We start from the raw sequence: 106,189 nt of genomic DNA, 5'->3' as shown, positions 1-106,189 counted from the left end.
CCTACAAGCATGATGCTCACCCATGCATGTATACCAAAGATCAGCCATGTATATACGTAGGAGGTGAGGACCGAGGAGTGAGGACGACTCATTACAGAAGCTCCTTTGAAGATATGAAGAGCTGTGCAACAATCATTGTAAAGCGGGTAAGTAATAATGACGACATTATTACAATAAATAATTCAGGGCTTCTTTTGTGTTTTTATTTTCTAATACAGAGTTTGATTTATTACAATTTTTTTAATACAATGACCACGGACTTTAGACCCCAAAACCACTCAAAAAAAAAAAAAAAAAAAAAAAAAAGCCCACACCCTCAATTCCCATTTCCCAATAAAAAATTCGATACAACATTATTGGTCGGGACTTCTCAACATTTTTATTTTTTAATCAATTGCCGTGAATTGTAAGAGTTCAAATAGTAGTTTAATGGGCCGGATACCCGCTTCATAACTTAAAACCTTCCTTTAAGGTGGTTATGGAAAAGTAATCACGTGACTTGCTAAACAAAAAAAAATTGGGTTGCCATTACTCCTACTTGAATGATTGTCAAATTTACCACATGATCATCAATATTATGAAAACTTGCCGGCAGAGAGAAAAGTTGGTGAGAGAGAGAGAGAGAGAGAGAGAGAGATGGAAGAATGTGGGATTGTTTTCATGATCTTGGGGTTGGGAAGAAATGCGTACCAGCCATGAAGGTGTTAAGCGGACCTGGGTATAGAGGAGGATCAAAAAGTGCCATGGCAGACGAAGCCACTTCAGCGGTGCCACCACCGCCAGCTGTGGCGGCACTGGTAGTGGCGGCACCGGCAATAAGGTTCAGAGGTTGAATTCTGCCACCCACGGAGGAGCTCTCCCTACACACGGAGTAGTTAGTTTCGGCGCCTGCAATAGCTCCCCCCACCCATGAAGATTTTTTATTTTTTTTTATTTTTTTTGGGTCAGGTCTGAGGAAAGATCAGGAGAAAACCACTCACTTGAGAGGGGATGGCTGCCGTTGTTGTTGTTTAAAGCAGCCGAGGCCTGTGACCTTGTGACTCTTCCGGCTGATAATGGGTCTCCATTGGTGAGATTGTGAATCAAGAAGGGTGGGTCACTGGAAAACTAACTTGTTTGGCCATACCAGGTTGAGAATGGATAGGTGGGCATATTGGGAAAGAAAAGTGCATAAGTCACTTTTTCGTCCGTCAAATCCGTTTTGACCGACGGATATATCGAATTGAAAAAAATTGAAAAAATTTGAAAGTTTTGGAACTACATTGTAAAAATTGAAATATAAAAAGAAGAATTGAAAATTGAAGTCAAACTTTTAAGAGGTAAAGTATAATTTTTCAAAAAAAAAAAAAAAAAAAAAAAGTTAAAAAGATTGCTCAATTGAGGCAACCAAAACTTCTTTCTCTTGTTCATTTGCGGGAAAACAACCTATTTATTTTTGTTAGAATATTTTGCAGATCACAGTATTATGGACTGAAGAAATTAACAATGAAATGAGAAAATAAATAAACAAAATAATAAAAAAGACACAATAATTTTACGTGATTCGGCCTATGACCTAAATACACAAATAAAACTATAAAGGCTGCATTATGCTTTTATTCCATCATTTTACAATACAAATAGTCCCTATTTATAAGGATGTGGATATAATATAAAATGGTATGATTAATAAAATCAAATCATGTATATTTAATTCTAATTTGATTTTATCAATTACAATCAATGCTAATATATTATGATATATATTTTCATAATATCACAATATATTCTAACATTCTCCCTCAAACTCAAGGTGAAAGGTTATGAAACCTTGAGTTTTATTTTTTTATTTTTTATTTTTTATCTTCTTCTTCTAGAGATGGCAAAACAATACAAAAGATGATCATCTATGGGCTAAAAAAGGGAGCAAACTTTGAGTTAAAATGAGAGTCAATTGTGGGTGAAGTGTGCCTGAGTTTTAAACAATACCACAAAAATGGGTTTTCAACAATACCACAAAGGCCAAACAAAAAGATAGCCAACTTTAGGCTGAAATGATACAGGTTTTAAACAAATACTACAAAGGGTGAGTAGAAATTGGACAACTATGGGCCAAAGGATGGGCAACTTGGCCTCTTTTGATTTTTTTTCGTTTTTCTTTTCTTTTCAACCAATATTCCCTTCTTTATTTTCTTTATTTATTATTTTTTTTTTCTCTCAAATAAAGCAACCTAACAAGCATATCCAGCACAGCCCTTCACGTTGTTTTGTTTTTTGTTTTTTTTTTTTTTTAAAACATTATAAACTTAAATTTTTGAAATAAGTGATAGTTTAATATGGATGACCATGATTTTGTACAATACCGTAGAGCATAGCCACTCGAGCAAAATCCTCTCTCATAGTCTCATGTCCCATAAATGGAGGAATGTCTCTCACTCTATTTCCTTCTTCTTCTTTTTTTCTTTTTTTCTTCTTTATTATTATAATTTTTTTTTTTTGTAAAGTTCTCACTCTATGTTTCCTAGTAATCCAAATAAATATCACAAAAGGCCAAATAAATTGGATTAACAAAAGGCTAAAAATAGATCTAGGTCAATAAAGATACAACAATAGACCTGTTGAAGCAGTTTTCCAAATGATGACGTGAAAAAGGGGCCAGCACAATACTTGATAACTGAACGTTTAGTTGAGAATGAAAGATAAGAAAAAGGGATCAAAGTTGTCGGCGTTGTCCGGCCGGTGGAAGCTCCGATGCCTAAATTAGTCACAGTGTTTAAGAAAAAATGAACTTGCAAATTGTGGATTAGAGAGAAGGTATGCAAAGAATTCTGTTTTAGAGGGTGAAAAGAAGTTACAAAAATAATGAGAGGGACCCCCCTTTTTATAGGCATTGGATGGTACCTGTTCATCTAACACTGTGAATTTTTACCGAAGGTCCACGTGTTGTCAATATACTAAAACAAGATATTTATTTCTGACATTCTAATATTTTCGGAATAATACTCGGTACCTGCCTCAAGCTCGGTTAGCCGAGTTTGATGGCCGAGTGTCAATAATACAACCAAATATAAAGCTGCCCTACCGAACATGAGTTTGTTTTGAACAGTGAATAAATGACCGAGTATGGGGAATGGGTCGGTAAATTAGAACTGAGCCCAAATAAGCCGAAATTTGACCCAACAATTACCCCCCAATTTTCTTTTTCTTTTTAACAGAATAAGGAAATTACATGTGGGAAACCGAACGTCAGGTTTAGTTTCTATATGCTCGGTTTTGTCGTTCGGCAAAATGATGCGAATTGGCTCTTGATTTTCAAAATTTTCAAATTTTGAATTTTCAAAAAGATAAAACTGAAGCGTTTGGGATACTTACCTCCGCCTTTTTATGAGCCACGCGTCAGATTCTTGGTGGTTTTACGCCTAGTGGAAAACTGTAGTTGCCACGCGTCAGCTTCTGCACCGAGCAAGAAATGTAGAGACGTCGCTTCGCCGAACCCTACGCCTTAGGGTATTCAATGCGTCGTTCGGTCTTCTTTCGCAGGTCTTTATAAACCTTCCTTCCCCTTCATTCATGCTTTACTCTTTACTTCACAGACGCCATTGTTACTCTTTGAGCTTCGTCAATCCTCTCCTTTCTTTTCAACTTGGTCTTTTGTTTTATATACCCTTGGCCCCGTCCCCCCTCTCCATTTTCTTTCACAATCCTTTGATATCGATACCTGATGGGTTCCAAGGTTCAAAATGTTCCTAAGGGACTGGGTGAATTACACCCAATTACATGGAGATCTAATCTGTTATCAAAAGATGAACAACAGATACGCAAAGCTTGCCACATCCTTGATTCAGTTCAGTTAAGGTTTGATGATGACAGGGTTGGGGCCATAGTGGATGTCGACAGCCAAGAAGCTTGCGTTTGCACGGACATGTTTCATATTAGCTTGAGGCTGCCTTTTCCGAGAGTAGTTCGGGAGTTGCTGAGCTACGTTCGGATAGCTCCACATCAATTGGCTCCCAATGCCTAGAGGGTGTTCTTCGCCTCAATGATCGCCTGGCCTCTAATACTCGGGGACGACCATCCACTCACAGTTTACAGACTGACAAAGTGTTCTAGAACTGAGTTCTTGTACACTTTTCAGCTTAGGAAGAAAAAGAAACTGTTCACCTTCAGGCGTACTTATTCAAGCAATCACGGGTGGAAAGAAGAGTTCTTCTTCGTCCAAAGTGAATGGGAATTCTCACCGTCAGAGGTAATCAGGGATCCAAGCATTCCTCGGGAAACTACCTCCCCGTCAAACCGAGGTAAACCGAACTTCGTTTGCTCTTTTTTTTTTTTTTTACTTCTCCTTTGCAATAAAACTAATCTTGCTATCTGTTTTTTAAGTCAACAAGAACCTCGCTTAAACCCCGAGGAGTACAAGCGTGTGAAAGATGTTCTGGATCATGCCGAGCGTCGTCCTTTGGAGATGGACTATGACCTCATCATGACCGAAGCGAATAAAGCTCGGTACATATGGACCCCGGCACCTGCAAGGCTGGTAGTAGCTACTGCACTGAGAGCTCCAACCGTCGAGTTACCAAGGAAACCGACCGTGAGGGTCTTCGAGCCCTCCAAGAGAAAAAAACAAGAGGAAAGCTGAAGATGTTCCTTTGAAGGAACACTCAGCAAGGCCGCAAACTGCTGCAAGTGTCTCCGTGACAACTGCTGATGATCCTGAGGACCCTCATGTTCCTTCTTCAAAGAAAAGTAAAAAGCGGGTAAAGACCACTACGGGGAAGATAAAGAAGAAAACCCAAATTGCCGAGGATAGCTCGAAGACAGCCGAACCTGCTCCCGAACCTATGGCGGAAGAGAGGATGGGACACTCGGCTGCTATGGCTGACGCAGTGAGGAGTGGATGCGCCATGAATCCAAGCGCACCTGAGTCTGAAGTGATTGCTCCCCACATCAGAGCATATTCTAGTGTCCTCGGAGGGGTCAGAGAGTTCCTGAGTACACAAGAAAAGTCGGCTCAAGATGCTCTTCTTACCCAACCGACTCCTCCAACTTCTTCTTCCGCACCTACTAGAGCTGAAGTTTCAATTTTTGAAGCTCCGAAAACAACTCCTCCCTCGGTCATTCCTCATTCCTCAACTCCAGCTGAGGCCGTACAAATAAGTTCTTCTGAATCCAAAGAACATGAACCCATAGAGGTTGCCGAAGTCTACGCCTTCCTAGCCTCCAAAACAACGCCTGCAGAACCCCTGGAAGTCGTCAAGCCAGGACAGACCGAGGGAGAGTCATCACGCTCACATCCTGAGGTTGACCGAACCGAGCCTCCATCTGAAAAGGTGCATATAGCCAACCTAAGGTCGAAGAATTGGTAACTTCTGGTCCCTCGGTTTCTAGAGTTGCTGACTGAGTGCCGATTTCTACTGAATCAACAGTTGCTGAGCAAACTTTCGCCGAAGGGCTGGTTGACGCATCCAAAGAAGATGAGCAGATGGACGTAGCATTCGCTGCGGCTAATGGCAGAACTGCTGAAGGAGAGGTCGGCTTCAAGTTTCCCCTTGGCAACGAACTCCCACACCTCGGGGAGTCGTCCCATCTTTTGGAAAGTGCGCTGCCGAACATGACAATGAACGGTCCTTCCAAGCTTCCAAAGTTTGTTTTCAAGGAGAATCCTGCCGGGTCATGGAGGGCATCGGGCTCCTCTGCAGAACGCACACCTAACCCAATATACTGGTCCTTCGGGGAGCCCCTTTCTCGGTTAGGCGAAAAGTGGGTTAAGAATCCCTTCGCTCTATTGGTCGGTGCCATCCCGGCCGATAATCCCATGGCTGTCAACACCCAGATTCCAAAGGAAGTGATGGAACACATACTATACCATCAACTTGAGGTAAATATACTCCCACACATTCGGTTCTTAATGATAACACTTGTTCTAAAATTTTTCATTTGCAGGGGTCGATGCAAAGCATGAACTACTACCTTCATTTCAGAAGGTCTGCCGAACTCTCGGCTCGGGAAACCGAGGAAGCTAAGAAAAAGCTTGAGGAAGCCGAAGCTGAAATACTACGGCTAAAAACTCAAGGCGCAGAAGCCGTTTCTCGGTCGAATCAATTGGAGTCTGAGCTCGTTACCGAACGAACAATGCATGCCAGCTTAAAAGCTGACTTCTCGACCCTTGAGGAGGGAGCAACTCTGCTGAAGAAAAACCTCGACGAACTCTCGGTTTTGGAGCCCGAAGGCACCCAAAGGAAACTTGAGGAGGCCGAGCAAAGAGTGGCCGACCTGGAGGCTCAGTGCTCCTAGAACCTCTCCAGGATTCGAAAGTAGGAAGTCCAGGGGATTGCTGAGAGATCCCGAATCAGGCAGCTGCTTTTTGACATCCTGGCCTTGGGGAACAAGGTCAATTCTTATAAAAAGAAACATGCTGAGGCCCCGCTTGAACGTCGTGCTGCCGTGGGTCGAGCTAAACGACTTTCTGAAGAGCTGGAAGCAGCTCAAAAAGAATCAGCCTTTCAAAACTCCAAAGTCAAGGTGGCTGAAGAGAGAGTGGTGGCCATCGAAGGACAGCTTCTGGCCTTGGAGAAAAAACGAAAGTCAGACAAGAAGAAGGCCAAAGCTGCTGCTAAGAGGGCTGAGGGCCTTAAAGGGAAATTCCTGCGAGCGAAGGAACAAGTGTTCAAATATAAGAACAAAGCTCAGGATTTCTATAAGCAGCTCTCCTTCGCTTCCTGGGCCCGAGATTACGTTTGGGGTACGGGCTTCATCTCAGGTTTTGAAACTTTTCGAAGATGGTCGAGGAATCCTCCCGAAGGTGTCGACCTCAACACAATCAAACCTGAAGATGTTCCTCCTACCGAAGAAGACATTTCAAAAATCTTCACAGTTGGCAAAGAGCAGATGCCTGACTGCAAAGGTATCATAATTTTCGGTTTTGACCCGTTTGCTTGGCGTCAAGTTGGAGAGTCTTCTACTGCGGCCGAGCGTGCGGATGCTCATGATGACTCAGAGAAGTCAGTGGCTACATCTGACGAAGACTGGGATCACGCTTCTCCTTGAGTTTTCCTAAGTGTAAATACCGAGAGAACATCTCTCTTTTGTATCTAATTTGTACAAAACTTTGTAAATGAAAAAAAAAAATTTCACAACGAGAAAATCTCGTGTTCGGTTTATATTAAACTTGCACATCAATATTCGCGAACATACTCTGTATACCCCCCCGATTCCCATAGTTTATAAATGTAATTTATACTGATAGGAATCTTAAGGAGGCGTAAAAGACTTTGAACCGAGTGTAAAACTTGAATTAATATCACAACATGTTGTATGTTTGACCGAGAATGCGTTGTTTGTGAGCAAGTTATGTTAAATCATGATGAGTGTATGCTTGCTTAAGGAAACTGCTCGGTAAGTGTGCATGCTTGTTTTGAGGAATATGCTTGGTATGAGGGCTGTAGGGATTTATGCACTTCATCATCGGGAAAGTGCCTTAGTGAAGTTTACTGAAATACGTTCGGAAACTTCTTTGGTTATATTTCTCCGTTGAAGAACCTTTGAAAAAATGGTAAGTTTGGAAAGCGCTTTGTTCAGCTATATTTTCGAACTCTTCCTTGGGAAAGCGCCTTAGCGACGTATCGCCGAGTTACGCTCGGGAAAGTCTCAAGCTATATCTCGCCAAAGGGTTGGAAAGTGTTATAAATACTTTCCAAAAGATGATCCTCGGAAAAGCCTTTAGTTCAGCTATATCTCCCGAAGTGTGGAATCGAAAGTTTGTTAGTTATTTGAGATCAGTATACTTAAGACATTCTTCTTACTCGGGAAAGCGCCTTAGTGAATTTCGACCGAGCGACACTCGGTGATTTCTCCAGCTATGTTTCACCGAGCTAAAATCTTTTTAAAACAAAAGATTGTGTTTGGTTTAAAGAAAATGCCTTGGTAAGAACATATCGAGTGATGCTTGATAATTCTAGGGCAGTATTTCATCAAATGCATGGTCTGCCACATACTTAAGATTTCTGCATGATTATAACCTCAGAGGACCCTTCATTAATATATGTCGATCATTTACGGAAAGAATATAACAAAAGCGATGCTTTGAGAATTATAATTTTATACAAAATACTTCTTAAGATGTTCGGCATTCTATGGTTGTTGGAGTTGTTTTCCTTCGGAGTTTGCAAGGTGGTAAGCTCCTGCTTTGCCACATTTGATCATCTGGTATGGTCCTTCCCAATTTGGTGCGAGCTTTTCCTCGGTTGCATCTTTGGTTGCCAAGGTGACTTTTTTCAAAACCAGATCTCCAATTTTGAAACTGCGATGCTTCACTCGTCGGTTGAAATACCGAGCTACCCTTTGTTGATATGCTGTCATTGTAACCTGGGCCTAATCTTGTTTTTCTTGCAGTAAGTCCAAATGTAACTTTAGACCTTCGTTGTTGAAACTAGGGTTGAATGTGTCCACTCGAAAACTTCCTGATCCGACCTCGGCAGGGATGACAGCCTCGGTTCTGTAGGCTAAGGCGAAATAAGTCTCCTCGGTTGGAGTCCTTCTGGTTGTGCGGTATGCCCATAGAACTTCGGGAAGATTTTTCAACCATTCCCCCTTATGCTAACCGAGCTTCTTCTTCAGAATCTTGAATATGGTTTTGTTCGTTGTTTATACTTGTCCATTTGCTTGAGGATGTCCCGGAGATGAAAAGTATTGCCGAACATGGAGTCCGACGCACCAATTCCGAAATGACTCACAGTCAAATTGCTTACCATTGTCAGTGACAAAGGCGTGAGGAATCCCATATCGACAAATAACATTTCTCCAAAGAAATTTCTCAATGTTCTTTGTAGTAATATTCACTAGAGCTATAACTTCTGCCCAATTTGGTGAAATAGTCTACAGCGACCACAACGAACCGAACTCCTCCTTTCCCTGTAGGTAATGGCCCCACTATATCCACCCCCCATTGTGAAAATGGCCATGGTGACGAAACCGAGCTTATGGAGTTCTGGCTTATGCTCAGTCAAAAGAATCCTGCTCTTACTGCTTTGTGAGCCAAGATGCGGGGTCCCGAATGACTGCCACAGATTCCTTCATGAATCTCTCGAAGAACATAATCACCTTCTTCCTTTGAGACACATTTAAGGAGCGGCAACATAAAACCTCACTTGAAAAGAGCTCCATTGACCAGTGTGAACCGAGCAGCCTTTCGTTTTAGCTGTACAGCCTTTTTCTTTTCCCCCGGCAAAATTCCTCTTTCAAGAAAACCAATAATTTCTTTAGCCCAAGCAAGCATAACCTCGATGGTTAAAATAAAAACCTTTTCAGCAATGGAAGGCTGTTGCTGAACTTGTATTACCTGATCGGATTCTCCCACCTCATACTCGGTTGAAGAGCCTAAACGGGCCAGATGGTCGGCCTTCTCGTTCTCTTCCAATGGGATTTTAACAATGCAAAACTTCTTAAAAGATTTTTGCATACCTTGAATTTTGGACAAGTAGAGTTTCATTTTGGTGCCTTTAGCTTCAAACTTGCCTCGAATATGGCCGACTATAACTTGTGAGTCACTCCGAACTTCCACCAACTTTGCCTCTAGCTCTTGAGCTAAACCGAGCCCAACTATTACAGCTTCATACTCGGCTTCGTTGTTGGTAGTTTTGAATTCTAACCTTAATGAGCTTTTCAATTCTCTTCCATCCGGGGTGATCATTACGACCCCAGCTCCGCCGTTTCTTTTGGTAGATCAACGATCCACATAAATTACCCATGTTTTCTCTTTCGGCCAATCTTCCTAGTCTTGAATGTTGGTGAATTCTACCACAAAGTCTGCTAGAGCCTGACCTTTGACAGTATTACGCGAGATAAAATGAATGTCGAATTCGCTAATTTCAATTGCCCAATTGACCAACCGACTAGACAAATCCAGCTTCCGAAGTACTTTCTTTAATGGATACTCGGTCAGGACATTGATTGTATGAGCTTGGAAGTATGGTCAGAGCTTTCTGGAGGTAATTACTAAGGTGAAAGCGAGTTTCTCCATCTGTACATATCTTTCCTCGGCGCCATGCAACACTCGGCTGACGAAGTAGACTGGCTTCTGAACCCCTTCTTCCTCTCGGATCAAAGCCGCGCTGACAGCTGTTGGTGACACTGCCAAGTATAGATACAATGCTTCACCAGAAACAGCTCAGCTGAGACGAGGTGGACTAACCAGATACCTTTTAAGTTGTTCGAACGCCTGTTCGCACTCTTCAGACCATTCGAAAGCCTTGCGTAAAATCTTAAAAAATGGAAGACACTTATCTGTAGACCGAGAGATGAACCTATTCAAGGCTGCAATTCTCCCTGTCAACTGTTGAACTTGCTTCACATTCTTTGGGGACTGCATGTCCAGTATCACCTGGATCTTTTCTGGATTAGCCTCAATCCCTCGGCAAGACACTATATAACCGAGGAACTTCCTTGATGAGACTCTAAATGCCCACTTGGTAGGGTTCAATTTCATCTTAAAGCGCTTCAATGTCTTGAATGCCTCCTGCAGGTCGGTAACATGGTCCATCTGCAGCTTGCTCTTGACCAGCATGTCATCAACATAAACCTCCATATTCTTACCAATCTGTTCTTGAAACATCCGGTTTACCAGCCTTTGATAAGTCGCACCGGCATTCTTCAGACCGAATGACATGACCTTGTAGCAATACAAGCCTCAGTCGATGATGAAGGCTGTCTTTTCTTGATCAAATGGATGCATGAAGATCTGATTGTAGCCCGAGAAGGCATCCATGAAGCTCAGCAACTCATACCCTGCTGTTGCATCAACCAGGGAACTAATATGGGGCAATGAAAAACTGTCCTTCGGGCAAGCTTTGTTAAAGTCGGTAAAATCTACACAAATCCTCCACTTCCCAAAAGACTTCTTAACCATTACTACATTGGATAGCCAATCAGGGTAATGCGCATCTTCGATGAACTGAGCCTTCAGTAGCTTGTCTACTTCCTCGGCTATCGCCATGTTTCTATCAGGAGCAAACTTCCTTTGCTTTTGCTTTACTGGTTTTACGTCTGGATCAATGTTCAAATGATAAACAATATCTTTGGGGTCAATCCCTGGCATGTCTCCAGGAGACCATACAAAAACTTCAAGGTTCTGCTGGAGAAATCGAACAAGGGTTTCTTTAACTCTAGGAGTTAGTTGCGAACCGATCTTGACAACCTTTCCTTCAGCTATGGGTATATCAATCAATGGCTCGACTGGCTCCTTCCTCAACTGCATCTTTCGCTCATCAGTTAAACTGCTGATCATCAATAGTGTCGACTTTGGGCATTTCTTCAAAGATGTATTGTAGCACCTTCTAGCAATAATTTGGTCCTCTTTAACCTCTCAGACCCCTTCAATGGTCGGAAATTTCATTTTCAAGTGATAGGTGGAAGTGACTACCCTCAATTGATTCAAAGCCGGGCGACCGATGATCATATTGTAAGCTGATGGTCGGTCAATGACCAAAAAATCCACCATGATAGTAGATTGTCTAGGAGCAGTCCCTGTTGTAACCGGAAGAGAAATCAGCTCAATGGGTTGGACATGCTCACCTGCAAATCCTATCAATGGTGACAGGAAAGGTTTCAACTTCTCTCGGCCAATGCCCAATTGTTGAACAACTGTCCAATAAATAATATCAGCCGAGCTTCCATTGTTAATCAGGACTCGGTGAATGGCATGGGTTAACTACCGTCAGAATTATCACCAAAGCATCATCATGTGGCATTGAGACCTCTTTCGCATCTTCCTCTGAGAATGTTAGAATACTCGGTTCCCTCTTCCGAATCTTGGAGGGTTTTTTCAGCGCAAAGATTTCTTCCATTCTAGCCTGCTTGGCGTAAGCCTTCCTTGTCAAGCTTGATTCTCCTCCGCTAGCTAGACCTCCTGAGATGGTGTGAATTTCGCCAATAATAACTTGGTTCTGAGGATTTTGCTGCTGATTTTGTGAAATTCTCGGCCCATCTCGCCTTTGCCTCTGGTTACGTGACCGATCATTATTCTGACCCGAATGCTGTCCCTGTGTATCCTGAATATTTTTTCCCTTGCTATTTTCCTCAGCCAAGAAATTCAGTAACTTCCCATTTTTCAGAAATTTTTCAATCTCAAACCGAAGACTGATACAATCCTCGGTTTGATGCCCATGATCGTTATGATACTTGCAAAACTTCTGAGTACTGCGGTGCTGGGGAGGAGGTTTCATCTTTCCCGGCCATCAAAAATTTGGGTCCTTTTTAACTTCCATGAACACTCTATAAACAGTTGTATTTAAGGGTGTCCATCCCACATATTGTTGATGCTGGTTTGGATGAGGCAACAGACCGACCTTCTTATCCTGAAGCTTTGGATTTTGGCTGTCCTTTTTCTTCTTTTCGATTATCATCCTCGGTTTCATCATAACCAGAGCAGTAAACTTACTCTCAGTAGCTTTAGATTTCAGCTACGCCGAGATAATCTCTTCTTGGTTGATAAATTCCTCGGCCTTGCTGTTGAACTGTCGCAAAGTTCCTGTCTTTGGCCTTTTGGACAACTTGGCCATCAGAGGCCCTTCGGTTTGTATACCATGCATCAATGCTGAGAGGATGGTTTGCTCGTCAGTACTTTCCACTGTCAACTTCTCTCGATTGAATCGCGATAGATAATCTTTCAATGATTCATCTTTTCCCTGCATGAGAGACAATAGATACGCCGAATTCTTCTTCCTTCTCCTAGTGGCAAGAAACTGACCCAGGAATTGTAGTCCGAGATAATCAAAACTGTCAACTGATTTTGGGCTCAGACTTCCGAACCATTCCTTTGCGACTCCCTTTAGAGTTAAAGGGAAAGCTCGACAAGCAATTTCATCAGGAGTTTCATGACGGATGATGTGAGCTCGGAAACTCTCCATATGGTCGGAAGGATCTCCACTTCCATCATATTCGCCAACTCGAGGAACCTTAAAATTACCGGGCATGGGGAACCTCATCACTTGGTCGGTAAAAGGCAAGTTGGTGTATTGCATTAGATCTTCAATAGCAGACCAATTTTCTCCATTTTCAATTAAGAAAGCCATCTTTTCGAATTTCCGCTGGAGATCTTTGACGTCTTTATGCACGGCAGTTTCTGCAGGTTTATCAAGATACGACCGAACATGACGAGAATGGCTATATTGAGAATTACTCTGATGGGTTTTGGCATGACTGGACTCGCCATGGCATGACCTGCCACTGAGCTATGAATGCTTGGCAAGCTCTTGTCGGCTAGTGTTTGCTTTAGCCCGAACAGTATGAGGATTGCCTTGTATTGAGCTTCCAGTGTCTGGTTGGGTTGACTGACGTCGGGCTGATGGTGGTGGATTCCTATGAGACTCCTCTCGTCTTCTCTTCTGCGCCGAGTCTTCTCTAGGAGGCAACCTAGAGACGATATCTTCATTCTGCTTCCTCATAGCCTCAACAGATTCGGCTATTTGCTTCATAAAATAAACATGAGAGCTGTTTGGGGATTTGGATCATGTGAGGTTCCGGGTATTGGGATAAGATGTGGGGATGTGCCAGGGTGCGGAGGCGTGTTCACCATATCGAAATATATGAAATTAGTAAGAGCCGATAAAAATCGATTCCCACAGACGGCGCCAAACTGTTGAAGCAATTTTCCAAATGATGACGTGGAAAAGGGGCCAGCACAATACTTGATAACTGAACGTTGAGCTGAGAATGAAAGATAAGAAAAAGGGATCAAAGCTGCCGGCGTTGTCCGGCCGGTGGAAGCTCCGATGCCTAAATTAGTCACAGTATTTAAGAAAAAATGAACTTGGAAATTGTGGATCAGAGAGAAGGTATGCAAAGTATTCAGTTTCAGAGGGTGAAAAGAAGTTACAAAAATAATGAGAGGGGACCCCCCTTTTATAGGCATTGGATGGTACCTGTTCATCTAACATTGTGGATTTTTACCGAGGGTCCACGTGTTGTCAGTATACTAAAACAAGATATTTATTTCTGACATTCTAATATTTTCGGAATAATACTCGGTACCTGCCTCAAGCTCGGTTAGCTAAGCTTGATGGCCGAGTGTCAATAATACAATCAAATATAAAGCTGCCCTGCCAAACATGAGTTTGTTTTGAACAGTAAATAAATGACCGAGTATGGGGAATAGGTCGGTAAATTAGAACTGAGCCCAAATAAGCCGAAATTTGACCCAACAAGACCGAATAATGATTGGGCTAATAACGGGTTAAAAATAGGTATGGGTCAACAAAGAACCAATAAACCAGATGATAATTAGATCAACAAAAAACTATTAGATCAAATAATGATTAAGCCAAACAAATGGCCAAAAGAAGGACAATTTTGCTTTTTCTTTTCTTTTCTTTTTTTTTCCACCGATTTTTCTTCTATCGTTATTCACTATCCATTCACCACATCACCACACAAACCAAGCCTTTTTCTCTCTCTTTGCTGCTGCTAATACCTCAACAATCCCAACATTAATTTCTTACACAAAGAAATACGAAATTAATTCTGGCTATATGATACTTAAAAAATAAATTAAAAAAAATATGAATTATATAATTCAGAGCCCCCTCACATCTATCATTTTCATGGAGATCGATCTAGAAGGGCGATGATTTTGACAATTGGGGAAGGTCATAATTAATATTGGTGGGCCAATTTACACAAATTGGCTAGATTCTCTAGCTGATGCCAGAAGTAAAACAAGGGCAAGAGAACTTTGAAGTCTAGAAGGTAAGAATATAAGTCTCTTAAGAAAACTCCAATTTTATTTCTTCCTTTATATTATTTTCCCTGGACAAACCTTAGAAAGAAAAAAAAAAAAAAAAAAACTATTGATATTGACTTCTTCATACATCGTTTTCTGCTGGATAAAGACATTTTATGAGCCCAACACGGTTTTAGAGAATATAACTAGGATGTGTCAAAATTGTCTTATTGTATGTGGCTTGTTAAAGTCTAATCTCATTCAATTTTTGAACTTTTACTCTTTGTACGAATCACCACGGTGTCGGTTAGCCAGCAGGGTTCTAATCCCTCTTCCTTCACAACCGGCAAAAATGGGAAAGCCCATTTCCTAGAGTAGGAAAATTATGTCGGGATAGTGAATCTAAAGTTATAAAACTTGGGTGCGTGTCTTTTGTCTAAATGTAATGGGCATATTTGTTTTATTTTTATATATTGTTAATTTAATAATTTAGTGCTGGATCAATTATATGTTAAATAAAATATTTCCACCCGAATCAACATTTTTTTTTGTTTTACGCTCCATAATTCTTTCTTAGCTGGGCTTGGGCAAAGTAGCCGAGCAGGCAAGTATTAGTAGAATAGCAAAGATGTGTTTTTATTCATTAATACGTTTACTACACTTTTTTTTTTTTTTAGTTGTCAACATTTTTCGAAGTATTTACATCGACTCCTCAAGCTAAAAATTCACTTTTGCTCTTTTACTTAAATATTATTTTTAAGGCTTTTCTTTTATTCTTGCATGGAGAGAGAAGGTCAAACTTGTGAGGAGAGAAAATTCAAACTTTAATTTTTATTTTTTTTAAAAGATTTATTGGAGAGTCAAAAAGATACATTTTAGTCTTTTTGACTTTCCAAATTATAGATTTTTCCAAAATAAAAGAAGAATAAAAAGATAAATGATAAAAATCTTTATTCATTTAATCCTTTGTCCATTTTTGTAGAATGAATATGTAAATCTACTATTGAATTTGTGTGAGCGTCCACAAATCCAATAATCAATCTATTAAATTTACAAAAAAAATATATATAGTTAAAAAAGAATGAAGAAGATAATGTGTAACATACTTGGAATAAAATTTCTCTGGAGAGTTAGCTAAGAAGAGGAAAGAAATTTGTTAAAATTTCAAATAAAATGAAAAATGTGAAAGAGAAAAATCAGTTGATGTGTCAAAGTTGATTAGTTGGATGGATTAAATCTCCAAATCGGTGCTGGGCCTAATAAGACAAAAATCTTGAGGTGAAGGCACATTGTCCAATCGAATCACATGGGTTCAAAAGTAGGGGTGTTCTGAATTTCTAAGACCCTTTTCGCCTCCAAAATAGGATTTCTGATTACAGCATCAGCCCAAGAGTTGGCTTGGGCCAGTGACCCGATCCCTTCTAGGCTTTGGATGGCTTGGATTTCCTGATGACAAGAAGCCTGGGATACAACTGGAGAATGCCTTGCTATCTTTTTTATTTTATTTATTATTATATATATTTTTTAAGAACAACTTCATTGCAAACAACATAAAATTGAAAATGCAGAATTACAGGGAAAAAGAAAGACAAGAGAAAATAAGAGAACAAACTAACCCAACAATGATCACAAACACCTCAAAGCCTTAAAGAAGATTTAGGAAGGTGGAAATCACTTGGGAATGCAGCTTTTGATGGCCGCAGCCCATTATCATGGATAAAACCATTGGAAAGTACAAAGACCCCTATAAACTTAGATCTAATCTGACTTCTAAAGAAGACAAACAAACAACTTAGATCTAATCTGACTTCCAAGGAAATTGAAAAAACTAAGAAGAGCAAGAACAGTGGAAAGGGGATCTCCATCACAGACAAAGAGTCTAAAGCCCAAATAGTTTGGGATAACAAATGAACAACAAAAAAACACGGAACTAACTCAGAAAACAGCAGCTTTGGAGGAGGGCAAGGTGAAGGAGAGCCTTGCGAGGATGTTGTCCGACATGTGAGAGTTACATTTCGGCATGTTAGATCCACATGCAAGCGCGTGAGGTCCACGCTCTAGCGCATGGATGTCGAGGGGAGGTGCGAATGGTGGGGCCGGGCAGCTAGGACACCAGTGACGGTGGTGCTGTGGTGCGTTGCATGTTGGAATTGGCGGATAAATGAAGATCCAATTTTGAAAAAACACATCTTCAAAAATCATAGATCTAGCCGAGAAACGCAGTGAAGAAGGTGACTAGCGAGGAGGGAGACGATGGCTACGTTTTTTGGAGGGTCGGGGATCAATCATCAAAGACGATAGATAAAGCCTCGTAAAGAGACTAGAGGATTTTGAAAAAAAAACTCTAGAGTGATAATGAGTTCTCTCAAAAGAGAGAAACTCAGAAAAGGGAAAAGAAAAGAGCAGTAAGGAGGAGGAGAAGGGAAACCAGATTTGATTTTCCCTCCTCCGGTGGCTTTTTTGGCTGTTGGGTTTGTCTGTCTTTTTTTTCTTTCTTTTTTTTTTTCTTTTTAGGAGAGAGAAGAGAGTACTTTTCAATATGCTTGCTTCAATGCTTTAGCACATGCAATCATCCTCGCTTATCACTTATCAGTTATATGGCTTTCTTTTTTCTTATATTTTGAATAAAATAACAGGTATATTGGCCTAATACTCATGTCAATTCATATTGAATTCATACCATACTGCTTAAAACACAAAAAGAAGAAAAGGGTAATTTTTAGTAATTTTTCTTCAAAATTTTTAAAAAGTTACAATTACTCTCTCAAATTATTAGCCCTTTTCATTTAGTCCTTCAGTTAGAGTTTTGTGTTAAACCAGATAGAAAAGATGTATGTGACCCAAAATGACAATAATATTCCATTGCTAAATTATTTAGGGTGCGTTTGGGAGTGCGTATTTTTAAAAATAATCTGTGATTTTAAACGAAATCACAATTTTAGGGTGTTTGCAATTGCAATTTTAAAAACGCAAATTTTAAAATCGCAAAAAAATCTGCGATTTCCATAAGCTGATTAGATGGTGCTTATTTGAAAAAGTGCGAATTTAAAACAAAATCACGATTTCTATTAAAAAGATATTTGGCGCAATAGTTATTTTTTATTGAACGGGAATGAAAAAAATATCAAGAATATCCCCTAAAATATATTAAAACCCTTCTTTTCTATTTTTTTTTTTCTTCATCCTCTTTGTCTTGTTCATCATTTCTCTGCCCTGTAACAGTGTGCGTCGCTGTTGTCCATCTCTCCGCCCCTCTACCAGGTAATAATTTCACCTTAATATTTTCTTTCTCTCCATATAACTCTTTTGCTTTTGTAAAACTTTTCACTGTTTGGTGTTCAGTGTTATTTTATGTGGTTTGTATGATTACTGTACTTTTTTATATATGCGTTTATGTTCTTCGACCATTTCTACAGAGTAAAGTTGTGATTTTATTTTTTTTTCAAAATTTTATTTAGATTACCATGCATGCATAGTGATCTGCAATCCATCATAGTATGCAGCGATAGATCACTGTACACGCACAGTAATGTGATAGTGCGTGTACAGTAACTGCGTGAGGCTTTTTCTTTAAAAAAAATACACTATACAGTGACCAAGATGATGATTTTTCTCAGGTCACTGTGCATTGCATAGTGATGTGCACAATGGTTTTTTATGGCTTCTCTTTTCTTTTTTTTTTCTTTTTTCTTTTTTTAAAGGTACTCTACAGCAATAATTTGTGATAGATTTTTATTTTTATTTTTTAATGGGTATTGCATTGTAACAGTTGGTGATATTTTATATATATATATATATATATATATATATATATATTTTTGAATGGGTAATAAACAGTGATAATTTTTTATATATATTTTTTAAATGGGTAATAAATAGTTATCAAGTACCAATTTAAATTATTGGTGAATTATGTAACAGTTAAATTTGATAAATATTATTAGTTTAATTTGATGGATTGTTCTTGTATTTTTTTATTATATGTCTGTTTAGGATATGTTTCAAGAAAAAAAAAAATACAGAAACAAAAAAGCATATAGAAACAAGTAATATAGCAATATATAATTGCCTAAGTAGAAAACTCAAAGTTAATGCCAAATTATAAGTCATACTTTTGTTTGCATAGGTGTTAAAAATGGAGGCTTATAGACAATGTTAGTTTTTTCACTATTATAAAGAAATGTCCTTATTGGTAGTTTGGTCATGAAACCGCAATTATTTGCTAATGTTATCCAAACACTCAATTGATTAAAAAAAAAAAGCTTTTTAGCATGTTTTACCAAACGCCTGTGCGATTTTAAAAATGCAATTTTTTAAATCACACTTATTGAAATCACACTCCCAAATGGGCCCTTATTCATTTTGATGTATAAATTAACCTGAACAAACACCAAACAAGGCTGAAACCGAGCTACCAAGAAGAGCCCACAACACAAAAAACAAAACCTTCACCCTATAAATATACAACATTCATTCTAAATTTAGTGTAACTTAAGAGGGTCAAGCGAAAAAAACCATTTTATGGTGTTCCATTTTATGGTGTTTTAGGCTTTCAGATCAAGATTCAAATGCTATTTGTTGTTATGGATTTCAGTAATTAAGTTAGTTTTTTTCATCAGTTTATTGTGAAAACCATAATAGTTAAGATATTGGAATTATAGAATATTATTATGTAGATTTATTTTACAGCATCCAAAATTTGAAACAACCAAATCCATTAGTAGTATAATGGAAGGATTTATTTATTTATTTATTTTTGTTTTTCGTAAATTAAATTGAGAAAACAGTTTGAATGAATGAGAGCAGGTAGAGCCAAAAAAAAAAGGATCGCCTTTTCAATCGGTAATGGTCAATTGATAGACAATGCGGCAAAGCATGGTAAATGTTATACCCTGATTGTCTCCTGGATACCGGTCGGATCCTGTAAATTTCGAGAAGTCGCCTTCACAAAAGAAATTGGCATTCTTGGCGGCTAGCAACCCTGTCTTAACACCAATGTTGTTCCTAGATTGCAGGGCTTTGCTCGTATCCGCAAGTTTTCCGATTGCATCTTTGTAGTACTTAATGCAATTTACCATGGCCTTCTCAACGCCGCGCGTAGATCGATATACTCCTTGGTTAAGCAGGTTTGTGTATTGGTCACTTATTTGGGTTGCTGTAGATGTTGTATTCTTTAGTATAATTGCGGCTACGTCTTCAAAACTAGTAGCCGAATTACTTGTCGGATCCGATTGAAGAGTATCTTTGCACAATTCCTTGAACGTGACTTCATCACAAACTGCTAAGATCGCATTTTGAGCAAGAATTTGGGTTGGGAAGAGACTTACAAGCAGCACAAGGAAGACCTTTGAGCAAGAAATGGTGTTCATCTTTGCTTTTTTGTAGAGGATTTTATCGTGTTATTGAGTTAAGAAATACATATTCAAGTGTATATATAGAGTAGAGGGATTAGATTATGACCACACAATTACTTTATTTAATAGAGTTTATTTGTGGTTCTTTTGAACAATATGAGCCTGCATGTACCATTCACTCACTCCCATGTTTTTCAACAGAAACATTTTCAACTCCACTTGTATTAATTACTATTTTTTTTAAGAAAAAAAAAATTTGGTCAAACATGCTAAAAATAATATTGAAGCATTTTTCAAAGGACCAACTAAAAAAAAAATGATATTGACCTCTTCATGCGTCGTTTTTTTTCTAGATAAAGACATTTTAGGAGCCCAACACAGTTTTAGAGAACACAGCTGGGATTTGTCAAAATTGTCTTATTGCATGCAGCTTGTCGGAGACTAATCTCATTTGGTTTTTGAACTTTTGCTCTCTATACGAACCACCATGATGTCGGCCGGCGGGGTTCCGATCCCTCTTCCTCCACAATCGGCAAAAATGGGAAGGCCTATTTCCTAGGATAGGAAAATTATGATCGGGATATCGAATCTAAAGTTATCAAACTTGGGCGTGTCTTTTGTCTAAATGTAATGGGCTTTTTTTTTTTCTTTTTATTTATTGTTAATTTAATAATTTAGTGGTAGATAAATTATATGTTAAATAAAGTATTTTCACCCGAATCAACATTTTTTTTTTACGCTCCATAATTCTTCTTCCTTAGCTGGGCTCTAGCAAAATAGCAGAGCATGTACAAGTATTAATAGAATAGCAAAGACGTGTTTTTCAAAGTATCTACATCTAACTTCTCAAACTAAAAATTAACTTTTGCTCTTTTATTTAAATATTATTTTTGAAGGATTTTCTTTTATTCTTGCAAGGAGAGAGAAGGTCAAACTTGTGAGGAGAATAAATTTAAACTTTTAATATATATATATATATATATATATATATATATATATATATATATATTAGTATTTTGACTTTCCAAATTATAGATTTTTCCAAAATAAAGAGCAGAATAAAAATAGAAATGATAAAAATTATTATTCATCTCATTTTTCATCTATTTTCGTATAATGAGCAGGTGAATTTACTATTAAATTTGTGTGAAAGTTATATGAGTCCACAAATTTAAGATCTATTAAATATAGTTAAAAAATAATGAAGAAGATAATGTGATTTATCTCGAGAGTTGGCTAAGAGGAGGAAAGAAATTTGTTAAAATTTAAAATAAAATGAAAAATATAAAAGAGAAAAATCAGTTTGATTTGTTGCTATGTCAAAGTCGATTGGTTGGATGGATCAAATCTCCAAATCGGTCTTGGGCTTAATAAGAGAAAAATCAAACTTGAGGTGGAGGCACATTGTCCAATCAAATCACATGGGTTGACTAGACTCATAAGAGTGCTGAACTTCTAAGAGCATGTCCAGCAATGCCTAGCAGTTTAATTACTCAAAATACCATTATTTTAGATTAGTTACTATTTTTTTACATTTAACTCTAGCATGCTATGTCTTTAAGAGATAGTTCAATCGATTGGAGATTACGCCTTATTAAACGAAGATCACTAGTTTGAATTTTTCATTTTCCCCACTCTTATGTGGACATGTCAAAAAAAAAAAAAAAAAAAAAAAACTCCAATATACTATTTATCTTACAATGCCTATTTGATTTAAATATTGTTTTTAATCTATTTTTTATTATTATTTTTTTCACTCCTCTCTCTCTCTACAGCCATGGCTGAGACCGTTGCGGAGATGCCCATTGACCCAGTCCCTACAAGGAGGCCAAGGAACACGAGGAAGGCACTGAAGGAGAAAAACCCATCAGCCAATGACCCGGTTCCGCCGCCAGATGACCACCCAGAAAAGGAGAACCACGAGAGCCTCCCGCAGCCACGGTCTTCGCCCAAGAAAGGCAAAGCAGCAGCCTCCAAGAAACAGCCAAAGCAAAAGCAATAATCTTTTGAGCAAGACTTGAAGGCCAAGGATGAGATGCTCTCCATCTCGATCTCCCACTCTCGGGTCTCTCTCCCTGTTTCTCCCTCTCTTCTTTTTTCTCCTTCCCTTCTCTTTCACTCTCGTTCTCACAGATGCGCGCAGTAGCAGAGAGATGGGTTGGAGAAATGGACTAGAAATGGGTAAAAGCAGAAATGGGTTTGGAATTGAGACGAATTTGGGTTGATTTTGATTCTTGATCTTGGATGGGTTGGAATGAAGAGAGCTCGGCGAAGAAGGGAGCGTTGGGGGGGGGGGGGGGGGGGAAGAACGGGAGAAAGAGAGAGAGAGATAGAAAAGAGAGAGGGAAACGATTAAAAAAATAGAAAGAAAGAGAAAATATGATTGAATAATAATAACAGCTGCTACAGTAAGCTTTCAAATACGAAAACTTACTGTAGCAGCTTCAAGGAAAAATGCTACTTTACCGTGTGTGCTGGAGGGACAAAACTTCTACATTTAACTAAAGAGTATCTTACAGTATTTGTAGAAGATGCTCCAAAAACGCAGCGGAGAAGGTGACTAACGATGAGAGAGACAGTGGCTGCGTTTTTTTGAGGGTCGGAGATAAATTATCAAAGACCATAAATAAAGTCTCGTAAAGAGATTAGAGAGTCCAAAGAAAAAACTACAGAGAGAAAATGAGTTCTCTCAATAGAGAGAAACTCATAAAAGGGAAAAAAAAAGAGCAGTAAGGAGGAGGAGGAAAAACCAGATGTTCCCTCCTCCGGTGGCTTTTTTGGCTGTTGGCTTTCTCGTTCTCTTTAATATGCTTGCTTCAATGCTTTACCACATGCAATCATCCTTGCTTATTAATTACTTATCAGTTATATAGCTTTCTTTTTTCTTATATTTTGAATAAAATAATATGTATATTGTCCTAATACTCATGTAAATTCATATCTTACTGCTTGAAACACGAAAAGAAGAAAGGGTAATTTTTAGGCTATTCTCTTTGAACTTACAGTCAAATTTTAATATTTCTTCAAAATTTTAAAAAAGTTACAATTACTCTCTCAAATTATTAGCCCTTTTCATTTAGTCCTTCTGTTAGAGTTTTGTGTTAAACTAAAGATGTATGTGACCCTAAATGACAATAATATTCCTTTGTTAAATTATTTATTCATTTTGATATATAAATTAACGAGAACAAACACCAAACAAGGTTGAAACTAAGCTACCAAGGAGAGGCCGCAACACAAAAAAACAAAACTATCACCCTATAAATATACACAACATTCATTATAAATTTGGTGTAACTTAAGAGGGTCAAGTGAAAGAAACCATTTTATGGTGTTTTAGGCTTTCAGATAAGATTTAAATGCTATTTGTTGTTATGGATTACACTAAGTTTTTTTCATCAGTTTATTGTGAAAACCATAATAGTTAAGATACTGGAATTATAGAATATTATTATGTAGATTTATTTGACAGCAAACAAACACAATTTGTAAATTTATTACAATTTACTTACTACAAATCCATTAGTATAGTAGTATAATGGAATTGTAAATTAAATTGAGAAAACAATTTGAATGAATGAGAGCAGGTAGAACAAAAAAAAAAAAAAAAAAGGAGGATAGCTAGCCTAGCTATCGCCGTTTCAATTGATAGTGGACAAGTCTATGACAATGTGGCAAAGCTCGTTATACGTGTCACCCTGATCGCCTAATGGAGACTTGCCGGTTCTTCCATATTCCTCGAAGTCTTTGTCACATGAGCGACTAGCACCCATGGCAGCCAACATACTTGTCTTAACATCATTGTACTTCCTAGATGCCAGGGCTTTGCTCGAGTCCGCAAGTTTTTCGATTGCATCGTGGTAGTAAATTCTGCAATGTTTCAGGGAAACCATATCGCCGCCCGACCATCGCGATGATCCTTCTTGGATCAGTTTTGTGAGTAGGTCACTTATTTGGGTTGCTGTAGATGTTGCATTCTTTAGTATAATTGTGGCTACGTCTTCAAAACTAGTAGCCGACCCACTCGCCGAGTCCGATTGAAGAGTTATTATGCACAATGTTGTATACAGAGTCTGATCACAAACTGCTAAGATCGCATTTTGAGCAAGAATTTGGGTTGGGAAGAGAGTTACAAGCAGCACAAGGAAGACCTTTGAGCGAGAAATGGTGTTCATCTTTGCTTTTTTGTAGAGGATTTTATCTTGTTATTCAGCTAAGAAATACATTAAGTGTATATAAAGAGTAAATGGATTAGACTATGACAACACAATCACTTTGATTAACAGAGTCTATTTGTGGTTCTTTTGAACGATATGAGCCTACATGTACACCATTCACTCACTCCCATGTTTCTAGCAGAAACATTTTCAACTCCACTCATATTAATTACTTTTTTTTATTATTTATTTATTTTTTAAAATTTGGTCAAACATGCTAAAAATAATATTGAAGCATTTTTCAAAAGTCCAACTAATTAAAATGATATTGACCTCTTCATGCGTCGTTTTTTTCTAGATAAAGACATTTTAGGAGCCCAACAAAGTTTTAGAGAGCACAGCTGGGATATGTCAAAATTGTCTTATTGTATGCGGCTTGCCGGAGACTAATTTCATTCGGTTTTTGAATTTTTGATCTCTATACGAACCACCACGATGTCGACCAGCGGGGTTCCAATCCCCCTTCCTCCACAACCGGCAAAAATGGGAAGGCCCATTTCCTAGGGTAGGAAAATTATGATTGGGATATCGAATCTAAAGTTATAGAACTTGGGCACGTCTTTTGTCTAAATGTAATGGGCTTTTTTTTTTCTTTTCTTTTTTTTTTCTTTTTTTTATTATTAATTAAATAATTTAGTGGTGGATCAATTGTATGTTAAATAAAGTATTTTCACCTGAATCAACACTTTTTTCTTTTTTTTTTTAATTTATGCTCCATAATTCTTACTTAGCTGGGCTTGGGCAAATTAAATAGCAGAGCATGTACAAGTATTAGTAGAATAGCAAAGACGTGTTTTTCGTCATTAATACGTTTGTTACACTTTTTTTTTTTATTAAGTATCTACATCCAACTTCTCAAACTAAAAATTAACTTTTGCTCTTTTATTTAAATATTATTTTTAAAGATTTTCTTTTATTCTTGCAAGGAGCGAGAAGGTCAAAAAAAAAAAAAGAAGATACATTTTAGTATTTTGACTTTTCAAATTATTGATTTTTCCAAAATAAAGAGTAGAATAAAAATTATTATCCATCTCATCTTTTATCCATTTTTGTATAATGAATATGTGAATCTACTATTAAATTTGTATAAAACTCATAAGAATCCACAAATCCAATAACAGATCTATTAAATTTACAAAAGAAATATAGTTAAAAAATAATTAAGAAGATAATGAGTAGCATATTTGGAATAAAATTTCTCTCAAGAACTGGCTAAGAAGAGGGAAGACATTTGTTAAAATTTAAAATAAAATGAAAAATGTAAAAGAGAAAAATCAGTTGATTAGTTGATGTGTCAAAGTTGACTGGTTGGATGGATTAAATCTCCAAATCGGTGCTGGTCTAATTAATAAGAGAAAAATTTATAAGGTGAAGCAATCAAACTTGAGGTGGAGGCACATTGTCCAATCAAATCACATGGGTCGACAAGACTCATAAGAGTGCTGGATTTCAAGACCCTTCTGGCCTCCAAAATAGGATTTCCAGATTACAGCATCAACCCAAGAGTTGGCATGGGCCAGTGAGCGGATCCCTTCGGGGCTTTGGTTGGCAATAAGCCTGGGATACAATTGGAGAATGCCTCTCTTAAAACGTATCAGTTGTATAGCTTTCTTTTTTGTTATATTTTGAATAAAATAATAGGCATAATATTGGCCTAATACTCATCTACATTCATATTAAATTCATATCTTACTGCTTGAAACACAAAAAGAAGAAAACATTTTTTCCTAATTTTTAGGCTACGTACCCTCTTTAAACTTACCGTCAAATTATAATTTGTCTTCAAAATTTTAAAAAAGTTACAATTGCTCTCTCAAATTATTAGCCCCTTTCATTTAGTCCTTATGTTAGAGTTTTGTGTTAAACCACATAGAAAAGATGTAACCCAAAATGACAATAATATTCCCTTGTTGAATTATTTATTCATTTTGATGTATACATTAACCTAAACAAACACCGTACAAGGCTGAAAGCCTGAAACTGAGCTACTAAGGAGAGACTACAATGTACACAACAAACAAAACCATCACCCTATAAATATACACAACATTCATTATAAGTTTGATGTGACTTAAGAGGGTCGAGTGAGCGAAACCATTTTATGGTGTTTTAGGCTTTCAGATCAAGATTTAAAGGCTATTTATTGTTATGGATTTCAGTAATTAAGTTTATTGTGAAACCCTAAAAGTTAAAGATATTGGAATTATAAAATATTATTATGTAGATTTATTTTACAGCATCCAAAATTTGAAACAAACACAATTTGTAAATCTATTACAATTTACTTGCTACGTACAATTAAATCCATTAGTAGTATAATGGAATTGTAAATTAAATTGAGAAAACAGTTTGAATGAATGAGTTCATTTGCGAGTGGTCAATTGCAAGACAATTCTGCAAAGCACGATATATGTGTCACCCTGATAGCCTAATGGAGGATTGCTGTTTTTTCCAAATTTCTTGAAGTCTTGGTCACATTTGCCAACAGCAGTCATGGCAACCAAGATCGAATTCTTAACATCCGCATACCTCTTTGATTGCAGGGCTTTTTTCGAATCCGCAAGTTTTCCAATTGCATCTTTGTAGTACTTACTGCAATGTACCAGGGCAACTACATCGCCGCCCCACGACGATTGTGCTTGTTTGAGCAAGTTTATGAGTTGGTCACTTATTTGGTTTGCTGTAGATGTTGCATGCTTTAGCATAATCATGGCTACGTCGTCAAAACTAGTGGCCGATTTACTCGCCGAGTCCGAGCTAAGAGTTTTTCTGCACAATACCCTATACTCAGTGTGATCACAAACTGCAAAATTTTGAGAAAGAATTTGGCTTGGGAAGAGAGTTACAAGCAGCACAATTAGGAAGACCTTTGAGCTAGAAATGGTGTTCATCTTTGCTTTTTTGCGGAGGAATATTTTATCTTGTTATATATTGATCTAACTTCTAAGAAATACATTCAAGTGTATATAAAGAGCAGAGAGATTAGATTATGACCATACAATCACTCTGTTTAATAGAGTCTCTTTGTGGTTCAATTCTATTGGACAATATGAACTTGCATGTACTATTCACTCACTCCCCATGTTTTCAGCAGAAACATTTTCAACTCCACTTATATTAATTACTTTCTTTTTTTATTTGGTCAAACATGCTAAAAATAATATTGAAGCATTTTTCAAAATACCAACTAATTAAAATGACTCCCAATTTTTTTTTTTTTTTTTTTGTTTCCTTTTTCGATATATAGTTTGAATCCTAAAAACACTTGCATGCTGCATCCTATTACACCTTATCTCCTGTTAGCTAGCTGTAGGCATATACGCTATGGATGGCTATAGCCTATAATCATGTCTTTCCAAAATTGGCATATACTTAGTTTAAGCTCACTCAGATACCATGATGTTGTATTAGACCTTCGTTGTTACGGTAACCTTCTTTTCAATGTGTGTTTTAGGTTTAAAAGTGTGGTTTTAGGGTTGTAATTAGTGTTTAAGTAATTATAAGTTGGTTTATAGTGCAGGAAGTTAGGATGTCTAAAGAATCACCTGAGTGATAAAGGTAAGTGAATACTTATGAAATTGAGAAAAGAAAACCGGCCATTTTGAGCATGTCATGTTGATATAAACACTATCAAACTTTTTTTTTTCTTCATATTTATATTTTCAAATGTGAAGCATCATAATCCATAGTTTGGCTTCTTCAAGAGTCTTTTGGTATATATATTAAAATGTGAAAAATTTTAATATACACATCACTAAAACATGACCTGAAAATTGTTGACACTATTGTCAAGCTGTTGAAAATTTATTGTGATAATTGTGCTAGCGTGAATAGAGACCCACATTAATTATTTCCTGTTGGCCATGGGTAGATCATTACGCAAGATAAGTGCCCAGCCCAGGACAGGGATCACAGTAAAAGTGCATCTCTCTCTTTTTCTTTTTCTTTTTCTTTTTTTTCAATAAATGGGCTGAAGCACGACTAACCAAGGCCCAGTAACTAGTTGCCACTGTGGATGAAGAAATTCGGCTTCCTAAAAATTATTTGTAAAATTTGCTCTATTATGTCACAATTTTATGTAATATATCATTATCTTATAAGATTGTGACATATTATTTTTTAAAAAAATTTAAAAAGTGTAGTATTCCTCTTAAAAAAATAACATTATTAGTCAGCCTTGCACGATTGATAACCTTATTAGTCAGCCTTGCACGGCTAAATTTGTTATGTTGTTGGGTGCCCTATCAGATTTGGACAGCTAAGATTAATGTAATTGCCGGAAGCATCCAGAACATGAGATATTTTTAGGCTTAAGATTTTTTAATCAATTGCCGTGAATTGTAAGTCTTCAAATAGCGGTTTAATGGGCCGGATACCCACTTCATGTCTTAAAAACTTCATTAAAGTTAGTTCGACTACGGAAAAGTAATCACGTGACTTGTTAAAAAAATAAAAAAATTGGATTGCCTTTACTCCTACTTGAATGATTGTCAAATTTACTACATGATCATCAATATTATGAAAACTTGCCGGCAGAGAGAAAAGTTGGTGAGAGAGAGAGAGAGAGATGGAAGAATGTGGGATTGTTTTCATGATCTTGGGGGTGGGAAGAAATGCGTACCAGCCATGAAGGTGTTAAGCGGACCTGGGTATAGAGAAGAAGGATCAAAAAGTGCCATGGCAGACGAAGCCACTTCAGCGGTGCCACCACCGCCAGCTGTGGCGGCACCGGCAATAAGGTTCAGAGGTTGAATTCCGCCACCCACGAAGGAGCTCTCCCCACTTACGGAGTAGTTAGTTTCGGGGCCTGCAATAGCTCTCCCCACCCATGAAGAATTTTTTTTTTTTTTTTTTTTTTTGGTTCAGGTCTGAGGAGAAAACCACTCACTTGAGAGGGGAATGCCGTTGTTGTTGTTGTTGTTTAAAGCAGCCGAGGCCTGTGACCTTGTGACTCTTCCGACTGATGATGGGTCTCCATTGGTGAGATTGTGAATCAAGAAGGGTGGGTCACTGGAAAACTAACTTTTTTGGGCGGGATTTGACTGGAAAGATCAGGGCAAAAGGAAATAGAGGATACCAGGTCTGAGAATGGGTAGGGGGCATTTTGGGGAAGAAAGCTGCATAAGTGATCACTTACGAGTTTGTGATCACTTTTTCGTCGATTAAAGCCGTTTTGACTGACGGATAGGTTGAATTGCAAAAATTTAAAAGTTTGAGAAGTGCATTACAAAAATTGAAAAAAAAAAAAATAATCAAAAATCAAAAATCAAAAATCAAATTAAAAATCACCTCAAACTAAATTGTACGGAGTAAAGTATAATTTTTTCAAAAAAAAAAAAATTATAAATTAAAAAGATTGCTAAATTGAGGCAACCAAAACTTCTCTCTTTTGGGTAAAGTCCACTTAACCCCCTCAAACTACCACCACAATGACAATCTACCGCTCAAATTATTAATTACGACAATTTACCTCATAAACTACCAAAACAATGACAATTTACCCCCCACAAAATGACGAAATTACCCCTATAAAATTTTCAATAAGACAAAAATACCTTTAAAATTTTGAAAATAAATAAATAAATTTTAGTATTTTTATTTTTATTTTAGTAAGGGTAATTTTTTTATTTTGTTAAAATTTGGGATATATTGTCATTGTTTTGGTAGTTTTGAAGGTAAATTGTCACAATTGATAGCTTGGGGGTAAATTATCATTGGGGTGTTAGTTTGAAGGGGTTAAGTGAACTTTACCCTTTTTTTTTTTTTTTTTTTTTTTTTTGGAGAAGAAAACTTCTTTCTCTTGTTTATTGCAGAAAACCACTCAATAACTTTATTTATTTTTGGTAGAATATTTTTCATATCCCAGTATTATGGGTCGAAGAAATTAATAATCAAAAAAGAAAAGAAAATAATAGCGGAAATAAATAAACAAAATAGTAAAAGAGACACAATAATTTTATGTGGTTGGATTTTTGACCTAGATATATAGATAAAGCCATAAGGACTGCATTATGCTTTTATTCGATCATTTTACAATACAAATAGTTCATATTTATAGGGATGTGGATATAATATAAAGTGGTATGATTAATAAAATCAAATCATGTATATTTAATTCTGATTTGATTTTATCAATTACAACCAATGCTAATATATTGTAATATATATTCTCATAATATCATAATATATTCTAACATTCTCCCTCAAACTCAAGGTGAAAGGTTATGAAACCTTGAGTTTGATTTTTTTTTTTTTTTTTTTGTTCTTTTTTCTTTCTTTCTTTCTTTTCTTCTTCTTCTACAGATGGCAAAACAATACAAAAGATGGTCATTTATGGGCCAAAAAAAGGAGCCAACTTTGAGCTGAAATAAGAACCAACTGTAGATTAAAATAGGCCTGAGTTTTAAACAATAGTACAAAGGTAAATTTTTAACAATACCACAAAGGCCAAACAAAAACATGGCCAATTTTAGGTTAAAATGACCTGGGTTTTAAACTAATACTACAAAGGGCGAGCTGAAATAGGACAACTATGGGCCAAAGCATGGGCAACTTGGCCTCTTTTTATTTTTTATTTTTCGTTTTTCTTTTCTTTTCAACCGATATTCCTTCTTTTCTTTTCTTTTTTATCAAATAAAGCAACCTAACAAGCATATCCAGCACAGCACTTCACGTTTTTATTTTTTATTTTTAGTTTAACATGAACGACCATAATTTTCTACAATACCGTAAAGCATAGGCACTCAAGCAAAATCCTCTCTCATAGTCTCATGTCCCATAAATGGAGGAATATCTATCACTCTATTTTATTTTTTTATTTTTTATTTTTATTTTTTTAAAAGTTCTCACTCTATATTTCCTAGTAATCCAAATTAATATCACAAAAGGCCAAATAAATTGGGTTAACAAAAGGCTAAAAGTAGATATAGGTCAATAAATGAACAACAATAGACCGAATACTGATTGGGCCAATAGCAGGCTAAAAATAGGTATAGGTCAACAAAGAACCAATAAACCAGATAATAATTTTTTTTTTTTTTTTTTTGACATGTCCGCACAAGAGGGAGGAGGAGGATTCAATCTAGTGACCTCCACTTCATAAAGTGTAGTCCCAGCTAAGTAGCTACCTCTTGGGGACAAACCAGATAATAATTAGAACAACAAAAAATCAATAAACCAAATAATGATTAAGCTGACAAATGGCCAAGAGAAGGACAGTTTTGCCCTTTTTTTTTTTTTTTTTCCACCGATTTTTCGTCTATCTTTGTTGACTATCCATTCACCACATCACCACACAAACCAAGCATTTTTCTCTCTCTTTGCTGCTGCTAATACCTCAACAATCCCAACATTAATTTCTTACACAAAGAAATACGAAATTAATTCTGGCTATATGATACTTAAAAAATAAATTAAAAAAAATATGAATTATATAATTCAGAGCCCCCTCACATCTATCATTTTCATGGAGATCGATCTAGAAGGGCGATGATTTTGACAATTGGGGAAGGTCATAATTAATATCGGTGGGCCAATTTACACAAATTGGCTAGATTCTCTAGCTGATGCCAGAAGTAAAACAAGGGCAAGAGAACTTTGAAGTCTAGAAGGTAAGAATATAAGTCTCTTAAGAAAACTCCAATTTTATTTCATCCTTTATATTATTTTCCCTGGACAAACCTTAGAAAGAAAAGAAAAAACTATTGATATTGACTTCTTCATACATCGTTTTCTACTGGATAAAGACATTTTATGAGCCCAACACGGTTTTAGAGAATATAACTAGGATGTGTCAAAATTGTCTTATTGTATGTGGCTTGCTAAAGCCTAATCTCATTCGATTTTTGATATATGAATCACCACGGTGTCGATTAGCCAGCAGGGTTCCAATCCCTCTTCCTTCACAACCGGCAAAAATGGGAAGGCCCATTTCCTAGGGTAGGAAAATTATGTCGGGATAGTGAATCTAAAGTTATAAAACTTGGGTGCGTGTCTTTTGTCTAAATGTAATGGGCATATTTCTTTTATCTTTATATATTGTTAATTTAATAATTTAGTGCTGGATCAATTATATGTTAAATAAAATATTTCCACCCGAATCAACATTTTTTTTTGTTTTACGCTCCATAATTCTTTCTTAGCTGGGCTTGGGCAAAGTAGCCGAGCAGGCAAGTATTAGTAGAATAGCAAAGATGTGTTTTTATTCATTAATACGTTTACTACACTTTTTTTTTTTTTTTAGTTGTCAACATTTTTCGAAGTATTTACATCGACTCCTCAAGCTAAAAATTCACTTTTGCTCTTTTACTTAAATATTATTTTTTAAGGCTTTTCTTTTATTCTTGCATGGAGAGAGAAGGTCAAACTTGTGAGGAGAGAAAATTCAAACTTTAATTTTTATTTTTTTTTAAAGATTTATTGGAGAGTCAAAAAGATACATTTTAGTCTTTTTGACTTTCCAAATTATAGATTTTTCCAAAATAAAAGAAGAATAAAAAGATAAATGATAAAAATCTTTATTCATTTAATCCTTTGTCCATTTTTGTAGAATGAATATGTAAATCTACTATTGAATTTGCGTGAGCGTCCACAAATCCAATAATCAATCTATTAAATTTACAAAAAAAATATATATAGTTAAAAAAGAATGAAGAAGATAATGTGTAACATACTTGGAATAAAATTTCTCAGGAGAGTTAGCTAAGAAGAGGAAAGAAATTTGTTAAAATTTCAAATAAAATGAAAAATGTGAAAGAGAAAAATCAGTCGATGTGTCAAAGTTGATTAGTTGGATGGATTAAATCTCCAAATCGGTGCTGGGCCTAATAAGACAAAAATCTTGAGGTGAAGGCACATTGTCCAATCGAATCACATGGGTTCAAAAGTAGGGGTGTTCTGAATTTCTAAGACCCTTTTCGCCTCCAAAATAGGATTTCTGATTACAGCATCAGCCCAAGAGTTGGCTTGGGCCAGTGACCCGATCCCTTCTAGGCTTTGGATGGCTTGGATTTCCTGATGACAAGAAGCCTGGGATACAATTGGAGAATGCCTTGCTATCTTTTTTATTTTATTTATTATTATATATATTTTTTAAGAACAACTTCATTGCAAACAACATAAAATTGAAAATGCAGAATTACAGGGAAAAAGAAAGACAAGAGAAAATAAGAGAACAAACTAACCCAACAATGATCACAAACACCTCAAAGCCTTAAAGAAGATTTAGGAAGGTGGAAATCACTTGGGAATACAGCTTTTGATGGCCGCAGCCCATTATCATGGATAAAACCATTGGAAAGTACAAAGACCCCTATAAACTTAGATCTAATCTGACTTCTAAAGAAGACAAACAAACAACTTAGATCTAATCTGTCTTCCAAGGAAATTGAAAAAACTAAGAAGAGCAAGAACAGTGGAAAGGGGATCTCCATCACAGACAAAGAGTCTAAAGCCCAAATAGTTTGGGATAACAAATGAACAACAAAAAAACACGGAACTAACTCAGAAAACAGCAGCTTTGGAGGAGGGCAAGGTGAAGGAGAGCCTTGCGAGGATGTTGTCCGACATGTGAGAGTTACATTTCGGCATGTTAGATCCACATGCAAGCGCGTGAGGTCCACGCTCTAGCGCATGGATGTCGAGGGGAGGTGCGAATGGTGGGGCCGGGCAGCTAGGACACCAGTGATGGTGGTGCTGTGGTGCGTTGCATGTTGGAATTGGCGGATAAATGAAGATCCAATTTTGAAAAAACACATCTTCAAAAATCATAGATCTAGCCGAGAAACGCAGTGAAGAAGGTGACTAGCGAGGAGGGAGACGATGGCTACGTTTTTTGGAGGGTCGGGGATCAATCATCAAAGACGATAGATAAAGCCTCGTAAAGAGACTAGAGGATTTTGAAAAAAAAACTCTAGAGTGATAATGAGTTCTCTCAAAAGAGAGAAACTCAGAAAAGGGAAAAGAAAAGAGCAGTAAGGAGGAGGAGAAGAGAAACCAGATTTGATTTTCCCTCCTCCTCCGGTGGCTTTTTTGGCTGTTGGGTTTGTCTGTCTTTTTTTTCTTTCTTTTTTTTTCTTTTTAGGAGAGAGAAGAGAGTACTTTTCAATATGCTTGCTTCAATGCTTTAGCACATGCAATCATCCTCGCTTATCACTTATCAGTTATATGGCTTTCTTTTTTCTTATATTTTGAATAAAATAACAGGTATATTGGCCTAATACTCATGTCAATTCATATTGAATTCATACCATACTGCTTGAAACACAAAAAGAAGAAAAGGGTAATTTTTAGTAATTTTTCTTCAAAATTTTTAAAAAGTTACAATTACTCTCTCAAATTATTAGCCCTTTTCATTTAGTCCTTCAGTTAGAGTTTTGTGTTAAACCAGATAGAAAAGATGTATGTGACCCAAAATGACAATAATATTCCATTGCTAAATTATTTAGGGTGCGTTTGGGAGTGCGTATTTTTAAAAATAATCTGTGATTTTAAACGAAATCACAATTTTAGGGTGTTTGCAATTGCAATTTTAAAAACGCAAATTTTAAAATCGCAAAAAAATCTGCGATTTCCATAAGCTGATTAGATGGTGCTTATTTGAAAAAGTGCGAATTTAAAACAAAATCACGATTTCTATTAAAAAGATATTTGGCGCAATAGTTATTTTTTATTGAACGGGAATGAAAAAAATACCAAGAATATCCCCTAAAATATATTAAAACCCTTCTTTTCTATTTTTTTTTTCTTCATCCTCTTTGTCTTGTTCATCCTTTCTCTGCCCTGTAACAGTGTGCGTCGCTGTTGTCCATCTCTCCGCCCCTCTACCAGGTAATAATCTCACCTTAATATTTTCTTTCTCTCCATATAACTCTTTTGCTTTTGTAAAACTTTTCACTGTTTGGTGTTCAGTGTTATTTTATGTGGTTTGTATGATTACTGTACTTTTTTATATATGCGTTTATGTTCTTCGACCATTTCTACAGAGTAAAGTTGTGATTTTATTTTTTTTCAAAATTTTATTTTGATTACCATGCATGCATAGTGATCTGCAATCCATCATAGTATGCAGCGATAGATCACTGTACACGCACAGTAATGTGATAGTGCGTGTACAGTAACTGCGTGAGGCTTTTTCTTTAAAAAAAATACACTATACAGTGACCAAGATGATGATTTTTCTCAGGTCACTGTGCATTGCATAGTGATGTGCACAATGGTTTTTTATGGCTTCTCTTTTCTTTTTTTTTTCTTTTTTTTTTTTTAAAGGTACTCTACAGCAACAATTTGTGATAGATTTTTATTTTTATTTTTTAATGGGTATTGCATTGTAACAGTTGGTGATATTTTATATATATATATATATATATATATATATATATATATATATATATATATATATTTTTGAATGGGTAATAAACAGTGATAATTTTTTATATATATTTTTTAAATGGGTAATAAATAGTTATCAAGTACCAATTTAAATTATTGGTGAATTATGTAACAGTTAAATTTGATAAATATTATTAGTTTAATTTGATGGATTGTTCTTGTATTTTTTTATTATGTGTCTGTTTAGGATATGTTTCAAGAAAAAAAAAATACAGAAACAAAAAAGCATATAGAAACAAGTAATATAGCAATATATAATTGCCTAAGTAGAAAACTCAAAGTTAATGTCAAATTATAAGTCGTACTTTTGTTTGCATAGGTGTTAAAAATGGAGGCTTATAGACAATGTTAGTTTTTTCACTATTATAAAGAAATGTCCTTATTGGTAGTTTGGTCATGAAACCGCAATTATTTGCTAATGTTATCCAAACACTCAATTGATTAAAAAAAAAAAGCTTTTTAGCATGTTTTACCAAACGCCTGTGCGATTTTAAAAATGCAATTTTTTAAATCACACTTATTGAAATCACACTCCCAAACGGGCCCTTATTCATTTTGATGTATAAATTAACCTGAACAAACACCAAACAAGGCTGAAACCGAGCTACCAAGAAGAGCCCACAACACAAAAAACAAAACCTTCACCCTATAAATATACAACATTCATTCTAAATTTAGTGTAACTTAAGAGGGTCAAGCGAAAAAAAACCATTTTATGGTGTTCCATTTTATGGTGTTTTAGGCTTTCAGATCAAGATTCAAATGCTATTTGTTGTTATGGATTTCAGTAATTAAGTTAGTTTTTTTCATCAGTTTATTGTGAAAACCATAATAGTTAAGATATTGGAATTATAGAATATTATTATGTAGATTTATTTTACAGCATCCAAAATTTGAAACAACCAAATCCATTAGTAGTATAATGGAAGGATTTATTTATTTATTTATTTTTGTTTTTCGTAAATTAAATTGAGAAAACAGTTTGAATGAATGAGAGCAGGTAGAGCCAAAAAAAAAAGGATCGCCTTTTCAATCGGTAATGGTCAATTGATAGACAATGCGGCAAAGCATGGTAAATGTTATACCCTGATTGTCTCCTGGATACCGGTCGGATCCTGTAAATTTCGAGAAGTCGCCTTCACAAAAGAAATTGGCATTCTTGGCGGCTAGCAACCCTGTCTTAACACCAATGTTGTTCCTAGATTGCAGGGCTTTGCTCGTATCCGCAAGTTTTCCGATTGCATCTTTGTAGTACTTAATGCAATTTACCATGGCCTTCTCAACGCCGCGCGTAGATCGATATACTCCTTGGTTGAGCAGGTTTGTGTATTGGTCACTTATTTGGGTTGCTGTAGATGTTGTATTCTTTAGTATAATTGCGGCTACGTCTTCAAAACTAGTAGCCGAATTACTTGTCGGATCCGATTGAAGAGTATCTTTGCACAATTCCTTGAACGTGACTTCATCACAAACTGCTAAGATCGCATTTTGAGCAAGAATTTGGGTTGGGAAGAGACTTACAAGCAGCACAAGGAAGACCTTTGAGCAAGAAATGGTGTTCATCTTTGCTTTTTTGTAGAGGATTTTATCGTGTTATTGAGTTAAGAAATACATATTCAAGTGTATATATAGAGTAGAGGGGTTAGATTATGACCACACAATCACTTTATTTAATAGAGTTTATTTGTGGTTCTTTTGAACAATATGAGCCTGCATGTACCATTCACTCACTCCCATGTTTTCAACAGAAACATTTTCAACTCCACTTGTATTAATTACTATTTTTTTTAAGAAAAAAAAAAATTTGGTCAAACATGCTAAAAATAATATTGAAGCATTTTTCAAAGGACCAACTAAAAAAAAATGATATTGACCTCTTCATGCGTCGTTTTTTTTCTAGATAAAGACATTTTAGGAGCCCAACACAGTTTTAGAGAACACAGCTGGGATATGTCAAAATTGTCTTATTGCATGCAGCTTGTCGGAGACTAATCTCATTTGGTTTTTGAACTTTTGCTCTCTATACGAACCACCATGATGTCGGCCGGCGGGGTTCCGATCCCTCTTCCTCCACAATCGGCAAAAATGGGAAGGCCTATTTCCTAGGATAGGAAAATTATGATCGGGATATCGAATCTAAAGTTATCAAACTTGGGCGTGTCTTTTGTCTAAATGTAATGGGCTTTTTTTTTTTTTCTTTTTATTTATTGTTAATTTAATAATTTAGTGGTAGATAAATTATATGTTAAATAAAGTATTTTCACCCGAATCAACATTTTTTTTTTACGCTCCATAATTCTTCCTTAGCTGGGCTCTAGCAAAATAGCAGAGCATGTACAAGTATTAATAGAATAGCAAAGACGTGTTTTTCAAAGTATCTAAATCTAACTTCTCAAACTAAAAATTAACTTTTGCTCTTTTATTTAAATATTATTTTTGAAGGATTTTCTTTTATTCTTGCAAGGAGAGAGAAGGTCAAACTTGTGATGAGAATAAATTTAAACTTTTAATATATATATATATATATATATATTAGTATTTTGACTTTCCAAATTATAGATTTTTCCAAAATAAAGAGCAGAATAAAAATAGAAATGATAAAAATTATTATTCATCTCATTTTTCATCTATTTTCGTATAATGAGCAGGTAAATTTACTATTAAATTTGTGTGAAAGTTATATGAGTCCACAAATTTAAGATCTATTAAATATAGTTAAAAAATAATGAAGAAGATAATGTGATTTATCTCGAGAGTTGGCTAAGAGGAGGAAAGAAATTTGTTAAAATTTAAAATAAAATGAAAAATATAAAAGAGAAAAATCAGTTTGATTTGTTGCTATGTCAAAGTCGATTGGTTGGATGGATCAAATCTCCAAATCGGTCTTGGGCTTAATAAGAGAAAAATCAAACTTGAGGTGGAGGCACATTGTCCAATCAAATCACATGGGTTGACTAGACTCATAAGAGTGCTGAACTTCTAAGAGCATGTCCAGCAATGTCTAGCAGTTTAATTACTCAAAATACCATTATTTTAGATTAGTTACTATTTTTTTACATTTAACTCCAGCATGCTAGGTCTTTAAGGGATAGTTTAATCGATTGGAGATTACGCCTTATGAAGCGAAGATCACTAGTTTGAATTTTTCATTTTCTCCCCTCTTATGTGGACATGTCAAAAAAAAAAAAAAAAAAAACTCCAATATACTATTTAGAGTAATGATACAATGCACGCGGCGTGCGTGGGCCAGTGCAAAATTTTTTTTTTTTTTTTTTTTAAATAATAAAAAAAAAAATTTTGTGCCTGGCGTGCAATGTATCATTACTCTACTATTTATCTTAGAGTCGTGATTGGGAGCACGCCTGGCGTGCTTCAACAGTGAAGCACGCCAGGCACAATTTTTTTTTTTTTTTTTTTCAAAAAAAGGCGTGCATCAACAGTGATGCACGCCAGGCACAAAATTTTTATTTTATTATTATTTTATTATTTTAATTTTTTTGAAAAAAAAAAAAAAAAAAATTTTGTGCCTGGCGTGCTTCACTGTTGAAGCACGCCAGGCGTGCTCCCAATCACGACTCGAAGGAAAAATGCTACTTTACCGTGTGTGCTGGAGGGACAAAACTTCTACATTTAACTAAGGGTAAAGATATTGACAACGCCTGGCGTGCATCAACAGTGATGCACGCCAGGCACAAAATTTTTTTTTTATTATTATTTTATTATTAATTTATTATTTTAATTTTTTTGAAAAAAAAAAAAAAAAAAAAATTTGTGCCTGGCGTGCTTCACTGTTGAAGCACGCCAGGCGTGCTCCCAATCACGACTCTTTAACTAAAGAGTATCTTACAGTATTTGTAGAAGATGCTCCAAAAACGCAGCGGAGAAGGTGACTAACGATGAGAGAGACAGTGGCTGCGTTTTTTTGAGGGTAGGAGATAAATTATCAAAGACCATAAATAAAGTCTCGTAAAGAGAGTAGAGAGTCCAAAGAAAAAACTACAGAGAGAAAATGAGTTCTCTCAATAGAGAGAAACTCATAAAAGGGAAAAAAAAAAGAGCAGTAAGGAGGAGGAGGAAAAACCAGATGTTCCCTCCTCCGGTGGCTTTTTTGGCTGTTGGCTTTCTCGTTCTCTTTAATATGCTTGCTTCAATGCTTTACCACATGCAATCATCCTTGCTTATTAATTACTTATCAGTTATATAGCTTTCTTTTTTCTTATATTTTGAATAAAATAATATGTATATTGTCCTAATACTCATGTAAATTCATATCTTACTGCTTGAAACACGAAAAGAAGAAAGGGTAATTTTTAGGCTATTCTCTTTGAACTTACAGTCAAATTTTAATATTTCTTCAAAATTTTAAAAAAGTTACAATTACTCTCTCAAATTATTAGCCCTTTTCATTTAGTCCTTCTGTTAGAGTTTTGTGTTAAACTAAAGATGTATGTGACCCTAAATGACAATAATATTCCTTTGTTAAATTATTTATTCATTTTGATATATAAATTAACGAGAACAAACACCAAACAAGGTTGAAACTAAGCTACCAAGGAGAGGCCGCAACACAAAAAAACAAAACTATCACCCTATAAATATACACAACATTCATTATAAATTTGGTGTAACTTAAGACGGTCAAGTGAAAGAAACCATTTTATGGTGTTTTAGGCTTTCAGATAAGATTTAAATGCTATTTGTTGTTATGGATTACACTAAGTTTTTTTCATCAGTTTATTGTGAAAACCATAATAGTTAAGATAATGGAATTATAGAATATTATTATGTAGATTTATTTGACAGCAAACAAACACAATTTGTAAATTTATTACAATTTACTTACTACAAATCCATTAGTATAGTAGTATAATGGAATTGTAAATTAAATTGAGAAAACAATTTGAATGAATGAGAGCAGGTAGAACAAAAAAAAAAAAAAAAAAAAAAGGAGGATAGCTAGCCTAGCTATCGCCGTTTCAATTGATAGTGGACAAGTCTATGACAATGTGGCAAAGCTCGTTATACGTGTCACCCTGATCGCCTAATGGAGACTTGCCGGTTCTTCCATATTCCTCGAAGTCTTTGTCACATGAGCGACTAGCACCCATGGCAGCCAACATACTTATCTTAACATCATTGTACTTCCTAGATGCCAGGGCTTTGCTCGAGTCCGCAAGTTTTCCGATTGCATCGTGGTAGTAAATTCTGCAATGTTTCAGGGAAACCATATCGCCGCCCGACCATCGCGATGATCCTTCTTGGATCAGTTTTGTGAGTAGGTCACTTATTTGGGTTGCTGTAGATGTTGCATTCTTTAGTATAATTGTGGCTACGTCTTCAAAACTAGTAGCCGACCCACTCGCCGAGTCCGATTGAAGAGTTATTATGCACAATGTTGTATACAGAGTCTGATCACAAACTGCTAAGATCGCATTTTGAGCAAGAATTTGGGTTGGGAAGAGAGTTACAAGCAGCACAAGGAAGACCTTTGAGCGAGAAATGGTGTTCATCTTTGCTTTTTTGTAGAGGATTTTATCTTGTTATTCAACTAAGAAATACATTAAGTGTATATAAAGAGTAAATGGATTAGACTATGACAACACAATCACTTTGATTAACAGAGTCTATTTGTGGTTCTTTTGAACGATATGAGCCTACATGTACACCATTCACTCACTCCCATGTTTCTAGCAGAAACATTTTCAACTCCACTCATATTAATTACTTTTTTTTTTATTTATTTATTTTTTAAAATTTGGTCAAACATGCTAAAAATAATATTGAAGCATTTTTCAAAAGTCCAACTAATTAAAATGATATTGACCTCTTCATGCGTCGTTTTTTTCTAGATAAAGACATTTTAGGAGCCCAACATAGTTTTAGAGAGCACAGCTGGGATATGTCAAAATTGTCTTATTGTATGCGGCTTGCCGGAGACTAATTTCATTCGGTTTTTGAATTTTTGCTCTCTATACGAACCACCACGATGTCGACCAGCGGGGTTCCAATCCCCCTTCCTCCACAACCGGCAAAAATGGAAAGGCCCATTTCCTAGGGTAGGAAAATTATGATTGGGATATCGAATCTAAAGTTATAGAACTTGGGCACGTCTTTTGTCTAAATGTAATGGGCTTTTTTTTTTTTTCTTTTCTTTTTTTTTTTTTTTTTTTTAATTATTAATTAAATAATTTAGTGGTGGATCAATTGTATGTTAAATAAAGTATTTTCACCTGAATCAACACATTTTTTTTTTTTTTAATTTATGCTCCATAATTCTTACTTAGCTGGGCTTGGGCAAATTAAATAGCAGAGCATGTACAAGTATTAGTAGAATAGCAAAGACGTGTTTTTCGTCATTAATACGTTTGTTACACTTTCTTTTTTTTTATTAAGTATCTACATCCAACTTCTCAAACTAAAAATTAACTTTTGCTCTTTTATTTAAATATTATTTTTAAAGATTTTCTTTTATTCTTGCAAGGAGCGAGAAGGTCAAAAAAAAGAAGATACATTTTAGTATTTTGACTTTTCAAATTATTGATTTTTCCAAAATAAAGAGTAGAATAAAAATTATTATCCATCTCATCTTTTATCCATTTTTGTATAATGAATATGTGAATCTACTATTAAATTTGTATAAAACTCATAAGAATCCACAAATCCAATAACAGATCTATTAAATTTACAAAAGAAATATAGTTAAAAAATAATTAAGAAGATAATGAGTAGCATATTTGGAATAAAATTTCTCTCAAGAACTGGCTAAGAAGAGGGAAGACATTTGTTAAAATTTAAAATAAAATGAAAAATGTAAAAGAGAAAAATCAGTTGATTAGTTGATGTGTCAAAGTTGACTGGTTGGATGGATTAAATCTCCAAATCGGTGCTGGTCTAATTAATAAGAGAAAAATTTATAAGGTGAAGCAATCAAACTTGAGGTGGAGGCACATTGTCCAATCAAATCACATGGGTCGACAAGACTCATAAGAGTGCTGGATTTCAAGACCCTTCTGGCCTCCAAAATAGGATTTCCAGATTACAGCATCAACCCAAGAGTTGGCATGGGCCAGTGAGCGGATCCCTTCGGGGCTTTGGTTGGCAATAAGCCTGGGATACAATTGGAGAATGCCTCTCTTAAAACGTATCAGTTGTATAGCTTTCTTTTTTGTTATATTTTGAATAAAATAATAGGCATAATATTGGCCTAATACTCATCTACATTCATATTAAATTCATATCTTACTGCTTGAAACACAAAAAGAAGAAAACATTTTTTCCTAATTTTTAGGCTACGTACCCTCTTTAAACTTACCGTCAAATTATAATTTGTCTTCAAAATTTTAAAAAAGTTACAATTGCTCTCTCAAATTATTAGCCCCTTTCATTTAGTCCTTATGTTAGAGTTTTGTGTTAAACCACATAGAAAAGATGTAACCCAAAATGACAATAATATTCCCTTGTTGAATTATTTATTCATTTTGATGTATACATTAACCTAAACAAACACCGTACAAGGCTGAAAGCCTGAAACTGAGCTACTAAGGAGAGACTACAATGTACACAACAAACAAAACCATCACCCTATAAATATACACAACATTCATTATAAGTTTGATGTGACTTAAGAGGGTCGAGTGAGAGAAACCATTTTATGGTGTTTTAGGCTTTCAGATCAAGATTTAAAGGCTATTTATTGTTATGGATTTCAGTAATTAAGTTTATTGTGAAACCCTAAAAGTTAAAGATATTGGAATTATAAAATATTATTATGTAGATTTATTTTACGGCATCCAAAATTTGAAACAAACACAATTTGTAAATCTATTACAATTTACTTGCTACGTACAATTAAATCCATTAGTAGTATAATGGAATTGTAAATTAAATTGAGAAAACAGTTTGAATGAATGAGTTCATTTGCGAGTGGTCAATTGCAAGACAATTCTGCAAAGCACGATATATGTGTCACCCTGATAGCCTAATGGAGGATTGCTGTTTTTTCCAAATTTCTTGAAGTCTTGGTCACATTTGCCAACAGCAGTCATGGCAACCAAGATCGAATTCTTAACATCCGCATACCTCTTTGATTGCAGGGCTTTTTTCGAATCCGCAAGTTTTCCAATTGCATCTTTGTAGTACTTACTGCAATGTACCAGGGCAACTACATCGCCGCCCCACGACGATTGTGCTTGTTTGAGCAAGTTTATGAGTTGGTCACTTATTTGGTTTGCTGTAGAAGTTGCATGCTTTAGCATAATCATGGCTACGTCGTCAAAACTAGTGGCCGATTTACTCGATGAGTCCGAGCTAAGAGTTTTTCTGCACAATACCCTATACTCAGTGTGATCACAAACTGCTAAATTTTGAGAAAGAATTTGGCTTGGGAAGAGAGTTACAAGCAGCACAATTAGGAAGACCTTTGAGCAAGAAATGGTGTTCATCTTTGCTTTTTTGCAGAGGAATATTTTATCTTGTTATATATTGATCTAACTTCTAAGAAATACATTCAAGTGTATATAAAGAGCAGAGAGATTAGATTATAACCATACAATCACTCTATTTAATAGAGTCTCTTTGTGGTTCAATTCTGTTGGACAATATGAACTTGCATGTACTATTCACTCACTCCCCATGTTTTCAATAGAAACATTTTCAACTCCACTTGTATTAATTACTTTCTTTTTTTTATTTGGTCAAACATGCTAAAAATAATATTGAAGCATTTTTCAAAATACCAACTAATTAAAATGACTCCCAATTTTATTTTTATTTTTTTCCTTTTTCGATATATAGTTTGAATACTAAAAACACCTGTATGCTGCATCCTATTACACCTTATCTCCTGTTAGCTAGCTGTAGGCATATACGCTATGGATGGCTATAGCCTATAATCATGTCTTTCCAAAATTGGCATATACTTAGTTTAAGCTCACTCAGATACCATGATGTTGTATTAGACCTTCGTTGTTACGGTAACCTTCTTTTCAATGTGTGTTTTAGGTTTAAAAGTGTGGTTTTAGGGTTGTAATTAGTGTTTAACTAATTATAAGTTGGTTTATAGTGCAGGAAGTTAGGATGTCTAAAGAATCACCTGAGTGATAAAGGTAAGTGAATACTTATGAAATTGAGAAAAGAAAACCGGCCATTTTGAGCATGTCATGTTGATATAAACACTATCAAACTTTTTTTTTCTTCATATTTATATTTTCAAATGTGAAGCATCATAATCCATAGTTTGGCTTCTTCAAGAGTCTTTTGGTATATATATTAAAATGTGAAAAATTTTAATATACACATCACTAAAACATGACCTAAAAATTGTTGACACTATTGTCAAGCTGTTGAAAATTTATTGTGATAATTGTGCTAGCGTGAGTAGAGACCCACATTAATTATTTCCTGTTGGCCATGGGTAGATCATTACGCAAGATAAGTGCCCAGCCCAGGACAGGGATCACAGTAAAAGTGCATCTCTCTCTTTTTCTTTTCTTTTTGTTTTTCTTTTTTTTTTTTTTTTCAATAAATGGGCTGAAGCACGACTAACCAAGGCCCAGTAACTAGTTGCCATTGTGGATGAAGAAATTCGGCTTCCTAAAAATTATTTGTAAAATTTGCTCTATTATGTCACAACTTTATGTAATTTATTATTTTGAAAAATATATCATTATCTTATAAGATTGTGACATATTATTTTTAAAAAAAATTTAAAAAGTGTAGTATTCCTCTTAAAAAAATAACATTATTAGTCAGCCTTGCACGATTGATAACCTTATTAGTCAGCCTTGCACGGCTAAATTTGTTATGTTGTTGGGTGCCCTATCAGATTTGGACAGCTAAGATTAATGTAATTGCCGGAAGCATCCAGAACATGAGATATTTTTAGGCTTAAGATTTTTTAATCAATTGCCGTGAATTGTAAGTCTTCAAATAGCGGTTTAATGGGCCGGATACCCACTTCATGTCTTAAAAACTTCATTAAAGTTAGTTCGACTACGGAAAAGTAATCACGTGACTTGTTAAAAAAATAAAAAAATTGGATTGCCTTTACTCCTACTTGAATGATTGTCAAATTTACTACATGATCATCAATATTATGAAAACTTGCCGGCAGAGAGAAAAGTTGGTGAGAGAGAGAGAGAGAGATGGAAGAATGTGGGATTGTTTTCATGATCTTGGGGGTGGGAAGAAATGCGTACCAGCCATGAAGGTGTTAAGCGGACCTGGGTATAGAGAAGAAGGATCAAAAAGTGCCATGGCAGACGAAGCCACTTCAGCGGTGCCACCACCGCCAGCTGTGGCGGCACCGGCAATAAGGTTCAGAGGTTGAATTCCGCCACCCACGAAGGAGCTCTCCCCACTTACGGAGTAGTTAGTTTCGGGGCCTGCAATAGCTCTCCCCACCCATGAAGCATTTTTTTTTTTTTTTTTTTTTGGTTCAGGTCTGAGGAGAAAACCACTCACTTGAGAGGGGAATGCCGTTGTTGTTGTTGTTGTTTAAAGCAGCCGAGGCCTGTGACCTTGTGACTCTTCCGACTGATGATGGGTCTCCATTGGTGAGATTGTGAATCAAGAAGGGTGGGTCACTGGAAAACTAACTTTTTTGGGCGGGATTTGACTGGAAAGATCAGGGAAAAGGAAATAGAGGATACCAGGTCTGAGAATGGGTAGGGGGCATTTTGGGGAAGAAAGGTGCATAAGTGATCACTTACGAGTTTGTGATCACTTTTTCGTCGATTAAAGCCGTTTTGACTGACGGATAGGTTAAATTGCAAAAATTTAAAAGTTTGAGAGGTGTATTACAAAAATTGAAAAAAAAAAAAATCAAAAATCAAAAATCAAAAATCAAATTAAAAATCACCTCAAACTAAATTGTACGGAGTAAAGTATAATTTTTTCAAAAAAAAAAAAATTATAAATTAAAAAGATTGCTAAATTGAGGCAACCAAAACTTCTCTCTTTTGGGTAAAGTCCACTTAACCCCCTCAAACTACCACCACAATGACAATCTACCGCTCAAATTATTAATTACGACAATTTACCTCATAAACTACCAAAACAATGACAATTTACCCCCCACAAAATGACGAAATTACCCCTATAAAATTTTCAATAAGACAAAAATACCTTTAAAATTTTGAAAATAAATAAATAAATTTTAGTATTTTTATTTTTATTTTAGTAAGGGTAATTTTTTTATTTTGTTAAAATTTGGGATATATTGTCATTGTTTTGGTAGTTTTGAAGGTAAATTGTCACAATTGATAGCTTGGAGGTAAATTATCATTGGGGTGTTAGTTTGAAGGGGTTAAGTGAACTTTACCCTTTTTTTTTTTTTTTTTTTTTTTTTTTTTGAGAAGAAAACTTCTTTCTCTTGTTTATTGCAGAAAACCACTCAATAACTTTATTTATTTTTGGTAGAATATTTTTCATATCCCAGTATTATGGGTCGAAGAAATTAATAATCAAAAAAGAAAAGAAAATAATAGCGGAAATAAATAAACAAAATAGTAAAAGAGACACAATAATTTTATGTGGTTGGATTTTTGACCTAGATATATAGATAAAGCCATAAGGACTGCATTATGCTTTTATTCGATCATTTTACAATACAAATAGTTCATATTTATAGGGATGTGGATATAATATAAAGTGGTATGATTAATAAAATCAAATCATGTATTTAAAATTCTGATTTGATTTTATCAATTACAACCAATGCTAATATATTGTAATATATATTCTCATAATATCACAATATATTCTAACATTCTCCCTCAAACTCAAGGTGAAAGGTTATGAAACCTTGAGTTTGATTTTTTTTTTTTTTTTTTTGTTCTTTTTTCTTTCTTTCTTTCTTTTCTTCTTCTTCTACAGATGGCAAAACAATACAAAAGATGGTCATTTATGGGCCAAAAAAAGGAGCCAACTTTGAGCTGAAATAAGAACCAACTGTAGATTAAAATAGGCCTGAGTTTTAAACAATAGTACAAAGGTAAATTTTTAACAATACCACAAAGGCCAAACAAAAACATGGCCAATTTTAGGTTAAAATGACCTGGGTTTTAAACTAATACTACAAAGGGCGAGCTGAAATAGGACAACTATGGGCCAAAGCATGGGCAACTTGGCCTCTTTTGATTTTTTTTTTTTTTCGTTTTTCTTTTCTTTTCAACCGATATTCCTTCTTTTCTTTTCTTTTTTATCAAATAAAGCAACCTAACAAGCATATCCAGCACAGCACTTCACGTTTTTATTTTTTATTTTTAGTTTAACATGAACGACCATAATTTTCTACAATACCGTAAAGCATAGGCACTCAAGCAAAATCCTCTCTCATAGTCTCATGTCCCATAAATGGAGGAATATCTATCACTCTATTTTATTTTTTTATTTTTTATTTTTATTTTTTTAAAAGTTCTCACTCTATATTTCCTAGTAATCCAAATTAATATCACAAAAGGCCAAATAAATTGGGTTAACAAAAGGCTAAAAGTAGATATAGGTCAATAAATGAACAACAATAGACCGAATACTGATTGGGCCAATAGCAGGCTAAAAATAGGTATAGGTCAACAAAGAACCAATAAACCAGATAATAATTTTTTTTTTTTTTTTTTGACATGTCCGCACAAGAGGGAGGAGGGAGATTCAATCTAGTGACCTCCACTTCATAAAGTGTAGTCCCAGCTAAGTAGCTACCTTTTGGGGACAAACCAGATAATAATTAGAACAACAAAAAATCAATAAACCAAATAATGATTAAGCTGACAAATGGCCAAGAGAAGGACAGTTTTGCCCTTTTTTTTTTTTTTTTCCACCGATTTTTCGTCTATCTTTGTTGACTATCCATTCACCACATCACCACACAAACCAAGCATTTTTCTCTCTCTTTGCTGCTGCTAATACCTCAACAATCCCAACATTAATTTCTTACACAAAGAAATACGAAATTAATTCTGGCTATATGATACTTAAAAAATAAATTAAAAAAAATATGAATTATATAATTCAGAGCCCCCTCACATCTATCATTTTCATGGAGATCGATCTAGAAGGGCGATGATTTTGACAATTGGGGAAGGTCATAATTAATATCGGTGGGCCAATTTACACAAATTGGCACAACACAAACCCAACTCAAGACCAACTTCTCTCCTACGTGTCTTTTTTTTTAAAAAAAAAAAATAAAAGTTTGAATTTTAAACCATACCATCGTCTTTTCCCCTTTCACAATCCAAAAATCCTCTCAGTCTCTAGCTCTCCCTCCCGCGCTCATCCTCTTTCTCCTCCGGCGAGTTCTTCGGCCACCGACGAAGCTGTCCGTACGTCGCTCCTGTCTCTCTCACTCCGGCGCAAGGTTCCGTCTCTGTCTCTCTCACTCCGGCGACGTCTACGGCCACCGGCGAAGCTCCTGTCTCTCTCACTCCGGCGAAGCCGAAGGCTTTCTCTCTCCTCCACCGGCGGTAAGTAATCCCTTTCTCTCCTCCATGTGCAAAATCTAGGGCTTTTTGAACACTATTGCCTACTAGAATAGTGTATTAGATTTCTGTGTGTTCAGATTTTTGAACACTATTGGCTCCTGTTTTTTGAACATTATTGGGTAAGGGTTTTTATTTCTTTTTTTGTTGGTTGAGGCTGTGTTTGTTCATGCCCTAGAAAAATAGTTTTTGGTTTGAATTTCATGGTGAAATTTCGAAGCATTGAAGAATAGAGCTTTGAAGAATTTCGAACATAATAGGGCTTTAGTGTAATTACTTAATAATTCTTGCACTGCCATCTTCTTGTAAATGAAACTGTTTATTTCTTATTACTTGCTTGGATTTTTCATATGAATGGTAATGGGATTGATTATTTTGCATGCAATTGGTGTCCAAATGGCCATTTAGTATCTGCACTAGAAGATGTAGGAGGTCTGATTTAACATCCAAAGCCCTCATTGCTCTGTTCAAATCAAATTTTTAGACTTATGGCACTGTTCATTGTTCCAAGGATAAACCTGTTTTATCATTTAAATTGATCAACTTACTAAAGAATTTCACAATATGTCCTTCAGGTACACCAATAATGGTATACTTTTGTAGTGAGTTATCCTAGTTTTTCTATTTATCAACAACCAGTAATGGTTATATGTACAAAACACTTGATTAGTAGTAATAGTTGCATCAACACTGTACTGCTGTATAAATAATCTCATTAAGAGCTTGTTATGGTTATATTTCAGATTTGCTACATATATAGTGCTTGATGATAGTATTGATGAAGTTGGATTCCCTGCTTTTACATCTTTCTATATCATCTGAAGTAAATAGTTCACTCTCTAAATTTTTTGCAACTCTTGATAGTTAAACTTAATTATGTATGGGGACTTCTCTACTTTTGCCTGAACTCATTTTTCTCTCCCCGATAACCGTTCCCCAGCGCCGGCTTTGTTTCTCTAAGGATTCTTTGTGTAGAAGTCGGAGGCACAGTCTTGCTGTTCGGACTCGAATTAGGGCTGTGAATGAGGAAGGTGTGGCAGTGGGAGGGAAAGGCGAGTGATCAAGGAATTGAATGGGAATGGAGCTGCTGGTGGTTTGAGTTCGAGGTATGGCGTGTACTCGAATGGCGGTGTGGGTGTGTCTGAGAGTGAGAATGGGAGCTTGGTGAAGTATGTGAACGGGAATGGTGTGGCGGCGGCGGAGGTGGTGGCGGAAGTTGAAGATCCTGTGGCGAAGGAGGTGGGGAGGAAGAGAAGGGTAGAGGAGATTGGGAAAGAAGACGCCTGGTTCAAGCGAGCTGAGGGAGAATCCGTTGAGGTGAAATGGGTGTTGATTTGAGTTTTCAATTATATGGAATTTGAAAGAAAATTTTTGCTTGGCTGTTTTGTTATTGTTTTGGATTTGGGGTTTAGTGAATTTGAATTCAGTTAAGAAAAGTACAGATTTGGAATTGGGGTCTGGGATTCAATTATGAAGGACCCAACTCTGTGTGAAGCAAGGCAGCTTGAGTGTGTCCCAAATTTATTGTTGTTGGTGGTGGTAGTGTTGTTGTTTAGGTGGGTTACACATCTTATGTGAGATTTTGAGAGAAATATATATGAGCGTTTTTTCATTGGTAAGTTACCCATGCACCCATGGGTCTTGAACCATCGTTTCACCCTCAATCCCATTCTTTGCGGGGAGGAAGTGTCATTTGAGCCAGAGCTCAATGGAGAAATATCAGTGTTAGTGAAATTGAGGTGTAGGAATCTTAGGAAGAGATATATGAAAAAATTGAAGAAAAATGGAAGTGTATTTAAACCATGATTTCATTCTATGTCATGTAAATTGAAGTAGGGTTTGATAGATAGTCGAATGCCAGCTCAAATATCTGTCTCTTCTATCACAACTAGGACAAAAGGTTTCTGTTGCACCTGGTGGTCGTTGGGGTAGATTCAAAACCTATTCAACAATACAGAGGACCTTCGAAATATGGGGATCTGTTCTAATATTTATCTTTAAGGCTTGGTTGAACAATCAAAAATTCTCTTATCGAGGTCAGGCACCTCCTCTGGATTGAAAATTTGCAAACAGTTGAAAGCATGTAGTTTAGGCTCTGTTCATAACTAAAATTCTGATGCTGTTGTGCCAGTAATAACTTTGAAAATCTGGCCCTTATCCATCTAGGAGTCCAAGAAAAGAAATAAAAAACTTTGCAATATTTAATGCTGGATGGAAAATATTTTGCAAGTGTTGTGTACGAACCCATCTGTACTGTTTGGACCCATCAAGAAGTTATGCAAATCTTTCACTCAAATGTTATACTTGAGTACAACTAGATCTAGTCCACTGTTCTTGTTGCAATGGCTGTGAAATAGAACTTCTACCTTTGGGAGATACTCCAGATGGCAAGGGCCCAGTAGATGATCTCAAGGAGATTTAAAAAGTATGTAGAACCTGCTGATTGTTGTGATTAAATGACAATGTTCATTTGAGTTAATCTACTCGCTTAAAAAAAACTTATCAGCTTGATCTTGCTCTTTGATTACCTTTCTCAAAAACTTCTCTCAACTTTAGTTGTTTGTGTTGTAGGTAGGAACCCCTAGAATTTGAAATGCAATTGTTTGCAGGTGTCCCTATGCACTGGAAAATAAAGGGTTTGCACTTTTTTGCTAGTTATTTTTTTTTTTTCAATCATTGCTTTATTATGTTCAAATTGCAGGTTAATGAGAGTGAGTCTGAAGACTATTTGGACAAATGGGTGCTGTAATGGAGTCTGAAGACTAATACGCTAATGGTGCAACGGCCTTTGATTGGATACCCATTGATAACGAGAACCACTTTTGTGGTGCATGTAATGGTGGAAATGTGTACTATAAACGGCTGCCATGAAGATTTGTATTAGTTGTTTTTTAATTTGTAATGCAAATGTGGAGTTGTGTTGAAAATGTGTATTCCAAACGTTTAATTTCTAATGCAAATGTTTAATTTTGAAATGTGTACTATAAATCCATGTGATATGAACCCTATGGGTACATTAGATAGAGTTAGCTCCGGTAGAGCATAAATTTGATAGAGTTTGGTTCTGATTCAAGTAGTTAATCATATATTTAAATTAATGGTTTTCAAGCACAACATAATCAGAAAAAAATTACATTAAAAATAAACTGATTCAAAAGGTGAGCATAAAAATAAGAGCAAATGCCTGAGCTCCCTTCAGTCAAAGGCTAAAAATGAATAAAATGAAGAATAATATGTGCTCACTACAAAAATAAAAATAGGTTCTCCCGGCGCCCAAAAAACACCGTGGAAGAGAGCAAACGCGGGGAATTGTATTCCTGGCGTTTGACGCTGGAGAATACCTTGTACCGGTAAAAATATGAAGCTTTGCTGGCATTGTCAGTGATTCACTCTAGCTATTTTTCTGGGCGTTTTGCATTTATTTAATTGCTATTTTTTTTTTTTTTCATCTGTACTCTTCCTCACTATTGCCTGCTCGATGAACAAAGATAAACCAACATAAAAATGAATGATAAAGCATAGAGCTTTTCACCTTTCAAGGTCGTTCTTTTATTAATGAGTAACTCTTTCATTTAAAAAAGTTAATGAATACAATGCACTCTAGCTATTTAGCCAAAAACTCCAGGAAAACAACAAGCTTCCTGAACACTACAACTATATAGATTACAACCAGCAAAGTAACAAACTACATCAGCCAAACCATCACATAGCAAACCAAGCAACCAGCAACATCTCAAACTGCAGCTTACTGTTAAAAAAACCTTGCTATACACTTGTTGTCTCAATAGCAGCAACCATCCAGCATGACCCAATAGTTTTACAGGTGAAGCGGGCTGAGGGTACTGTATTTCAGGAAATGGCATCCTTGAGGCCTGAGTTGTTGGCAGTGGAATTGAGCTAGATTTGCCTTTATCCAACTTGCAAAGCCTGTATGTTTTGGGATAAATTGACAATTAAAATTTGACATAAAGGTAACCACATAAATTATTAAACAAAGGGCTTCTAGCAAGAGATTGGATATGATCTCAAAGTATTTCACCACTAACCAGATAAATGTAAAAACATGAGAGCACTTAAATTACTCCAAAGTTGGTCAGCTTTCAAAATCTGATTTGGGCATTGATTTCTAGAATATAAGGTCAAAATAAATATTAACATAAAGAGGGAAAGAGTAATAAGGCTTAACAGCATTTTCATTCAAATTGATAACCACAGCTTTCTTTAGACTGCTGTGAAGAAAATGCTCCCCACTATCACTGCAGCATACCATGAGTCAGCTCATACTAAACCATGTACATTTAATGACATATAAGCTTTACAAATAATTTGTTCATCTAGATGCTACCACAATCTCTCAGCAATTTTTTTTTAAAAAAAATGTAGATCTTAACGCAATCAAGCTTTTCTAAAACAATTAATTACTTAAAAAGCATATGGATTTTCAAATGATGTTTCAGAACTTTTACAAACCCACATTTATATATCATGATTATTTTATAATTAAAAATAATTCATACACAACGGACTCAAATCATCATCTTTTTACGAAGTTGAAGTTTGGTTAACATGAAATGTCTCATTATAAAGGGTTCTTTAGAGTGTTTTTTGCTTTTAGTTTGAAAAAAGTATCTTGATTGAATAAAAGTGATTTTTTTTTTAGTGTTTATTAACAGAAAACACAAATTCTAAATAAACATAGGCTAGCAGCAATGCAGCATGAGTATATCCGCATAACATGTTTGTTATTCTAAAATTAAATCAACAGACAAAGGGGAAAAAAAATTAGAGGAAATGGTTTTGAAATTAAAGAAAATAAAATCACAACTGGGGATAGAGGGAGCTAGGTAACAAGAAAGAAAAGGAAAGATGCTGCTAATTCCTTATCTCTTTTGTCAGCTCATTACCTGATCAGTCTCAACATGAATCAAACACCAGATAATTAATAAAGATACTGAGAAAGGAATTCTTCAAGATATATATATAGAGCAAATGCTGCAGATAATTAATGATATCAGTAGTTTCAAAAAGAAGAGAGGAAAAAGGAATGAAGCCAAAGGCAAAGCCCAAGTACACCTTGATAATGAAGCCATTAGTATATCGTGTGGGTGCGAGAGGAGCATGTACAGGCGGATCTGAGCTTAAAACTATACAAAACCTTGCAAATATATATATATATATATATATCCTGAACAGATTAGATCCAAGCAGGGAAGCACAAAGTTGATCAAGTAGGGAAAAAGAGTAAAAGACTTTAGTTAGGCCCCCTACAAACCAAGATCCATGGACAAAGACAAACAAACTTGCATCACAAGTGCATTTTAGAGTACCTCCATACTTGTAGTACATATTTACATGCATAGATGGAGTTAGAAAGCAACTAAAGAACAAAAAAGCAAACCCTGGGACCAAATTTTTATGATCAAAGATAAATAAATAAATAAAATGGTTTGGATCTGTATATAATACAACTTTCAGACTAACTTCTAGACCTGGAATAGCTAGAGAAAACTAGACTAACTTTCACCACTCAACTTGAACTCTCTTTTCCCTAAGAGCCTCCCAAGAGCCTCCCAAGTATCATAACTAACTATACTCCTTTCCTAGAAGCAGTCCATATGAGTTTATCAGAAAATCCCAAACTGATTTCAGCAAGTCGAGTTTGAATATCCACGAAAGACATCAAAGAGAAATTACAAAGGAAAAAAAAAAAAAACATATCAGAGAGAAATTACCAAATCAATGAAGGTTTTTTTTTAAGAGAATCAAATTTTGCTCCCAAAGTCAAGGTTCTTTTTCCATCTCCAGGCAACAAATTTCGTTAACAGCTGAACAAGCATGAGATTATGTCATTGCATTTCAGGTGAGCAAGCATGAGAGACACTGATCATCGAGGACACCAACACCAACACCAACATCATCAACAAACAACTCTGCCACAACCAGGCCAAGAACATGGCAACCATCGTTGCACAGCATCTTAGAGATCTGATGACTAGGCCACAGCCAGGCCAAGCCAGGCCAGCCAGGAACATGGCAACACCTATTCAATTTATCCATCCTGGCTACTACACAAGACCTCTTAAACCTTTTTTTTTTTTTCCTATTTCAGAGATCTGGGTAATGCATAAATTGTGTATAGCAGAGAAATACATTCTAGCATAAATCTAATGCAATTCGAATCAACCATGTCTAGTCAGCAATTATAGGAGCAAAATTAGAAAGTATTCAAACTCATTGATAATGCAAATGAGAAATCTGACCAAAAACTATCTTTCTCGAGCATGAACAAACACAGCCTCAACCAACGAAAAAAGAAGTAAAAATCCAAACCCAATAATATTAAAAAAACAGAAATCTAAACCCTAAATACACATAAATCTAATACACTATTCTAGCACCCAATACACATAAATCAAAAACCCCTAGATTTTGAATGTAGAGGAGAGAGAGGGATTACTTACCACCGGTGGAGGAGAGAGAGAGCCTTCGGCTTCGCAGGAGTGAGAGAGAGACAGGAGCTTCGCCGGTGGCTGTAGACGTCGCCAGAGTGAGACAGACAGTGGACAGAACCTTGCGACGAACGGACAGCTTCGCCGTGGCTGAAGAAGTCGCCGGAGGAGAGAGAGGGTGAGTGCGGGAGGGAGAGCGAGGGAGTGAGAGAGGATTTCCGGTGGCCGAAGAACTCGCCGGAGGAGAGAGAGGGTGAGCGTGGGAGGGAGAGCGAGGGAGTGAGAGGGGATTTCCGGTGGCCGATGAACTCGCCGGAGGAGAGAGGGTGAGCGCGGGAGGGAGAGCGAGGGAGTGAGAGAGGATTTTTAGATTTATGAAAATTTAATTTTTTAGAGAGGTTTGATTTGGTTTAAAAAAAAAAAAAATTAAATTAAATGACACGTAGGAAAGAAGTTGGATTTGAGTTGGGTTTGTGTTGTGTTCATATCAAACCTCATACTGATTGGGCCAATAGCAGGCTAAAAATAGGTATAGGTCAACAAAGAACCAATAAACCAGATAATAATTTTTTTTTTTTTTTTTTTGACATGTCCGCACAAGAGGGAGGAGGGAGATTCAATCTAGTGACCTCCACTTCATAAAGTGTAGTCCCAGCTAAGTAGCTACCTTTTGGGGACAAACCAGATAATAATTAGAACAACAAAAAATCAATAAACCAAATAATGATTAAGCTGACAAATGGCCAAGAGAAGGACAGTTTTGCCCTTTTTTTTTTTTTTTTCCACCGATTTTTCGTCTATCTTTGTTGACTATCCATTCACCACATCACCACACAAACCAAGCATTTTTCTCTCTCTTTGCTGCTGCTAATACCTCAACAATCCCAACATTAATTTCTTACACAAAGAAATACGAAATTAATTCTGGCTATATGATACTTAAAAAATAAATTAAAAAAAATATGAATTATATAATTCAGAGCCCCCTCACATCTATCATTTTCATGGAGATCGATCTAGAAGGGCGATGATTTTGACAATTGGGGAAGGTCATAATTAATATCGGTGGGCCAATTTACACAAATTGGCTAGATTCTCTAGCTGATGCCAGAAGTAAAACAAGGGCAAGAGAACTTTGAAGTCTAGAAGGTAAGAATATAAGTCTCTTAAGAAAACTCCAATTTTATTTCTTCCTTTATATTATTTTCCCTGGACAAACCTTGGAAAGAAAAGAAAAAACTATTGATATTGAGTTCTTCATACATCGTTTTCTACTGGATAAAGACATTTTATGAGCCCAACACGGTTTTAGAGAATATAACTAGGATGTGTCAAAATTGTCTTATTGTATGTGGCTTGCTAAAGCCTAATCTCATTCGATTTTTGAACTTTTACTCTCTATATGAATCACCACGGTGTCGATTAGCCAGCAGGGTTCCAATCCCTCTTCCTTCACAACCGGCAAAAATGGGAAGGCCCATTTCCTAGGGTAGGAAAATTATGTCGGGATAGTGAATCTAAAGTTATAAAACTTGGGTGCGTGTCTTTTGTCTAAATGTAATGGGCATATTTGTTTTATTTTTATATATTGTTAATTTAATAATTTAGTGCTGGATCAATTATATGTTAAATAAAATATTTCCACCCGAATCAACATTTTTTTTTGTTTTACGCTCCATAATTCTTTCTTAGCTGGGCTTGGGCAAAGTAGCCGAGCAGGCAAGTATTAGTAGAATAGCAAAGATGTGTTTTTATTCATTAATACGTTTACTACACTTTTTTTTTTTTAGTTGTCAACATTTTTCGAAGTATTTACATCGACTCCTCAAGCTAAAAATTCACTTTTGCTCTTTTACTTAAATATTATTTTTTAAGGCTTTTCTTTTATTCTTGCATGGAGAGAGAAGGTCAAACTTGTGAGGAGAGAAAATTCAAACTTTAATTTTTATTTTTTTTTTAAGATTTATTGGAGAGTCAAAAAGATACATTTTAGTCTTTTTGACTTTCCAAATTATAGATTTTTCCAAAATAAAAGAAGAATAAAAAGATAAATGATAAAAATCTTTATTCATTTAATCCTTTGTCCATTTTTGTAGAATGAATATGTAAATCTACTATTGAATTTGTGTGAGCGTCCACAAATCCAATAATCAATCTATTAAATTTACAAAAAAAATATATATAGTTAAAAAAGAATGAAGAAGATAATGTGTAACATACTTGGAATAAAATTTCTCTGGAGAGTTAGCTAAGAAGAGGAAAGAAATTTGTTAAAATTTCAAATAAAATGAAAAATGTGAAAGAGAAAAATCAGTTGATGTGTCAAAGTTGATTAGTTGGATGGATTAAATCTCCAAATCGGTGCTGGGCCTAATAAGACAAAAATCTTGAGGTGAAGGCACATTGTCCAATCGAATCACATGGGTTCAAAAGTAGGGGTGTTCTGAATTTCTAAGACCCTTTTCGCCTCCAAAATAGGATTTCTGATTACAGCATCAGCCCAAGAGTTGGCTTGGGCCAGTGACCCGATCCCTTCTAGGCTTTGGATGGCTTGGATTTCCTGATGACAAGAAGCCTGGGATACAACTGGAGAATGCCTTGCTATCTTTTTTATTTTATTTATTATTATATATATTTTTTAAGAACAACTTCATTGCAAACAACATAAAATTGAAAATGCAGAATTACAGGGAAAAAGAAAGACAAGAGAAAATAAGAGAACAAACTAACCCAACAATGATCACAAACACCTCAAAGCCTTAAAGAAGATTTAGGAAGGTGGAAATCACTTGGGAATGCAGCTTTTGATGGCCGCAGCCCATTATCATGGATAAAACCATTGGAAAGTACAAAGACCCTTATAAACTTAGATCTAATCTGACTTCTAAAGAAGACAAACAAACAACTTAGATCTAATCTGACTTCCAAGGAAATTGAAAAAACTAAGAAGAGCAAGAACAGTGGAAAGGGGATCTCCATCACAGACAAAGAGTCTAAAGCCCAAATAGTTTGGGATAACAAATGAACAACAAAAAAACACGGAACTAACTCAGAAAACAGCAGCTTTGGAGGAAGGCAAGGTGAAGGAGAGCCTTGCGAGGATGTTGACCGACATCTGAGAGTTACATTTCGGCATGTTAGATCCACATGCAAGCGCGTGAGGTCCACGCTCTAGCGCATGGATGTCGAGGGGAGGTGCGAATGGTGGGGCCGGGCAGCTAGGACACCAGTGATGGTGGTGCTGTGGTGCGTTGCATGTTGGAATTGGCGGATAAATGAAGATCCAATTTTGAAAAAACACATCTTCAAAAATCATAGATCTAGCCGAGAAACGCAGTGAAGAAGGTGACTAGCGAGGAGGGAGACGATGGCTACGTTTTTTGGAGGGTCGGGGATCAATCATCAAAGACGATAGATAAAGCCTCGTAAAGAGACTAGAGGATTTTGAAAAAAAAACTCTAGAGTGATAATGAGTTCTCTCAAAAGAGAGAAACTCAGAAAAGGGAAAAGAAAAGAGCAGTAAGGAGGAGGAGAAGGGAAACCAGATTTGATTTTCCCTCCTCCTCCGGTGGCTTTTTTGGCTGTTGGGTTTGTCTGTCTTTTTTTTCTTTCTTTTTTTTTTTTCTTTTTAGGAGAGAGAAGAGAGTACTTTTCAATATGCTTGCTTCAATGCTTTAGCACATGCAATCATCCTCGCTTATCACTTATCAGTTATATGGCTTTCTTTTTTCTTATATTTTGAATAAAATAACAGGTATATTGGCCTAATACTCATGTCAATTCATATTGAATTCATACCATACTGCTTGAAACACAAAAAGAAGAAAAGGGTAATTTTTAGTAATTTTTCTTCAAAATTTTTAAAAAGTTACAATTACTCTCTCAAATTATTAGCCCTTTTCATTTAGTCCTTCAGTTAGAGTTTTGTGTTAAACCAGATAGAAAAGATGTATGTGACCCAAAATGACAATAATATTCCATTGCTAAATTATTTAGGGTGCGTTTGGGAGTGCGTATTTTTAAAAATAATCTGTGATTTTAAACGAAATCACAATTTTAGGGTGTTTGCAATTGCAATTTTAAAAACGCAAATTTTAAAATCGCAAAAAAATCTGCGATTTCCATAAGCTGATTAGATGGTGCTTATTTGAAAAAGTGCGAATTTAAAACAAAATCACGATTTCTATTAAAAAGATATTTGGCGCAATAGTTATTTTTTATTGAACGGGAATGAAAAAAATACCAAGAATATCCCCTAAAATATATTAAAACCCTTCTTTTCTATTTTTTTTTTCTTCATCCTCTTTGTCTTGTTCATCCTTTCTCTGCCCTGTAACAGTGTGCGTCGCTGTTGTCCATCTCTCCGCCCCTCTACCAGGTAATAATTTCACCTTAATATTTTCTTTCTCTCCATATAACTCTTTTGCTTTTGTAAAACTTTTCACTGTTTGGTGTTCAGTGTTATTTTATGTGGTTTGTATGATTACTGTACTTTTTTATATATGCGTTTATGTTCTTCGACCATTTCTACAGAGTAAAGTTGTGATTTTATTTTTTTTCAAAATTTTATTTAGATTACCATGCATGCATAGTGATCTGCAATCCATCATAGTATGCAGCGATAGATCACTGTACACGCACAGTAATGTGATAGTGCGTGTACAGTAACTGCGTGAGGCTTTTTCTTTAAAAAAAATACACTATACAGTGACCAAGATGATGATTTTTCTCAGGTCACTGTGCATTGCATAGTGATGTGCACAATGGTTTTTTATGGCTTCTCTTTTCTTTTTTTTTCTTTTTTTTTTTTTTTTAAAGGTACTCTACAGCAACAATTTGTGATAGATTTTTATTTTTATTTTTTAATGGGTATTGCATTGTAACAGTTGGTGATATTTATATATATATATATATATATATATATATATATATATATTTGAATGGGTAATAAACAGTGATAATTTTTTATATATATTTTTTAAATGGGTAATAAATAGTTATCAAGTACCAATTTAAATTATTGGTGAATTATGTAACAGTTAAATTTGATAAATATTATTAGTTTAATTTGATGGATTGTTCTTGTATTTTTTTATTATATGTCTGTTTAGGATATGTTTCAAGAAAAAAAAAATACAGAAACAAAAAAGCATATAGAAACAAGTAATATAGCAATATATAATTGCCTAAGTAGAAAACTCAAAGTTAATGTCAAATTATAAGTCATACTTTTGTTTGCATAGGTGTTAAAAATGGAGGCTTATAGACAATGTTAGTTTTTTCACTATTATAAAGAAATGTCCTTATTGGTAGTTTAGTCATGAAACCGCAATTATTTGCTAATGTTATCCAAACACTCAATTGATTAAAAAAAAAAAAGCTTTTTAGCATGTTTTACCAAACGCCTGTGCGATTTTAAAAATGCAATTTTTTAAATCACACTTATTGAAATCACACTCCCAAACGGGCCCTTATTCATTTTGATGTATAAATTAACCTGAACAAACACCAAACAAGGCTGAAACCGAGCTACCAAGAAGAGCCCACAACACAAAAAACAAAACCTTCACCCTATAAATATACAACATTCATTCTAAATTTAGTGTAACTTAAGAGGGTCAAGCGAAAAAAACCATTTTATGGTGTTTTAGGCTTTCAGATCAAGATTCAAATGCTATTTGTTGTTATGGATTTCAGTAATTAAGTTAGTTTTTTTCATCAGTTTATTGTGAAAACCATAATAGTTAAGATATTGGAATTATAGAATATTATTATGTAGATTTATTTTACAGCATCCAAAATTTGAAACAACCAAATCCATTAGTAGTATAATGGAAGGATTTATTTATTTATTTATTTTTGTTTTTCGTAAATTAAATTGAGAAAACAGTTTGAATGAATGAGAGCAGGTAGAGCCAAAAAAAAAAGGATCGCCTTTTCAATCGGTAATGGTCAATTGATAGACAATGCGGCAAAGCATGGTAAATGTTATACCCTGATTGTCTCCTGGATACCGGTCGGATCCTGTAAATTTCGAGAAGTCGCCTTCACAAAAGAAATTGGCATTCTTGGCGGCTAGCAACCCTGTCTTAACACCAATGTTGTTCCTAGATTGCAGGGCTTTGCTCGTATCCGCAAGTTTTCCGATTGCATCTTTGTAGTACTTAATGCAATTTACCATGGCCTTCTCAACGCCGCGCGTAGATCGATATACTCCTTGGTTGAGCAGGTTTGTGTATTGGTCACTTATTTGGGTTGCTGTAGATGTTGTATTCTTTAGTATAATTGCGGCTACGTCTTCAAAACTAGTAGCCGAATTACTTGTCGGATCCGATTGAAGAGTATCTTTGCACAATTCCTTGAACGTGACTTCATCACAAACTGCTAAGATCGCATTTTGAGCAAGAATTTGGGTTGGGAAGAGACTTACAAGCAGCACAAGGAAGACCTTTGAGCAAGAAATGGTGTTCATCTTTGCTTTTTTGTAGAGGATTTTATCGTGTTATTGAGTTAAGAAATACATATTCAAGTGTATATATAGAGTAGAGGGATTAGATTATGACCACACAATCACTTTATTTAATAGAGTTTATTTGTGGTTCTTTTGAACAATATGAGCCTGCATGTACCATTCACTCACTCCCATGTTTTTCAACAGAAACATTTTCAACTCCACGTGTATTAATTACTATTTTTTTTAAGAAAAAAAAAAATTTGGTCAAACATGCTAAAAATAATATTGAAGCATTTTTCAAAGGACCACCTAAAAAAAAAATGATATTGACCTCTTCATGCGTCGTTTTTTTTCTAGATAAAGACATTTTAGGAGCCCAACACAGTTTTAGAGAACACAGCTGGGATATGTCAAAATTGTCTTATTGCATGCAGCTTGTCGGAGACTAATCTCATTTGGTTTTTGAACTTTTGCTCTCTATATGAACCACCATGATGTCGGCCGGCGGGGTTCCGATCCCTCTTCCTCCACAATCGGCAAAAATGGGAAGGCCTATTTCCTAGGATAGGAAAATTATGATCGGGATATCGAATCTAAAGTTATCAAACTTGGGCGTGTCTTTTGTCTAAATGTAATGGGCTTTTTTTTTTTCTTTTTATTTATTGTTAATTTAATAATTTAGTGGTAGATAAATTATATGTTAAATAAAGTATTTTCACCCGAATCAACATTTTTTTTTTACGCTCCATAATTCTTCCTTAGCTGGGCTCTAGCAAAATAGCAGAGCATGTACAAGTATTAATAGAATAGCAAAGACGTGTTTTTCAAAGTATCTACATCTAACTTCTCAAACTAAAAATTAACTTTTGCTCTTTTATTTAAATATTATTTTTGAAGGATTTTCTTTTATTCTTGCAAGGAGAGAGAAGGTCAAACTTGTGAGGAGAATAAATTTAAACTTTTAATATATATATATATATATATATATATATTAGTATTTTGACTTTCCAAATTATAGATTTTTCCAAAATAAAGAGCAGAATAAAAATAGAAATGATAAAAATTATTATTCATCTCATTTTTCATCTATTTTCGTATAATGAGCAGGTGAATTTACTATTAAATTTGTGTGAAAGTTATATGAGTCCACAAATTTAAGATCTATTAAATATAGTTAAAAAATAATGAAGAAGATAATGTGATTTATCTCGAGAGTTGGCTAAGAGGAGGAAAGAAATTTGTTAAAATTTAAAATAAAATGAAAAATATAAAAGAGAAAAATCAGTTTGATTTGTTGCTATGTCAAAGTCGATTGGTTGGATGGATCAAATCTCCAAATCGGTCTTGGGCTTAATAAGAGAAAAATCAAACTTGAGGTGGAGGCACATTGTCCAATCAAATCACATGGGTTGACTAGACTCATAAGAGTGCTGAACTTCTAAGAGCATGTCCAGCAATGCCTAGCAGTTTAATTACTCAAAATACCATTATTTTAGATTAGTTACTACATTTAACTCCAGCATGCTATGTCTTTAAGGGATAGTTCAATCGATTGGAGATTACGCCTTATGAAGTGAAGATCACTAGTTTGAATTTTTCATTTTCCCCCATCTTATGTAGACATGTCAAAAAAAAAAAAAAAAAAAATACTCCAATATACTATTTATCTTACAATGCCTATTTGATTTAAATATTGTTTTTAATCTATTTTTTATTATTATTTTTTTCACTCCTCTCTCTCTCTACAGCCATGGCTGAGACCGTTGCGGAGATGCCCATTGACCCAGTCCCTACAAGGAGGCCAAGGAACACGTGGAAGGCACTGAAGGAGAAAAACCCATCAGCCAATGACCCGGTTCCGCCGCCAGATGACCACCCAGAAAAGGAGAACCACGAGAGCCTCCCGCAGCCACGGTCTTCGCCCAAGAAAGGCAAAGCAGCAGCCTCCAAGAAACAGCCAAAGCAAAAGCAACAATCTTTTGAGCAAGACTTGAAGGCCAAGGATGAGATGCTCTCCATCTCGATCTCCCACTCTCGGGTCTCTCTCCCTGTTTCTCCCTCTCTTCTTTTTTCTCCTTCCCTTCTCTTTCACTCTCGTTCTCACAGATGCGCGCAGTAGCAGAGAGATGGGTTGGAGAAATGGACTAAAAATGGGTAAAAGCAGAAATGGGTTTGGAATTGAGACGAATTTGGGTTGATTTTGATTCTTGATCTTGGATGGGTTGGAATGAAGAGAGCTCGGCGAAGAAGGGAGCGTTGGGGGGGGGGGGGGGGGAGGGGAAGAACGGGAGAAAGAGAGAGAGAGATAGAAAAGAGAGAGGGAAACGATTAAAAAAATAGAAAGAAAGAGAAAATATGATTGAATAATAATAACAGCTGCTACAGTAAGCTTTCAAATATGAAAACTTACTGTAGCAGCTTCAAGGAAAAATGCTACTTTACCGTGTGTGCTGGAGGGACAAAACTTCTACATTTAACTAAAGAGTATCTTACAGTATTTGTAGAAGATGCTCCAAAAACGCAGCGGAGAAGGTGACTAACGATGAGAGAGACAGTGGCTGCGTTTTTTTGAGGGTCGGAGATAAATTATCAAAGACCATAAATAAAGTCTCGTAAAGAGATTAGAGAGTCCAAAGAAAAAACTACAGAGAGAAAATGAGTTCTCTCAATAGAGAGAAACTCATAAAAGGGAAAAAAAAAGAGCAGTAAGGAGGAGGAGGAAAAACCAGATGTTCCCTCCTCCGGTGGCTTTTTTGGCTGTTGGCTTTCTCGTTCTCTTTAATATGCTTGCTTCAATGCTTTACCACATGCAATCATCCTTGCTTATTAATTACTTATCAGTTATATAGCTTTCTTTTTTCTTATATTTTGAATAAAATAATATGTATATTGTCCTAATACTCATGTAAATTCATATCTTACTGCTTGAAACACGAAAAGAAGAAAGGGTAATTTTTAGGCTATTCTCTTTGAACTTACAGTCAAATTTTAATATTTCTTCAAAATTTTAAAAAAGTTACAATTACTCTCTCAAATTATTAGCCCTTTTCATTTAGTCCTTCTGTTAGAGTTTTGTGTTAAACTAAAGATGTATGTGACCCTAAATGACAATAATATTCCTTTGTTAAATTATTTATTCATTTTGATATATAAATTAACGAGAACAAACACCAAACAAGGTTGAAACTAAGCTACCAAGGAGAGGCCGCAACACAAAAAAACAAAACTATCACCCTATAAATATACACAACATTCATTATAAATTTGGTGTAACTTAAGAGGGTCAAGTGAAAGAAACCATTTTATGGTGTTTTAGGCTTTCAGATAAGATTTAAATGCTATTTGTTGTTATGGATTACACTAAGTTTTTTTCATCAGTTTATTGTGAAAACCATAATAGTTAAGATAATGGAATTATAGAATATTATTATGTAGATTTATTTGACAGCAAACAAACACAATTTGTAAATTTATTACAATTTACTTACTACAAATCCATTAGTATAGTAGTATAATGGAATTGTAAATTAAATTGAGAAAACAATTTGAATGAATGAGAGCAGGTAGAACAAAAAAAAAAAAAAAAAAAAAAGGAGGATAGCTAGCCTAGCTATCGCCGTTTCAATTGATAGTGGACAAGTCTATGACAATGTGGCAAAGCTCGTTATACGTGTCACCCTGATCGCCTAATGGAGACTTGCCGGTTCTTCCATATTCCTCGAAGTCTTTGTCACATGAGCGACTAGCACCCATGGCAGCCAACATACTTGTCTTAACATCATTGTACTTCCTAGATGCCAGGGCTTTGCTCGAGTCCGCAAGTTTTCCGATTGCATCGTGGTAGTAAATTCTGCAATGTTTCAGGGAAACCATATCGCCGCCCGACCATCGCGATGATCCTTCTTGGATCAGTTTTGTGAGTAGGTCACTTATTTGGGTTGCTGTAGATGTTGCATTCTTTAGTATAATTGTGGCTACGTCTTCAAAACTAGTAGCCGACCCACTTGCCGAGTCCGATTGAAGAGTTATTATGCACAATGTTGTATACAGAGTCTGATCACAAACTGCTAAGATCGCATTTTGAGCAAGAATTTGGGTTGGGAAGAGAGTTACAAGCAGCACAAGGAAGACCTTTGAGCGAGAAATGGTGTTCATCTTTGCTTTTTTGTAGAGGATTTTATCTTGTTATTCAGCTAAGAAATACATTAAGTGTATATAAAGAGTAAATGGATTAGACTATGACAACACAATCACTTTGATTAACAGAGTCTATTTGTGGTTCTTTTGAACGATATGAGCCTACATGTACACCATTCACTCACTCCCATGTTTCTAGCAGAAACATTTTCAACTCCACTCATATTAATTACTTTTTTTTGTTATTTATTTATTTTTTAAAATTTGGTCAAACATGCTAAAAATAATATTGAAGCATTTTTCAAAAGTCCAACTAATTAAAATGATATTGACCTCTTCATGCGTCGTTTTTTTCTAGATAAAGACATTTTAGGAGCCCAACATAGTTTTAGAGAGCACAGCTGGGATATGTCAAAATTGTCTTATTGTATGCGGCTTGCCGGAGACTAATTTCATTCGGTTTTTGAATTTTTGCTCTCTATACGAACCACCACGATGTCGACCAGCGGGGTTCCAATCCCCCTTCCTCCACAACCGGCAAAAATGGGAAGGCCCATTTCCTAGGGTAGGAAAATTATGATTGGGATATCGAATCTAAAGTTATAGAACTTGGGCACGTCTTTTGTCTAAATGTAATGGGCTTTTTTTTTTCTTTTTTTTTTTTTTTTTATTATTGATTAAATAATTTAGTGGTGGATCAATTGTATGTTAAATAAAGTATTTTCACCTGAATCAACACATTTTTTTTTTTTTTAATTTATGCTCCATAATTCTTACTTAGCTGGGCTTGGGCAAATTAAATAGCAGAGCATGTACAAGTATTAGTAGAATAGCAAAGACGTGTTTTTCGTCATTAATACGTTTGTTACACTTTTTTTTTTTATTAAGTATCTACATCCAACTTCTCAAACTAAAAATTAACTTTTGCTCTTTTATTTAAATATTATTTTTAAAGATTTTCTTTTATTCTTGCAAGGAGCGAGAAGGTCAAAAAAAAGAAGATACATTTTAGTATTTTGACTTTTCAAATTATTGATTTTTCCAAAATAAAGAGTAGAATAAAAATTATTATCCATCTCATCTTTTATCCATTTTTGTATAATGAATATGTGAATCTACTATTAAATTTGTATAAAACTCATAAGAATCCACAAATCCAATAACAGATCTATTAAATTTACAAAAGAAATATAGTTAAAAAATAATTAAGAAGATAATGAGTAGCATATTTGGAATAAAATTTCTCTCAAGAACTGGCTAAGAAGAGGGAAGACATTTGTTAAAATTTAAAATAAAATGAAAAATGAAAAAGAGAAAAATCAGTTGATTAGTTGATGTGTCAAAGTTGACTGGTTGGATGGATTAAATCTCCAAATCGGTGCTGGTCTAATTAATAAGAGAAAAATTTACAAGGTGAAGCAATCAAACTTGAGGTGGAGGCACATTGTCCAATCAAATCACATGGGTCGACAAGACTCATAAGAGTGCTGGATTTCAAGACCCTTCTGGCCTCCAAAATAGGATTTCCAGATTACAGCATCAACCCAAGAGTTGGCATGGGCCAGTGAGCGGATCCCTTCGGGGCTTTGGTTGGCAATAAGCCTGGGATACAATTGGAGAATGCCTCTCTTAAAACGTATCAGTTGTATAGCTTTCTTTTTTGTTATATTTTGAATAAAATAATAGGCATAATATTGGCCTAATACTCATCTACATTCATATTAAATTCATATCTTACTGCTTGAAACACAAAAAGAAGAAAACATTTTTTCCTAATTTTTAGGCTACGTACCCTCTTTAAACTTACCGTCAAATTATAATTTGTCTTCAAAATTTTAAAAAAGTTACAATTGCTCTCTCAAATTATTAGCCCCTTTCATTTAGTCCTTATGTTAGAGTTTTGTGTTAAACCACATAGAAAAGATGTAACCCAAAATGACAATAATATTCCCTTGTTGAATTATTTATTCATTTTGATGTATACATTAACCTAAACAAACACCGTACAAGGCTGAAAGCCTGAAACTGAGCTACTAAGGAGAGACTACAATGTACACAACAAACAAAACCATCACCCTATAAATATACACAACATTCATTATAAGTTTGATGTGACTTAAGATGGTCGAGTGAGAGAAACCATTTTATGGTGTTTTAGGCTTCCGGATCAAGATTTAAAGGCTATTTATTGTTATGGATTTCAGTAATTAAGTTTATTGTGAAACCCTAAAAGTTAAAGATATTGGAATTATAAAATATTATTATGTAGATTTATTTTACAGCATCCAAAATTTGAAACAAACACAATTTGTAAATCTATTACAATTTACTTGCTACGTACAATTAAATCCATTAGTAGTATAATGGAATTGTAAATTAAATTGAGAAAACAGTTTGAATGAATGAGTTCATTTGCGAGTGGTCAATTGCAAGACAATTCTGCAAAGCACGATATATGTGTCACCTTGATAGCCTAATGGAGGATTGCTGTTTTTTCCAAATTTCTTGAAGTCTTGGTCACATTTGCCAACAGCAGTCATGGCAACCAAGATTGAGTTCTTAACATCCGCGTACCTCTTTGATTGCAGGGCTTTTCTCGAATCCTCAAGTTTTCCAATTGCATCTTTGTAGTACTTACTGCAATTTACTAGGGCAACTACATCGCCGCCCCACGACGATCGTGCTTGTTTGAGCAGGTTTATGAGTTGGTCACTTATTTGGTTTGCTGTAGATGTTGCATGCTTTAGCATAATCATGGCTACGTCGTCAAAACTAGTGGCCGATTTACTCGCCGAGTCCGAGCTAAGAGTTTTTCTGCACAATACCCTATACTCAGTGTGATCACAAACTGCTAAATTTTGAGAAAGAATTTGGGTTGGGAAGAGAGTTACAAGCAGCACAATTAGGAAGACCTTTGAGCAAGAAATGGTGTTCATCTTTGCTTTTTTGCAGAGGAATATTTTATCTTGTTATATATTGATCTAACTTCTAAGAAATACATTCAAGTGTATATAAAGAGCAGAGAGATTAGATTATAACCATACAATCACTCTATTTAATAGAGTCTCTTTGTGGTTCAATTCTGTTGGACAATATGAACTTGCATGTACTATTCACTCACTCCCCATGTTTTCAGCAGAAACATTTTCAACTCCACTTGTATTAATTACTTTCTTTTTTTATTTGGTCAAACATGCTAAAAATAATATTGAAGCATTTTTCAAAATACCAACTAATTAAAATGACTCCCAATTTTTTTTTTTTTTTTTTTCCTTTTTCGATATATAGTTTGAATACTAAAAACACTTGCATGCTGCATCCTATTACACCTTATCTCCTGTTAGCTAGCTGTAGGCATATACGCTATGGATGGCTATAGCCTATAATCATGTCTTTCCAAAATTGGCATATACTTAGTTTAAGCTCACTCAGATACCATGATGTTGTATTAGACCTTCGTTGTTACGGTAACCTTCTTTTCAATGTGTGTTTTAGGTTTAAAAGTGTGGTTTTAGGGTTGTAATTAGTGTTTAACTAATTATAAGTTGGTTTATAGTGCAGGAAGTTAGGATGTCTAAAGAATCACCTGAGTGATAAAGGTAAGTGAATACTTATGAAATTGAGAAAAGAAAACCGGCCATTTTGAGCATGTCATGTTGATATAAACACTATCAAACTTTTTTTTTTCTTCATATTTATATTTTCAAATGTGAAGCATCATAATCCATAGTTTGGCTTCTTCAAAAGTCTTTTGGTATATATATTAAAATGTGAAAAAATTTAATATACACATCACTAAAACATGACCTGAAAATTGTTGACACTATTGTCAAGCTGTTGAAAATTTATTGTGATAATTGTGCTAGCGTGAGTAGAGACCCACATTAATTATTTCCTGTTGGCCATGGGTAGATCATTACGCAAGATAAGTGCCCAGCCCAGGACATGGATCACAGTAAAAGTGCATCTCTCTCTTTTTCTTTTTCTTTTTTTTCAATAAATGGGCTGAAGCACGACTAACCAAGGCCCAGTAACTAGTTGCCACTGTGGATGAAGAAATTCGGCTTCCTAAAAATTATTTGTAAAATTTGCTCTATTATGTCATAATTTTATGTAATTTATTATTTTGAAAAATATATTATTATCTTATAAGATTGTGACATATTATTTTTTAAAAAAATTTAAAAAGTGTAGTATTCCTCTTAAAAAAATAACATTATTAGTCAGCCTTGCACAATTGATAACCTTATTAGTCAGCCTTGCACGGCTAAATTTGTTATGTTGTTGGGTGCCCTATCAGATTTGGACAGCTAAGATTAATGTAATTGCCGGAAGCATCCAGAACATGAGATATTTTTAGGCTTAAGATTTTTTAATCAATTGCCGTGAATTGTAAGTCTTCAAATAGCAGTTTAATGGGCCGGATACCCACTTCATGTCTTAAAAACTTCATTAAAGTTAGTTCGACTACGGAAAAGTAATCACGTGACTTGTTAAAAAAGTAAAAAAATTGGATTGCCTTTACTCCTACTTGAATGATTGTCAAATTTACTACGTGATCATCAAAATTATGAAAACTTGCCGGCAGAGAGAAAAGTTGGTGAGAGAGAGAGAGAGAGAGATGGAAGAATGTGGGATTGTTTTCATGATCTTGGGGGTGGGAAGAAATGCGTACCAGCCATGAAGGTGTTAAGCGGACCTGGGTATAGAGAAGAAGGATCAAAAAGTGCCATGGCAGACGAAGCCACTTCAGCGGTGCCACCACCGCCAGCTGTGGCGGCACCGGCAATAAGGTTCAGAGGTTGAATTCCGCCACCCACGAAGGAGCTCTCCCCACTTACGGAGTAGTTAGTTTCGGGGCCTGCAATAGCTCTCCCCACCCATGAAGAATTTTTTTTTTTTTTTTTTTTTTTTGGTTCAGGTCTGAGGAGAAAACCACTCACTTGAGAGGGGAATGCCGTTGTTGTTGTTGTTGTTTAAAGCAGCCGAGGCCTGTGACCTTGTGACTCTTCCGACTGATGATGGGTCTCCATTGGTGAGATTGTGAATCAAGAAGGGTGGGTCACTGGAAAACTAACTTTTTTGGCCGGGATTTGACTGGAAAGATCAGGGCAAAAGGAAATAGAGGATACCAGGTCTGAGAATGGGTAGGGGGCATTTTGGGGAAGAAAGGTGTATAAGTGATCACTTACGAGTTTGTGATCACTTTTTCGTCGATTAAAGCCGTTTTGACTGACGGATAAGTTGAATTGCAAAAATTTAAAAGTTTGAGAGGTGCATTACAAAAATTGAAAAAAAAAAAAAAATCAAAAATCAAAAATCAAAAATCAAATTAAAAATCACCTCAAACTAAATTGTACGGAGTAAAGTATAATTTTTTCAAAAAAAAAAAAATTATAAATTAAAAAGATTGCTAAATTGAGGCAACCAAAACTTCTCTCTTTTTGGTAAAGTCCACTTAACCCCCTCAAACTACCACCACAATGACAATCTACCGCTCAAATTATTAATTACGACAATTTACCTCATAAACTACCAAAACAATGACAATTTACCCCCCACAAAATGACGAAATTACCCCTATAAAATTTTCAATAAGACAAAAATACCTTTAAAATTTTGAAAATAAATAAATAAATTTTAGTATTTTTATTTTTATTTTAGTAAGGGTAATTTTTTTATTTTGTTAAAATTTGGGATATATTGTCATTGTTTTGGTAGTTTTGAAGGTAAATTGTCACAATTGATAGCTTGGGGGTAAATTATCATTGGGGTGTGAGTTTGAAGGGGTTAAGTGAACTTTACCCTTTTTTTTTTTTTTTTGAGAAGAAAACTTCTTTCTCTTGTTTATTGCAGAAAACCACTCAATAACTTTATTTATTTTTGGTAGAATATTTTTCATATCCCAGTATTATGGGTCGAAGAAATTAATAATCAAAAAAGAAAAGAAAATAATAGCGGAAATAAATAAACAAAATAGTAAAAGAGACACAATAATTTTATGTGGTTGGATTTTTGACCTAGATATATAAATAAAGACATAAGGACTGCATTATGCTTTTATTCGATCATTTTACAATACAAATAGTTCATATTTATAGGGATGTGGATATAATATAAAGTGGTATGATTAATAAAATCAAATCATGTATATTTAATTCTGATTTGATTTTATCAATTACAACCAATGCTAATATATTGTAATATATATTCTCATAATATCACAATATATTCTAACATTCTCCCTCAAACTCAAGGTGAAAGGTTATGAAACCTTGAGTTTGATTTTTTTTTTTTTTTTGTTATTTTTTCTTTCTTTCTTTCTTTTCTTCTTCTTCTACAGATGGCAAAACAATACAAAAGATGGTCATTTATGGGCCAAAAAAAGGAGCCAACTTTGAGCTGAAATAAGAACCAACTGTAGATTAAAATAGGCCTGAGTTTTAAACAATAGTACAAAGGTAAATTTTTAACAATACCACAAAGGCCAAACAAAAAGATGGCCAATTTTAGGTTAAAATGACCTGGGTTTTAAACTAATACTACAAAGGGCGAGCTGAAATAGGACAACTATGGGCCAAAGCATGGGCAACTTGGCCTCTTTTGATTTTATTTTTTTTCGTTTTTCTTTTCTTTTCAACCGATATTCCTTCTTTTCTTTTCTTTTTTTATCAAATAAAGCAACCTAACAAGCATATCCAGCACAGCACTTCACGTTTTTATTTTTTATTTTTAGTTTAACATGAACGACCATAATTTTCTACAATACCGTAAAGCATAGGCACTCAAGCAAAATCCTCTCTCATAGTCTCATGTCCCATAAATGGAGGAATATCTATCACTCTATTTTATTTTTTTATTTTTTATTTTTATTTTTTTAAAAGTTCTCACTCTATATTTCCTAGTAATCCAAATTAATATCACAAAAGGCCAAATAAATTGGGTTAACAAAAGGCTAAAAGTAGATATAGGTCAATAAATGAACAACAATAGACCGAATACTGATTGGGCCAATAGCAGGCTAAAAATAGGTATAGGTCAACAAAGAACCAATAAACCAGATAATAATTTTTTTTTTTTTTTGACATGTCCGCACAAGAGGGAGGAGGGGGATTCAATCTAGTGACCTCCACTTCATAAAGTGTAGTCCCAGCTAAGTAGCTACCTCTTGGGGACAAACCAGATAATAATTAGAACAACAAAAAATCAATAAACCAAATAATGATTAAGCTGACAAATGGCCAAGAGAAGGACAGTTTTGCCCTTTTTTTTTTTTTTTTTTTTCCACCGATTTTTCGTCTATCTTTGTTGACTATCCATTCACCACATCACCACACAAACCAAGCATTTTTCTCTCTCTTTGCTGCTGCTAATACCTCAACAATCCCAACATTAATTTCTTACACAAAGAAATACGAAATTAATTCTGGCTCTATGATACTTAAAAAATAAATTAAAAAAAATATGAATTATATAATTCAGAGCCCCCTCACATCTATCATTTTCATGGAGATCGATCTAGAAGGGCGATGATTTTGACAATTGGGGAAGGTCATAATTAATATTGGTGGGCCAATTTACACAAATTGGCTAGATTCTCTAGCTGATGCCAGAAGTAAAACAAGGGCAAGAGAACTTTGAAGTCTAGAAGGTAAGAATATAAGTCTCTTAAGAAAACTCCAATTTTATTTCTTCCTTTATATTATTTTCCCTGGACAAACCTTAGAAAGAAAAGAAAAAACTATTGATATTGACTTCTTCATACATCGTTTTCTACTGGATAAAGACATTTTATGAGCCCAACACGGTTTTAGAGAATATAACTAGGATGTGTCAAAATTGTCTTATTGTATGTGGCTTGCTAAAGCCTAATCTCATTCGATTTTTGAACTCTTACTCTCTATATGAATCACCACGGTGTCGATTAGCCAGCAGGGTTCCAATCCCTCTTCCTTCACAACCGGCAAAACTGGGAAGGCCCATTTCCTAGGGTAGGAAAATTATGTCGGGATAGTGAATCTAAAGTTATAAAACTTGGGTGCGTGTCTTTTGTCTAAATGTAATGGGCATATTTCTTTTATTTTTATATATTGTTAATTTAATAATTTAGTGCTGGATCAATTATATGTTAAATAAAATATTTCCACCCGAATCAACATTTTTTTTTGTTTTACGCTCCATAATTCTTTCTTAGCTGGGCTTGGGCAAAGTAGCCGAGCAGGCAAGTATTAGTAGAATAGCAAAGATGTGTTTTTATTCATTAATACGTTTACTACACTTTTTTTTTTTTTTTTAGTTGTCAACATTTTTCGAAGTATTTACATCGACTCCTCAAGCTAAAAATTCACTTTTGCTCTTTTACTTAAATATTATTTTTTAAGGCTTTTCTTTTATTCTTGCATGGAGAGAGAAGGTCAAACTTGTGAGGAGAGAAAATTCAAACTTTAATTTTTTTTTTTTTTTTAAGATTTATTGGAGAGTCAAAAAGATACATTTTAGTCTTTTTGACTTTCCAAATTATAGATTTTTCCAAAATAAAAGAAGAATAAAAAGATAAAAGATAAAAATCTTTATTCATTTAATCCTTTGTCCATTTTTGTAGAATGAATATGTAAATCTACTATTGAATTTGTGTGAGCGTCCACAAATCCAATAATCAATCTATTAAATTTACAAAAAAAATATATATAGTTAAAAAAGAATGAAGAAGATAATGTGTAACATACTTGGAATAAAATTTCTCTGGAGAGTTAGCTAAGAAGAGGAAAGAAATTTGTTAAAATTTCAAATAAAATGAAAAATGTGAAAGAGAAAAATCAGTTGATGTGTCAAAGTTGATTAGTTGGATGGATTAAATCTTCAAATCGGTGCTGGGCCTAATAAGAGAAAAATCTTGAGGTGAAGGCACATTGTCCAATCGAATCACATGGGTTCAAAAGTAGGGGTGTTCTGAATTTCTAAGACCCTTTTCGCCTCCAAAATAGGATTTCTGATTACAGCATCAGCCCAAGAGTTGGCTTGGGCCAGTGACCCGATCCCTTCTAGGCTTTGGATGGCTTGGATTTCCTGATGACAAGAAGCCTGGGATACAATTGGAGAATGCCTTGCTATCTTTTTTATTTTATTTATTATTATATATATTTTTTAAGAACAACTTCATTGCAAACAACATAAAATTGAAAATGCAGAATTACAGGGAAAAAGAAAGACAAGAGAAAATAAGAGAACAAACTAACCCAACAATGATCACAAACACCTCAAAGCCTTAAAGAAGATTTAGGAAGGTGGAAATCACTTGGGAATGCAGCTTTTGATGGCCGCAGCCCATTATCATGGATAAAACCATTGGAAAGTACAAAGACCCCTATAAACTTAGATCTAATCTGACTTCTAAAGAAGACAAACAAACAACTTAGATCTAATCTGACTTCCAAGGAAATTGAAAAGACTAAGAAGAGCAAGAACAGTGGAAAGGGGATCTCCATCACAGACAAAGAGTCTAAAGCCCAAATAGTTTGGGATAACAAATGAACAACAAAAAAACACGGAACTAACTCAGAAAACAGCAGCTTTGGAGGAGGGCAAGGTGAAGGAGAGCCTTGCGAGGATGTTGTCCGACATGTGAGAGTTACATTTCGGCATGTTAGATCCACATGCAAGCGCGTGAGGTCCACGCTCTAGCTCATGGATGTCGAGGGGAGGTGCGAATGGTGGGGCCGGGCAGCTAGGACACCAGTGATGGTGGTGCTGTGGTGCGTTGCATGTTGGAATTGGCGGATAAATGAAGATCCAATTTTGAAAAAACACATCTTCAAAAATCATAGATCTAGCCGAGAAACGCAGTGAAGAAGGTGACTAGCGAGGAGGGAGACGATGGCTACGTTTTTTGGAGGGTCGGGGATCAATCATCAAAGACGATAGATAAAGCCTCGTAAAGAGACTAGAGGATTTTGAAAAAAAAACTCTAGAGTGATAATGAGTTCTCTCAAAAGAGAGAAACTCAGAAAAGGGAAAAGAAAAGAGCAGTAAGGAGGAGGAGAAGGGAAACCAGATTTGATTTTCCCTCCTCCTCCGGTGGCTTTTTTGGCTGTTGGGTTTGTCTGTCTTTTGTTTCTTTCTTTTTTTTCTTTTTAGGAGAGAGAAGAGAGTACTTTTCAATATGCTTGCTTCAATGCTTTAGCACATGCAATCATCCTCGCTTATCACTTATCAGTTATATGGCTTTCTTTTTTCTTATATTTTGAATAAAATAACAGGTATATTGGCCTAATACTCATGTCAATTCATATTGAATTCATACCATACTGCTTGAAACACAAAAAGAAGAAAAGGGTAATTTTTAGTAATTTTTCTTCAAAATTTTTAAAAAGTTACAATTACTCTCTCAAATTATTAGCCCTTTTCATTTAGTCCTTCAGTTAGAGTTTTGTATTAAACCAGATAGAAAAGATGTATGTGACCCAAAATGACAATAATATTCCATTGCTAAATTATTTAGGGTGCGTTTGGGAGTGCGTATTTTTAAAAATAATCTGTGATTTTAAACGAAATCACAATTTTAGGGTGTTTGCAATTGCAATTTTAAAAACGCAAATTTTAAAATCGCAAAAAAATCTGCGATTTCCATAAGCTGATTAGATGGTGCTTATTTGAAAAAGTGCGAATTTAAAACAAAATCACGATTTCTATTAAAAAGATATTTGGCGCAATAGTTATTTTTTATTGAACGGGAATGAAAAAAATACCAAGAATATCCCCTAAAATATATTAAAAATTTAAAACCCTTCTTTTCTATTTTTTTTTTCTTCATCCTCTTTGTCTTGTTCATCCTTTCTCTGCCCTGTAACAGTGTGCGTCGCTGTTGTCCATCTCTCCGCCCCTCTACTAGGTAATAATCTCACCTTAATATTTTCTTTCTCTCCATATAACTCTTTTGCTTTTGTAAAACTTTTCACTGTTTGGTGTTCAGTGTTATTTTATGTGGTTTGTATGATTACTGTACTTTTTTATATATGCGTTTATGTTCTTCGACCATTTCTACAGAGTAAAGTTGTGATTTTATTTTTTTTTCAAAATTTTATTTAGATTACCATGCATGCATAGTGATCTGCAATCCATCATAGTATGCAGCGATAGATCACTGTACACGCACAGTAATGTGATAGTGCGTGTACAGTAACTGCGTGAGGCTTTTTCTTTAAAAAAAATACACTATACAGTGACCAAGATGATGATTTTTCTCAGGTCACTGTGCATTGCATAGTGATGTGCACAATGGTTTTTTATGGCTTCTCTTTTCTTTTTTTTTTCTTTTTTTTTTTTTTAAAGGTACTCTACAGCAACAATTTGTGATAGATTTTTATTTTTATTTTTTAATGGGTATTGCATTGTAACAGTTGGTGATATTTATATATATATATATATTTTTTTTGAATGGGTAATAAACAGTGATAATTTTTTATATATATTTTTTAAATGGGTAATAAATAGTTATCAAGTACCAATTTAAATTATTGGTGAATTATGTAACAGTTAAATTTGATAAATATTATTAGTTTAATTTGATGGATTGTTCTTGTATTTTTTTATTATATGTCTGTTTAGGATATGTTTCAAGAAAAAAAAATACAGAAACAAAAAAGCATATAGAAACAAGTAATATAGCAATATATAATTGCCTAAGTAGAAAACTCAAAGTTAATGTCAAATTATAAGTCATACTTTTGTTTGCATAGGTGTTAAAAATGGAGGCTTATAGACAATGTTAGTTTTTTCACTATTATAAAGAAATGTCCTTATTGGTAGTTTGGTCATGAAACCGCAATTATTTGCTAATGTTATCCAAACACTCAATTGATTAAAAAAAAAAAAGTTTTTTAGCATGTTTTACCAAACGCCTGTGCGATTTTAAAAATGCAATTTTTTAAATCACACTTATTGAAATCACACTCCCAAACGGGCCCTTATTCATTTTGATGTATAAATTAACCTGAACAAACACCAAACAAGGCTGAAACCGAGCTACCAAGAAGAGCCCACAACACAAAAAACAAAACCTTCACCCTATAAATATACAACATTCATTCTAAATTTAGTGTAACTTAAGAGGGTCAAGCGAAAAAAACCATTTTATGGTGTTTTAGGCTTTCAGATCAAGATTCAAATGCTATTTGTTGTTATGGATTTCAGTAATTAAGTTAGTTTTTTTCATCAGTTTATTGTGAAAACCATAATAGTTAAGATATTGGAATTATAGAATATTATTATGTAGATTTATTTTACAGCATCCAAAATTTGAAACAACCAAATCCATTAGTAGTATAATGGAAGGATTTATTTATTTATTTATTTTTGTTTTTCGTAAATTAAATTGAGAAAACAGTTTGAATGAATGAGAGCAGGTAGAGCCAAAAAAAAAAGGATCGCCTTTTCAATCGGTAATGGTCAATTGATAGACAATGCGGCAAAGCATGGTAAATGTTATACCCTGATTGTCTCCTGGATACCGGTCGGATCCTGTAAATTTCGAGAAGTCGCCTTCACAAAAGAAATTGGCATTCTTGGCGGCTAGCAACCCTGTCTTAACACCAATGTTGTTCCTAGATTGCAGGGCTTTGCTCGTATCCGCAAGTTTTCCGATTGCATCTTTGTAGTACTTAATGCAATTTACCATGGCCTTCTCAACGCCGCGCGTAGATCGATATACTCCTTGGTTGAGCAGGTTTGTGTATTGGTCACTTATTTGGGTTGCTGTAGATGTTGTATTCTTTAGTATAATTGCGGCTACGTCTTCAAAACTAGTAGCCGAATTACTTGTCGGATCCGATTGAAGAGTATCTTTGCACAATTCCTTGAACGTGACTTCATCACAAACTGCTAAGATCGCATTTTGAGCAAGAATTTGGGTTGGGAAGAGACTTACAAGCAGCACAAGGAAGACCTTTGAGCAAGAAATGGTGTTCATCTTTGCTTTTTTGTAGAGGATTTTATCGTGTTATTGAGTTAAGAAATACATATTCAAGTGTATATATAGAGTAGAGGGATTAGATTATGACCACACAATCACTTTATTTAATAGAGTTTATTTGTGGTTCTTTTGAACAATATGAGCCTGCATGTACCATTCACTCACTCCCATGTTTTCAACAGAAACATTTTCAACTCCACTTGTATTAATTACTATTTTTTTTAAGAAAAAAAAAAAATTTGGTCAAACATGCTAAAAATAATATTGAAGCATTTTTCAAAGGACCAACTAAAAAAAAATGATATTGACCTCTTCATGCGTCGTTTTTTTTCTAGATAAAGACATTTTAGGAGCCCAACACAGTTTTAGAGAACACAGCTGGGATATGTCAAAATTGTCTTATTGCATGCAGCTTGTCGGAGACTAATCTCATTTGGTTTTTGAACTTTTGCTCTCTAACGAACCACCATGATGTCGGCCGGCGGGGTTCCGATCCCTCTTCCTCCACAATCGGCAAAAATGGGAAGGCCTATTTCCTAGGATAGGAAAATTATGATCGGGATATCGAATCTAAAGTTATCAAACTTGGGCGTGTCTTTTGTCTAAATGTAATGGGCTTTTTTTTTTTCTTTTTATTTATTGTTAATTTAATAGTTTAGTGGTAGATAAATTATATGTTAAATAAAGTATTTTCACCCGAATCAACATTTTTTTTTTACGCTCCATAATTCTTCCTTAGCTGGGCTCTAGCAAAATAGCAGAGCATGTACAAGTATTAATAGAATAGCAAAGACATGTTTTTCAAAGTATCTACATCTAACTTCTCAAACTAAAAATTAACTTTTGCTCTTTTATTTAAATATTATTTTTGAAGGATTTTCTTTTATTCTTGCAAGGAGAGAGAAGGTCAAACTTGTGAGGAGAATAAATTTAAACTTTTAATATATATATATATATATATATATATATATATATATATTAGTATTTTGACTTTTCAAATTATAGATTTTTCCAAAATAAAGAGCAGAATAAAAATAGAAATGATAAAAATTATTATTCATCTCATTTTTCATCTATTTTCGTATAATGAGCAGGTGAATTTACTATTAAATTTGTGTGAAAGTTATATGAGTCCACAAATTTAAGATCTATTAAATATAGTTAAAAAATAATGAAGAAGATAATGTGATTTATCTCGAGAGTTGGCTAAGAGGAGGAAAGAAATTTGTTAAAATTTAAAATAAAATGAAAAATATAAAAGAGAAAAATCAGTTTGATTTGTTGCTATGTCAAAGTCGATTGGTTGGATGGATCAAATCTCCAAATCGGTCTTGGGCTTAATAAGAGAAAAATCAAACTTGAGGTGGAGGCACATTGTCCAATCAAATCACATGGGTTGACTAGACTCATAAGAGTGCTGAACTTCTAAGAGCATGTCCAGCAATGCCTAGCAGTTTAATTACTCAAAATACCATTATTTTAGATTAGTTACTACTTTTTTACATTTAACTCCAGCATGCTATGTCTTTAAGGGATAGTTCAATCGATTGGAGATTACGCCTTATGAAGCGAAGATCACTAGTTTGAATTTTTCATTTTCCCCCCTCTTATGTAGACATGTCAAAAAAAAAAAAAAAAAAAAAACTCCAATATACTATTTATCTTACAATGCCTATTTGATTTAAATATTGTTTTTAATCTATTTTTTATTATTATTATTTTTTTCACTCCTCTCTCTCTCTACAGCCATGGCTGAGACCGTTGCGGAGATGCCCATTGACCCAGTCCCTACAAGGAGGCCAAGGAACACGAGGAAGGCACTGAAGGAGAAAAACCCATCAGCCAATGACCCGGTTCCGCCGCCAGATGACCACCCAGAAAAGGAGAACCACGAGAGCCTCCCGCAGCCACGGTCTTCGCCCAAGAAAGGCAAAGCAGCAGCCTCCAAGAAACAGCCAAAGCAAAAGCAACAATCTTTTGAGCAAGACTTGAAGGCCAAGGATGAGATGCTCTCCATCTCGATCTCCCACTCTCGGGTCTCTCTCCCTGTTTCTCCCTCTCTTCTTTTTTCTCCTTCCCTTCTCTTTCACTCTCGTTCTCACAGATGCGCGCAGTAGCAGAGAGATGGGTTGGAGAAATGGACTAAAAATGGGTAAAAGCAGAAATGGGTTTGGAATTGAGACGAATTTGGGTTGATTTTGATTCTTGATCTTGGATGGGTTGGAATGAAGAGAGCTCGGCGAAGAAGGGAGCGTTGGGGGGGGGGGGGGGAGGGGAAGAACGGGAGAAAGAGAGAGAGAGAGATAGAAAAGAGAGAGGGAAACGATTAAAAAAATAGAAAGAAAGAGAAAATATGATTGAATAATAATAACAGCTGCTACAGTAAGCTTTCAAATATGAAAACTTACTGTAGCAGCTTCAAGGAAAAATGCTACTTTACCGTGTGTGCTGGAGGGACAAAACTTCTACATTTAACTAAAGAGTATCTTACAGTATTTGTAGAAGATGCTCCAAAAACGCAGCGGAGAAGGTGACTAACGATGAGAGAGACAGTGGCTGCGTTTTTTTGAGGGTAGGAGATAAATTATCAAAGACCATAAATAAAGTCTCGTAAAGAGATTAGAGAATCCAAAGAAAAAACTACAGAGAGAAAATGAGTTCTCTCAATAGAGAGAAACTCATAAAAGGGAAAAAAAAAAAGAGCAGTAAGGAGGAGGAGGAAAAACCAGATGTTCCCTCCTCCGGTGGCTTTTTTGGCTGTTGGCTTTCTCGTTCTCTTTAATATGCTTGCTTCAATGCTTTACCACATGCAATCATCCTTGCTTATTAATTACTTATCAGTTATATAGCTTTCTTTTTTCTTATATTTTGAATAAAATAATATGTATATTGTCCTAATACTCATGTAAATTCATATCTTACTGCTTGAAACACGGAAAGAAGAAAGGGTAATTTTTAGGCTATTCTCTTTGAACTTACAGTCAAATTTTAATATTTCTTCAAAATTTTAAAAAAGTTACAATTACTCTCTCAAATTATTAGCCCTTTTCATTTAGTCCTTCTGTTAGAGTTTTGTGTTAAACTAAAGATGTATGTGACCCTAAATGACAATAATATTCCTTTGTTAAATTATTTATTCATTTTGATATATAAATTAACGAGAACAAACACCAAACAAGGTTGAAACTAAGCTACCAAGGAGAGGCCGCAACACAAAAAAACAAAACTATCACCCTATAAATATTGTAGCGCCCCGGAATTTTCAAAGTTATTTAAACAGATTATTTTGATGATGATGTTATTTTGATATCCATTTTAGCCTATGATTTTAATTCTGGGGAAATTTATGATATTACAGAGAGTGGTAATTAGAGAATGGTAATTGGTGAAATAATAGGATAGTAGATGGTAAGAAAAATTGTAGATGGATACTAGTAGGTGAAGATTTATAGATAAGTACTAGTAGATGGAGATTTATAGATGGATACTAGTAGATGGAGATTTATAGATGGATACTAGTAGATGGAGATTTATAGATGGATACTAGTAGGTGAAGATTTATAGATAAGTACTAGTAGATGGAGATTTATAGATGGATACTAGTAGGTGGAGATTTATAGATAAGTACTAGTAGATGGAGAATTATAGATGGAGATTAGTGGATGAAGGTTTGTAGATGAAGATTGGTAGATGGAGATGGTTTCCTATAAATAGAGTCCTCACCCTTCACAAATTTCACTACTCCTCTCCCTTCTCTTCCACATATTCTTCATTCTTCCGTTTTCTACTCGGTCTTTCTTCTTTCTGAAAGTGTTTACACGAAACAGAGAGAGAAAGGGCGAGACAAAGCGTTGCAAGAAAGAAAGAATACGAGAGAGAACGGACTTGAGAAATTAGTTTGAAAGATATACTAGTAGTGTTAGTCAGATTGGAGCAACTAGATCCTTCATACCACTTTTAGCTTCAGTCTAGAAGTAAGTAAATTCACTACCCCTTCTAAAATTACTTCATGTCATGCTATTTATTCATTCTTGTATCAAACTGTAAATGATTATTTTATTTACCTATCATGGAGATATGTTGCATGCATGAAGGATTTCTAAAAGAATTATTTAGAAAGTTTATATTTCTTTAGATGCTTTCTAAGTACACAAGTTTATATTTGGAAAAGTTTCCATTTTTGAGAAAAGAAAGTTGAGAAATAATGATGATTATAAGAAAGAAGAATGATGATAAACCCTCCTACATGTTGCCCTAAGATGCATTAAAGAAGTACAAAGAAAAGTACAAGAAATGAGTTAAATGTTTATGAAATGAGGGCACATGTATGGAGGAGAGTATTTTTGGCCCCAAGATAAGATGAGATGAGTTCGGTACCGATACTCGGATGGAGGCGAAACCACTGAAGGAGGCTATGCCAGAAGGTGGTATTCCATCAACATGACCGTTGAGTGCACCAAGAAAAGAGTTAATTAACGGTCGGGCATGGCTGAGGCCACAGTTCAGTGCCATGGTCACAAGGACCCGCAACCCTCGTACACAAGGGTAATAGTGTATATGGGCCCTAATATGAGAAAACGATAATATGATTTCAACGATGATATACTATGATGATTTTCAATGATGGTATACTATGATGAATTTCAACGATGATATACTATGATAATTTTCAATGATGATATACTATGATGATTTTCAACGATGATATACTATGTTGATTTATAAAGATGATTTATAGCGATGCATTATGATGATGATGTAATAGTACGTATATGCTACGGAAGATACAACCGTACATACATGTATTATTATTATGGCTGGATGTATATTTATTTGAGAAAACGATTATCAAAACTGAGAACAAAGAGCAAAACTATTTATGGTTGTGGATTTTACTTGCTGGGCCCCCTTTGGGCTCATTCAGTTTTATTTCTTGTTTTCAGGTAGAAAGGACGCTGGAATAGAAGGCCGGAATTGGGGCGGGAATAATTATTAACTTTCAAAGTCTTTTCATATCAATTATTGTAATAATATGATTTTTCGCAACTAAAGTTTAATGTTTTCTAATTTCGCTTGTAATAAAATCTTTTGAATGATGTTTTATATATTTATTGTATCCTTTAAAATCAAATACTCTGATAGACCTTATAGATTTTTGCAAGAACTTTTGTTATAAAAGAAGAAAAGTGGCAAACTCAGCCTTAACGGGCTGGGGATGTTACAAATATACACAACATTCATTATAAATTTGGTGTAACTTAAGAGGGTCAAGTGAAAGAAACCATTTTATGGTGTTTTAGGCTTTCAGATAAGATTTAAATGCTATTTGTTGTTATGGATTACACTAAGTTTTTTTCATCAGTTTATTGTGAAAACCATAATAGTTAAGATAATGGAATTATAGAATATTATTATGTAGATTTATTTGACAGCAAACAAACACAATTTGTAAATTTATTACAATTTACTTACTACAAATCCATTAGTATAGTAGTATAATGGAATTGTAAATTAAATTGAGAAAACAATTTGAATGAATGAGAGCAGGTAGAACAAAAAAAAAAAAAAAAAAAAGGAGGATAGCTAGCCTAGCTATCGCCGTTTCAATTGATAGTGGACAAGTCTATGACAATGTGGCAAAGCTCGTTATACGTGTCACCCTGATCGCCTAATGGAGACTTGCCGGTTCTTCCATATTCCTCGAAGTCTTTGTCACATGAGCGACTAGCACCCATGGCAGCCAACATACTTGTCTTAACATCATTGTACTTCCTAGATGCCAGGGCTTTGCTCGAGTCCGCAAGTTTTCCGATTGCATCGTGGTAGTAAATTCTGCAATGTTTCAGGGAAACCATATCGCCGCCCGACCATCGCGATGATCCTTCTTGGATCAGTTTTGTGAGTAGGTCACTTATTTGGGTTGCTGTAGATGTTGCATTCTTTAGTATAATTGTGGCTACGTCTTCAAAACTAGTAGCCGACCCACTCGCCGAGTCTGATTGAAGAGTTATTATGCACAATGTTGTATACAGAGTCTGATCACAAACTGCTAAGATCGCATTTTGAGCAAGAATTTGGGTTGGGAAGAGAGTTACAAGCAGCACAAGGAAGACCTTTGAGCGAGAAATGGTGTTCATCTTTGCTTTTTTGTAGAGGATTTTATCTTGTTATTCAACTAAGAAATACATTAAGTGTATATAAAGAGTAAATGGATTAGACTATGACAACACAATCACTTTGATTAACAGAGTCTATTTGTGGTTCTTTTGAACGATATGAGCCTACATGTACACCATTCACTCACTCCCATGTTTCTAGCAGAAACATTTTCAACTCCACTCATATTAATTACTTTTTTTTTTTTTTATTTATTTTTTAAAATTTGGTCAAACATGCTAAAAATAATATTGAAGCATTTTTCAAAAGTCCAACTAATTAAAATGATATTGACCTCTTCATGCGTCGTTTTTTTCTAGATAAAGACATTTTAGGAGCCCAACATAGTTTTAGAGAGCACAGCTGGGATATGTCAAAATTGTCTTATTGTATGCGGCTTGCCGGAGACTAATTTCATTCGGTTTTTGAATTTTTGCTCTCTATACGAACCACCACGATGTCGACCAGCGGGGTTCCAATCCCCCTTCCTCCACAACCGGCAAAAATGGGAAGGCCCATTTCCTAGGGTAGGAAAATTATGATTGGGATATCGAATCTAAAGTTATAGAACTTGGGCACGTCTTTTGTCTAAATGTAATGGGCTTTTTTTTTTCTTTTCTTTTTTTTTTTTATTTTTTATTATTAATTAAATAATTTAGTGGTGGATCAATTGTATGTTAAATAAAGTATTTTCACCTGAATCAACACTTTTTTTTTTTTCTTTTTTTTTTTTTTTTTTTTTTTAATTTATGCTCCATAATTCTTACTTAGCTGGGCTTGGGCAAATTAAATAGCAGAGCATGTACAAGTATTAGTAGAATAGCAAAGACGTGTTTTTCGTCATTAATACGTTTGTTACACTTTTTTTTTTTATTAAGTATCTACATCCAACTTCTCAAACTAAAAATTAACTTTTGCTCTTTTATTTAAATATTATTTTTAAAGATTTTCTTTTATTCTTGCAAGGAGCGAGAAGGTCAAAAAAAAGAAGATACATTTTAGTATTTTGACTTTTCAAATTATTGATTTTTCCAAAATAAAGAGTAGAATAAAAATTATTATTCATCTCATCTTTTATCCATTTTTGTATAATGAATATGTGAATCTACTATTAAATTTGTATAAAACTCATAAGAATCCACAAATCCAATAACAGATTTATTAAATTTACAAAAGAAATATAGTTAAAAAATAATTAAGAAGATAATGAGTAGCATATTTGGAATAAAATTTCTCTCAAGAACTGGCTAAGAAGAGGGAAGACATTTGTTAAAATTTAAAATAAAATGAAAAATGTAAAAGAGAAAAATCAGTTGATTAGTTGATGTGTCAAAGTTGACTGGTTGGATGGATTAAATCTCCAAATCGGTGCTGGTCTAATTAATAAGAGAAAAATTTATAAGGTGAAGCAATCAAACTTGAGGTGGAGGCACATTGTCCAATCAAATCACATGGGTCGACAAGACTCATAAGAGTGCTGGATTTCAAGACCCTTCTGGCCTCCAAAATAGGATTTCCAGATTACAGCATCAACCCAAGAGTTGGCTTGGGCCAGTGAGCGGATCCCTTCGGGGCTTTGGTTGGCAATAAGCCTGGGATACAATTGGAGAATGCCTTTCTTAAAACGTATCAGTTGTATAGCTTTCTTTTTTGTTATATTTTGAATAAAATAATAGGCATAATATTGGCCTAATACTCATCTACATTCATATTAAATTCATATCTTACTGCTTGAAACACAAAAAGAAGAAAACATTTTTTCCTAATTTTTAGGCTACGTACCCTCTTTAAACTTACCGTCAAATTATAATTTGTCTTCAAAATTTTAAAAAAGTTACAATTGCTCTCACAAATTATTAGCCCCTTTCATTTAGTCCTTATGTTAGAGTTTTGTGTTAAACCACATAGAAAAGATGTAACCCAAAATGACAATAATATTCCCTTGTTGAATTATTTATTCATTTTGATGTATACATTAACCTAAACAAACACCGTACAAGGCTGAAAGCCTGAAACTGAGCTACTAAGGAGAGACTACAATGTACACAACAAACAAAACCATCACCCTATAAATATACACAACATTCATTATAAGTTTGATGTGACTTAAGAGGGTCGAGTGAGAGAAACCATTTTATGGTGTTTTAGGCTTTCAGATCAAGATTTAAAGGCTATTTATTGTTATGGATTTCAGTAATTAAGTTTATTGTGAAACCCTAAAAGTTAAAGATATTGGAATTATAAAATATTATTATGTAGATTTATTTTACAGCATCCAAAATTTGAAACAAACACAATTTGTAAATCTATTACAATTTACTTGCTACGTACAATTAAATCCATTAGTAGTATAATGGAATTGTAAATTAAATTGAGAAAACAGTTTGAATGAATGAGTTCATTTGCGAGTGGTCAATTGCAAGACAATTCTGCAAAGCACGATATATGTGTCACCCTGATAGCCTAATGGAGGATTGCTGTTTTTTCCAAATTTCTTGAAGTCTTGGTCACATTTGCCAACAGCAGTCATGGCAACCAAGATCGAATTCTTAACATCTGCATACCTCTTTGATTGCAGGGCTTTTTTCGAATCCGCAAGTTTTCCAATTGCATCTTTGTAGTACTTACTGCAATGTACCAGGGCAACTACATCGCCGCCCCACGACGATTGTGCTTGTTTGAGCAAGTTTATGAGTTGGTCACTTATTTGGTTTGCTGTAGATGTTGCATGCTTTAGCATAATCATGGCTACGTCGTCAAAACTAGTGGCCGATTTACTCGCCGAGTCCGAGCTAAGAGTTTTTCTGCACAATACCCTATACTCAGTGTGATCACAAACTGCTAAATTTTGAGAAAGAATTTAACTTGGGAAGAGAGTTACAAGCAGCACAATTAGGAAGACCTTTGAGCAAGAAATGGTGTTCATCTTTGCTTTTTTGCGGAGGAATATTTTATCTTGTTATATATTGATCTAACTTCTAAGAAATACATTCAAGTGTATATAAAGAGCAGAGAGATTAGATTATGACCATACAATCACTCTGTTTAATAGAGTCTCTTTGTGGTTCAATTCTATTGGACAATATGAACTTGCATGTACTATTCACTCACTCCCCATGTTTTCAGCAGAAACATTTTCAACTCCACTTATATTAATTACTTTCTTTTTTTATTTGGTCAAACATGCTAAAAATAATATTGAAGCATTTTTCAAAATACCAACTAATTAAAATGACTCCCAATTTTTTTTTTTGTTTCCTTTTTCGATATATAGTTTGAATACTAAAAACACTTGCATGCTGCATCCTATTACACCTTATCTCCTGTTAGCTAGCTGTAGGCATATACGCTATGGATGGCTATAGCCTATAATCATGTCTTTCCAAAATTGGCATATACTTAGTTTAAGCTCACTCAGATACCATGATGTTGTATTAGACCTTCGTTGTTACGGTAACCTTCTTTTCAATGTGTGTTTTAGGTCTAAAAGTGTAGTTTTAGGGTTGTAATTAGTGTTTAACTAATTATAAGTTGGTTCATAGTGCAAGAAGTTATGATGTTTAAAGAATCATCTGAGTGATAAAGGTAAGTGAATACTTACGAAATTGAGAAAAGAAAACCGGTCATTTTTAGCATGTCATGTTGATATAAACACCATCAAACTTTTTTTTTCTTCATATTTATATTTTCAAATGTGGAGCATCATAATCCATAGTTTAGCTTCTTCAAGAGTCTTTTGGTATATATATTAAAATGTGGAAAATTTTAATACACACATCACTAAAACATGACCTGAAATTGTTGACACTATTGTCAAGCTGTTGAAAATTTGTTGTGATAATTGTTCTAGCGTGGGTAGAGACCCACGTTAATTATTTCCTGTTGGCCATGGGTAGATCATTGACAGATTATTATTATTATTTTTAAAAAAATAATAATAATATAATTACTTTGATATTTTCGCACATTTCATCAAGAGATAAAATGAAAATTTCCCAGGCCAGGGATCACAGTAAAAGTGCATCTTTTTTTTTTTGTTTTCTTCAATAAATGGGCTGAAGCACGACTAACCAAGGCCCAGTAACTAGTTGCCATTGTGGATGGAGAAGTTAGGCTAAAGAGAAATGCTACCATTTCCCAAAAATTATTTTTAAAATTTGCTCTATTGTCTCACAATTTTATGTAATTTATTATTTTAAAAAATGTATCATTATTTCATAAGATTGTGACACATTATTTTTTCAAAAAATTTAGGAAGTGTATTACTCCTCTTCGAAAAATGACATCTTCTACAACTCAATACTACGATTGATAACCTTATTAGTCAGCCTTGCACTGCTAAATTTGTTATATTGTTGGGTGCCCTCTCAGATTTGGACAGCTAAGATTAATGTAATTGCTGGAAGCATCCAGAACATGAGATATTTTTAGGCACTGCTCAATTTCCTCCAATCCAATGTCCACCATATACACCTATATTATCCGGACCAAACATTAAAATTGATCTAACAATTACAAGTTGATGACTGATAAGCTTGGAAGAAAAAGTATAGCCATTACAATTCCCTTAAAACATCGATCTCTCTCTCTCCAAGAAAAGAACCAAAGTGCAACCGGTAGGGGTATGAAAAACCCACCGGCCCACCCAACATCCGACCCATCCAACTTGGGTATGACCCGGATGAGTTGAATTACGATACGATAGTGGATGCCAAAAGTCGTTTTAAATCTCTACCAAAGTCTGGTTAGAAATTGAAATGCTGTAAGGAGTTTCGATGAATTCCAAGTTTCCAACCCAACTCAACCTAACTTAACAAAGGATTTGTAGTAAATGGTCTCAAATGAGAAAGTCTTAAAAACTCGAGCCTTTTAATCATTTTCATTTTTGTGGACAATGCAAGCTTTAAAACTCGCGAAAGCGGGGATATTTTTTAGAATAATGCTAATATATGAAAAGTCACTTTAAACATACTACACCAAGTTACTAACCATATAAAATAGATATAATAAATAAGTATAAAAAGTAACATTACTTTTTTTTTCTCTTTTTTTCGCGAATAAGTTTAAACATTGCTTAATGATTTCAGCTTTATTTTCCGTTAAACATTGTTTAATGCATTTGCTTACAGATTTCCCACTTCCGCTGGATTTCGCATCTCACATTTCAAAGGCAGAGGTGGCCGGGCAAAAATCACCTCCGTTGGAAAGAAAGTCGGAGATGTTTCCGATTTATCGACAGGGGCACAAACATAAACAGAATAAAGTTAATTTTTATTTTGTTCTTCCGATAAAGACGAATATAAGCAAGAAATTTGGTTTTGGATCCACGAAAAGGTCTTCCTCAAAGGCTGGGGGCTGGTGGAATAATCGGTGATCATGTTTTTTAGCTGGTTTCCGAGTTTCGCTTCACGAGTGGGTCATTCAACAAGCCTCATTGCCGTATTATGGGCCGCTCGTGAGGGTCTTTAATGGCAAAGAAGGTTCAATAATATTATGATTAATGATACTAAGTAAATTGTTATACAATTTAATAATATGTTAATAAAAATTAATTATTAAAACAATATCTGTTAAAAAAAAAAGGTAATAATTGAATTTGATTGCCATATTATCTAAATTGTATAATAATAGCATATTAATCCCAAGTATTATACTTGAATTAGACTCTCAGTTAGCTTTTTATTTCCCCTTTCTTTTTGGACATCTCGTGAATACATTTTTCCTTGTGTATTATGTTCTTCTTCTTCTTCTTCTTTGTTTTTTTTGTCTTTTTTTTTTTTTTTGGTAAAAGAAATATATATATATTTTATTGTAGGAACCTCATGGGCCCCTGGCTAGGCAATGGCCCATTGATGTCCCCCACATTTTTCATGAAGTTTATGCTGACCTAAAACTAGCTGAAAAGGTGGCAAGCTTTGGGTTGTCATGCAAATTATTTGCCTAGGAGTTACAAACTTTTAGTGTGTTAATAATTACTCTTCCTGTTTTGACATCAAGGTCTCCAGGAAAATGTTTCCAACTCCAATTATATTAATTACTTTGTTTTTTTTTTTTTAAAAAAAAAAATAGTCTAACATGCTAAAAATAATATTGAAGCATTTTTCAAAAGGGTAACTAATTAAAATGACTTCCATTTTTTTTTTTTTTGATATATAGTTTGAATACTGAAAACACCTGCATGCTACATCTTATTAGACCTCATCTCGTGTTAGCTAGTTGTAAGCCTATAAGCTATGATGGCTACAATCATGTCTTCCCAAAATTGGCATATACTTTGCTTATAGGCCACTCTGACCAAACTCCTCTCTCATGTCCCATAAATGGAGGAATGTCTTTGCCTCTCACTCTATTTCCTACTAATCCAAACAAAAACCGGTAAATAAATTGGGCTAACAAAAGCTTAAAAATAGGTATAGGTCAATAAAAGACTAACAATTAGGGGTGTCAAAAAAAAATCAGGCATCAAGCAGTAACTGGGAAATCGGTTCCGGTTTTTGGCACTCGGTTATAATCGAATAACCAGGTAACCGGGTATATATATAAAATAATTTTTTATAATTTTTTTAGGGCATTTTTAAACATTGAATTTTTATGGCATTTGTAAACATTGGATTTTAAGAGCATTTTTAAACAATGAAGTTTTATGACATTTTTAAACATTGGATTTTTATTTTTTTAGGCCCAAAAAGCAAAAAAACAAATTTTTTTTTTTAATGATTTTTTAGGTTTTTTTTTTTTTTTTTTTTTTTTTTGAACAATCACAACAAAGCCCAACTTATTGGGACAAAAATGCTAAGTGTGTGTGTGTGTGTGTGTGTGTTTTTTTTTTTTTTTTTTTTTTTTTAAAGAGCAAAAAATTGTTAAATTAAGCACACAAATTAGGCCCAATACCTAAAATAAGCTAAAAATGATTTTTTTTTTTTTTTTTTTTTTTTTTTAAAAAAAACAAAGCGGATACCCGAATAATCGAGTACAAATCGGAACTGGCCGGTTATTGTATAACCGGGTAACCGGGTAACCGGTTCCAGTTTTCCAAAATTAAAAAATAGGGTACCCTGATTCGGATTCCCGGTTTTGGCCAATAACCGAGAACCAAGACCGGGTTGACACCCCTACTAATAGTAGACTGAATAATAATTGGGCCAACAAATGACCAATAAAAACCAAGTAATGGTTGGGCCAATACAGGCCCAAAAGTTGTGCAGCTTTGCCTCTTTCGGTTCTTTTTTTATTTTATTTTATTTTATTATTTATAAGTAGACCGATTTTTTATTTTTATTTTTATTTTTATTTATTTATTTTTTTGTGCATCTTCGTGAGAGATTACAAGTTGACTATTCATTCACCACATCACCACACAAACCAAGCCTTTTTTTTCTTTCTCTCTTGGCTGCTGCTAATGCCTTACATTAATTTCTTACGCAAAAGAAATACGAAATTAATTCTGGCTATATGAGACTTAAAAATTAAATTAAAAAAAAACATGAATTGTATAATCCAGAGCCTCCTCACATCTATCATTTTCATGGAGATCCATCTAGAATGACGATGATATTGGCGATTGGCGGAGGTCATAATTAATATTGGTGGGTCAGTTTACACAAATCAGCCGGATTCTCCAGCCGATGCTAACAATTAAACAAGGGCAAGAGAATTTTGAAGTAGGAAGGTAAGAATATAAGTTTCTTAAGAAAACTCCAATTTTATTTCTTCCTTTATATTATTTTCCCAGGAAAAACCTTAGGGAAAAAAAAATTAATGATATTGATCTCTTCATGCGTTGTTTTCTTCTAGATAAAGATATTTTAGGTGCCCAATACGATTTTAGAGAGCATAGCTGAGATGTGTCAAAATCGTCTTATTATATGCGGTTTGCTGGAAACTAATCTCATTCGGTTTTTGACTTTTGCTCTCTATATGAATCACCACGGTGTCGGCCGGTGGAGTTCCAATCCCTCTTCCTCTACAATCAGCAAAAATGGGAAGCCCCATTTCCTAGAGTAGGAAAATTATGATCGGGATAGCGAATCTAAAGTTATAGAACTTGGGCAAGTGTCTTTATTCTAAATGTAATGGCTTTTTTTTTTTCTTTTTCTTTTTCTTTTTCTTTTTCTTTATTGTTAATTTAATAATTTAGTGGTGGATCAATTATATGTTAAATAAAGTATTTCCACCCAAATCAACATATATATATATATATATATTTTTTGTTTTATACTCCATAATTCTTCCTAAGCGGAGCTTGGGCAAAATAGCCGAGCATGTACAAGTATTAGTAGAATAGCAAAGATATGTTTTGACTTTCCAAAATAAAAAAGCACAATAAAAAAAGAAATGATAAAAATCACTATCCATTTAATCTTTTACCCATTTTTGTAGGATGAATATGTGAATCTACTATTAAATTTGTGTGGGCATCGTACAAATTCAATAGTAGATCTATTAAATTTACAAAAGAAAAATATATTTAAAAAATAATGAAGAAGATAATATGTAACATACTTGGAATAAAATTTCTCTTGAGATTTGGCTAAGAAGATGGCTAATTAAGAAGATGGATTAAAGTATAGTTGATGTGTCAAAGTCGATTGGTTGGATGGATTAAATCTCCAAATCGGTGCTGGGCCTAATAAGAGAAAAATCAAACTTGAGGTGGAGGCACATTGTCCAATCAAATCGCATGGGTTGACTAGACTCATAAAAGTGCCGAATTTCTAAGACCCTTTTTCGCCTCCAAAATAGGATTTCCTGATTACAGCATCAGCCCAAGAGTTGGCTTGGGCCAGGGACCAGATTCCTTCTGGGCTTTGGATGGCTTGGATCATTTCCTGATGACAATAAGCCTGGGATACAATTGGAGAATGCCTTGCTTATTTTTTTGTTTTTTGTTTTTTTTTTAAGAACAACTTCATTGCAAACAACATAAAATTACAGAAACAGAAATACAGGGAAAAGAAAAGACAAGAGAAAATAAGAGAACACATTAACCCAATTAAGATAGACTACAAACACCTCAAAGCTCTAAAGAAGATCCAGGAAGGTGAAAGTCACTTAGGAATACAGATTTTGACGGCTGTGGCCAATTTTGATGGATAAAACCATCGGGAGTACAAAGACCTCTATAAACGTAGATCTAATCCAACTTCCAAAAAAGACGAACAAACTAAGGAATGACAACTTAGATCTAATTTGGCTTCCAAGGAAACCGAAAAGACTAAGAAGAGCAAGAACAATGAAAATTGGATCTCCATCACAGACAAAGAGTTTGAAGCCCAAACAGTTCGGGTTAACAAGTGAACAGCAGAAAAATACAGAAATAACTTAGAAAACAGCAGCTTTGGGGGAGGGCGAGGTGGAGGAGAGCCTTGCGAGGATGCTGTCCGGCGCGTTAGATCCACACGCTGGTGCATGAGGTCCACTCTCTGGCGCGTGGATGTTGGGGGGAGGCGTGGATGGTGGCGCCGGGCAGCTAGGACACCAGTGATGGTGGTGGCGTGGTGCGTTGCTTGTTGGAACTGGCGGAGAAATGAAGATCCAATTTTGAAAAAACTTATCTTCAAAAATCACAGATTCGGCCAAGAAACGCAGTGGAGAAGATGACTGACGAAGAGGGAGACGGTGGCTGCCTTTTTTGGCGAGTCAGTTGATAAATCGTTAAAAACGATAGATAAAGCCTCGTAAAAAGATTAGAGGGTCCAGAGAAAAAATTATAGAGAGAAAATGAGTTATCTCAAAAGAGAGAAACTCAGAAAAGGGAAAAAGAAAGAGCAGCAAGGAGGAGGAAAAACCAGATCTTCCCTCCTCCTGTGACTTCTTTTTGTTTTTTTGTTTTTTTTCCAGGAGAGAGAAGATAGAAATTCAGCACATGCAATCATCCTTCCTTTTCACTTATCAGTTATATAGCTTTCTTTTTTCTTATATTGTGAATAAAATAATATGTATATTGTCCTGAAACTCATGTAAAGTCATATCTTACTGCTTGAAACACGAAAAGAAGAAAGGGTAATTTTTAGGCTACCCACTTTAAACTTGCATTCAAATTTTAATTTTTTTTCAAAATTTAAAAAAAGTTACAATTACTCTCTCAAATTATTAGCCATTTTCATTTAGTCCTTCTGTTAGAGTTTTGTGTTAAACCAGATAAAAAAGATGTATGTGACCCAAAATGACAATAATATTCCTTTGTTAAATTATTTATTCATTTTGATGTATAAATTAACGAGAACAAACACCTAACAAGGTTGAAGCTAAGCTACCAGGGAGAGGCCACAACACAAAAAAACAAAACTATCACCTTATAAATATACACAACATTCATTATAAATTTAATGTAACTTAAGAGGGTCAAGTGAAATAAACTATTTTATGGTATTTTAGGCTTTCAGATAAGATTCAAATACTGTTTGTTGTTATGAATTTCACTAAGTTTTTTTCATGAGTTTATTGTGAAAACCATAATATTTAAGATATTGGAATTATAGAATATTATTATGTAGATTTATTTGAGAGCAAACAAACACAATTTGTAAATTTATTACAATTTACTTGCTACAAATCCATTAGTAGTATAATGGAATTGTAAATTAAATTGAGATAACAGGTTTGAATGAATGAGAGCAGGTAGAACAAAAAAAAAAAAAAGGATAGCTAGCTAGCTATCGCCATGCACAATTCGTAGACAAGGGCGCAAATCGAGTTATATGTGTCACCCTGATTGCCTAGTGGAGACGTGCCGGTACTTCCATATGCCTCGAAGTCATCGTCACATAAGGGACCGGCACCCATGGCAGACAACATTCCTTTCTTAACATCATTGTACATCCTAGATGCCAGGGCTTTGCTCGAATCCGCAAGTTTTCCAATTGCATCTTGGTAGTACTTTTTGCAATTTGCCAAGGCAGTTAGATCGCCGCCCGACCATTGTGATGATCCTTGTTGGATCATTTTTGTGAGTTGGTCACTTATTTGGGTTGCTGTAGATGTTGCATTCTTTAGTATAATTGTGGCTGCGTCTTCAAAACTAGTGGCCGACTCACTCGCCGGGTCCGATTGAAGAGTACTTATGCACAATTCCTTATACAGAGTCTTATCACAAACCGCTAAGATCGCATTTTGAGCAAGAATTTGGGTTGGGAAGAGAGTTACAAGCAGCACAAGGAAGACCTTTGAGCAAGAAATAGTGTTCATCTTTGCTTTTTTGTAGAGGATTTTATCTTGTTATTGAGCTAAGAAATACATTCAAGTGGATATATAGAGTAGAGGGATTTGATTATGACCTCACAATCAAATTTGTTTAACAGAGTCTATTTGTGGTTCTTTTGAATAATATGAGTCTGCATGCATCATTCATTCACTCTCATGTTTCCTGCAGAAACATTTTCAACTCCACTTATATTAATTATTATTTTTTTTAAAAAAAAAAAAATGGTCAAACATGCTAAAAATAATATTGAAGCATTTTTCAACAGACAAACTAATTAAAATGATATTGACCTCTTCATGCGTCGTTTTTTTCTAGATAAAGACATTTTAGGAGCCCAACATAGTTTTAGAGAGCACAGCTGGGATATGTCAAAATTGTCTTACTGTATGCGGCTTGCCGGAGACTAATTTCATTCGGTTTTTGAATTTTTGCTCTCTATACGAACCACCATGATGTCGGCCGGCGGGGTTCCAATCCCCCTTCCTCCACAACCGGCAAAAATGGGAAGGCCCATTTCCTAGGGTAGGAAAATTTTGATTGGGATATCGAATCTAAAGTTATAGAACTTGGGCACATCTTTTGTCTAAATGTAATGGGCTTTTTTTTTTTTTTTTTTTTTTTTTATTATTATTTTTTTATTATTTTTTTTTATTATTTTTTTTTGTTAATTAAATAATTTAGTGGTGGATCAATTGCATGTTAAATAAAGTATTTTCACCTGAATCAACACATTTTTTTTAAAAAAAAATTTATGCTCCATAATTCTTACTTAGTTGGGCTTGGGCAAATTAAATAGCTGAGTATGTACAAGTATTAGTAGAATAGCAAAGATGTGTTTTTCGTCATTAATACGTTTGTTACACTTTTTTTTTTTTTTTTTAAGTTGGCCACCTTTTCACAGTATCTATATCCAACTTCTCAAACTAAAAATTAACTTTGGCTCTTTTATTTAAATATTATTTTTAAAGATTTTCGTTTATTCTTGCAAGGAGCGAGAAGGTCAAATCTGTGAGGAGAGAAAATTCAAACTTTTAATTTTTTAATTTTTAATTATTTATTTAAGATTTAGAGGGTGAAGTGTGCTCTCTACTACTAGGGGGGTGGAGAGTCAAAAAGATACATTTTAGTATTTTGACTCTTCAAATTATAGATTTTTCCAAAATAAAGAGCAGAATAAAAATTATTATCCATCTCATCTTTCATCTATTTTTGTATAATAAATAAGTGAATTTACTATTAAATTTGAATAAAACTCATATGAGTTACAAATCCAATAATAAATCTATTATATATATATATATATATATATATATATATATATATATAGTTAAAAAATAATTAAGAAGATAATGAGTAACATATTTGGAATAAAATTTCTCTAAAGAGTTGGCTAAGAAGAGGGAAGACATTTGTTAAAATTTAAAATAAAATAAAATATGTAAAAGAGAAAAATCAGTTGATTAGTTGATGTGTCAAAGTCGATTGGTTGGATGGATTAAATCTCCAAATCGGTGCTGGTCTAATTAATAAGAGAAAAATTTATAAGGTGAAGCAATCAAACTTGAGGTGGAGGCACATTGTCCAATCAAATCTCATGGGTTGACAAGACTCATAAGAGTGCTGCCGTGCTGGATTTCCTGATTATAGCTTAACCCCCGAATAAGAGTTGGCTTGGGCCAGTGATCGACCCGATCCCTTATGGGCTTTCAATGGCTTGGATTTCCTGTTGACAATAAGCCTGGGATACAATTGGAGAATGCCTTGCTTACAACTTATTAGTTATATAGCTTTCTTTTTTCTTATATTTTGAATAAAATAATAGGCATAATATTGGCCTAATACTCATCTACATTCATATTTATTCATTTTGATGTATACATTGACCAGAACAAACACTGAACACGGCTGAAACTGAGCTACCAAGGAGAAGCCACAACACAACAAACAAAACCATCACCTTCTAAATATACACAACATTCATTGTAAGTTTGATGTAACTTTAGAGGGTCAAGTGAGAGAAACCATTTTTTGGTGTTTTAGGCTTTCAGATCAAGATTCAAATGCTATTTGTTGTTATGGATATCAGTTTATTGTGAAACCTTAAGGCCTCGTTTGATTCACAGAATGTCTAGTTCATTAGAAAAATGAATAACTACTACGAGGAATAGAAGAATGTGAAATAGAATAGATATTCATATTTTTTATTTTGGTAACAACGCATATGCAAAAATTGGACTTGAATCAAAATTATGAAATACTCCATATAAATTTTTTTTCAAACCGGTATTAAAAAGAAAAAAAAAAAACCTGAAATAAAACAGGTGGTGCGACTGGGGCGTCTAGGGGTGGTGCAACCACCCTCGACTTCTTCTATGGGTGCTCTCTCCCCCCCCCCCCCCCCCCCCCCCTCTTTTGTTGGTGGCCAACACCCACACGAGCTCAAGGGTGGTCGACCTCCCACCCACTTTATTTTTATTTTTATTTTTTTTAAGTTTAAATTAAAAAAAAAAATTATATGGGTATTTTAAAAAAAATATACCTTAAGGAGTAGCTAAGCCACTCATATTTTAGTGGCTTAGCTAATAATGTGTGTATGAGATTAGTAATCCTACGAGAATAAACTATTCCAAAAAATAATGTGTTACCAAACAAATGAATAGCTATACCTAGGATTAGGTAGTTCATTCCAATGGTTTATTCTGCAAATTAAACGAGGCCTAATAGTTAAGATATTGGAATTAAAGAATATTATTATGTAGATTTATTTTACAGCTTCCAAAATTTGAAACCACAATTTGTAAATTTATTACAATTTCCTTGCTACAAATCTATTAGTAGTATAATGGAAGGCATTTTTTTTTCTTGTTATTCAAAATTAAATAGTAATTAAATTCAATTGAGAAAACAGTTCGAGTGAATGAGAGCAGGTATATAGAACAGAAAAAAAAAAAAAGAAAAAAAGAAGAAGAAGTGGGGGATAGCTAGCTAGCGCCCTTTCATTTGGGAATGGTCAATTGCAAGACAATGCTGCAAAGCATGCCATATGTGTGACCCTGATCGCCTAATGGAGACTTGCCAGTTTTTCCAAATTCCTTGAAGTCTTGGTCACATTTGTCACCTGCCTTCATGGCAACCAACATCGAATTCTTAAGATCATCGTACCTCCTAGATTGCAGGGCTTTGCTCGAATCCGCAAGTTTTCCGATTGCATCTCGGTAGTACTTACTGCAATTTACCAGGGCAATTGCATCGCCGCCCGACGACGATGTTGCTTCTTCAAGCCGTTTTGTGAGCTGGTCACTTATTTGTTTTGCTGTAGATGTTGCATGATTTAGCATAATCATGGCTACGTCTTCAAAAGTAGTAGCCGACTTACTTGCCGGGTCCCATTTAAGATGTTGTATGCACAATACCCTGTACAAAGTGTGATCACAAACTGCTAAGGCAGCATTTTGAGCAAGAATTTGGGTTGGGAAGAGAGTTACAAGTACCACAAGAAAAACCTTTAAGCAAGCAATGGTGGTCATCTTTGAATATTTTATCTTGTTATTGAGCTAAGAAATACATTCAAGTGTATATAAAGAGTAGAGGGATTAAATCATGACCACATAATCACTCTGTCTAACAGAGTCTTTTTGTGGCTCTTTTGGACAATATGAGCCTACATGCATCATCCACTCACTTTCCATGTTTCTAGCAAAAACATTTTCAACTCCACTTATATTAATTAATTTCTTTTTTATTTGGTCAAACATGATAAAAATAATATTGAAGCATTTTTCAAAATACCAACTAATTAAAATGACTTCCATTTTTTTTCTTTCGATATAGTGTTTGAATACTGAAAACACTTGCATGCTGCATCCTATTACACCTCATCTCCTATTAGCTAGCTGTATGCATATACGCTATGGATGGCTATAATCATATCTTCCCAAAATTGGCATATACTTAGTTTAAGCACACTCAGATACCATGATGTTGTATTAGACCTTTGCTGAACCTTCTTTTCAATGTGTGTTTTAGGTTTAAAAGTGTGGTTTTAGGGTTGTAATTAGTGTTTAACTAATTATAAGTTGGTTTATAGTGCAAGAAGTTAAGATGTCTAAAGAATTATCTAAGTGGTAAAGATAAGTGAATACCTATGAAATTGAGAAAAGAAAACGGGCTATTTTGAGCATGTCATGTTGATATAAACACTATCAAACTTTTTTTTTTCTTCATATTTTTCATTATCATGTCGTGAGCCTATATATTTTCAAATGTGGAGCATCATAATCCATAGTTTAGCTTCTTCAAGAATCTTTTAGTACATATATATTAAAATGTGGAAAATTTTAATATACACATCACTAAAACATGACCTGAAATTGTTGACACTATTGTCAAGCTATTGAAAATTTATTGTGATAATTATGCTAGCGTGGGCAGAGACCCACATTAATTATTTCCTGTTGGCCATGGGTAGGTAATTGATAGATTATTATTATTATTTAAAAAATAATAATATAAGTACATTGATATTTTCGCACATTTCATCAAGAGATAAAATGAAAATTTCACGTCACGTGCAACATTCAATGTTTGTTTGAGAGTTTCCAAGCACGCAAGATAAGTGTCCAGCCCAGGCCAGGGATCACAGTAAAAGTGCATCTTTTTTTTTTTTTTTTTTTTTTTTTTCAATAAATGGGCTGAAGCACGACTAACCAAGGCCCAGTAACTAGTTGCCACTGTGGATGGAGAAATTCGGCTAAAGAGAAATGTTACCATTTTCCAAAAATTATTTTTAAAATTTGTTCTATTGTGTCACAGTTTTATGTAATTTTTTATTTCAAAATATGTATCATTATCTCATAAGATTGTGACACATTATTTTTTTAAAAAAATTAAAAAATGTAACATTCCTCTTCCAAAAATGGTATCTTCAACTGTTCAATACTGCTACAATTGACAACCTTATTAGTCAGCCTTGCACAGCTAAAATTGTTCTATTGTTGGGTGCCCTCTCAGTTTTGGACAGCTAAGATTGATGTAATTGTTGGAAGCATCCAGTACAGGAGATATTTTTAGGCGCTGCTAAATTTCCTCCAATCCAATATCCACCAAATACACCTATTGGCATGTCCATACATTAAAATTGATCTAACAATTACAAGTTGATGACTGATAAGCTTGGAAGAAAAAGTATAGCCATTACAATTCCCTTAAAACATCGATCTCTCTCTTCAAGAAAAGAACCAAAGTGCAACCGGTAGGGGTGTGAAAAACCCACAGGCCCAACATTCGACCCATCCAACTTGGGTATGACCTGGATGAGTTGAATTAAAAAGTTGTTTTAAGTGCCTGTTTTGAATTGTGTTTGAGTCTTGAGGGGTTTAAAAGTGCTTTTAATACTCAAAAAGTCTATTTGGAAAAAAAAAAATATATATATATATATATATATATATATATATATATATATATATCCATTTGGTAAAGAAATTAAAAACACTTTTAATGCTCCAAAAAGTTTAAAAATGATAAAAAAACATTTTTGTCAAAAACTCTTTTTTACTTAAAAGTTTTCTTTATCTCAAACGCAATCACAAACATGCTCTAAATCTCTATCAAAGTCGGGTTAGAAGTTGAAATGTGGTAAGGAGTTTCGATGAATTCCAACCCAACCCGACTTAACAAACGATTTGTAATAAACAGTCTCAAATGAGAAAGTCTTAAAAACTCGAGCCTTTTAATCATTTTCATTTTTGTGGACAGCACAAGCTTTAAAACTCATGAAACCACGGATATTTTTTTCAAAATAATGCTAATATATGAAAAGTCACTTTAAACATGCTACAGTACCAGATCACTAATCATATACAATAAATAAATAAAAAAAATAACATTACTCTTTACCCCTTTTTCACGGATAATCTTAAACATTGCTTAATGCATATGCTTACAGATTTCAAACTTCCACTGGATTTCGCATGCATCTCACATTTCAAAGGCAATGGTGGCCGGACAAAAATCACCTCTGTCGGAGATGTTTCCGATTTATCGACATTGGCGCAAACATAAACCAAAAAAAGTTAATTTTTATTTTGTTCTTCTGACAAAGAGAAATATAAACAGAAAATTTGGTTTTGGATCCACGAAAAGGTCTTCCTTAGAGGCTGGGGATTGGTGGCTGGTGGAATTATCCGTGATCATGTTTTTTAGCTGGTTTCCGAGTTCGCTTCACGAGTGGGTCATTTCAACTAGCCTCATTGCCGTATTATGGGCCGCCCGTGAGGTTCTTTTTTATATTTTATACAGTTTAATAATATGTCAATAAAAAATTAATTATTAAAACAATATTTGTAAAAAAGAAGAATTAATAATTAATTTTGACTTGTCATATTATCTAAATTGTATAATAATAACACATTATACTTGAAGAATTAGACACTCGGGTAGCTTCTTTTTTTTCCCTATCTTTTTGGACATCTCGTGAATAAATTTTTCCTAGTGTATTATGTTCTCTCTCTCTTTTTTTTTTTTTTTATTTTATTTATTGTAGGAACCTCCTGGTCCGTTGGCTAGGTAGTGGCCCATTGATGTCCGCCACATTTTTCATGAAGTTTATGCTGACCTAAAACTAGCTGGAAAAGGTGGCGAGCATAGGGTTGTCATGCAAATTATCTTTAATAATTACTCTTCTTGTTTGGAAATAAAGGTCTTTAGCCAAAAAAAAAAAGAAAGTATTCCCATTGCCATCTTATTGCCGGACAGAAATGAGTATATACGAAATGATATGCCTTAAAAGAATTTCTCGTCATTAAACAAAAAAAAATAAAATAAAAAATTGTAAGTCTAACAATATTTTCAAGACTGCTAGCATTATGTAATTAATCTGCATTTTTTTGGCGAGAAAACAAGATGAATTATAGATATAACGTGGAATATGATAATAGGTGCCATGCCGACCTGAGCTGTCTTTCTTGGCCGGCTAATTAATTATAGGATGAATTTGTTTCATACTGTCAACAAAGTCATAACCATTAAGTTTATTGTCAGCAGAAAGAAACGTTTTAATTAAAGAAGGAAGAAAAAAAAAAAAAAAACAAAACAAAACAGCGCTACGACGATCTTTCATGGGGACATTAAAAGCCACATGGGATGGCAGAGTGATTGGGGGTCTCGCCTGTCCAATCATCTATAATTCTCCCCCCCCCCCCCCCCCCCAATCAATCAATAAATAAAGATGCACTTATTTTACCTTTTAAAAAACATATGCCTATCAACGTCAAAAAATAAAAATAAAAGGATAGGAGAAAGAATACAACATAATGTAAGTAATTTGATAGGCTATTGTGGTATCACATCACCACTTATATGTCCAAGCGTCTACGTACTGGCTACTGAGTCATACGTTGTAACATTCGAATTTAATTGGTAAAATACTTGTACTTGGTTTTAACTAAATGTTTCCAAACAATTACACGGCCGGACACCATATATATATATATATATTAAAGGGGGTTAATTTGTGTTGGCGTATTAAGTTTGACTTGAGTGTGGGTATGTTGGATTTGGATAAGATTAGTTTTTAGGTTAATTCAATCTTGATCTTTTTATTTAAACAGGTTAAATTTCTTGATTTTAACACAATTCATTTAACATTTAAAAAACTAGTCCAAAAATAATAATAATAATTTATATGAATTTTAAAATAAATTATACATAAACATGAATGTTAGTATTTTAGATTTTTATTTTTTTAATTGTTAAAAAAAATCGTATTTAAATTTATACCGCTTATTTGGATCACTTATGGTTAAACGAGTTAGCCTTTGAATTCAAGTTGAATCAGCACAAGCTTGATTGTACAAAATCTTAATTTATTAATTTTACATCGAATTTACTGGATACGTAAAAAATCATCAATCCTATACCGCATATTAGCCTTACAAGGTCCTCCAGGATTCCAACATCCATAGAATTAATGCGACGGAGTGTTGATTCATTTGCAAGAAGAAGCTTTTCTCTGCACACATGGAAGACATATGAGAAGAAATATATGTTCGATCATTTATAGCAGTCATGTGTTTTTATTGCACAAGTCACGGTCCTATATATCACGATGTCAAATTTTCAACCTTATTTTTTCTCCCAGTTATAAATACACTAAAATTAGATCATGCGATCTTTTTTTTTTTTTTTTAATTATTATTTTTAATTGAATAGGAAAAACGAATTACAGGAAATGATCTTTCCCATTCTTAATCCGAATAGAAGAAAGAATGTTAGATCCTGTAGAAATGATTCAAAAAACAAAATGAGAAGCGATCCACTTAACAAGAACATGTGCATGATTTGCATTACGAGACATTTTCAAAGCATTCCAACTTTAAAAGGAGAACAAACCTAATCTAATATAATATCAGAAAAGATATTAGAAAATTTCCAAGATGGAAAAAGAGAGGGAGTAATGATGGGCAAAATCACAAGAAGAGTTTCACCCTCTAAAAAAAGAGAATCAAAGCCTGGGGATAAAACCAACTAAGATGCAAGAAGAGCGACTGAAGCTTCATCAATAAGAGGGTCTGTGACAAGTAGCTTTTTAGTGGCTACCAAAATAATATTGCCCGAGGAATCACTGATGATGTGTTAGGCGACTATCATGGCCTTCACTATCTTAATTCTTAGGCTCGGCCGAATTTTTTTTTTTTTTTTTTTTTCTGAAAAATATTTATAGTATTTGTTCATACATAAAATTAAAGATGGCGGCAAAAAAAAAATACCGGTGACTTCTTGTAAATTTCAATGACAGTGGCCGACAACAAACAGAGGATGCGAATTTTGGTTGTGGCCAACAATAGATTCCAGCAACACTCGGCAACGGTGAATAATGAATTGTGAGAGAGAGCGCATAAGAAGAAGAAGTCCAAACTCAAAAAATGATTTACGATTTTAAAAAATGAAAATCATTTTACAAAAATTAAAGAATGTTTTCTTGGTCAATCGAAAATATATTCGATTTGATCACAACTTTTGTCATACTAAACACTGAAAAATGGAGAAAACATTTTACTTCAAAATAAATGAAGCGAGAAAGTGAAACAAATGATTCACTTTCCTGTGAAAAAGAATAAGCCTTATAGTAATGATACACCACACATTTTTTATTTCACTTTGCCAGTGTCAATGTTAATTAGCTCTTAGATTATTATTATTATTTTAACAATGCATGGTTTGCATATGAAATAAAAGTGTGATATATCACACTTCTCTTTATCAATATATCATTTACTCTCTTAATTCTTAAAGTAATGCTATATACTAATATCCCACTTTTATCACGTTATAGTAATGTGACAAAGATGTAGTAGTCATTGGATAGAGTAATGCTGCATACTTAACTTCCATTTCATTGAGAATATATGAAATAAGCCATTGAATCAGCCTTTATTAAATAAAATAAAAAAGGACTAGCTAATTGGCAATTCTATGTTAACCTAATAAGGCGAGAGTTAAGTTTTTAAAATTACGCTCTTAAATAATCCCTTGCATATAGCATTACCCTTCTTTACAATGTCCTATTACACCTTAATCTCCCTCTCATCCTTTTCTTTTCCAATCGGAAAAAGCCAAGATACTTTTTTTTTTTTTTTTTTTTTTCAACTCCTTACCTTTCTTCGATCTTTCTAGTAAATTGATTAAAAATGGCACGTAG

The 106,189-nt window shown here is 34.6% G+C and overlaps 13 protein-coding genes and 2 long non-coding RNA genes across 15 annotated transcripts; 1 reads left to right on the top strand and 14 right to left on the bottom strand.

Moving 5' to 3' along the window:
* Positions 1-9,118: 9,118 nt before the first annotated feature.
* LOC148586017 (uncharacterized) lies at positions 9,119-9,664 on the bottom strand. Its single transcript, XM_088516866.1, has one exon. It carries the CDS (start codon positions 9,662-9,664, stop codon positions 9,119-9,121), a length of 546 nt encoding a protein of 181 aa, XP_088372992.1.
* A 9,860-nt stretch (positions 9,665-19,524) lies between these two features.
* LOC132182179 (uncharacterized) lies at positions 19,525-20,058 on the bottom strand. Its single transcript, XM_059595368.2, has one exon. The coding sequence runs from the start codon at positions 20,056-20,058 to the stop codon at positions 19,525-19,527; it is 534 nt and encodes a 177-aa protein (XP_059451351.2).
* Positions 20,059-23,684: 3,626 nt separating this feature from the next.
* On the bottom strand, positions 23,685-24,218 carry LOC148586016 (uncharacterized). The gene has a single exon (XM_088516865.1). The coding sequence runs from the start codon at positions 24,216-24,218 to the stop codon at positions 23,685-23,687; it is 534 nt and encodes a 177-aa protein (XP_088372991.1).
* A 2,405-nt stretch (positions 24,219-26,623) lies between these two features.
* On the bottom strand, positions 26,624-27,151 carry LOC132182174 (uncharacterized). The gene has a single exon (XM_059595364.2). It carries the CDS (start codon positions 27,149-27,151, stop codon positions 26,624-26,626), a length of 528 nt encoding a protein of 175 aa, XP_059451347.2.
* A 9,526-nt stretch (positions 27,152-36,677) lies between these two features.
* LOC148586015 (uncharacterized) lies at positions 36,678-37,211 on the bottom strand. Its single transcript, XM_088516864.1, has one exon. It carries the CDS (start codon positions 37,209-37,211, stop codon positions 36,678-36,680), a length of 534 nt encoding a protein of 177 aa, XP_088372990.1.
* A 3,413-nt stretch (positions 37,212-40,624) lies between these two features.
* On the bottom strand, positions 40,625-41,158 carry LOC148586014 (uncharacterized). Its single transcript, XM_088516863.1, has one exon. The coding sequence runs from the start codon at positions 41,156-41,158 to the stop codon at positions 40,625-40,627; it is 534 nt and encodes a 177-aa protein (XP_088372989.1).
* Positions 41,159-43,561: 2,403 nt separating this feature from the next.
* On the bottom strand, positions 43,562-44,089 carry LOC148586013 (uncharacterized). The gene has a single exon (XM_088516862.1). The coding sequence runs from the start codon at positions 44,087-44,089 to the stop codon at positions 43,562-43,564; it is 528 nt and encodes a 175-aa protein (XP_088372988.1).
* Positions 44,090-52,638: 8,549 nt separating this feature from the next.
* On the bottom strand, positions 52,639-55,938 carry LOC132190885 (uncharacterized). Its single transcript, XR_015912121.1, has 2 exons — positions 55,588-55,938; positions 52,639-53,382 (listed from the first exon to the last, which is right to left on the bottom strand). It is a non-coding gene; the product is annotated as an uncharacterized LOC132190885 (long non-coding RNA).
* A 5,575-nt stretch (positions 55,939-61,513) lies between these two features.
* Positions 61,514-62,047, bottom strand: LOC148586012 (uncharacterized). The gene has a single exon (XM_088516861.1). It carries the CDS (start codon positions 62,045-62,047, stop codon positions 61,514-61,516), a length of 534 nt encoding a protein of 177 aa, XP_088372987.1.
* A 3,603-nt stretch (positions 62,048-65,650) lies between these two features.
* On the bottom strand, positions 65,651-66,184 carry LOC148586011 (uncharacterized). Its single transcript, XM_088516860.1, has one exon. The coding sequence runs from the start codon at positions 66,182-66,184 to the stop codon at positions 65,651-65,653; it is 534 nt and encodes a 177-aa protein (XP_088372986.1).
* Positions 66,185-68,574: 2,390 nt separating this feature from the next.
* LOC132182177 (uncharacterized) lies at positions 68,575-69,102 on the bottom strand. The gene has a single exon (XM_059595367.2). The coding sequence runs from the start codon at positions 69,100-69,102 to the stop codon at positions 68,575-68,577; it is 528 nt and encodes a 175-aa protein (XP_059451350.2).
* A 9,494-nt stretch (positions 69,103-78,596) lies between these two features.
* Positions 78,597-79,130, bottom strand: LOC132182176 (uncharacterized). Its single transcript, XM_059595366.2, has one exon. The coding sequence runs from the start codon at positions 79,128-79,130 to the stop codon at positions 78,597-78,599; it is 534 nt and encodes a 177-aa protein (XP_059451349.1).
* A 3,759-nt stretch (positions 79,131-82,889) lies between these two features.
* On the top strand, positions 82,890-84,238 carry LOC148586010 (uncharacterized). The gene is made up of 2 exons (XR_015912224.1): positions 82,890-83,107; positions 84,077-84,238. It is a non-coding gene; the product is annotated as an uncharacterized LOC148586010 (long non-coding RNA).
* Positions 84,239-84,736: 498 nt separating this feature from the next.
* On the bottom strand, positions 84,737-85,270 carry LOC132182175 (uncharacterized). The gene has a single exon (XM_059595365.2). It carries the CDS (start codon positions 85,268-85,270, stop codon positions 84,737-84,739), a length of 534 nt encoding a protein of 177 aa, XP_059451348.2.
* A 14,218-nt stretch (positions 85,271-99,488) lies between these two features.
* On the bottom strand, positions 99,489-100,019 carry LOC132182172 (uncharacterized). Its single transcript, XM_059595362.2, has one exon. The coding sequence runs from the start codon at positions 100,017-100,019 to the stop codon at positions 99,489-99,491; it is 531 nt and encodes a 176-aa protein (XP_059451345.2).
* Positions 100,020-106,189: the final 6,170 nt, after the last annotated feature.

This window comes from Corylus avellana, chromosome 5, assembly GCF_965113065.1.
Source record: "Corylus avellana chromosome 5, dhCorAvel1.hap1.2, whole genome shotgun sequence".
In the NCBI taxonomy this organism is placed as follows: Eukaryota; Viridiplantae; Streptophyta; class Magnoliopsida; order Fagales; family Betulaceae; genus Corylus; species Corylus avellana.
Note: the sequence above shows the minus strand (reverse complement) of the source record. Positions and strands in the feature narration are given on the sequence as shown.

Excerpts from the sequence above, each read along its gene's own strand:
- LOC148586017 (XM_088516866.1), bottom strand. The coding sequence starts at position 9,664 with ATGATCACCCCGGATGGAAGAGAATTGAAAAGCTCATTAAGGTTAGAA.
- LOC132182179 (XM_059595368.2), bottom strand. The coding sequence starts at position 20,058 with ATGAACACCATTTCTTGCTCAAAGGTCTTCCTTGTGCTGCTTGTAAGT.
- LOC148586016 (XM_088516865.1), bottom strand. The coding sequence starts at position 24,218 with ATGAACACCATTTCTCGCTCAAAGGTCTTCCTTGTGCTGCTTGTAACT.
- LOC132182174 (XM_059595364.2), bottom strand. The coding sequence starts at position 27,151 with ATGAACACCATTTCTAGCTCAAAGGTCTTCCTAATTGTGCTGCTTGTA.
- LOC148586015 (XM_088516864.1), bottom strand. The coding sequence starts at position 37,211 with ATGAACACCATTTCTTGCTCAAAGGTCTTCCTTGTGCTGCTTGTAAGT.
- LOC148586014 (XM_088516863.1), bottom strand. The coding sequence starts at position 41,158 with ATGAACACCATTTCTCGCTCAAAGGTCTTCCTTGTGCTGCTTGTAACT.
- LOC148586013 (XM_088516862.1), bottom strand. The coding sequence starts at position 44,089 with ATGAACACCATTTCTTGCTCAAAGGTCTTCCTAATTGTGCTGCTTGTA.
- LOC148586012 (XM_088516861.1), bottom strand. The coding sequence starts at position 62,047 with ATGAACACCATTTCTTGCTCAAAGGTCTTCCTTGTGCTGCTTGTAAGT.
- LOC148586011 (XM_088516860.1), bottom strand. The coding sequence starts at position 66,184 with ATGAACACCATTTCTCGCTCAAAGGTCTTCCTTGTGCTGCTTGTAACT.
- LOC132182177 (XM_059595367.2), bottom strand. The coding sequence starts at position 69,102 with ATGAACACCATTTCTTGCTCAAAGGTCTTCCTAATTGTGCTGCTTGTA.
- LOC132182176 (XM_059595366.2), bottom strand. The coding sequence starts at position 79,130 with ATGAACACCATTTCTTGCTCAAAGGTCTTCCTTGTGCTGCTTGTAAGT.
- LOC132182175 (XM_059595365.2), bottom strand. The coding sequence starts at position 85,270 with ATGAACACCATTTCTCGCTCAAAGGTCTTCCTTGTGCTGCTTGTAACT.
- LOC132182172 (XM_059595362.2), bottom strand. The coding sequence starts at position 100,019 with ATGACCACCATTGCTTGCTTAAAGGTTTTTCTTGTGGTACTTGTAACT.